Source organism: Cavia porcellus, unplaced genomic scaffold, assembly GCF_034190915.1.
Source record: "Cavia porcellus strain 051 isolate PalLab524CR breed Dunkin Hartley unplaced genomic scaffold, mCavPor4.1 scaffold_7, whole genome shotgun sequence".
NCBI lineage: Eukaryota > Metazoa > Chordata > Mammalia > Rodentia > Caviidae > Cavia > Cavia porcellus.
In genome coordinates this window covers 83,294,474-83,438,652 of record NW_026947490.1, presented here as the reverse complement: position 1 = coordinate 83,438,652, position 144,179 = coordinate 83,294,474, and positions in this window count along the sequence as shown.

Genomic DNA, 144,179 nt, shown 5'->3' with positions numbered 1-144,179 from the left:
TTTTAAAAAAGGGGATTGAGATAAAAGAGGCCATAACAACAGAACAGCACAGGTCAAAACATAACCATTTAAGCAAGATAGTGTTTCACCACAAGATATCCTAACATAAAAATAGTTACCATAATGTCTGTTTCCATAAAATCTTTGAGTATAACTTCGTATACTGTAGCATCAAACATATCAAGACACTATAAAATCATTCAAGAGAATGACATTATTACTGGGTATTTAGAACCAATTAACAGAAAATGAACAATGGTTTCTGTATAATCTCCTTGTCTATAAAAGTTTTTACTTATATTACCATACATAATAAAATCCAATAAGATACAACCTTTTAAGCCCGATGGAGACAGAAGAATACAAGTTTGATGGGACTTCAAAACAAGATGATACTAAATCAGTACTAGCTATTATGATGTCTGGTTTTCTGCAAAATAACTGTTCCTACCATCCGATCTTCTCTGCCTAATTTCTGTTGAGCTCTTTTTCTGTCATTTGTTGTCAGTTTGTCTTCTTCATTTTGCTTTCTGCTCCATTAATTGTGGCCTCTCTGCCACTATTTCTGGAATCTTGGCATTTTCCTTTTTTAGAATATCCTGCAGTATTCTCTGTAAAGTTGAATGGGTGGTTGCAAATTTCCCAAGTTCCTCTTTATCCTGGAAGCACCTTGTTTTTCCATCAATTTCTAGGAACAGTTGTTCAGGATATATCAATCTTGGCTGGAGGTTATTATCTTTCAAAGCTTGAATTATTTCCCTCACGCTCTTCATGATTTGATGGTTTATGCCCAGAAGTCTGCTGTAATTCTGATGGGTGTTCCCTTGTGTTCAATATATATCAATCTTGGGTGGAGGTTATTATCTTTCAAAGCTTGAATTATTTCCCTCACGCTCTTCATGATTTGATGGTTTATGCCCAGAAGTCTGCTGTAATTCTGATGGGTGTTCACTTGTGAGTGATCTGTTTCTTGTGTCTGATGGCTTTCAAAATTCTGTTCTTATATTGGATTTCTGAGTGATTATTATGTGCCTGGGTGTAGCTCTGTTTGGGTTGTAGGTGGCTGGGGTTCCCGTATGCCTCATATATCTGAGTATCTTTACCATTTGCTAAATTCAGGAAATTCTGTTGGATTATTTCTGTGAATAGCTTTTGTAGTCCATTTGTTTGTGTCCCTACTTCTTTTATGTACTTAATTCTTAAGTTATAGATCCTCTTATCATCTTCTAGACTTTGTATTGTTGCTGTTTGGTTTTTTTTTGTTGTTGTTCTTGTTGTTGTTGTTATTTTAAGGAAGTTTTTCATTTCGTGATCCCTTATTACAAATCTGCCGTCCAGTTCAGATAATCTATCCTTAGTTTCTTTTAAGCTGTTATGCCAGTTTTTGATAGAGTTTTTATTTCCTGGTAATCTCTTTGAACCTACTTCACATATTCTATGTTTTCTCTATTTTCTCTATCAAACAATTCTCCCCTTTTTTTCTGTTCTTCCATTCCACCATCTATTTTTTTCTTGGGTGGTGTTTAGCATTTCTCTAACTATTTTACTTATATCTTGCTTCAGGTTGTTAATAACTTCATTCGTGAACTCATCTATAAGGCTCCGGAGATAGCGCTTTATGTCTATTGGTGCCATGTCTGATATTGCATGTTTCTCAGGATTGGGGGCCGAGGACCCTTTCTTGTTGCTCCCTCTTCCCATATTTTTTGTTCCTTTATACAAATGAATATAGGAAGTCCAGGTTCTTTCTTTGTCTGTTACAGTTGGGCTGGGGATCTAGCTCAGCAGCATAAGCATCTGCCCTTGTAAGCAGGCGGTCATGAGTTTGATCCCTGGTACCGATAAAAAAAAAAAGGTTGTTTGAATTGTGCCACGTAGATGTTTCCACCCACTGCAGTGTACTAGGGAGATAGATACCTGGACAACCTATGCTGGGCCCTCCCCTCCAGGTCAACCTACTGAAGACTTCACTGCTAGGGTGCACCTCCAACACTGGACCTGGTTTGGGCTAGCCGACTTGGTCTTAGTCAGCAGCATCACGCAGGCCAGGCACTCCCCACCAATCCTGCTTGAGAGGGGAATATGTGACTGAAGTCACTGCAACAACCTGTTCTGGCTAGTCTGCCCGGTCCCAGTATGTGCTTTGCTGAAGCCTCCTACTCTATGGAAGCATTCCCATTCCTCTCACTCACTGCAGGTCAATGCAGGGCTCCCTGCCAGTCCTGCTTTAAACTCCACTCACTGCTTCCCACTCTGAGAGCTTTCGTGCCTCTCTCCTTGCCATGCCAATTGGGACACAGCAGCAGCTGCAGGAAATTCAAATCACATCTTCCAGTGGCACAGGGTCCAGCTTCTGTGCTGAGACCTTATCTTTTCCTGTTATATCACCGGAATTGTTTTTCCAGTTGGTTTCTCTTAGTTTAGTTCATTCCTGTGTTGGCAAAGTATATCTCCCCTTGATTAGGATTTCTCGCCCGGCACCATTCCTGGATTTTAAGTGTGGTTTCTCAGAGAGCCTCCAAAGCTGCTGCTCTCTATCTACCATGTTCTCCTGGAAGTCCAACATTTTTTCTTGGTGAGTACATTCAAGTTTCTTCTGGCCAGTGTTTTAGCTCAGTAGCATAAGTGCCTTCCTGTCCAGCACAAGGTTGTGAGTTCAATCCAGTTTTTGGAGGTTGGCTTCCACACTCAGTTGGCTTCAAAGCAAGTGGGCACGGCTGGGCTGCAGTTCAATGGCGGCTGCAAACCAAATCAGTTGTTGATACCTGATACATATTTACATGGCACATATCTCTATTTCCATCCAGAGATATTGTCTGTGGTATATTATCCTATAAATTCTATTAAATTTTTGATGAAACTTTAATTTTTTCACCATATAGACTGTTATTTGAAAGTGAATATGTTTGTATGCATTTCAACTTACTCTGCTAATTTTTTCATCTTGTGTCTTGTCTGTGTCCACTGATATCAATGTCTGATTTTCTGGCAGATATTTATGTATTTAGTTACATTAATTACTATGTAATGCCTCTAATATTTTTAAGAGTTTCTTCTCTATTGTTCTTTGCAATCTGCACAAGTATAGAGCAATGAAATATCCTATTTCTTGTGGGGTGGTTAACATTTTTATATTGCAGTTATTTTCTCTAGTTCTCTCTGGAAACTTAGCTTCCTGAGGCTCAGGGATGGGCCTGTTATGTGCTCTGCCCTAGTCTCAGATTTCCAAAAGACTGCCATGCAGAGTGATGCCATGGACTCAGCTCACAGCTGCTCTGTTGAGCTTCCCTCTGCACTGTGTTCTCTAACGTTCTACAATTGAAGTCTATGTTCTTCTCCAGTACCAGCATTCACTGTTTTTAATATGTTTTGAGGCACTGAGTTTGAGGAACTGAAATAATTCTAAATGTGCATTCATTGACATGGATTGTGAAATCCTTAACTATTTAAGGATTTTTTGAAATGTTATTTAAAATTTGTGATTTGATCTCTCATTCTAAGAGCATTCTTCATTTTTTCTGCTTTTCATTTATAATTTTATTCCAGCATTGTGTAAGAGCCTGCTTTGCATGATTTCCACTCCACTGACTATGTTACATTCTGTATTGCTGTGTTAAACCTGGGTTACATGTGTGAATACTTCTTGGCTTGCTGCGAGGACAGTGTGCTATGTTTTTCTGTGATAAAGCAATCAATAGAATCCATCTATTATATTGCTTTGAATTGTTATTTTGATGAATTTTTGTGTGACCATAAAGATTGCTCTGCCTTCTTGAGCTGTCAGTCACTGATGAAGATGTTTTGAACTCTTGAATATATACTTGTAAATGATTGATTTTTCTCTTCCAATTCTGTTTCTGTTTATGTAGCTGATTGCTCTTTATATGGGCCATATATTAAGGAATGATATTTGTTTCTAAATAACCGCTGATTGTACATGTGGAATATAATCAAGCTCATGTAGTGTCAGTATGTTTCGTTGAATCAATGGCATTGAACTATGTCTTTTTGCACAGCTTACTATTCAACCTATCGTATCAGTGTGCACACAATAAACACTGCTCTCCGGATCATGAGAGTATTTGCAGATTACCTAGTTGTCTAGCTATTAATTAGCTGTGACACCTGTTCTCTCAGTCCCTTTTAATCTGACCTGTTCTCCTGATAATATCTCCTCTTCTGATAGGCTGACCTGGTTTCCTTTTATTGAACTTCAAATTTCACAAATATTAGCCCTGAATTTGTTACACTGATATTTGTAACTGTAGTTTGTTTATCACTATCTAATATAGAAACTGTCCAGTCATTTCATATCTCAAGACACATAAGCAGATACAAATCAGTTAGTACCTGTATTGCAATTTATTGTTTTAATCATTTAAGGCAAATCTTATTCTCAAAGCTTTTGTGTATAGATTTAATGAGAACAGTGAAAGAGTCACAGGTGTATTCAGAAAGTTTCACCAAAGGATCTTAAGCAACAAATGAAGGTAACCATGTGAAAAATACATTCAGGTCAGAAAGTACTATTGCATAATTGATGACAATTCTTTGGAATTATTCCAAAGTTTACAATGTGCTCTTTTATGGAAATTATATTTTTAACTTATTCCCTTTAATTTTTTAGAAACTACCATTGAAATTGCACATAGAAATATATTGTGAGACTTTGTGGTATTTATCAATTCAATCATTTCTCACAGTCATTCAAAGGGCTGATAGGTGAATCAAAACCAAAGTACATTCTCATTTGTTCTTTTGGTCACAGTTTCTGAGTCTGTAATTTCACTTGAAAAGAATCACGTGTATTTCAAGGAATCATAGAACAAAATATTTTGTAGACGTTAGAAAGAATTCACTTGTCTGTAGATTTTCATAAACTCCATAGAAAATGAGTTTGTGGAATTTAAGAGTAAATCTAATTATTTTTTCTTCCACACTTCAATATTGTTTGGTTATTTTCACAAATGTGATTTGATTTTCTTTTCTATTCTTTATTTCTGCTGGGTCACATAAATTTTGTTTATTTTTAGATTTGTGTTCATTGATCTTAACTCTATGTAAAATCTTTGTATTGTGTTCCCAATAAATGTTTTCTTGTTTAATTCCAATTTTCATAGATTTCAACTTCTAATTTTCATTGCTGCTTGATTTTTTTAAGAAGATTTTTGCACTAACTATTTTTCAGTATAAATTTCACAGTAATTCATGTTTCTCTTTCCCATTTCAATTGTTCACCAATGCACATAGGCAAGGATAGTGTGCAGGCCAGATTTCTAGGGACATACCTGTTTCTTTCTGAATGTAAATGAAACATATTGTGCTTTCTGTCTTAGAAGCACAATGCGAGCTGAGTTGTGACATAATATTCCATGTGAATGAATTGAAGGTTGTTTTCCTTTCCTGAGATCCATTTGTCCACTGATATGAATGTTGAATGTCAAATGTTTTCCTGTTTATTATGTAAAATGTTTCCTTGCACACAAATATTCAATGTTTGCAGGTTTTTTTTTCTCTAACATACATGTACAGTTGTTGTTACTAATCAAAGGTGCACTTGAATTCTCTTTTTGGTACTGGAAATTGTATTTAGGCCCTTGCAAATGTCATATAGGTGCTTGTACCATTGAGATATATCCTGGGTGCAAAGTTGTGATTTGTCAATGACTGTGAATTAATTTTAATTTTCATTTGGTACAGGGTTTAATGAATGGCCTCACTTTGTAGTCTGAACTGTCCTTGTTACATAGCCCAGGGTGGACACTGTATGCATGGCAAGCATGAAATTTCTGGTAATCCTCTTACATCAAGATTTCAAGTTCTGAGAGTACAAGCATATATTACTCCACTGTACTGAACTCTTCCTTCTGTATTTAGTGACCAGTTACTTTGCTATTCTGCAATTTTCACTCCAGTTCAAGCATTTCATATATGATTTTTCCCCACATTATCTTCCTTTGCACCCTAGTGGAATTTCCAGTATATAAGTACAAGGAGATAATTTAGTATCCCTGAGCTATAGATTTATAACTACATTTTCCCTTATTTCCTTGTCTATAGAATGGTCAAATAAATCCTTTCTGTCATTAAATTTTAATCACTCAGAAATCTCTTTTCATATTCAACTAAATATTTATCTATAAATCTAGATTCAAGACCATAATGCTGTTGATAAGAAAGACAAACTCCGTGTTATGAATAACCAATATTTTGTGAATGGTGGTTTGCATGTTAACTCTTTGAGCTCAGTTTTAAAGTAGCTGAAAACTACACTATTGGTGGCCCTGCGGGACAAACCTTGCTACAGTTCTGTGATTGCTTTAGCAGTGTGTCATAGTCTAGCATCAGTGTTACTGGGTGACTATATTTGAATATACTTGAGTTTTGATGACCATGACATGCAGTTAATACTTAAAAGAATGAATTTCAGTTAGACTACTTATTACAGGAACTAAGGTATATCAGGTTATGTATGCCTGAACTTCAGGACCTGTGTCATTATTTAGGAGACAGTGACCTTTGAGGATGTAGCTGTGAAGTTCACTCCAGAAGAGTGGGATTTGCTCACTCCATCCCAAAAGAAGCTCTACAGAGGAGTGATGTGGGAAACATATATGAATATTACTGCAACAGGTAAGGATGATATGTTTGTTTATACTAACAGCATTAATTATTGCTCATTGATACTGTTTAATATATTTGATAATAATAACATTTGCTTGTATATCTCAAGTCTGATTATACTATACTATGAGTATAAATCAAATCAGAGATGTTTTAATGTACAGTTATAGTAAGTGTATTTTATTTCTATGTCCATATTACAGGAAAAATATGGAATAATCAGCAAATTAAGGAAGAGGACAAAAATTGCTCAAGTAATATAAGGTGACTGAAACACATAAGAGTAAGAGAACATTACTTAATTGTCAGTGTGTGAGCATAAATATTAAAACAAAGGAACCTGAAGAAATGAGATCATGTCATACCTTATTTAACCTCAAAAAATACCAAGAGATATACTTGGTTTTATTTTGTATTATCTGGGAATCCATAGAAACATATTGAAATATAATAATCAGAGGTAATTCTAATACATGTAGTAAATAACACTATCTAATGTATCAGTTTAAAAATTGCCTTCATGATCAACATCATAGAAATGTATGATAATAAATTTAAATATTGTATTTTGATATGTAGGAAATGAACATATTGTGAAAGTTGATAAAAACCCATCTTCAATATGCCATTTATATATATATATATGTGAATACTGAGACTTTCATGATCTAGAATTATATTCACATAGCATCAGCTTTCAAAATGAAAATAAATTCTACTGTTACAATAAGTACTATGAAAATATCCCATAAAATATTGAGCTGTTAAGGTTTAAAATTCCTCATACATTGTTGATGGATACATAAAATACAAACATGGTAACAACTATTCAGTAATCTGAAAATTAAAACAACATGTTTCATATTGTTTCACATGTACATCCACAATGATATCCTTTTTTAAATCTTTTGAGCCATGATTTTAAACTGTAGTTCAGGTTGACTTTGAACTTACTGTGAAGCCCATAATTGCCTGAAACTCCGAGCAATCCTCCTGCCTCTATCTCCTGACTGTTGAGTGGGTCATTACTGTGTCCTTATGTGTAATGATTCTCTCAGTATATTGTCAAATACATTAAAATCATCAAATGTTAGTGAACCATGAGTGTGTTGTTTGTTAAAGCACATGAAAAGGCATTTACAATATCTAATACAAGAATCAACTCACAGTAGCTAAGCATTGAGAAGAGCCCAGATGCCCATCACTGCATGCCAAGGTAAAGAAAATTTGGAGTCAGCTCAACATTGTGGTGCATTCCTGCAATCCCCAAGCAGCTGGGGAAGCTGAATCGCAGGATGATAACTTGAAGTTCAGCTTGGACAAGTTGATGGCCAATAAAATTCTCTCTCAACAAAACAAATAATAGGTCAGCAAATGTAGTTCATTCTATGACCCGTGTTTAACTCCACATTGAAAAAAAAGCTATACAGGGAACCATGATATCATTTCCCAAGAAACAAGAAGTATTGGACCTTAAGTGAAGTAATTCAGACATAGAAATGGAAATATTACAGGTTTTCTTCTTCTTCTTCTTCATCTTCTTCTTCTTCTTCTTCTTCTTCTTCTTCTTCTTCGTCTTCGTCTTCGTCTTCGTCTTCGTCTTCTTCTTCTTCTTCTTCTTCTTCTTCTTCTTCTTCTTCTTCTTCTTCTCTCTCTCTCTCTCTCTCTCTCTCTCTCTCAATCTCTCTCTCTCTCTCTCTCTCTCTCTCTCTCTCTCTCTCTCTCTCTCTCTTGGTACTGAGGAATGAACTCACAATCTCATGCTTGCCAGGCTGGTGCTTATGCTGCTGAGCTAAATCCCTAGCCACAACTCAGGTTTTTTCTTAAATGAGAAATTAAAAACTTATTTGAGAAGTGAAAGTAAAGAGAGAGAATATATGACCAGAAATCCTTATGTTCTGTAGATTAGAAAGATGATCTGACTAAATAGACATAGGGGAGTTAAGACACGAAGAGCTACAAAAAACGATCAATGTTTGCTATTCATTTGTACCAGTCTCCTAAAATGATATTAAGTATTAGAATCACATAACAATTTAAAATTGCCTAAATGGAACAGAGGATTTATCTTGGGGCATAAGTGCCTCCCTTGCAAGCATGCAGTTGTGAGTTCAATCCCTGGTACAAAAAAAAAAAAGTAACAATTTTTAGAGTGGATAGTATTTTGAAAGCAGTCCTGTAGGGCAGTGAGTCAGTTAACCATCAGAATTACTTAGCAGGAATCAAACTAAATTTGTCATCATAAAAAATATTGCTAATGTGGAGCCTTTTCCATTGTGATTGATATCTTTTTTATTTCTGCACAGATGTGATGCAGACAATTATTTGAGAATTGAAGGGCAACCATATAAATGTAATGAAGATGTAGAGACCTGCAGTGATTTCCAGTCCTTTCAGAAGCATGAAATGAGGAACACTGTAGAGAGACCCAGTGAATACGGAAAAAATGAGGAGGAGAGATCTGATCTTAGTGAAAAAATTCACTCTGGGCAGAAAATTTTTGTAGGTAACAAAAGTGTGAAAGCCCACACAACACCTAACAGTGTTCAAACCCCCAAGACAAACCGCAATTTGGGAAACTCCTATGTACAAAAACACTATGAGAATAATTCTGTTTCTTCATCCAATATTGAAAAACCTGTTAGAATATATGGTAGAGAGAAATATCATTTAATTGAAAAATGTGCAAAAGCATTATCTCACAGTAATTTCTTTCAAAAACATAAGAAACTTCACACTGGAAAGCAACCATATGAATGCAAGCAATGTGGCACAGCATTCAGTAAACTCAGTGGTTTTCAAAGTAATAAAAACATTCACACTGGGGAGAAATCCTTTGCATGCAACAAATGTGGGAAAGCATTCAGTACAGCCTCTGCTTGTGAAGTACATGATAGAATTCACACTGGGGAGAAATCCTTTGTATGTAAGCAATGTGGGAAGTCTTTCAATCAAAAGTCTAACCTTCTTAGACATGAAAGAATTCACACAGAGGATAAACCGTATGTATGCAACAAATGCGGGAAAGCATTCAGTACATCCTCTGCTTGTAAAGCACATGATAGAATTCACTCTGGGGAGAAACCATTTGCCTGTAAACAATGTGGGAAATCTTTCTGTCACAGAAGTAACCTTATTAAACATGAAAGAATTCACACTGGGGAGAAACCCTTTGCATGCAACAAATGTGGGAAATCTTTCATTCAAAATTGTGACCTTATTAAACATGAAAGAATTCACACGGGGGAGAAACCCTTTGCATGCAACAAATGTGGGAAATCTTTCAATCAAAAGCCTAACCTTCTTATACATGAAAGAATTCACACTGGGGAGAAACCCTTTGCATGCAACAAATGTGGGAAAGCATTCAGTACAGCCTATGCTTGTAAAGCACATGATAGAATTCATACTGGGGAGAAACCCTTTGCATGTAAACAATGCGGGAAATCTTTCAGTCAAAACCGTGACCTTATTAAACATGAAAGAATTCACACTGGGGAGAAACCCTTTGCATGCAACCAATGTGGGAAAGCATTCAGTACAGCCTCTGCTTGTAAATCACATTATAAAATACACACTGGGGAGAAACCCTTTGTATGTAAGCATTGTGGGAAATCTTTCTATAAAAAGACTAACCTTATTAGACATGAAAGAATTCACACAGGTGATAAACCGTATGCATGCAACAAATGCGGGAAAGCATTCAGTACATCCTCTGCTTGTAAAGCACATGATAGAATTCACACTGGGGAGAAACCCTTTGCATGCAACAAATGTGGGAAAGCATTCAGTACATCCTCTGCTTGTAAATCACATTATAGAATACACACTGGGGAGAAACCCTTTGTATGTAAGCAATGTGGGAAATCTTTCTGTCAAAGCAGTCACCTTGTTACTCATGAAAGAACTCACACCCTATAGAACATCTAGGGTACAACCAATATACCAAAACACTCAGTATACAGAAGTGCTGAAAATGAACCCTTTCCATTGATGTAAGTAATTTGTGATGTATGTTAGCTATAATAGTAGCTTTTTGTATAGAAAAAAATTCACTCTATAAAAAAATCCCTATCTATATGAGAAATGAGTAAATGGATTTGTTTATACATTCTCACTTTATAACATCAAATATATCACACTGGGAAAAAATCCTATGAACATAAGGAATATAGAAAGACTTTCCATAGCATTGAGATTGCCACTACATTTAAGAACTCCCTCTGTGTAGTAATTCTAGGCAATTGAACACTGGTAGATCATATGTAGCACACAAAAATGACATAGGGAAAATTTGCATACAAGGAAGATATCATGTATATGTAGGCAGTGTGGCAAAGATTAGCTGCAGTGCTTCCCTTTTGAAAACATAAGATTCCTCTCACATTGGGGAGTAACTGCATGTAAGGAAGATTTGGTAAGAGTTCAGCTGATAGCTGCTAACCTCTGAGTGATGTCATACTATGTCCCAAGATTATGTATGCAATGTGGGAAAGTATTCAGTATACAATTGTCAAAAGCATGAAAGTAATCCGAGTTAAGTGAAATCATACATATGTAAGGGACTATTTTGAAAATAATTTCAAAATTAGTCATGTAGAGGAGACCTGCCAAAATATTATAAAATAATTTCTGTCAATATATGCTCATACATTTTTTAAGACAAACTGAAACAGTGTTATCCTAAAATATTTTTGTCTTTTTTTAATAAATATTTTATCTGTATGTAGTCTTAATAAAAATGTTGCACTTTTTAATGAAAATTTAAGTATGCTATATCATTTTTTCCATGTTTTGATCCGCCAATGTCTTGTTTTGATGGATGACACCTAATTGTCTCATGACAGTTTTTCCCATCAGAATCTGTAACTCTTGTATCAGTTTACCAAGAAGTGTCTATACGTTCATATTCAAAATTGTGCTTGTGTTCATGGCCTGTATCCATGTAGCAATCCTAATGTTAAGATATACCATCACAAATGAAAAGACAGACACATTCACTGTCAGAAACAAGAATGAAATTAAATTAGGGAAAATATTGTCATGCAAGACATTTAAAAACATGTTCAGTATACAAACAGGTTATAAAAAACATGATAGAACTCTCAGTAGGGAGAAAGACTATGTAGGTGCATAATGTGGAAAATCTCTCAATCAATATTGTAATCTCATCCATAAAATAATTCACACTCGAGAGAAAACTTATATAAGTCATAATTTAAAAGCTCTGCTGATAATCCACATTTTCTAGAACTAGAAGATCCCACACAGAGAAAAAACTTAAGTATGTAAGCTGTGTGGGAAATCTATCAGCCAAGGCCATAGCTTGTAAATGTATCAAAGATTCCACAATGGGAAGAAACCCTATGTAGGTAAGCAACTTGGGAAAACATTCAGTTCGTTTTGTACCTGATGAACACATGAAAGAACTCACAATGGGGAGAATCTGTATGCATGTAAGCAATGCAGCAAATTTGCCCACCACCAGTGATTATAATGACATGAAAGAGTTCATATAAGGAAGTAACCCTATGCATTCCAACAATGGAGAAAAGCATTCAGTGCACAATAATGCCATCAAATAATTAAATAATGCAAACAGGGAAACATTACATGTAAGTAGATAATGTGAGAAGGATTTCTTGCAAATTTTTCATTGTATAAATGATAAATTTCTCACACACTCTGTTATAGCTGTGCAAAATGTATTGAGTAAAATTTTCCATTGACAGAGATGCTAACCTCCAACATTATGCCTCTGTATGCTGTCTGAGAAAGCATTCAGTATTCCTGCGTATGGTCAAATACATGAAAGTCAGCACTATGAAAACAAATTTGACATATGTAAGTGACTATTTTGAAAATACTTTGAAAATTACTCTTGTAGTCAAGATCTGTAGAAATACCAAAAAAATTGATGTGAATATATTTTTATAGAATTTCCAGCGATCACACTTGATGATGGAGATGATCCAGAGCACATTTATTTTATGCTTCAGTATCATATGTAACTAGCTAAACTATTTGTAGGCTTACTACTGAAAATATAGTTTTTAAAGATAATTCAAGGATTCTGAAGAATTTCCCCCACATTTTTGATCCACCAGCATCTGCATAGATGACACCTATTTTTTCCACTCTTTTCCAGTTGGATGTGTATCAATTATTTCTTGTAGAAGGATCTTCACAAACACATTAGCAGTGTCCTTCACAACAGCTCATGATACGCAACTATGTATGTATGTTTATGATAAGATAATCACAAAAGCAAAATAAAATTAAAAATATGCATAAATGCATCAGTGCCTATTTTTAGTTCACAATGTAAGTGTTCATCTTTGGAAGGCATCAGTGGGTATAATAGGTGTGAGTTCATTATTGTTTCCTTAACATGCCCAATTTATGTTTTTTCTCTTTCTTGATCATCTCTATTTTTAAAGAAGTATGCTCCTACTGCCTATTACACATCATGTACTTTTCTACAAATGTAACCACCATCCTTCTAAGATTAAGGGAGTCATTTATAAATAGTAATATCCTGAGTATGCAAGTGAATCATGATTTCACATAAGTTCCTAGGGTTCAAAGAAAATGCATGGAATATGATTGCCAGAATAGCACTAGTGAGTGATGGAAGTGATGTTTAAATCATGACACCAGAAAGAAAGAATCACCAGTGTGCAATAAATAAGGAAACAACTACAAGTGCGTGAATTCAATGCATGAGAGTTGTACCATTAGTTTTGTTTTGTCTGAAACAAACTTGCTATGAAGTTCAGGCTGATTTTGGGCTCACTTTGTAGGCCAGGCTGGTCATGAGCTCACTTTGTAGTTCAGGTTAACCTTGGGCTCCATTTGTAGTCCAGGCTGATCTTGAACTTCCAGCAATCCTCTTGTGTTAGCCTTACAAGTCCTGAGATTACAAGCATACACCTTCATGCCCAGGTTGTAGCATAATATTTCTAGCAATAAATTTCATGCAGGATAATAATACACCACTTTTGCTGCTCTCTGTACAGTCTTTGGGGCATGGCACTGCTAAACTCTCATAGTACCCATTTAGGCACATGATCCACAGTGGCATTTCAGCAGCATCTTATGATATTAAAATAAAACTCAGAAATAAATGTTGAGAAAGACTAAGTCATGTTTCGTTCTCAGTAGCATAAATAAATCTGATGTCACATGGAGTCATTATTTATCTCATGTTGCATAATGTGAGAGCCATCAAGTGATGTCACAACCTGACAAGAATGTTAGGTGCAAGGCAGTATGAGATATGAAGAGAAAGAGAACACATTCACTAGATTCTGATTATACTGTGGTTATTATGCTAATTACTGTGTTTAGTACTATTTAGTTATTTACTTGTGTACATTTTTCAATATATTCTAAAATTTTAAGTATATATAAAATGTTATTTGTGTAAGTTTCTATGTGTGAAATATATTACTCTCCCATATTGTAATATACATTGAGGCAGTTGGCATCTCTGCACACTTGATCTTGATATAGAATATTGCTGATGAATTACTACAATGTAGTTCATATTCATATTTTGTAATTTTGTTTTATTATTTTTTAATAAAATGTTTCAGACATAGGAAAGTTGGTGATTTCATTTGATTTAAGCCATCTGGGAACCTTAAGCAAGAGGTTTTCAACTTTGCAATTTAAAGCCAGGCTTGGTAACTTGGAAACATAGTGAAAACGTGTCTGAAAATGAAAAATATTGCTGAAGAGATAGGTCTGTATAAATGTCCTGGATTCCAACATCTGTCCTGAAAAGTTGAAATAAGCCTTGTTTTCTCATAAGGCAGTAAAACGATTGGCCTCATCTCACACTCTGAGTATATCCGGCCTGTTCACAAACCCCTCCCCCCCCCCAGTTTAGGAGTCATTTCCAGACTACATAATCTGAATTTACTGGAGTACACTTTCCATCTTACTTACTGCATGTAGGAGTAAACTTGCAAAAAATACAGTTAGTCTATACCTGCTCTGTATATACAAGAGAAACCTCATTTTGAGTGTGAAAATGCCCTTGTGGAGCACTGCAGTAGCCCATATGTAATCCAGGAAAGGCACCTGTCAACTTGCTCATCAGTATAGGTTTTGGATCACTTTCCCTGTCCTTTCAGTCTCAAATATTTGGTCTTTCATCACCAGCTATTGGGTGATGAAGGAAGGCTGTGTGCATTGTCAACTGGAAAGAGGACCAGGGAGATGAGGGCAATTCTTTATACGGAGTCTTCCTTTATATTTTTGCTACCATGTTTTGGACCCATGGTCACCGGTTGACAAAAACCCTAGTATTGGAACCTGGTTGCTGGATGATTTCCTCAGAGAGCAGGAATCAAATACACAAGGAAACAACATAGAGGCTAGAAATGCAAGTGTGGGATAAGGTGTTCTGAGATGGGGACAGATAGACTAGATTATATCTGATGAAGTTGGAGTCTCCTTATAAATATGTGAAGTCTGTGACCTGACCTGTGAACTGGCTTCCACCTGATTCCTTCAGATATGTGCCATGGTGCTTGCCTGGCAGTTGTGACCTCAGAACCCTGTCCTGTTCCAGCTGCAATATCATTTTCATGGAAAATGGCACCCATTTAGAAAATTCTCCTGCAGGTCCATGTCTTGACAATCTTTATAGTGACTTCATTGTTGCATGTGTAGTCTACAGGCCCATCTGCTGTTTCTATATAGAAAGGTATTTTTCCCTCAATCCTCATTCTTCTTTTGATTAAGATAGTCATGATTACTCTGCATTTACTGAATGTTTTGGGAGCAAAATGTGAAGTTCATGATCTGAATACAGAAAGAAGCATTTCTAAGGTAGGAATTAAATTTCAAGTTTCCAGAACATCTGCACATGGACATACATAATACACATGACTGGGTTTCCAGAGAAAAAGGAGGCTGTTTCCATCTCTTACATCGTCTGTGCCATGGAGTGCTTTTAACCTTGTTTAACAAATGTGAATACTGACTGAAGTACAACATGATTCGGTGGACATAATATGAAAATTTAGAGATACATTGAATATGTTCTGTACCAGCGTCTCAGTCATAGGCAAAAATAGGTATGAAATTGAAACACAATTGTGTAGGACATAGTGGATGATGGAGCATGGCAATATCAACTCCTGGACCAAGGATGGTCTTCCTGAGGTCAGCCTGTCTCAGGGTCGAAATAAAACCTGTGTCTTGACCTGACACAGGATGAGTGGAGATCAAAATCCATAGAACTGATGATCCAAAAGAACTTAGTGAGTAATCTGTTGAAATTAATCCTACAAATATTTTATTTAAAATGTTGAATGCCAACAGTGGAATTTTGGCAAGAAATAACTGGCTGTCGTGAATCTGGACATATGTGTGTGTGAGTCTGTGTGTGTGTGTGTGTGTGTGTGTGTGCGTGTGTGTGTGTGTGCGTGTGTGTGTGTGTTCATCAAATTCTAATGGATAAAGATTTCTTTTTCACTAGCCTGTTTCTCTTAACCAAAAACTACTGGAGTATCTTTGCTAGATACATCGCTGAATGAAAACATTAAGGTAGTTAATAAATCTTTCCATATATATAGAATCTGAAAATGATTTTATAAGTTCATGAAAATTGCACAGAATAGTGGATTACATTTTGGTTGACTGCAACTTGCATATAATATACATTGATTTTTATGGGAGCTACATTAATATTATTATTATTACTTATTTTTACAATTGAGATATTCCTAATATTCACATTCATCACAGGTTAATTGTACCTGTACATTATATATTATGATTCTTCTTTGTGTCATTCTGTTTTGGTCTCTACAATCCCTCCTTTCCTCCTTATTTTCAATGATTTTTTCTGTTTTTCCATTGTTCTCGTTCTTTTCTTTTATACTCCCCTTGGCTAATTCCTCTTTGTTTTTGAACAACTGCTTATTCTTTCATTATTTTACATTTGCTTTGTATTTACACTTTCAAATCTTCACACCAGTGAGATCATGCAGTATTTACACAAGTTTTAAAAATTTATGTCCCTGAAGGAGATTGTGAAAGTGCATCATTTTACCTACTAATGTGTTAAGTACTTAATTAATGACTGGATATTTCATCACTATATAAAACGTCATGTCTTCTTTATATCTTCATCTGTTGATGGGCATTTTGAGGTGTTCCCAAGATTTTAGCATTACAAAATGTTTTCTTATAAATATGGGTTCACACACATCACTCTGGTAAATTGTATTAAATTATTTTGGGAAGATATTAAGTGAGAGAACAGTTGTAACACATGAGCTCTGTAATACTAGATTCTTTAAGAATGTCTGCATTGATTTCCAGAGGTGTGTATCTGTTTACACTTCTATAAACAGTGAAGAACAGTTCCTTTCCCAAATTCTTCTTAGTAATTTTTCTTCCTTGTTTTCTTGATTATTTCCCTTTTTCTGTAGTGAGATGGAATCTTAGAGTTGTTTTAATTTACATTTCTCAAAGGACAAATATATGGAACTTTCCCCCATATATTAATTTGCTATTTATACTTCATCATCTGAGAAGAGTGCATTCAACTCATACCCATTTGAGAACTCCGAGTGAGAGTTTTCAGTTTTGGGCCACTTACACTGATGTTTGCTGTTGGTGTCACAGCTGGATTATCACATTAAGATTAAAAAGCATCTTGTCCAGTTTGTAAGAAAATTATCATAATGTGTGTTCTTTGTGAAATTATTTTTGTGCACCTATTGAGATGAATGTGTGATCTTTTTCTAACTTTCCATTGATATATATTACATAAAATATACTGTGATTATATTGATTCTGCCATTGCCCCTCATTTACACTCCCTTCTTCTCGGTGTTCAGTTTCATCTCCAATTGTCTTGTTGCTGCACTTCATCTTAGAAGAACTACACATGTCATACCCCTGGAAGGTATGGAGGTTCACTGAGTCCTTTCTCAGAAGGAGAGTTTTGATAATATGTAAATAGAAGGTACAGAAAGTGTTAATCAGAGTAATTTTATTTACACACTGAAGAGTTGGTGGTGGACCATCAATAGTGTGAGCTGCACTGTAGTTTGAAACTGGGGAACGTTATGTATTTTAGGTAATGGGAATCTGAAATTTGATCACTTACAGTCTTCTTCATTTGGCTTGCCCGTGTATAGTATGATAATGAAGGATTCAATGAAGAAAATCTATTCCATATGTAAGCAGTGATCTCTTTACACATGAAAAGTCCATTTGCTGCTAAAAAAAAATGGAAGGCTATACAAACACTGCAAGAAACTTGGGCCAGTTGAGAAACTCCTGGAACCTGGCAGATGTATATACATAGATCTTTGTGCAGCACTGACTGCATTACGAGTTCGGAGAGCTGAGGGCATGCAAGGTGATTTTCAGCAAGAGCTTTGGAACATTATTTTCAGTTGAGTTTCTCAACTGGCCCAAGTTTCTTCTTCTCACTCTTCTCATTCAGGTACAACCCAACACTTTGCACAATAAGAACATTTTTAATTTCAGCACCAGAGGTGATTTGCAGTGTTCTCATGCTCAGAGAAAGCTTTGAAACATCTCTCCCATTTGTTAGGACCCAGCCCAGTGTCCTGAATCACCAGAGGATGCAGGGGAGTTACTGTGGGCCTGACTGGGCTATCTGTAGTGATCACTATTCAGTCCTGGGACCTGAAGGCATGTAGGGTGGTTTCAACCATGCAGTGGAACTGTTAGACCATCCTTGCCAAAGGGTAAGACTCCTTCAAGCATCCTGGACTACCAGAGGACTCCTGAGAGGTCCATGTGGATCTCACCAGGCCATACCCAGTGACCTCTATTCAGTTCTGTGAGCTGAGGGCATACAAGGTGATTTTCAGCAAGAGCTTTGTAACATTACTGTCAGTGGTTAAGACCCAGTGCAGCATCCTGAACCACAGGAGAATGCATGGGAGGTTCAGTGTGCCTGACTGGCCCCTGCCCATCAATATCCATTCATTTATTGGGTTATCATTCTTATAGAGAAAGTCTATGGTTCCATTTTCAAAGATAAGACTGCTTGTGCTTGAAAGTATTTCTGCATATTCCAATTTGTTCCACTGATTCTTGGGTGATTTTCTTCTGCTATGCCAATAGCAAAGAGCTTTGTTTTAATCACAGTAGTTTGCAGTCCCATTTGAAGTCAGATATTACAATGTCCCTTACCTTGCTTTGTTTTCAGAAAATTTCTGGTATTCTCGATCTCTTTTGATTCTTTAATCAATTTATTCCAGTGGTTACAACCTCACCCAGCCTCCTAGACCACTGAAGGATGCATTAGAGGTCCTGCAGGCATGACTGGGCCATTTCAGCAACCTCCATTCAGTCCTTGGAGTGAAGGCACTCAAGGTGATTTCCAGTGGGCTTGCACTTGGAAAGAGCATTGGACCATTGGATCCCACGCAGCACACTGAACAATTGGGGGGATGCACTGGAGGTTTCCAGTATGCCTGTGGGCAGGATTGGAAGATTTCTCAAAACCAGAAATACAGGAAAATGACAAAACAAAGGACCAAAGTGCAATCTGAACCCTCCAGCCCATCACAAGAAAGCCTAGGATCCACGTACATAGAAGAAAATTTAAGCCATACACCCGAAATGCCATCATGATAACAATTGAAGTACAGAAACAAATCTGAGAGGCTACAAAAAACTCAAATCAGAAATAATCTCATAAATACAAGAAGAAATGACAGTGCAATGAAAGAAATGCTGAACACATCTAAAGAATACATAGTGAAAAAATTAGAGGAACAGTGCAAAAAGTTGGAAAATCTGAATGAATAATATAAGAAACAAACAGAATGAATGCAGCAGATTCAGTGAGATATACAGGAAATAATAATTCCATTGAAAGATGGCAAAACTGCTTCAATGAATATGAAGATAGAATTTCAGACTTTGAAGACAAGACTATATCTAGTGAACAGGAAAGGAAAACCCTTTTAAAAATAACAAGGCATCAGGAAATAATTCAACATCTGTTAGATGATGATGCAAAGAAAACATAAGATTGATAGGGATAAATGAAAAGAACGGGACAACAAAAATGATATAGAGGATATGATATCCTTACAGAAGGAAACTTGAAAATTTCCCAAACATGAGAATAGAAACTGTCACTTGGATCAGTGAAGCATATAGAATTCCAAATAGCCATAACCAAAATAAAACTATACCCAGACATATAATAATCAACATTCCAGAAATCTAACATAAGAGCAGAGTATTGAAAGCTTGTAGAAAGAAGAGACAGATCACCTATAAAAGAAAACCTATCAGAATCACAGCAGACTCCTCAGCACAAATAGTGATGTCAAGAAGAGCATGGATTGAAGTATTGCAGATCCTAAAGAAAAATGACATCCAACCCAGACTGGGTCCTGCAAAACTGTCCTTCAGAATGCATGGGGTAATAAAATAATTCCATGAAAAGAACAGCGGGAGAACTTCATGATAATCAAATCAATTATGCAATAATACTGAAAGACATTCTAGCTACACTCAGGAAAAATTCATTAAGCAAGGCACACAATTAAACAGAGTGGAAAGCATAAAGATAACATGTGTCTTAGTTACTTTTACTCATCACTGAGACAAAATACCCAAAGCCCAAAGCTGGGAAAGGAAAGATTTATTTCTTACAGTTTTTGGAGTTTTCAGTCCACACTCAGTTGGCTCCAAGGCAGGAAGGCATGGCTGGTCTGCAGTTCATGGTGGCTTCAAACAGCAAATAGCAAGACACACCTTCTTCCTGCCATTATCTCACATCCTAGCTCCACCCCTAGGTGGATGTAGTACTAACACCATCAATCCAAGCACTAGACAATGCAAATGCACAAATGTACAATGCAAACTCATGAGGCCTGGGGGACACAGACATATACCATGACATTCCACCCCTGGCCCCCAGGACTCAGGTACAACATTTATACAAGAGACAGTTAGTCCATCTCCAAGACTGCCAAAGTCCTAAGTTTCAGCATTGCTGAACAGTCCAAGTCCCAAGTCTCCTCCAAGATCTATGGCAAACTCTTTACTGTAACCCCCTGTCCAAATGAAACAAGGTTAAACATTTCTGAAATGCAAAGGCACAAGATAAATATTACCATTCCAAAAGTTACAAACAGGGGAATATAAAGTTTTGGAAACAAACCAAGTCCAACATCCAGCAGGACAAACATTAAGTCCTAGAGTTCCATGCTCAGCATCTGAAGCAATCTGGTTGCAAGCTCCAAAAGGCTTGGGTGATTCCACCCCCATGGCACTTCTGGCAATTTCAACTCCCACAAGTTTTCGCCTAAATATTCTCTGCTCACTTTTTGCAGATTCCCTTGGATCATTTACATTCCGGCTTTTCCAAAATTCTGGGGTCTCCACTGCACTTTTGGCTTCACCCTTCCATCTTCACAAATTGCCCTCTTAGGGGGACACTGCTTGGCCAGCCAGGGCCTTTACAATCAAGTGGAAGGTGTCTTACACTCAGAATTTGTGCATTTTCCTTGCATCTAAAATCAGCACCTCGTGGATGGTGCCAAGGTTTGCTGCAAGCTGGAGCAGTAGCCAGGTTTTTCTCTCTCTTGGCTGTAGGGATCAGTTGCCTGGATTCCAGGGCTCTGTTTACTTGATTGTCATGAAAAGCTTCACTGGAGTGGTTGCCACCACTCTGGAAACTCATGTGGCCTCTGTAGCCATTCTGGAACCTCACATGACCACTGTTGGCATTCTGGAGCATGGCACCCTGCAGCGTTTCCCTCTGAGCAAATGCTTTCACCTTTGCAGTGAGGCTGCAAAGGGTGGGAAACCGACTCCTGGGATGCCCAGGGCCATTTTTCTTATCTCTCTGTTTCTCCTCAGTAGTCAATATCTCAACTCTGTTTTTACAATCCACAGCCTTCCTGGAATTTTCTGGCTAAATTCACAGTATTGCAAATTATCTTGCTGGGTTCTTTGTTCTTGACTTGAAACATACAGCTGGGTAAAAGCTAACAACAAAAGCCATGCCACACCCTCAATATTTGATTGCTTTTTAATTTCTTTTTCAAGATTAATCAGTACATTGCCCTTTGTCTCAGTCTCAGGCAAAGTCTCTGGGCATGAAAAAAATGCAGACAAACTTTCTGCCAAGCCATAACAAAAATTATGAGGAGTTCAACAACCAATGCAGTCCTTCTTCCCAGCAGAAACCTCCCAAGCTTGGTCTTTACCATGAGGCTTTCTATCAGGCTTCTGGTCTCCTGAGCTCTGACCAATATCTCCTCTACAGAACAGCCTAAGCTGTTCTGGCTCTATGCATCCAGGGAACATGTCCAAACCATTCCAAAATGCCTGGAAACCATTTCCAAAGCCTCTCAAAAAACATAGTCAGGTACAATCACAGTAAACAACACCACTCCTCAGTACCAAATTCTGTCTTAGTTAGTTTTTATTAGTCATAGAGACAAAAAACCTGAAGCCAAAAGTTGGGGAAGGAAAGGTTTATTTCTTACAGTTTTTGGATGTTTCAGTCCACACTCAGTTGGCTCCAAGGCAGGAAGGCATGTCTCTGCTGCAGATCATGGTGGCTGCAAACAGCAAATAGGAATGAACTAAGAGCAACACACACCTTCTTCTTGCCATTAAATCACATCCTGGATCCACCCCTAGGTGGGTGTAGCACTAACACCATCAATCCAAGCACTAGACAATGAAAATGCACAAATGCACAATGCAAATGCATGAGGCCTGGGGGCACAGACATCAACCATGACAACAGGTCAAAAATAAACCAATATATAACAGTTACAATCTCTAATGTGAATGGCTTCAATTCACCAATTAAAAGAAACAGACTTGCAGAATGGATCAAAAAAAATCATCCAATCATATGCTGCCTAAAAGAAACCAATCTAATCCAAGAGGAAATGCATAGACTAAAAGTCAAAGCAGGGAAAACAAGAATCCATGCAACAAGAACCCCCACCAAAAAAAAAATCCAGGGGTGACTATTCTGTTAACAGACAATGTGAACTTCAAACCAAGAATGATCCAAAGAGATAAGGAACGTCACTACATGCTAGTTAGGGGGAAACTACAAGAGGAGGAAATAACAATTATATATATATATATATATATATATATATATATATATATATATTACTAAACTTGGGAGCACTCAGCCATAAAAAACAATATTAACAGAAATCAAAAATCAAATAAGCAATAACACAATTATAACAGGACACCTTAACTCAGCATTGACACAAAGGGCCAGGACAACCAGACAGAAAATCAGCAAAGAAATAACAAAACTGAATCATGCCTGTTAACAAATGCACTTGACAAACATATACAGAGGGTTCCATCAATAACAACAGAATATATATTCTTCTCAGCATTACATGGGACATTCTCTAAATTAGACCATATACTAGCTCACAGAACATACTTAAGTAAATGTAAAAGAATTGAAATTATCACATACATGTTATCAGATATTAGTGATATAAAACTAGATATTAATGAGAAAAGAAACTGCAAAACCTAATAACAACATAGAAATTCAATAATACATGCCTAATCAATCAGTGGGTCACAAAGGAAATTAAAGAAGAAATTAACCAATAAGTACAAGAAAAGAAAAATACAAATACAACTTACCACAATTTGTGAGATGTAATGAAAGCAGTCCTCAGAGGAAAATTTATTGTAGTGAATTCCCACCTCACAAAAAAAGAATGAACCCTAATAAACAATCTGGTTCTACATCCTAAATATCTAGAAAAAGAAGAGCAAGCCCAAAGTCAAAAGAAAGTAGGAAATTATAAAGATCAGAGTAGTAATCAGTGCAACAAGCCAACCTTATTAAAAAAGGAAAGGCAAAACTCAATTTCATGTAATAAGGAATGCAAAGGGTAAAATCACTGCACTCTGTGGAAATACAGATCATCAGCACCTGTTTTGAAAATCTCTTACTCTCAGGTTTGATAACACATTAAAAATGGACAGATTCCTTGAAACATATGAAATACCAAATCTGGTTCAAGAAGATGTAAAACTGCTGAATAATCCAACAATTAATGTGATTGAAAATGCAGTTGAATCCTTACCAACATAGAAGAGCCCAGACCCAGATGTATTCACTGCAGAATTCTACAAGAAATTCAAAGAAGACTTAATGACGACACTCCTCAACCCCTTCAATGAAATTGAAAGTGAAGCATTTCTTTCTAACTCATTCTTGGAAGCAAATCTTATTCTGGTACCTCAGCCTGAGAAAGATCCACCTAAAAAAGAGAACTACAGGTGAATTTCCTTAATGAACATAGACGATACTCAATAAAATATTTGCAAACAAAATGCAGCAAATCATCAAAAAGACTGTACACCACGACTAGGAGAGATTCATCCCAGAAATGCAGGGATGGTTCAACATAGCCAATTTAATAAATATAACCCACTATATCAATAAAGCCAAAAATAAGTCACATGATCATTTTTAGAGATGTAAAAAAAGCTTCGGATAAGGTCCAAAACTTATTCATGACAAGAAAATTATGGCAAATTGTAATAGGTGTTTTTAACTTAATATTATAAATGCCACCTATGACAAATAAACAGCATCATATAAAATGGTCAAAACCTGAAAGACTTTACTGTAAAATCAGGCACAAAACAAGGACATCCATTGTCACCAATTTTATTCAACATATTACTTTAAACAGTGGCCAGAGCCATTAGACAAAGAAGAGAAATAAAATGAGTAATTATTTGAAAAGAGGAAGTTAAATTATCATGATTTGAAGATGACTTGATACTGTACATGGAAGACCCTCAAAATTCCATTGAAAGAATCTTAGTTATAATAAATCAATATAGTAATTTTTCTGGATACAATGTCAACACTCAAAATAACAATAGCATTTCTATACACTAACAACAATATAACTAAGACAGAAATCAACCAAATCCTTCACAATAGCATCAAAAAATAGGAAATACTTAGGAATAAATCTATCAAAAGAAGTAAAAGATCTATTGAGGGAAAATTATAATATCCTGAAACAGAAAGCAAAGAGAACCTCAGAAAATAGAAAGACATCCTTTGTTCATGGATAGGAAAAATAAATATTGTGAAAATAGCCATTTTCCTAAAATTATTATACTGATTTAATGCAATCCCAATGAGAACATTAATAGCATGCCTCATAGATCTAGTGCAATCACTTCTAAAACTCCTCTGGAACCAGAAGAGACCTAGAATACCAAAGACAATTTTACAACACAGGCAAGGCAGGAGGTATCACTACCCTTGTCTTAAAGTTATACTACAAAGCTACTGTAATAAAATCAACATGGTCCTGGAATAAAAACATATCTAAAGATCAATGGAATAGATTAGAAGTTACAACTACAACTACAAACACAGTTATCCACCTTGTCTTTGGTAAAGGGGCCAAACACATTGACTGGAAGAAAGATAGTCTTTTTATTAAATGGTTCTGGGAAAATTGACTTTCTGTATTGTATAGCTAAAATTAGTCCCATGAATATCACCCTATACTAAACTAGTCTAAATGGATCAAAGATTTAAATACTAAAACTGAAAAAATAAATCTGCTGGAAGATATAGTGGGTATAAATCTTGAAGATATAGGGGTAGGTGGAAAATTCATGAACAAGAGCCATACCGCAAGGGAAATACTTCACCGAATCAATAACTGGGATCATGTCTTATTAACGAGATTATGCATGTTGAAAGAACACTCTAACACAGTGAAAAGAAAATCCACAAATTGGGAAAAAAATCTTAGTGAATTGTTCTTCACACAAAGGACTTCTGTCTAGAACATATAAAGAACTAAAAATATCAGACCCCCGAAATTCAAAGACTCAATCTAAAAATGGGCATGTGAGATTAATACACAGTTCTCAATGAAGAAATACAAATGGCAAACAAATACATGAAAAAATGTTCGTCATCATTAGTCATTAGAGAAATGCAAGTTAAACGAACCTCAGATTCCATCTCCTCCAGAAAGAATGGCCAGGAAAAAGAAAGCTAACAACAAATGCTGGAGAGGCTGTAAGGAAAAAAGAACTCTTCTGCACTGTTAGTTGCAGTGTAGACTGTGGAGATCAGTCTGGAGATTCTTCTAAAAGCTGAGATTGGAAGTCACATTTGACACAGCAATTCCACTTCTGAGTTTATTCACAGATGAACTGAAAACATTATACCACTGTTATGTATGTGCACTGATGTTTATAGCAGCACAATTTATAATAGCCAGATATTGGAAACAACCTTAGTGGCCCTCAACAGAGGAATTGATAAAAATATGTGGTATTTTTATACAGTGCAGTACTACTCAGATATAAAGAATGATCACACTGAGATATTTATAAATAATTGGATACAAATTGAGACCATATTCATAATTGAAATAAATCAAACTCACATGTTAAATACCATATAATCTCACTAGTGTAAGAAATAGTAAGTGTACATAAGATTTTATGGTAATCATGGTTTCCCAGTACATTGATTTGAAGTCTTATAATGTTTTAATTAATAGCTTGGAATGGTTTTTTTCTGTCTTGGTTTATTTCATTATGTGTAATGGTATGATCAGCTGCTTTGAAGAGCATAAGATATTATGGCAGCAACTGTTGATTTACTACTGTTTCTTTTGAAATCCTATTATGCTTTTGTTCTTCTATTTTGATTGGCCCCTTCCTGTTGTGTCTTATACGTGATAATATAAACAAATTTTAAGGAAAATGAGATGGTATAGTAGCCATATTTCATTTTCTGCTGTTTGATGTGAATTTCTGTAATACTTTCATTCTCTTGAGTGGTTTTATACTATTTCATTATTCTTGAAGATGAAAGTATGCTCAAATATTTCAAAGAAAAGAGACACTATGGTTGCTACTGTTAATATCTGGTTGTTTTGTTGTGAAGTGATGTGTTGTTTGCATTTTTCTGTTCTGATTTGCTTTGTTCTGTGTTCTTTTGTTTTATTCTCTTTAAAATATAATAAATAAATTCAACACCAGTCAATTCCATGCATATGAAATCCTTATTATTTGGTTTTGAAAATTTGATATTATTTATATTTTTAACATAGAAAAATGGTTGCATTGCATTAATTATGATGTATTCTCTTTTGAAAAAAACTATTGTTTGATCTATCCTAGATGTTAAGTGTGGCGTGATTCCTTCCCTGAGAGTTTACTTATGTTAGAGCCTGTAATTATACCCTGTTCTTTGACTTTTGAAACTTCAGGTTTCTTCTTTATTAAAATTAATTCTCCAGATGTTCATTCATTTTTAGTGTTTTATTGACATGTATTTTATATTTTATTAGAACATTCAGAAACACTTTTTAGGAAACCTATACAGGTGTACTCTGTGTTGTTCGGTCTTCAGAATTAGTATAATATTCTTTGCTTTCTTTTGATGTGATTTCTAATGTCTATGCATCATTAGAGGCGCAGTGGTCCCCAGACACAGGCATTACACAGATGGGGCATGCTCCTCAGCGCTAGGGTCTTCATTTGCTCATGGCATCCCTTACTAATAATGTCTTATTTTGACAATGATGCCACTTTGTGGGAAGAGGGGTTCAAGGTTTCCTTTTATACCATGTCCTAGTCTGCACATTCTTAGCACTCTATTTCCTTGGTTTTATGTCTGAAAAATCTTAAGTCTGTGTACTGATTACAGCACATAATGTAAGTGTTAACGGGTTCATTGAGGGAATTGTGGAGATATACCTCAAAACAGCATGTTGTGCACAATGAACACAAATTAACTTGTCCATTAAAAACTAAGTATTCTTTCTACAAAGATCCTCTCTGAAATGGAAACCTCATTCCAATCCCATATCCATATTGCTGTTCCTACCCTTTGTAAGAAACACACTTCCAAAATGTCGGCTTTTCAAGATTTCAGTCTGAATTCAAATATTCTTAATAATTGTGTCTCTGTCTGGTTCACTGGAGGATCATTTCCTAGTAGAAATATGTGGAACAATTCACCCAATGCTTTAGTGTGTGTCCTCAAGTAAGCGGGACACTTCCTCCTAAGATTTCTTTTCCTGGAAAAGAATTAATTGTAACATTTAGAAGGGGGGAATGGCAAGAAAGAAAAATGCATAAGTTCAGTATTAGTGACATAAAACCTCCCAGAGCATCAAAACTAATTCCTGATGTGCATAAAATAGCTATATGATAATCATAGTAACATCGAGAAATACTTAGAAGTAATTGTAATTAATTTATTATTCACAGAATGTAAAATATTAGAGGAAATGTTACCTGAAGGGTTATTCAGCATAGAGGCAAAATTATCTTCATGTAGAAAAGAGTATATATTTGGCTCAACTATTTGAGAGCCTGCCTAAGAGATGTCGCTAAAATCTCTTGTGAGAGCGGCTGCTGCTGCCTGTGGCCCAGTTGGCTGGGAGAAGAGAAGTGTTGGTGAGTGACTCCATGGAGGTGTAGTTTGACATGGTGTGTTATGTGGGGGAGGGAATAAAACTCCAGCAAGATCCAGGCCGGGAAAGCAGTGACAGAGGCGCTTGTACCACCACCTGCGGGAACTTTCTCCCTGACTTGGGGGACCAGACCTGCTCCAGACTGTAAGAGTAACAGGTGTGGCTGGGAGCTCCACTCAGCTTGCGGGAACTTTCGCCCTGACCTGGGAACCCAAGCTGGTTTCCCACCAGACTCAGGGACCAGCCCAGTTAAGAGACTATAGCAGCTATGGCTGGGAGCTCCGCCCAGCCTGCAGGAACTTTCTCCCTGACTTGGGGGACAGAACGGCTCCCCACTGGACCAGAGACCAGGCCAGAAGGGTGAGTAACAGCTGAGGCTGAGAGCTCCGCCCAGCCTGCTGGAACTCTCACCCTGACCTGGGGAGCCAGGCTGGTTTCCCACCAGATCCAGGGACCAGCCCAGTTCAGAGACTATAGCAGCTGCAGCTGGGAGCTCCGCCCAGCCTGCAGGAACTTTCTCCCTGACGTGGGGGACCAGACCGGCTCCCCACTGGACCAGAGACCAGGCCAGAAGGGTGAGTAACAGCTGCGGCTGAGAGCTCCGCCCAGCCTGCGGGAACTCTTGCCCTGACCTGGGGAGCCAGGCTGGTTTCCCACCAGACCCAGGTACCAGCCCAGTTCAGAGACTATAGCAGCTGCAGCTGGGAGCTCCGCCCAGCCTGCAGGAACTTTCTCCCTGACGTGGGGGACCAGAACGGCTCCCCACTGGACCAGAGACCAGGCCAGAAGGGTAAGAGTAACAACCGCTGCAGGGAGCTCCGCCTAGCCTGTGAGAACTTTCGCCCTGACCTGGGGACCCAGGCCAGTTCCCTACTGGACTCTGGGACTAGCCCAGTTCAGAGACTATAGCAGCTATGGCTGGGAGATCCGCCCAGCTTGCGGCAACTTTGTCCCTGACTTGGGGGACTAAACTGGCTCCACACCAGACCAGAGACTAGACCGGAAGGGTAAGAGTAACATCAGCAGCTGGGAGCTCTGCCCAGCCTGTGGGAACTTTCCCTGTGACCTGGGGACTCAGGCCAGTCTCTACCAGACCAGGGGACCAGGCCAGATTACAGATGGTGGCAGCAGTGGCTGGGAGCTCAGCCCAGCCTGAGACACTCTTCCTGGCCTGAGGAGCAGGCCATGGTTCCCTGCTGGGTCCAGTGAGTGGGGCCATCTCAGGGTACCCCATCCCAGGCTGGTGGATCTCTCTCCCACTCATGGAACAACACTTGAAGCTTCCAAATACAGGAAAATGATAAAATGAAAGTCTAAAATGCAATCTCAAACATCCAGCCCATCCCAAGAAAGCCCAGGAGCCATGTGCATAGAAGAAAAAACATGCCACATGACTGAAATACCTGAAATAATGGTAAGCGAAATAAGAAAGCAAGCATGGGAAGTCCTGAAGGAATTCAAACTAGAAATATTCTCTCAGATGAAAGAAGAATTGATAAAAGAAATGAAGCAGATAATAAACATAGCTAAAGAAGAGGCAGTTAAAAAATTAGAGGAACTAAATGGAAGGATAGAATCCCTGGATGAACAGTATAGGAAGCAAACAGAATGCATAAAACAGATGCAAAGAGATATACAGGAAATCGAAAACTCCATTGACAATTGTAAAAACCGCCTCAATGAATGTGAAGATAGAATCTCAGACCTCGAAGACAAGATTGCAACAAGTGAACAGGAAAGAACAGATCTTTTAAAAATAACAAGAAATCAGGAAATAACAATTCAACACCACAAAGATGACACAAAGAGAAACAACATAAGATTGATAGGGATAAATGAAAAAGAAGGGGACAACATAAAGGATGTCAAGAGGATATTTAGAGAAGTAATAGCTGAAAATTTCCCAGACATGAGATTGGAAACTGATACCAAGATCAATGAAGCATATAGATCTCCAAATAGTCATAACCAAAATAAATCTACACCCAGATATATAATAATGACATTCTCAGAAATTGAACAAAAGAATAGAATATTAAAGGCTGTCAGAGAGAAAAGACAGATCACCTATAAAGGACAACCTATCAGAATTACAGCAGACTTCTCAGCACAAACAATAACTTCAAGAAGAGCATGGAGTGATGTATTTCAGATCCTAAAAGAAAATGATTTTCAACCTAGGCTGATGTACCCTGCAAAACTGTCCTTCAAATTTGATGGAGAAATACTATACTTCCATGACAAAGATCAGCTGAAAAACTTCATGATTACCAAGCCAACCCTGCAAAGAATACTGAAAGACAGCCTAGATACATTTAAGAAAAAAACCAGTAAACAAAGCAGACAGTTGAACAGAGCAGAATGATAAACATGCAAAGCCATAAAGATAATATGTCAACAATAAACGAATTTATAACAGTTCGTACTATTAATGTAAATGGTCTCAATACACCAATTAAAAGAATCAGACTGGCAGAATGGATCAAGAAACAAAATCCAACCATATAGTGTTTACAAGAAACCCACTTAACTCAAAAGGATATTCACAGAATCAAAGTCAAAGGATAGAAAAGAACATTCCATGCAACAGGAACCCCAAAAAAAGCTGGAGTAGCTATTCTGTTTGCAGACAAAGTGAACTTCTAGCAAATAATGATAGATAAATAAGGTCACTACATGCTGGTTAGGGGATAACTCCAAGAGGAAGATATAACTATCTTAAATATATATGCACCAAACTCCAGAGAACCCAGTTATATAAAACAAGTACTAACAGAAATGAAAAACCAAATCAGTAGTAATACAATTCTGACAGGAGATCTTAACACACCACTGACACCAATGGACAGATCAACCAAAAAGAAAATCAATAAAGAAATAAAAGAACTGAACTGCACCTGTGAACAAATGGACTTAATAGATATATACAGAGTATTCCACCCAACAACAACAGAATACACATTCTTTTCAGCAGTACATGGGTCATTTTCTAAAATAGACCATATATTAATTCACAGAACATATTTAAATAAATGCAAAAGTGTTGAAATTATCCCTTGCATGCTATCGGACCATAACACCACGAAATTAGTAATCAATGATAAAAGATGTTGCAAAAATCCCACAAACACATGGAATCTGAATAACACACTCCTGAGTAATCAGTGGGTCACAGAGGAAATTAAAAAAGAAATTAAGCAATACCTACAAACAAATGAAAATACAGATGCAACTTACAGGAATCTATGGGACGAAATGAAAGCCATCCTCCAAGGAAAATTTATTGCACTGAGCTCCCACATCAGGAAAACAGAATGAATACAAATAAATAACATGATGCTACATCTCAAACAGCTAGAAAAAGAAGAGCAAGTAAAGCCCAAAGCCAAAAGAAGAGAGGAAGTTATAAAAATCAGAGTAGAAATCAATGCAATAGACTAAGAAAACAATCCAAAGAGTCAACGAATCAAAAAGTTGGTTCTTTGAAAGAATAAATAAAATCAATAAGCCTCTAGCCAACCTTATTAAAAGAAGGGAAGGAAGAGCTCAAATCCATGCAATAAGAAATGAAGAAGGTGAAGTCACTACAGACTCAATAGATATACAGAAGATCATCAACACTTATGTTGAAAATCTCTACTCTCAAAAGTTTGATAACACAGAAGAAATAGACAGATTCTTAGAAATATATGAAGTACAAAAGCTAGACCAAGAGGATGTAAAACTTCTGAATAACCCAATCTCTATCAACGAAATTGAACATGTAATTAATTCCTTACCTACAAAGAAGAGCTCAGTCCCAGACGGATTTACTGCAGAATTCTACAAGAAATACAAACAAGACCTAATACTGACACTCCTTAAACTCTTCAATGAAATTGAAAGGGAAGCAATTCTTCCCAAGTCATTCCTGGAAGCAAATATTACTCTAGTACCAAAGCCCGGGAATGATCCAATCGAAAAAGAGAATTACAGACCAGTCTCCCTAATGAACACAGATGCAAACATCCTCAATAAAATGTTGGCAAACAGGATGCAGCAAATCATCAAGAAGATTATACACCATGACCCAGGCATGCAGGGATGGTTCAACATACATAAATCAATAAATGTAATTCATCAGATCAATAAACCCAAAAGTAAGAATCACATGATCATTTCCATAGATGCAGAAAAAGCCTTAGGTAAGGTCCAACATTCTTTCATGACAAGAACTCTTCAGAAAATTGGAATAGATGGTCTTTACCTCAATACAATAAAGGCTGTCTATAACAAACCAAAAGCCAGTATCATATTAAATGGCCCAAAATTGGAAGCCTTTACTTTAAAATCAGGCACAAGACAAGGATGTCCTTTATCACCACTCCTGTTTAATATAGTACTGTGAGTACTAGCCAGAGCAATTAGACAAGAGAGAAAAATAAAAGGGGTAAAGATAGGAAAAGAAGAAGTTAAATTGTCATTATTTGTAGATGACATGATACTCTACATTGAAGACCCCCCTAAACTCCATTGAAAGACTCTTAGATATAATAAATAAATTCAGTCATGTAGCTGGGTACAAAATCAATACTCAGAAATCAATAGCATTCTTATACATTAACAACAAAATCACAGAGAGAGAAATAAGAGAAGCCACAGTCTTCACACTAGCAACCAAAAAAAATGAAACATTTAGGAATTACTTTTACAAGAGAAGTGAAAGACCTATACAGGGAAAATTATAATACACTGAAGGAAGAAATTGAAGATGATCTCAAAAAATCGAAAGACATCCCATGTTCATGCATAGGAAGAACACACATTGTGAAAATGGCCATTCTCCCAAAACTGTTATACAGATTCAATGCAATCCCAATAAAAATACCATCAACATACCTTATAGATCTAGAGAAATCACTCCTAAGGTTTATCTGGAACCAGAAGAGACCTAGAATATCAAAGGCAATTTTAAGCAACAAAGGCAAGGCAGGAGGCATCACAATCCCTGACTTGAAGTTATACTACAAAGCAAAATTATTAAAATCAACATGGTACTGGAATGAAAACAGAGCAGAGGATCAATGGAATAGATTAGAAGATACAACCGCAACTAAAAACACACTGAACCATCTTATCTTCGATAAAGGAGCCAAGCAGGTTCACTGGAAGAATGACAGTCTTTTTCATAAATGGTGTTGGAAAAACTGGCTCTACATATGCCGAAAACTAAAACTCGACCCAAGCCTATCACCATGTACTAAATTAAAATTTAAATGGATTAAAGAACTGAATATTAAAACAGAAATCCTAAGTCTATTGGAAGACAAATTATAAAATCTATTGGAAGACAAATTAGAAACCTTGAAGACATAGGGGTAGGTAGAGAATTCATGAACAGGACTCAAACTGCATGGGAAATACTTCCCAGAATCAATAATTCGGACTACCTCTTATTAAAAAGTTTTGTAAGTCAAAAAAAAAAATGAAATCTCCAGCATAGTGAAAAGAAAACCCACAAACTGGGAAAAGATCTTAATGAACTCCCCCTCAGACAAAGGACTTTTGTCTAAAATATATAAAGAATTTAAAAAAATCAGACCCCCAAAATTCAATGACCTGTTCCAAAGATGGGCATCTGAGATGAATACACTCTTCTCAGAGGAAGAAATACAAATTGCAAATAAATACATGAAAAAATGTTCATCATCATTGGTTATTAAGGAAATGCAAATTAATACCACACTGAGATTCCATCTCACTCCTGAAAGAATGATGAGAAAACCAACAACAAGAAATGCTGAAGAGGCTGTGGGGAAAAAGGAACTCTCCTACACTGTTGGTGGGAGTGTAGATTGGTACAACCTTTGTGGAGGTCAGTCTGGAGATTTCTCAAAAAGCTGGGATTGGAAGCCCCATTTGTTCCCACTCTTCCACTACTAGGCATCTTCCCAGAAGAACTGAAAGCATCATACCAAAGTGATATATGTGGACCTATGTTAATAGCAGCACAATTTGTATTTGCTAGATCATGGAATCAACCCAAATGTCCTTCAACCGAGGAATGGATAAAAATGTTGTGGTACTTCTACATAACGGAGTACTACTCACCTATAAAGAAGGATCACATTGAGGTATTTATCAATAAAAGGGCGCAGCTTGAAACCATACTCATAAGTGAACTAAATCAAAATAGCATCTGTGAATTCCGAATAGTTTCCCTAGTGTAGGAAATGAATCAAATATACAAAAGTACGTGATAATCATGTCTCCCCATTATATGGCCTTGAAGCCTTATAAAATTGTCACTCATTACTTGGAATGGCTTTATTCTGGGCTGTTTGATATCATGGCCTGTGATGCAATGAACAACCACTTTGAAGAAAATAAGACATAATAACAGCTAGTGCTGATTTAATAATATCTTGTCTTAAAGCAATACCAAACTATGGTTCTTCTGTCTCCTGTTCCTGATTTTATTATGTTGTAACTTGCTGGACTTTATCATATGTGGTAGTATAAATAAAATTGCTATAGGCAAAGAGATAACATTGAAGCCATTGATCATTTTTTTTCTGTTAGCTGGTTCTAAATACTCTACAATGCTTTCATCCATTTGAATGGTGTTACACAGTCTTCATATATTTGATACTATAGCATATGAAGTTGTATTCAAATATTTCAAAGAAAAAGACACTAGGGTAACTACTATTAAGTCGGGTTATTTGGTGGTGAAGCACTAGGTTGCTGAAAGTGTTATGCTTTAACCTGTATTGTTATGTGCTTATGCCCCCTTTTATCTCATCCTCTCCCTTATTCATTAAAAAATCATTTAATTTTTTAAAAAATATATCAATCAATAAAAAATGCTCCTGGTTCTGTAGGGAAAAAGAAACCCTTTACAACTGTTTGTTAGGGAGTAGATTAGTACAAACACTGTGGAAATCAGTGTGGAGATTCCTCAAAAAATTAGGATTAGAGGTCCCACTCAACCCAGGTATTCCCCTTCTGAGTATCTTCCCAGAAGGATTGAAAAACATCACACCACAGTGACATATTTGAAACCATAAGGTTCAAAATATACAGTAGTCACTGTGAAATGGAAGGAAACTGTTTAATAAAAAGAAGAAACTTTTAATAAAGTTTAATAAAAAGAAGATAGGGGAAAAGAGAAAGGATAGAAGGAAAAGAAAAAAAGTGCAAGTTTGTTATACCATTAGTGTCACTTAGTTCACTGAATAGGAAAGGTTGTGCTAATATTGATTGAGGTAATTTTTATGCCCATATTTTTACTTGAGTGACTAAAGATAATGTTGTGTAATTTATTAACAATTGTTACTTTTTTCATTATTTTGTTGTGAAAATTTGTTTTACCTTTTCTTCTTAATAAATAAAGTAAAAAAATAAAATCTCTTGTGACACAGAAGTCCAACTCATTAATATCTTGGCTTAGTTCAAATGCATTAGTGAGCAAATAGCTGTATCTGAGTCTATTGCAACAGAATTGAAGGACAGAGTTAGTAAGTTCTGAAGAATTGGGGTTCATTGTCATCATTTTTATAACAAACCAAGAGCTTGGCACAAGCTTATGCTATTTAAGGAGAGCACTTCACACTGGGTCTGCACACAGAGGTGATATCTTGTGTGAGACACTAAGTGGTCAAGAAAATAGCCCACCTTATAATGAAATATCTTGGCAACAACTTACTAATCCACTGTTCCATGAGAAGATGAATCAAGCCATGATCAGGTTCTCAAGACCCCATCACCTATCCATATGTACTAAATAATACTAACATATCTCATATCCTGTTTATTAATTTTTAAATTGTTTTTGCTTTCTCTATTTCACACAACTCCACCTTGACTAGTGTACCTATTGAACCTTGTGAATATTTACATAACTAATATACATTATAGTATTTTCATCAAATAGTATTCTAATTTTATAGAGGTAAATTCCATTTAGTATTTACTTTAGGTTCATTGCAGGTGAATATTTTGTTTCTCTTAGTGTTTATACCATAAATAAAGTACTCTTTTCAATCAATTGGTCCTTAGGATTGATATTCATTTTGCATTTAATGACATAATGGATACTGACTTAATTACTGTACCAAAGTAACATAAGTATTGCTATGAATGGACATTCTTTGACATGCAAATATCGATGTGAACTTGGTGTCATTAATAATACTGTGGCCCAACCCCAGGAGAAATGTGTGTGAGACTGAGCATGCTACAACCTCAAATAAGAATTAAATGGAGGTGTCTAAATCTTGGGCAAAGGCAAAGGCTACTGACTAATCTCATACACGGAACATGACTGAAAAATAGAAATTAGCCAAAGACATCTCTTCAATAAAAAGTCCACTGCAATAATCTAACTACTCTCAACACTAAGCAAAAAAACAAAACAAAACAAAACAAAACAAAACAGAGAAACACAAATAGAAACCCAAGAAGGCAATCCATGAGAATTTTTCCCAGAATTCCCAATTCTACAAAAACTCATCCATGTGGTACTGAAGAGTAAGAACCCAAAAGCCTCAAAGTGAATCACTCAGTGTGACTTTATGGTGGATAACAAACACATTCAACCTAAAAACTGACACAGGCACAGAAGGGATAAGTAAGAGACATTGGATAAGTTTTTAAAATCATCAACAATTCTTTAAAAAGGCACTAAAAAACATAGAAGATCTAAGCTAAAGATGTGGAGTACACATGATAATGAAGTGAGATGAATGAGGGAGATGTTGGAGAGGTAATCGATGTGCATTCTGAAAAACCCATATCTGCTGGGGGTAGACCATCTCAGTATCAGACAGATGGGCAACGTACATTGTGCACCTCCTCCAGCAAGGCATCTGCATGAAGTGTTCTCTGGACATTGTAATTGCAGGCACAGTCTGATGGTCTCACAGGGTAAGGGCACAATTATAAAATAGTAATGGCACAGTTAGCATACCAAACTTACATACATGATAGCAACAGAATTATCAAATAGTGGCCTCTGCCTATCCTCTTGCTGTTTTTGTGTAAGCACCATGTTAATCGAGTCAGCTGCTTTACCACTGATAGTGCACTGATCAATCTGACAATTCCTAGCTTGTGAATTCTTTAGTTAAGAAACCATGTATCTTGTTTACAACTTGCTTCAAGGACTTTGGCTTGAACAAAGTGATATAATCACGAATACTTTTAAAATTTGATTGCTCCATTCAAGTCCCCTCTCTTTTTCCTGAGGATGTTCCTACATTACTTTAAATGATTTCTTGTAAGTAAATTTATTTAGAGTGAACTTACCTGACAATATATGACTTAATTCAATTCAGCCAGCCAATCATTTAATAAAATGCCATCTGCCTTGTATTCCTGCTAGTAAAATATTTAAATAGAGTTCAAAGCCCGCTCTTCATGGGTAATATACACACTATAGCCACTCATTCCACTGGAATTGAGATCACTACATTTGCCTGCTAGATTCCTCAGTGCAAAGAGCCTTCTACTTGCTTTGACATTGGAATTTCTTCAACAATAGAAGACAAGAGGGAAAGCCTCAACATGTGCTCTCCATGCCCATCAACTGCATCAACCACCTGTGCAAAGTCACTGAACACAGTACAGCTTAGGCATGGAGAAATCTCACATGATCAAAGTCAGACAGGAAAGCTCCCATACACAGTAATGCCAGATCTTGAACAGGTGACAGCAACCCTGTCTCAGCATCCTCTATGTCCCCTTTCAACACATACAAGAAAATTAGGCTAGGGGCTAGCAGAATAAATTCCTGTCTGCATCTAGGTTATTGGTGAGGTCTTCATTGTGCAGGCAACATTCAAACAATCTGGACCATACTGTGCCAGATGCCCACTTCCCTGAGTAAGAGTTCTGGGGTCTCTAGATACTTAAGAGGCCTGGCTATGGGACTCCCATTGTCCTCAGGTGTGCTGTTTGATCTGACACTTTGGAAGTCAGGATAAAGCCTGCTGAAGCTGAGGAGATTTTGTGCCTCACCTGCACTGTCACCAGATATTCTGTCTCCAGTTACTACTGGATTTAGATCCACCAGCAGCTGTGAAAAGATCTACAGTGGATGGGCTGTTTGTTTGGAAGCACAAAATACAACCTGACTTTCAAAGCTGCATCTCCCTCCCTGCTGACACAAATAAGAACCATTTTTACCTGCAACTGAACTCCATGACCTCCAAAGAAAGTTATGTTTTACAGTGCAAGACAGAGAAAAACCTCAGTTCGAATCCAGACATAAACCTGGAGTGCTTTTAACTAGCAGGGTGTTCTCAGACCACCAAACTAAAAAACCATCTTCAAGTACTAATGCCGTGTTGTTAAGGATGTTCTTACAGAATCTGGCATGACACTCCCTACCCCAAGCCATTTCCACCTCTACATCTCTAAATCCCTCCATGTCTGTCATGTAGGTATTGACAGGATTCATTGCTCATATTGTGCTACTCTTCTTTCCTATGGGGGTCTCTTTCATTGTGCTGAAAAAAGTTTTCTCCCCCACAATCCAGCAGTTTTGCTCTAGATTCATCTATAAAATTTCTTCCTTTAATATGGCAAATAATCATCATCTAAAATGAATGACTAATATTTTCTGGATGCCAAGGACTTGTCTCATTCAGAAACAAATGATTCATTTTAGTAAATTAAATGCATCATGTTCCTATTTCTAAGTTCTGAGAACTCACAGCCCTCACTTCTCCTCTGCCCCCATCAGAAGACCAGGTCCCCAGGTTCAGGCCCAGCAGCACAGGGAGACCTCAACAAGGAAGGGAGGGGTCAGTGTGGCTGAACTCAGAGCAACATCCAGAGATTTCAGTTTTCTCATCCTGTGATAGTGTATTGACTAGCACTTTGTCCTGCACTTCTCTTGTAGAGTCTAGAAATTAGGGATGTATAAATACAGCATAATACAATGTAGCCATTTATCTCTCTCTCTCTCTCTCTCTCCTGCCCCTCTCTTTCTCCTCTCTCCTGTCTCTCTGTCTCCTTCTCTCTCTCTGTTTCCCTGCATCTCTGTCTCTATCTCATATACAATATTAAGTACTTCAGTGTCATCATATTTACTTTCTTAAATGGATTCTCATAGTTCTGCCTTCATACATTTTCTTTGCTTTATCTCAGGTTGCCTCAATTAATTCTTTATCAGTCATATATATCAACCTTTTCCTAAAATATTCAAACACAACTGTATAGCTAGTAAATGTCATAAGATTATAGTTTTCTTTCAAGCAGGTTTATAATGAATAGAACAAAGCTTTGCACACACACATCTCAAAGTTGCCTTTCTCCTGAAAGCAGAGCTAAGATAAGATTTTCACACACAGGCCACTGTCCCTCAAATGTGACCATAGGTCTCACTGTCACACTTATCCTGGGAATTCAAATGCACCTCCATTTCCTCCTGGTCTGCACCTGATTTGGTCTGGCATTATCGCTGATGTGTCCTGTGGTAAAGGACTGAGATTTCCTGTTCCTGATATGATATCCCAGGTGTATTGTTTGTTTCCAGGACAAAACAAGGACATCTTCCAGAAAATGTCATCACCTGAGATTTACCCAGATCCTCTGTGCTGGATGTTCTTAATTACAGCTAACAACATATCCCAGAATTTTCTAAAACTTTTCATGAATTTTCCTATGTTTTGTCTCTGTTATTGTGTCTTCAGGCATGGATATGCAAATGTCATTTTCAATTATTGATCTTAGAACCCTGATTCAAATAAGAGTTCAAATTTTGCTACTGAAGTTTTACCTAGCTTTTGTTCCAATTTGTAAACAATTACAATATTATTACCCACATACTCAAATTTTTAAAAATCTGGATAAAATAAACATCACCCACTTGTCATTAACCAATTAAAGTAATAAAATTGCAGACTGAATGATCACCCATTAACCGGGAGAGGCAGGAGAGGCCAGAACCCCTGCAGAAGTCTGCACCGTGGTATAGCACGTGCTTCAGAACCACAGTGTAGGGAGCCCTGTTAAGGAGATGCTGGATGACTGGAGGACAGGAGAAGATGATGAGGAAGTCACATCATGCTCCTAGGAACCAAAATGGCCACATGTTACCTCCAGAAGCTCTCTAAATCTCAAGGGAAATATTAATAAATATCATGCAGGGCCATGACAGGGGGGAAAGAGGATTCTTGAGAAATGGATACAGATATTGGTTCAGATGGAAGATGCTCAGGAAGGAAATTTTGAAATGGATCCTATATGAAGATAAAGAATTCCAAGTACAGTACACCAACTCAGCATTGAAATATGATTTTGTGGAGTAACAATAGTTTGTAGGTGAAATAGATGGAAGCAAATGGGCTGTGCCACAGAAAGGAACAGTTGTCATGTGATAATGATTCAAATCCCTAGACTTTTTTGTGGTTGTCACATGATAGTTAATCCTAGTGAATAATAACTTTCACAGTGTCTAGCACAGAGTGTCTAGCATAAGAGAGGATTAGAGCTGAAGAAGCTGCAGGACCCAAGATCATCTGACACAACTAGGTGAAGGTGCAGACAGCAAAGGAGAGAACAGCCTTGAGCAGCTTCTGCCACCACCACCATCCATCCAACGCTCAGAGTGCACAAAGCCTCAAGCCCATTTCTCCCTCTCCGCTTAGTGATCACTGAAAGTTTTATCTCCTCTGGGCATTTGGGACAACCAGGTGTGCCATGGGGTGCTGCTAGAATCGCAGACCCAGAAGGACACACCTGACAGGCATGTTCCTTCAACCAAATGGTCACACACCTGACAGTCTCAAGAATGTTTGTTTCATGTCTATCCTGATTTCTGAGTTCATGAATGGAAATACCAATATCTGCAGCCCACTGTGCCAGCACTGTGTCGTTCCTGGTGAGAATGTGACCTGCAGAATACAGGAATCCTTTGTGGAGATGAACTTTACTGAGACAACTGCTACCTTCAATTGATGGCCCTGAAACCACAGCACAGCGGTCACTGGAGAAATGTGCCGATACTGCGTCACCTTTTGCAGTGTGTAAGAGACACACTGGGAGATGTGCAAGATCAAGACAGGTCTCTTCCTGCAGTGGAGAGAGGAGAAGGTAACTTAAGAGGGGACCTGCCCTACACCTAAATAAAGAACAGTTTCCAAAAAGTGACATGTTCAATCAGGGCTTGAATCCTTGAATTATCTAAAATTAGAAGTCTTTAAAGACTGTAATCCTTTACTTATCTTTCTTCTATAAGTGGCCCTGGTAGTGAAAATCTGCAGAAATATAGGACTCCTTCATTCACAAATGTCCTGGTTTTCCTTGGGTAATGCCATCAGGTGTCTGAGCCAGAGAAGTTATTTTCTCCACAGATGGATAACAAATCTCTAGGAGCACAAGGTAGACTCTAGGTAATCCAGGTTGGAATTTAAAAGGTTTTACAACTTTACATCTTTTTTTTTTCTGAATTCTCATATTAAAGGGAACATGGAACCATGAAATATGGTCCTGAGTACACTGGATTTGAAACAAGAGGAGTCAGCCCAAGAAGTAGTAGGGACCTATAAATGTACCTTTTACACCTTGGGTCGTGAATCAGACATACCTGTCCAGAGAAAATGACCACAGGTAAATTTCAACAATGCCAGGCTTAAGCCCCCTGCAAGGGCCACTTCCTAATCAAGGAGACACTGCCAGAGTACTAAGGGCTTTCTCTGGATCTTAAAACAACAATCCTGGTGATTGCCTGGGGAACATGAAGGGTTATGTGACAGAGAGAGGACAGATCGTGTGATAGCTGGACATAGGTTCATCTGAGCTGGATACAGGACATGTGAGGTATGCTATCTCTGAGTGATCTACTTGGATGGAATGCAGCAGTACAGGGTTTCTCCTGTCAATAGGCAATAATTTTGTACTAGCTTTTGACATAACACTGTCAGTTATCAGCATGTGTTGTCTCTTACATGTCATCCTGAGCAATTTCTGGGGTTGGAACTGACTTGTACACACAGGTTGTGGAGGTTGTGCTTACTACAGGCATGGATTCATTGCAATGCCTTCAACTCCACAGGTCAGTCCAAGAGTCTGTTTTTGCCAGCTGCCCTCTGTGATCTTAAGGACTCTGCTGTGCATCACTGTGTGAAAGACACAGAGAGTCAGATTGCTATGCACAAAGACACAAAAACCATGTAGAGACAGACACTTGAACATAAGGAACATGTATTCTGAACTTCACTGTGACACAGGTCATGAATTGTGCAGAGAAAGAAGGGAGAAAGGACTCCTGGGAGGAATGTAGAATCCCTGTGTCCTCACAAATACATAGACAAACACACACACACACACACACACACACACACACACACACACACACACAAATACACAGAAATAGAAACACAGACACACAGATGCACACATATAGTGCCCTCGGAACCTTCGTCCTTTGATGTAGCTGCTTCATGTCTATTCTACATCCGTACCAATATGAAGTCAGTGACTGTGCTCTGTCTCACATTCCTCACATGCTCTGATCTTCAGAAAACATGGGATAAAATGCATCTCCACTAAGAATTCCATTTCCAGTATATAAATTTTTCAGATATTTTATCACAGTGATAGAAAGTTCAGTAACATAAATACAGAATGGCAAAACTTCAGTTACCATCTCTTCTTGCACATACAAAAACACTCAGGAATCCAGAGCATTCATAACAAAATTTCTTTAATATGAGAACCAATAAAGTGCCAATGCACTGTGGAGGTAGTCACAGAAAGAGTGTGCCAATTAATATGGAGGAAAATCATATGGAACCTGCTAGTGCTAGATTTCCAATTATTTCTAAAGAGTGAAACAGGCTCAGATAAGTCAGAAGATTGGTACTTAGAAACAAAAATTATACACTTGATGTCAGATACACCCATCATATTAAATCTTGATAGGTATGTAATTGGTAATTAAAAACTCCATCAGCACACTTAAAAGAAAATCTCTTATTCAAGAGGCACCGTTATTAGGTAGACAGCAAGATTATTAGCAATAGCCAAGCAGAAATCATTGCAGAGAATCTGATAGAAACTGAGCCCATGGACTCAAAATGACAAGGATTGTAGCTGTGGACAAAAGCACCATCTTAGGAGGGATATTTGGGAGATCCTAAAATGGCAGCTTGCTAGGGGATTGGGCGGAGAGTCTCTCTGGAGAAATCATATTAGATGCTAGAATATGACAACATGGAGTGGGCCAGGTGAATGGAAAATGATTCTTATTAACCAAGACAGCATGGCTGGAGGATTTAAAGTCCTGCTGAGATTGCAAAGCTGATCCCGAGCCTTTAATGCAGCAAACTGACCAGTAGACCCAACAGGAAAAGCTGTGTTGCCTTTTGGTGACTGCTGGAAATTGAGACTCAGGACCCCATGAAGCAGCCAGGACTGTCCCACTGCACCAGAGGATACTGTGAAAGGCTCTGGAGCTCCAAAGCCAAATGCAGTGCAGTTTTCTGACCATTCCACGCTGTGCTGGGAGCACAGTGAGGGCAAGCGACGTGGTGTGCAGTAGACTCAAGAGGAGGACCTGCACCGAGCCCTGGTGAGTATTGGGGACTGGGTCCCACAGCTGCTGAGGGTGGCCAGAGAACACCTTGGAACTGGGCAGAGCCCGCCACCACAGGGACATCAATAACACAAAGAGTCTGGTGGAAGATATCTTAGAGTTGGGTAGAACCTGTGGCTCAGTGACACCACCAAGTCACCCCTGTAGAGAGGTCTGGTGGAGGACATCTTGAAATTGGGCAGAGCCTGACGCCGTGTTGGCTTCAGCATCATACAGAAAACTAATGGAAGACATCCTGGATTTGGGCAGACCTGCTGCCCTGGTGCTCCTGGCACAGAGAGGTCTAGAAGAGAACAGCTGGGATTTGGGCAGAACCCCATGCCATAGTGACACTAGTCCGCTGCTTCTGGCACAGAGAGAACTGGCAGGATCTCCTGGGGCTGAACCAAGCCTTTCCTTGGGGCTCAATAAGCAGATACAAAATTGTCGCAACTCTGTGTCATCCAGAAAATACAGCCTAATTTATGGATTGACTGGCACAGAGGCTGCCGGCTAGCCTGCACCGTCCCTGCATCGCTGCCTACCCCAGATAACAGCAAATTGGGGACAACAGCAAAAACTCAAGTCAGCATGCTTCTGAAAGGCCCTAAGCAATACGGAGAGGGCCAGAGACCCCCAGGACACTCCAGTTTGAAAGAAACCAGAAACATGACAAGAGATAAAAAAAAAAAAAAAAAAATATTCAGCTGCCCAACATGAGAAAATAAGCCCAGAAGTAAACACTGAAGAGAACAAGCACAGTCACCATCCAATACTGGAAATAGCATCAGTCAAAATTAGAAAATACCTCCATGACCTCATAGATGAACTTAAAGCTTTACTCCTGATCCAAGTGAGGCAAGATATAAAGGGATTAATTAAAGAAATGACAAGCCCCGCCCAACAGGACACAGATGGAAGAACTGAGGAAATCAGAAAAGAAAGAGAAACTTCTGAAGAAGAATTTAAACATAACTTAGAATACATGAAACAGATCCAAAGAGATAACCAGGAGACTAAAAACTCCATTGAACACTGGCAAAATATCCTGACAGAAACTAAAGCCAGCCTTCTGAAACTTGAAGAGATATTTATGACATATGATTGTGAAAGGAAAATCCTCTTAAAAATAACATGGAACCAGAAAGAAACAATTCAAAGGCTAGAAGATGACAAAAAGATACATAACTTAAGAATAAAGAATGTGAGTGAGGAAGCAGGAGCAACCAAAATTAAAATACAAAGAATATTCGCAGATACATTAAAGCAAAATTTCCCATGTATAGCAAAAAGAAATGATATCCAGATAAAAGAGGCATACAAAACACCAACTACATACAACCAAAACAGATCTATGCCTAGACATATAATAATCAAGATTCATGAAATCCACCAAAAAACAGAATATTGAAAGCAGCCAGAGAAAAGAAGCAGATTACCTACAATGGGACAATTATCAGAATAACAACATACGTATCAACACAAACTCTTAAGTCAAGAAGAGACTGGGGAGAAATATTCCAAGTCCTGAAAGAAAATAATATGCAACCAAGACTCATATACCTGTCAAAACTCTCTCTCAAAATTAATGGAGAAATAAGATGCCTCCAAGACAAGGAGGAACTGTGAGAGTTCATAGCCACCAATCCAACCCTACAGAGAGTGCTAAAGGACATTCCAGAGAAAGAGAGGAAGAGATACCAGGATTCCAGCAAAAGTGGCAGAGAGGCCTCAAAGAATGGGACAGACAGTGGAATGATGGAATAAGGTGGACAAATTATAGCAGAAAAGCAGAGTAGCAGACACTATTCAAAAGACACAGTAGTCTTATCGCCATATTTAGTTTGAACTTAATTTGTTCTGGTCTGTCCACTCATGTCAGACAGACATCTGACCAAAAATAGCAGGTTATATCATGGTAACTATCCTTAGGGCCTTAGTTCCTGGTAGCACTGATGAAAGAGGCAAAAAAATCCTTTCCCTGGAACCTGTGCCAGGCGCTGAAATACCAATTTTGGTACCATTGCTGCCTGCAAATTCTAACTTCAGGCTCAATAGATTTTCTTTCATACTGTCTGTGTTTTATATCTAAAATATATGACTTGGTTAAATGAACATTAGATATGAAGTGAAGTCTAACATTAGTTGACAGGCTGGTGCATTCATTGAGGCCTCTCTCAAAATTAATGGAGAAATAAGATGCTTCCAAGATGAGGAGGAAATGTGAGAGTTCATGGCTACCGAGAGGATGGAATAGTGTCTGATACACTATTAACAATGACCTCTGCCTTTTTTTATACCGTTTCAGAGCTGTCTATACTAAAGACTATAGCTTACTGTCTCTGCATCATGTCTGCTACTCTGCTTTTCTGCTATAATTTGTCCACCTTATTCCATCATTCCACTGTCTGTCCCATTCTTTGAGGCCTCTCTGCCACTTTTGCTGGAATCCTGGTATCTCTTCCTCTCTTTCTCTGGAATGTCCTTTAGCACTCTCTGTAGGGTTGAATTGGTGGCTATGAACTCTCACAGTTCCTCCTTGTCTTGGAGGCATCTTATTTCTCCATTAATTTTGAGAGAGAGTTTTGACAGGTATATGAGTCTTGGTTGCATATTATTTTCTTTCAGGACTTGGAATATTTCTCCCCAGTCTCTTCTTGACTTAAGAGTTTGTGTTGATACGTATGTTGTTATTCTGATAATTGTCCCATTGTAGGTAATCTGCTTCTTTTCTCTGGCTGCTTTCAATATTCTGTTTTTTGGTGGATTTCATGAATCTTGATTATTATATGTCTAGGCATAGATCTGTTTTGGTTGTATGTAGTTGGTGTTTTGTATGCCTCTTTTATCTGGATATCATTTCTTTTTGCTATACATGGGAAATTTTGCTTTAATGTATCTGCGAATATTCTTTGTATTTTAATTTTGGTTGCTCCTGCTTCCTCACTCACATTCTTTATTCTTAAGTTATGTATCTTTTTGTCATCTTCTAGCCTTTGAATTGTTTCTTTCTGGTTCCATGTTATTTTTAAGAGGATTTTCCTTTCACAATCATATGTCATAAATATCTCTTCAAGTTTCAGAAGGCTGGCTTTAGTTTCTGTCAGGATATTTTGCCAGTGTTCAATGGAGTTTTTAGTCTCCTGGTTATCTCTTTGGATCTGTTTCATGTATTCTAAGTTATGTTTAAATTCTTCTTCAGAAGTTTCTCTTTCTTTTCTGATTTCCTCAGTTCTTCCATCTGTGTCCTGTTGGGCGGGGCTTGTCATTTCTTTAATTAATCCCTTTATATCTTGCCTCACTTGGATCAGGAGTAAAGCTTTAAGTTCATCTATGAGGTCATGGAGGTATTTTCTAATTTTGACTGATGCTATTTCCAGTATTGGATGGTGACTGTGCTTGTTCTCTTCAGTGTTTACTTCTGGGCTTATTTTCTCATGTTGGGCAGCTGAATATTTTTTTTTTTTATTTTTATCTCTTGTCATGTTTCTGGTTTCTTTCAAACTGGAGTGTCCTGGGGGTCTCTGGCCCTCTCCGTATTGCTTAGGGCCTTTCAGAAGCATGCTGACTTGAGTTTTTGCTGTTGTCCCCAATTTGCTGTTATCTGGGGTAGGCAGCGATGCAGGGACGGTGCAGGCTAGCCGGCAGCCTCTGTGCCAGTCAATCCATAAATTAGGCTGTATTTTCTGGATGACACAGAGTTGCGACAATTTTGTATCTGCTTATTGAGCCCCAAGGAAAGGCTTGGTTCAGCCCCAGGAGATCCTGCCAGTTCTCTCTGTGCCAGAAGCAGCGGACTAGTGTCACTATGGCATGGGGTTCTGCCCAAATCCCAGCTGTTCTCTTCTAGACCTCTCTGTGCCAGGAGCACCAGGGCAGCAGGTCTGCCCAAATCCAGGATGTCTTCCATTAGTTTTCTGTATGATGCTGAAGCCAACACGGCGTCAGGCTCTGCCCAATTTCAAGATGTCCTCCACCAGACCTCTCTACAGGGGTGACTTGGTGGTGTCACTGAGCCACAGGTTCTACCCAACTCTAAGATATCTTCCACCAGACTCTTTGTGTTATTGATGTCCCTGTGGTGGCGGGCTCTGCCCAGTTCCAAGGTGTTCTCTGGCCACCCTCAGCAGCTGTGGGACCCAGTCCCCAATACTCACCAGGGCTCGGTGCAGGTCCTCCTCTTGAGTCTACTGCACACCACGTCGCTTGCCCTCACTGTGCTCCCAGCACAGCGTGGAATGGTCAGAAAACTGCACTGCATTTGGCTTTGGAGCTCCAGAGCCTTTCACAGTATCCTCTGGTGCAGTGGGACAGTCCTGGCTGCTTCATGGGGTCCTGAGTCTCAATTTCCAGCAGTCACCAAAAGGCAACACAGCTTTTCCTGTTGGGTCTACTGGTCAGTTTGCTGCATTAAAGGCTCGGGATCAGCTTTGCAATCTCAGCAGGACTTTAAATCCTCCAGCCATGCTGTCTTGGTTAATAAGAATCATTTTCCATTCACCTGGCCCACTCCATGTTGTCATATTCTAGCATCTAATATGATTTCTCCAGAGAGACTCTCCGCCCAATCCCCTAGCAAGCTGCCATTTTAGGATCTCCCAAATATCCCTCCTAAGATGGTGCTTTTGTCCACAGCTACAATCCTTGTCATTTTGAGTCCATGGGCTCAGTTTCTATCAGATTCTCTGCAATGATTTCTGCTTGGCTATTGCTAATAATCTTGCTGTCTACCTAATAACGGTGCCTCTTGAATAAGAGATTTTCTTTTAAGTGTGCTGATGGAGTTTTTAATTACCAATTACATACCTATCAAGATTTAATATGATGGGTGTATCTGACATCAAGTGTATAATTTTTGTTTCTAAGTACCAATCTTCTGACTTATCTGAGCCTGTTTCACTCTTTAGAAATAATTGGAAATCTAGCACTAGCAGGTTCCATATGATTTTCCTCCATATTAATTGGCACACTCTTTCTGTGACTACCTCCACAGTGCATTGGCACTTTATTGGTTCTCATATTAAAGAAATTTTGTTATGAATGCTCTGGATTCCTGAGTGTTTTTGTATGTGCAAGAAGAGATGGTAACTGAAGTTTTGCCATTCTGTATTTATGTTACTGAACTTTCTATCACTGTGATAAAATATCTGAAAAATTTATATACTGGAAATGGAATTCTTAGTGGAGATGCATTTTATCCCATGTTTTCTGAAGATCAGAGCATGTGAGGAATGTGAGACAGAGCACAGTCACTGACTTCATATTGGTACGGATGTAGAATAGACATGAAGCAGCTACATCAAAGGACGAAGGTTCCGAGGGCACTATATGTGTGCATCTGTGTGTCTGTGTTTCTATTTCTGTGTATTTGTGTGTGTGTGTGTGTGTGTGTGTGTGTGTGTGTGTGTGTGTGTGTTTGTCTATGTATTTGTGAGGACACAGGGATTCTACATTCCTCCCAGGAGTCCTTTCTCCCTTCTTTCTCTGCACAATTCATGACCTGTGTCACAGTGAAGTTCAGAATACATGTTCCTTATGTTCAAGTGTCTGTCTCTACATGGTTTTTGTGTCTTTGTGCATAGCAATCTGACTCTCTGTGTCTTTCACACAGTGATGCACAGCAGAGTCCTTAAGATCACAGAGGGCAGCTGGCAAAAACAGACTCTTGGACTGACCTGTGGAGTTGAAGGCATTGCAATGAATCCATGCCTGTAGTAAGCACAACCTCCACAACCTGTGTGTACAAGTCAGTTCCAACCCCAGAAATTGCTCAGGATGACATGTAAGAGACAACACATGCTGATAACTGACAGTGTTATGTCAAAAGCTAGTACAAAATTATTGCCTATTGACAGGAGAAACCCTGTACTGCTGCATTCCATCCAAGTAGATCACTCAGAGATAGCATACCTCACATGTCCTGTATCCAGCTCAGATGAACCTATGTCCAGCTATCACACGATCTGTCCTCTCTCTGTCACATAACCCTTCATGTTCCCCAGGCAATCACCAGGATTGTTGTTTTAAGATCCAGAGAAAGCCCTTAGTACTCTGGCAGTGTCTCCTTGATTAGGAAGTGGCCCTTGCAGGGGGCTTAAGCCTGGCATTGTTGAAATTTACCTGTGGTCATTTTCTCTGGACAGGTATGTCTGATTCACGACCCAAGGTGTAAAAGGTACATTTATAGGTCCCTACTACTTCTTGGGCTGACTCCTCTTGTTTCAAATCCAGTGTACTCAGGACCATATTTCATGGTTCCATGTTCCCTTTAATATGAGAATTCAGAAAAAAAAAAGATGTAAAGTTGTAAAACCTTTTAAATTCCAACCTGGATTACCTAGAGTCTACCTTGTGCTCCTAGAGATTTGTTATCCATCTGTGGAGAAAATAACTTCTCTGGCTCAGACACCTGATGGCATTACCCAAGGAAAACCAGGACATTTGTGAATGAAGGAGTCCTATATTTCTGCAGATTTTCACTACCAGGGCCACTTATAGAAGAAAGATAAGTAAAGGATTACAGTCTTTAAAGACTTCTAATTTTAGATAATTCAAGGATTCAAGCCCTGATTGAACATGTCACTTTTTGGAAACTGTTCTTTATTTAGGTGTAGGGCAGGTCCCCTCTTAAGTTACCTTCTCCTCTCTCCACTGCAGGAAGAGACCTGTCTTGATCTTGCACATCTCCCAGTGTGTCTCTTACACACTGCAAAAGGTGACGCAGTATCGGCACATTTCTCCAGTGACCGCTGTGCTGTGGTTTCAGGGCCATCAATTGAAGGTAGCAGTTGTCTCAGTAAAGTTCATCTCCACAAAGGATTCCTGTATTCTGCAGGTCACATTCTCACCAGGAACGACACAGTGCTGGCACAGTGGGCTGCAGATATTGGTATTTCCATTCATGAACTCAGAAATCAGGATAGACATGAAACAAACATTCTTGAGACTGTCAGGTGTGTGACCATTTGGTTGAAGGAACATGCCTGTCAGGTGTGTCCTTCTGGGTCTGCGATTCTAGCAGCACCCCATGGCACACCTGGTTGTCCCAAATGCCCAGAGGAGATAAAACTTTCAGTGATCACTAAGCGGAGAGGGAGAAATGGGCTTGAGGCTTTGTGCACTCTGAGCGTTGGATGGATGGTGGTGGTGGCAGAAGCTGCTCAAGGCTGTTCTCTCCTTTGCTGTCTGCACCTTCACCTAGTTGTGTCAGATGATCTTGGGTCCTGCAGCTTCTTCAGCTCTAATCCTCTCTTATGCTAGACACTCTGTGCTAGACACTGTGAAAGTTATTATTCACTAGGATTAACTATCATGTGACAACCACAAAAAAGTCTAGGGATTTGAATCATTATCACATGACAACTGTTCCTTTCTGTGGCACAGCCCATTTGCTTCCATCTATTTCACCTACAAACTATTGTTACTCCACAAAATCATATTTCAATGCTGAGTTGGTGTACTGTACTTGGAATTCTTTATCTTCATATAGGATCCATTTCAAAATTTCCTTCCTGAGCATCTTCCATCTGAACCAATATCTGTATCCATTTCTCAAGAATCCTCTTTCCCCCCTGTCATGGCCCTGCATGATATTTATTAATATTTCCCTTGAGATTTAGAGAGCTTCTGGAGGTAACATGTGGCCATTTTGGTTCCTAGGAGCATGATGTGACTTCCTCATCATCTTCTCCTGTCCTCCAGTCATCCAGCATCTCCTTAACAGGGCTCCCTACACTGTGGTTCTGAAGCACGTGCTATACCACGGTGCAGACTTCTGCAGGGGTTCTGGCCTCTCCTGCCTCTCCCGGTTAATGGGTGATCATTCAGTCTGCAATTTTATTACTTTAATTGGTTAATGACAAGTGGGTGATGTTTATTTTATCCAGATTTTTAAAAATTTGAGTATGTGGGTAATAATATTGTAATTGTTTACAAATTGGAACAAAAGCTAGGTAAAACTTCAGTAGCAAAATTTGAACTCTTATTTGAATCAGGGTTCTAAGATCAATAATTGAAAATGACATTTGCATATCCATGCCTGAAGACACAATAACAGAGACAAAACATAGGAAAATTCATGAAAAGTTTTAGAAAATTCTGGGATATGTTGTTAGCTGTAATTAAGAACATCCAGCACAGAGGATCTGGGTAAATCTCAGGTGATGACATTTTCTGGAAGATGTCCTTGTTTTGTCCTGGAAACAAACAATACACCTGGGATATCATATCAGGAACAGGAAATCTCAGTCCTTTACCACAGGACACATCAGCGATAATGCCAGACCAAATCAGGTGCAGACCAGGAGGAAATGGAGGTGCATTTGAATTCCCAGGATAAGTGTGACAGTGAGACCTATGGTCACATTTGAGGGACAGTGGCCTGTGTGTGAAAATCTTATCTTAGCTCTGCTTTCAGGAGAAAGGCAACTTTGAGATGTGTGTGTGCAAAGCTTTGTTCTATTCATTATAAACCTGCTTGAAAGAAAACTATAATCTTATGACATTTACTAGCTATACAGTTGTGTTTGAATATTTTAGGAAAAGGTTGATATATATGACTGATAAAGAATTAATTGAGGCAACCTGAGATAAAGCAAAGAAAATGTATGAAGGCAGAACTATGAGAATCCATTTAAGAAAGTAAATATGATGACACTGAAGTACTTAATATTGTATATGAGATAGAGACAGAGATGCAGGGAAACAGAGAGAGAGAAGGAGACAGAGAGACAGGAGAGAGGAGAAAGAGAGGGGCAGGAGAGAGAGAGAGAGAGAGAGAGAGATAAATGGCTACATTGTATTATGCTGTATTTATACATCCCTAATTTCTAGACTCTACAAGAGAAGTGCAGGACAAAGTGCTAGTCAATGCACTATCACAGGATGAGAACACTGAAATCTCTGGACGTTGCTCTGAGTTCAGCCACACTGACCCCTCCCTTCCTTGTTGAGGTCTCCCTGTGCTGCTGGGCCTGAACCTGGGGACCTGGTCTTCTGATGGGGGCAGAGGAGAAGTGAGGGCTGTGAGTTCTCAGAACTTAGAAATAGGAACATGATGCATTTAATTTACTAAAATGAATCATTTGTTTCTGAATGAGACAAGTCCTTGGCATCCAGAAAATATTAGTCATTCATTTTAGATGATGATTATTTGCCATATTAAAGGAAGAAATTTTATAGATGAATCTAGAGCAAAACTGCTGGATTGTGGGGGAGAAAACGTTTTTCAGCACAATGAAAGAGACCCCCATAGGAAAGAAGAGTAGCACAATATGAGCAATGATTCCTGTCAATACCTACATGACAGACATGGAGGGATTTAGAGATGTAGAGGTGGAAATGGCTTGGGGTAGGGAGTGTCATGCCAGATTCTGTAAGAACATCCTTAACAACAAGGCATTAGTACTTGAAGATGGTTTTTTAGTTTGGTGGTCTGAGAACACCCTGCTAGTTAAAAGCACTCCAGGTTTATGTCTGGATTCGAACTGAGGTTTTTCTCTGTCTTGCACTGTAAAACATAACTTTCTTTGGAGGTCATGGAGTTCAGTTGCAGGTAAAAATGGTTCTTATTTGTGTCAGCAGGGAGGGAGATGCAGCTTTGAAAGTCAGGTTGTATTTTGTGCTTCCAAACAAACAGCCCATCCACTGTAGATCTTTTCACAGCTGCTGGTGGATCTAAATCCAGTAGTAACTGGAGACAGAATATCTGGTGACAGTGCAGGTGAGGCACAAAATCTCCTCAGCTTCAGCAGGCTTTATCCTGACTCCCAAAGTGTCAGATCAAACAGCACACCTGAGGACAATGGGGGTTCCATAGCCAGGCCTCTTAAGTATCTAGAGACCCCAGGACTCTTACTCAGGGAAGTGGGCATCAGGCACAGTATGGTCCAGATTGATTGAATGTTGCCTGCACGATGAAGACCTCACCAATAGCCTAGCTGCACACAGGAATTTATTCTTCTAGCCCCTAGCCTAATTTTCATGTATGTGCTGAAAGGAGACATAGAGGATGCTGAGACAGGGTTGCTGTCACTTATTAAAGATCTGGCATTACTGTGTATGGGAGCTTTCCTGCCTGGCTTTGATCATGTGAGACTTCTCCATGCCTAAGTTGTACTGTGTTCAGTGACTTTGCACAGGTGGTTGATGCAGTTGATCGGCATGGAGAGCACATGTTGAGGCTTTCCCTCTTGTCTTCTATTGTTGAAGAAATTCCAATGTCAAAGCAAGTAGAAGGATCTTTGCACTGAGGAATCTAGCAGGCAAATGTAGTGATCTCAATTCCAGTGGAATGAATGGCTATAGTGTGTATATTACCCATGAAGAGACAGCTTTGAACTCTATTTAAATAGTTTACTAGCAAGAATACAAGGCAGATGGCAGGTTATTAAATGATTGGCTGGCTGAATCGAATTAAGTCATATATTGTCATGCACGTTCACTCTAAATAAATTTCTTACAAGAAATCATTTAAAGTAATGTAGGAACATCCTCAGGAAAAAGAGAGGGGACTTGAATGGAGCAATCAAATTTTAAAAGTATCCTTGATTATATCACTTTGCTCAAGCCAAAGTCCTTGAAGCAAGTTGTAAACAAGATACATGGTTTCTTAACTGAAGAAATCACAAGCTAAGAATAGTCAGATTGATCAGTACACTATCAGTGGTAAAGCAGCTGACTCGATTAATATGGTGCTTACACAAAGAGAAGCAAGAGGATAGGCAGAGGCCACTATTTGATAATTCTGTTGCTATCATGTATGTAAGTTTGGTATGCTAACTGTCCCATTACTATTTTATAACTGTGCCCTTACCCTGTGAGACCATCAGACTGTGCCTGCAATTACAATGTCCAGAGAACACTTCATGCAGATGCCTTGCTGGAGGAGGTGCACAATGTGCATTCCCCATCTGTCTGATATTGTAATGGTCTACCCCCAGCAGATATGGGTTTTTCAGAATGCATATCGATTACGTCTCCAACATCTCCCTCATTCATCTCACTTCATTATCATGTGTACTCCACATCTTTAGCTTAGATCTTCTATGTTCTTTTTAGTGACTTTTTAAAGAATTGTTGATGATTTTAAAAACTTATCCAATGTCTCTTACTTATCCCTTCTGTGCCTGTGTCAGTTATTAGGTTGAATGGGTTTGTTATCCACCATGAAGCCACACTGAGTGATTCACTTTGAGGCTTTTGGGTTCTTACTCTTCAGTACCACATGGATGAGTTTTTGCAGAATTGGGAATTCTGGGAAAAATTCTCATGGATTGCCTTCTTGGGTTTCTATTTGTGTTTCTCTGTTTTTTTGTTGTTTTTTTGTTTGTTTGTTTGTTTGTTTTGGCTTTGTGTTGAGAGTAGTTAGATTATTGCAGTGGACTTTTATTGAAGAGATGTCTTTGGCTAATTTCTATTTTTCAGCCATGTTCCCTGTATGAGATTAGTCAGTAGCCTTTGCCTTTGCCCAAGATTTAGACACCTCCATTTAATTCTTATTTGAGGTTGTAGCATGCTCAGTCTCACACACATTTCTCCTGGGGTTGGGCCACAGTATTATTAATGACACCAAGTTCACATAGATATTTGCATGTCAAAGAATGTCCATTCATAGCAATACTTATGTTACTTTGGTACAGTAATTAAGTCAGTATCCATTATGTCATTAAATGCAAAATGAATATCAATCCTAAGGATCAATTGATTGAAAAGAGTACTTTATTTATGGTATAAACACTAAGAGAAACAAAATATTCACCTGCAATGAACCTAAAGTAAATACTAAATGGAATTTGCCTCTATAAAATTAGAATACGATTCAAGGAAAATACTATAATGTATATTAGTTATGTAAATATTCACGGGGTTCAATAGGCACACTAGTCAAGGTGGAGTTGTGTGAAACAGAGAAAGCAAAAACAATTTAAAAATTAATAAACAGGATATGAAATATGTTAGTATTATTTAGTATATACAGATAGGTGATGGGGTCTTGAGAACCTGATCATGGCTTGATTCATCTTCTCATGGAACAGTGGATTAGTAAGTTGTTGCCAAGATATTTCATTATAAGGTGGGCTACTTTCTTGACCACTTAGTGTCTCACCCAAGATATCACCTTTGTGTGCAGACCCAGTGTGAAGTGCTCTCCTTAAATAGCATAAGCTTGTGCCAAGCTCTTGGTTTGTTATAAAAATGATGACAATGAACCCCAATTCTTCAGAACTTACTCACTCTGTCCTTCAATTCTGTTGCAATAGACTCAGATACAGCTATTTGCTCACTAATGCATTTGAACTAAGCCAAGATATTAATGAGTTGGACTTGTGTGTCACAAGAAATTTTATTTTTTTTACTTTATTTATTAATATTAAGAAGAAAAGGTAAAACAAATTTTCACAACAAAATAATGAAAAAAGTTACAATTGTTAATAAATTACACAACATTATCTTTAGTCACTCAAGTAAAAATATGGGCATAAAAATTACCTCAATCAATATTAGCACAACCTTTCCTATTCAGTAAACTAAGTGACACTAATGGTATAACTAACTTGCACTTTTTTTCTTTTCCCTTCTATCCTTTCTCTTTTCCCCTATCTTAGTTTCTTCTTTTTATTAAACAATTTCCTTCCATTTCACAGTGACTATTGTATATTTTGAAACTTATGGTTTCACATATGTCACTGTGGTGTGATGTTTTTAAATCCTTCTGGGAAGATACACAGAAGGGGAATACCTGGGTTTAGTGGGACCTCTAATCCTAATTTTTTGAGGAATCTCCACACTGATTTCCACAGTGTTTGTACTAAACTATTCTCTAACCAACAGTTTTAAAGGGTTTCTTTTTCCCTACAGAACCAGGAGCATTTTTTATTGGTTGATATATTTTTTTAAAAAATTAAATGATTTTTAATGAATAAGGGAGAGGATGAGATAAAAGGGGGCATAACAACATAACAATACAGGTTAAAGCATAACACTTTCAGCAACCTAGTGCTTCACCACCAAATAACCCGACTTAATAGTAGTTACCATACTGTCTTTTTCTTTGAAATATTTGAATACAACTTCATATGCTATAGTATCAAATATATGAAGACTGTGTAACACCATTCAAGTGGATGAAAGCATTGTAGAGTATTTAGAACCAGCTAACAGAAAAAAAAATGATCAATGGTTTCAATGTTATCTCTTTGCCTATAGCAATTTTGTTTATACTAACACATATGATAAAGTCCAGCAAGTTACAACATAATAAAATCAATGGAGACAGAAAAACCATAGTTTGGTACGGCTTTAAGACAAGATATTATTAAATCAGCACTAGCTGTTATTATGTCTTATTTTCTTCAAAGTGGTTGTTCATTGCATCACAGGCCATGATATCAAACAGCCCAGAATAAAGCCATTCCAAGTAATGAGTGACAATTTTATAAGGCTTCAAGGCCATATAATGGGGAGTCATAATTATCATGTACTTTTATATATTTGATTCATTTCCTACACTAGGGAAACTATTCGGAGTTCACAGATGCGATTTTGATTTAGTTCACTTATGAGTATGGTTTCAAGCTGCGCCCATTTATTGACAAATACCTCAATGTGATCCTTCTTTATAGCTGAGTAGTACTCCATTACATAGAAGTTCCACAGCTTTTTTATCCATTCCTCGGTTGATGGGCATTTGGGTTGATTCCATGATCTAGCAAATACAAATTGTGCTGCTATTAACATAGGTCCACATATCACTTTGGTATGATGCTTTCAGTTCTTCTGGGAAGATGCCTAGTAGTGGAAGAACGGGAACAAATGGGGCTTCCAAACCCAGCTTTTTGAGAAATCTCCAGACTGACCTCCACAAAGGTTGTACCAATCTACACTCCCACCAACAGTGTAGAAGAGTTCCTTTTTCCCCACAGCCTCTCCAGCATTTGTTGTTGTTGATTTTCTTGATCGTGGCCATTATTTCAGGAGTGAGATGGTATCTCAGTGTGGTTTTAATTTGCATTTCCCTAATAACCAATGATGATGAACATTTTTTCATGTATTTATTTGCCATTTGTATTTCTTCCTCTGAGAAGAGTGTATTCATCTCAGATGCCCATTTTTGGAATGGGTCTTTGAATTTTGGGGGTCTGATTTTTTTTAATTCTTTATATATTTTAGACAAAAGTCCTTTGTCTGAGGGGGAGTTCATTAAGATCATTTCCAAGTTTGTGGGTTTTCTTTTCACTATGCTGGATATTTTTTTTTTACTTACAAAACTTTTTAATAAGAGGTAATCCCAATTATTGATTCTGGGAGGTATTTCCCGTCCAGTTTGAGTCCTGTTCATGAATTCTCTACCTACCCCTATGTCTTCAAGTTTTCTACCTAATTTGTCTTCCAATAGATTTAGTATTTCTGTTTTAATATTTAGATCTTTAATCCATTTAGATTTTAATTTACTACATGGTGATAGGCTTGGGTCGAGTTTTAGTTTTCGGCATATGTAGAGCCAGTTTTTCCAACACCATTTATTAAAAAGACTGTCGTACTTCCAGTGAACCTGCTTGGCTCCTTTATCGAAGATAAGGTGGTTGAGTGTGTTTGTAGTTGCGGTTGTATCTTCTAATCTATTCCATTGATCCTCTGCTCTGTTTTCATTCCAGTACCATGTTGATTTTAATAATTTTGCTTTGTAGTATAACTTCAAGTCATGGATTGTGATGCCTCCTGCCTTGCCTTTGTTGCTTAAAATTGCCTTTGATATTCTAGGTCTCTTCTGGTTCCAGATAAACCTTAGGAGTGATTTCTCTAGATCTATAAGGTATGTTGATGGTATTTTTATTGGGATTGCATTGAATCTGTATAACAGTTTTGGGAGAATGGCCATTTTCACAATGTTTATTCTTCCTATCCATGAACATGGGATGTCTTTCCATTTTCTGAGATCATCTTCAATTTCTTCCTTCAGTGTATTATAATTTTCCCTGTATAGGTCTTTCACTTCTTTTGTAAAAGTAATTCCTAAATATTTCATTTTTTTGGTTGCTAGTGTGAAGAGTGTGGCTTCTCTTATTTCTCTCTCTGTGATTTTGTTGTTAGTGTAAAAGAATGCTATTGATTTCTGAGTATTGATTTTGTACCCAGCTACATGACTGAATTTATTTATTATATCTAAGAGTCTTTCAATGGAGTTTAGGTGGTCTTCCATGTAGTGCATCAAGTCATCTGCAAATAATGACTATTTAACTTCTTCTTTTCCTATCTTTACCCCTTTTATTTTTCTCTCTTGTCTAATTGCTCTGGCTAGTACTCACAGTAATATATTAAACAGGAGTGGTGATAAAGGACATCCTTGTCTTGTGCCTGATTTTAAAGTAAAGGCTTTCAATTTTGGGCCATTTAGTATGATACTGGCTTTTGGTTTGTCATAGACAGCCTTTATTGTATTGAGGTAAAGACCATCTATTCCAATTTTCTGTAGAGTTCTTGTCATGAAAGAATGTTGTACCTTATTGAAGGCTTTTTCTGCATCTATGGAAATGATCATGTGATTCTTACATTTGGCTTTATTGATATGATGAATTACATTTATTGATTTACATATGTTGAAACATCCCTGCATGCCTGGGGTGAATCCCACTTGGTCATGGTGTATAATCTTCTTGATGATTTGCTGCATCCTGTTTGCCAATATTTTATTGAGGATGTTTGCATCTGTGTTCATTAGGGAGACTGGTCTGTAATTCTCTTTTTTGGTTGGGTCTTTCCTGGGTTTTGGTAGTAGAGTAGTATTTGCTTCCAGGAATGACTCGGGAAGAATTGCTTCCCTTTCAATTTCATTGAAGATTTTAAGGAGTGTAAGTATTAGGTCTTGTTTGTATTTCTTGTAGAATTCTGCAGTAATCCGTCTGGGCCTGGGCTGTTCTTTGTAGGTAAGGAATTAATTACATGTTCAATTTCGTTGATAGAGATTGGGTTATTCAGAAGTTTTACATCCTCTTGGTCTAGTTTTGTACTTCATATATTTCTAAGAATCTATCTATTTCTTCTGTGTTATCAAACTTTTGAGAGTAGAGATTTTCGAAATAGGTGTTGATGATCTTCTGTATATCTATAGAATCTGTAGTGACTTCACCTTCTTCATTTCTTATTGCATGGATTTGAGCTCTTCCTTCCCTTCTTTTAATAAGGTTGGCTAGAGGCTTATTGATTTTATTTATTCTTTCAAAGAACCAACTTTTTATTTGTTGATTCTTTTGATTGTTTTCTTAGTCTATTGCATTGATTTCTACTCTGATTTTTATAATTTCCTCTCTTCTTTTGGCTTTGGGCTGAACTTGCTCTTCTTTTTCTAGCTGTTTGAGGTGTAGCATCATGTTATTTATTTGTATTCATTCTGTTTTCCTGATGTGGGAGATCAGTGCAATAAATTTTCCTCTGAGGATGGCTTTCATTGCGTCCCATAGATTCCTGTAAGTTGTATCTGTATTTTCATTTGTTTGTAGGTATTGCTTAATTTCTTTTTAAATTTCCTCTGTGACTCACTGATTACTCAGGAGTGTGTTATTCAGTTTCCATGTGTTTGTGGGATTTTTGCAACATCTTTTATCATTGATTACTAATTTCATGGTGTTATGGTCTGATAGCATGCAAGAGATAATTTAAACACTTTTGCATTTATTTAAATATGTTCTGTGAATTAATATATGGTCTATTTTAGAAAATGACCCATGTACTGCTGAGAAGAATGTGTATTCTTTTGTTTTTGGGTGGAATACTCTGTATATATCTATTAAGTTCATTTGTTCACAGGTGCAGTTCAGTTCTTTTATTTCTTTATTGATTTTCTTTTTGGTTGATCTGTCCATTGGTGTCAGTGGTGTGTTAAGATCTCCTGTCAGAATTGTATTACTACTGATTTGGTTTTTCATTTCTGTTAGTACTTGTTTTATATAACTGGGTGCTCTGGAGTTTGGTGCATATATATTTAAGATAGTTATACCTTCCTCTTGGAGTTTTCCCCTAACCAGCATGTAGTGACCTTATTTATCCTTTCTAATCATTATTGGCTTGAAGTTCACTTTGTCTCCAAACAGAAAAGCTACTCCATCTTTTTTTTGGGTTCCTGTTGCATGGAATGTTGTTTTCTATCCTTTGACTTTGATTCTGTGAATATCCTTTTGAGTTAAGTGGGTTTCTTGTAAACACTATATGGTTGCATTTTGTTTCTTGATCCATTCTGCCAGTCTGATTCTTTTAATTGGTGTATTGAGACCATTTACATTAATAGTAAGAACTGTTATAAATTGGTTTATTATTGACATATTATCTTTCTGGCATTGCATGTTTATCTTTCTGCTCTGTTCAACTGTCTGCTTTGTTTAGTGGTTTTTTCCTAAATGTATCTAGGCTGTCTTTCAGTATTCTTTGCAGGGTTGGCTTGGTAATCATGAAGTTTTTCAGCTGATCTTTTCCATGGAAGTATAGTATTTCTCCATCAAATTTGAAGGACAGTTTTGCAGGGTACATCAGCCTAGGTTGAAAATCATTTTCTTTTAGGATCTGAAATACATCACTCCATGCTCTTCTTGACTTTATTGTTTGTGCTGAGAAGTCTGCTGTAATTCTGATAGGTTGTCCTTTATAGGTGATCTGTCTTTTCTCTCTGACAGCCTTTAATATTCTATTCTTTTGTTCAATTTCTGAGATGGTCATTATTATATATCTGGGTGTAGATTTATTTTGGTTATGACTATTTGGAGATCTATATGCTTCATTGATCTTGATATCAGTTTCCAATCTCATGTCTCAGAAATTTTCAGCTATTACTGCTCTAAATATCCTCTTGACATCCTTTATGTTGTCCCCTTCTTTTTCATTTATCCCTATCAATCTTATGTTGTTTCTCTTTGCGTCGTCCTGTAGGTGTTGAATTGTTATTTCCTGATTTCTTGTTATTTTTAAAATATCTGTTCTTTCCTATTCACTTGATGCAATCTTGTCTTCGAGGTCTGAGATTCTATCTTCACATTCATTGAGGTGGTTTTTACAACTTTCAATGGAGTTTTCGATTTCCTGTATATCTCTTTGCATCTGTTTTATGTATTCTGTTTGCTTCCTATACTTTTCATCCAGAGTTTCTATCCTTCCATTTAGTTCCTCTAATTTTTTAACTGCCTCTTCTTTAGCTATGTTTAGTATCTGCTTCATTTCTTTTATCAATTCTTCTTTCATCTGAGAGAATATTTCTAGTTTGAATTCCTTCAGGACTTCCCATGCTTGCTTTCTTATTTCGGTTACCATCATTTCAGGTATTTCAGTCATGTGGCATGTTTTTTCTTCTATGCACATGGCTCCTGGGCTTTCTTGGGATGGGCTGGATCTTTGAGATTGCATTTCAGACTTTTATTTTATCATTTTCCTGTATTTGGAAGCTTCAAGTGTTGTTCCAGGTGTGGGAGAGAGATCCACCAGCCTGGGATGGGGTACCCTGCGATGGCCCCACTCACAGGACCCAGCAGGGAACCATGGCCTGCTCCTCAGGCCAGGAAAAGTGTCTCAGGCTGGGCTGAGCTCCCAGCCACTGCTGCCACCATCTCTAATCTGGCCTGGTCCCCGGGTCTGGTAGAGAGTGGCCTGAGTCCCCAGGTCACAGGGAAAGTTCCCACAGGCTGGGCAGAGCTCCCATCCACCGATGTTACTCTTACCCTTCCGGTCTAGTCTCTGGTCCAGTGGGGAGCCCATTTAGTCCCCCAAGTCAGGGAGAAAGTTCTTGCAGGCTGGGCGGAGCTCCCAGCCATAGCTGCTATAGTCTGTGTACTGGGCTGGTCCTGGCTCTGGTGGGAAACCAGCTTGGGTTCCAAGGTCAGGGTGAAAGTTCCCGCAAGCTGGGTTGAACTCCCAGCCACAGCTGTTACTCTTACCCTTCGGTGGGGAGCCGGTCTGGTCCCCCAATTCAGGGAGAAATTTCCAGCAGGTGGTGGTACAAGTGCCTCTATCACTGCTTTTGCGGCCTGGATCTTGCTGGAGTTTTATTCGCTCCCCCATGTAACACACCGTTTCAAACTACACATCCATCACGTTAATCACCAACACTCCGCTTCTCCCAGCCACCCGGGCCACAGGCAGCAGCATCTGCTCTCACAAGATGTTTTAGCGACATCTCTTAGGCAGGCTCTCAAATAGTTGAGCCAAATATATACTCTTTTCTACATGAAGATAATTTTGCCTCTATGCTGAATAACCCTTCAGGTAACATTTCCTCTAATGTTTTACATTCTGTGAATAATAAATTAATTACAATTACTTCTAAGTATTTCTCGATGTTACTATGATTATCATATAGCTATTTTATGCATATCAGGAATTTGTTTTGATGCTCTTGCAGGTTTTATGTCACTAATACTGAACTTATGCATTTTTCTTTGTTGCCATTTCACGCCTTCTAAATGTTACAATTAATTCTTTTCCAGGAAAAAAAATCTTAGGAGGAAGTGTCCCGCTTACTTGAGGACACACACTAAAGCATTGGGTGAATTATCCCACATATTTCTACTAGGAAATGATCCTCCAGTGAACCAGACAGAGACACAATTATTAAGAATATTTGAATTCAGACTGAAATCTTGAAAAGCCGACACTTTGGAAGTGTGTTTCTCTCAAAGGGTAGGAACAGCAATATGGATATGGGATTGGAATGAGGTTTCCATTTCAGAGAGGATCTTTGTAGAAAGAATACTTAGTTTTTAATGGACAAGTTAATTTGTGTTCATTGTGCACAACATGCTGTTTTGAGATATATCTCCACAATTCCCTCAATGAACCCGTTAACACTTACATTATGTGCTGTAATCAGTACACAGACTTAAGATTTTTCAGACATAAAACCAAGGAAATAGAGTGCTAAGAAAGTGCAGACTAGGACATGGTATAAAAGGAAACCTTGAATCCCTCTTCCCACAAGGTGGCATCAATGTCAAAATAAGACATTATTAGTAAGGGATGCCATGAGCAAATGAAGACCCTAGCGCTGAGGAGCATGCCCCATCTGTGTAATGCCTGTGTCTGGGGACCACTGCGCCTCTAATGATGCGTAGACATTAGAAATCACATCAAAAGAAAGGAAAGAACATTACACTAATTCTGAAGACCGAACAACGCAGAGTACACCTGTATAGTTTTCCTAAAAAGTGTTTCTGAATGTTCTAATAAATTATAAAATACATGTCAACAAAACACTAAAAATGAATGAACATCTGGAGAATTAATTTTAATAAAGAAGAAATCTGAAGTTTCAAAAGTCAAAGAACAGGGTATAATTACAGGCTCTAACATAAGTAAACTCTCAGGGAAGGAATCACGCCACACTTAACATCTAGGATAGATCAAACAATAGTTTTTTTCAAAAGAGAATGCATCATAATTAATGCAATACAACCATTTTTCTATGTTAAAATATAAATAATATAAAATATTCAAAAACAAATTATAAGGGTTTCATATGCATGGAATTGACTGGTGTTGAATTTATTTATTGTATTTTAAAGAGAATAAAACAAAAGAGCACAGAACAAAGCAAATCAGAACAGAACAATGCAAACAACACATCACTTCACAACAAAACAACCAGTTATTAACAGTAGCTGCCATAGTGTCTCTTTTCTTTGAAATATTTGAGCATACTTTCATCTTCAAGAATAACGAGATAGTATAAAACCACTCAAGAGAATGAAAGTATTACAGGAATTCATATCAAACAGCAGAAAATGAAATATGGCTACTATACCTTCTCATTTTCCTTAAAATTTGTTTATATTATCACGTATAAGACACAACAGGAAGGGGCCAATCAAAATAGAAGAACAAAAGCATAATAGGATTTCAAAAAAGACAGTGGTAAATCAGCAGTTGCTGCCATAATATCTTGTGCTCTTCAAAGCTGATCATACCATTACACATAATGAAATAAACCAAGACAGAATAAAACCATTCCAAGCTATTAATTGAAACATTATAAGACTTCAAATCAATGTACTGGGAAACCATGATTACCATAAAATCTTATGTACAATTACTATTTCTTACACTAGTGAGACTATATGGTATTTAATATGTAAGTTTGATTTATTTCAATTATGAATATGGTCTCAATTTGTATCCAATTATTTATAAATATCTCAGTGTGATCATTCTTTATATCTGAGTAGTACTCCACTGTATAAAAATACCACATAATTTTATCAATTCCTCTGTTGAGGGCCACTAAGGTTGTTTCCAATATCTGGCTATTATAAATTGTGCTGCTATAAACATCAGTGCACATACATAACAGTGGTATAATGTTTTCAGTTCATCTGGGAATAAACTCAGAAGTGGAATTGCTGTGTCAAATGTGACTTCCAATCTCAGCTTTTAGAAGAATCTCCAGACTGACCTCCACAGTCTACACTGCAACTAACAGTGCAGAAGAGTTCCTTTTTCCTTACAGCCTCTCCAGCATTTGTTGTTAGCTTTCTTTATCCTGGCCATTCTTTCTGGATGGAGATGGAATCTCAGGTTCATTTAACTTGCATTTCTCTAATGACTAATGATGACGAACATTTTTTCATGTATTTGTTTGCCATTTGTATTTCTTCATTGAGAACTGTGTATTAATCTCACATGCCCATTTTTAGATTGGGTCTTCGAATTTCGGGGGTCTGATATTTTTAGTTCTTTATATGTTCTAGACAGAAGTCCTTTGTCTGAGGAACAATTCACTAAGATTTTTTTCCCAATTTGTGGATTTTCTTTTCACTGTGTTAGAGTGTTCTTTCAACATGCATAATCTTGTTAATAAGACATGATCCCAGTTATTGATTCTGTGAAGTATTTCCCTTGCGGTTTGGCTCTTGTTCATGAATTTTCCACCTACCCCTATATCTTCAAGATTTATACCCACTATATCTTCCAGCAGATTTATTTTTTCAGTTTTAGTATTTAAAACTTTGATCCACTTGGACTTTAGTTTAGTATAGGGTGATATTCATGGGGCTAATTTTAGCTATACAATACAGAAAGTGAATTTTCCCAGAACCATTTAATAAAAAGACTATCTTTCTTCCAGTCAATGTGTTTGGCCCCTTAACCAAAGACAAGGTGGATAACTGTGTTTGTAGTTGTAGTTGTAACTTCTAATCTATTCCATTGATCTTTAGATCTGTTTTTATTCCAGGACCATGTTGATTTTATTACAGTAGCTTTGTAGTATAACTTTAAGACATGGGAAGTGATACCTCCTGTCTTGCCTGTGTTGTAAAATTGTGTTTGGTATTCTAGGTCTCTTCTGGTTCCAGAGGAGTTTTAGAAGTGATTGCACTAGATCTATGAGGCATGCTATTAATGTTCTCATTGGGATTGCATTAAATCAGTATAATAATTTTAGGAAAATGGCTATTTTCACAATATTTATTTTTCCTATCCATGAACAAAGGATGTCTTTCTATTTTCTGAGGTTCTCTTTGCTTTCTGTTTCAGGATATTATAATTTTCACTCAATAGATCTTTTACTTCTTTTGATAGACTTATTCCTAAGTATTTCCTATTTTTTGATGCTAGTGTGAAGGATTTGGTTTATTTCTGTCTTAGTTATATTGTTGTTAGTGTATAGAAATGCTATTGTTATTTTGAGTGTTGACATTGTATCCAGAAAAAATACTATATTGATTTATTATAACTAAGATTCTTTCAATGGAATTTTGAGGGTCTTCCATGTACAGTATCAAGTCATCTTCAAATCATGATAATTTAACTTCTTCTTTTCAAATAACTACTCATTTTATTTCTCTTCTTTGTCTAATTGCTCTGGCTACTGTTTAAAGTAATATGTTGAATAAGAGTGGTGACAATGGATGTCCTTGTTTTGTGCCTGATTTTACAGTAAAGTCTTTCAGGTTTTGACCATTTTATATGATGCTGTTCATTTGTCATAGGTGGCATTTATAATACTAAGTTAAAAACACCTATTACAATTTTCTGTAATTTTCTTGTCATGAATAAGTTTTGGACCTTATCCAAAGCTTTTTTTTTTACATTTCTAAAAATGATCATGTGACTTATTTTTGGCTCTATTGATATAGTGGTTATATTTATTAAATTGGCTATGTTGAACCATCCCTTCATTCCTGGGATGAATCTCTCCTAGTCGTGGTGTACAATGTTTTTGATGATTTGCTGCATTTTGTTTGCAAATATTTTATTGAGAATCATCTATGTTCATTAAGGAAATTCACCTGTAGTTCTCTTTTTTAGGTGGATCTTTCTCAGGCTGAGGTACCAGAATAAGATTTGCTTCCAAGAATGAGGTAGAAAGAAATGCTTCACTTTCAATTTCATTGAAGAGTTTGAGGAGTGTCGTCATTAAGTCTTCTTTGAATTTCTTGTAGAATTCTGCAGTGAATACATCTGGGTCTGGGCTCTTCTATGTTGGTAAGGATTTAATTACATTTTCAATCACATTAATTGTTGGATTATTCAGCAGTTTTGCATCTTCTTGACCCAGATTTGGTATTGCATATGTTTCAAGGAATCTGTCCATTTTCAATGTGTTATCAAACCTGAGAGTAAGAGGTTTTCAAAACAGGTGCTGGTGATCTTCTGTATTTCCACAGAATGCAGTGATTTTACCTTTTGTATTCCTTATTACATGAAACTGAGTTTTGCCTTTCCTTTTTTAATAAGGTTGGCATGTTGCACTGATTACTGCTCTGATCTTTATAATTTCCTACTTTCTTTTGACTTTGGGCTTGCTCTTCTTTTTCTAGATATTTAGGATGTAGAACCAGATTGTTTATTAGGGTTCATTCTTTTTTTGTGAGGTGGGAATTCACTGCAATAAATTTTCCTCTGAGGACTGCTTTCATTACATCTCACAAATTGTGGTAAGTTGTATTTGTATTTTTGTTTCCTTGTATGTATTTGCTATTGATGGAACCCTCTGTATATGTTTGTCAAGTCCATATGTTAACAGGTATGATTCAGTACTGTTATTTCTTTGCTAATTTTCTGTCTGGTTGTTCTGGCCCTTTGTGTCAATGGTGAGTTAAGGTGTCCTGTTATAATTGTGTTATTGCTTATTTGATTTTTGATTTTGTTAATATTGTTTTTTATGGCTGAGTGCTCCCAAGTTTAGTATATATATATATATATATATATATATATATATATATATATATATAATTGTTATCTCCTCCTCTTGTAGTTTCCCCCTAACTAGCATGTAGTGACGTTCCTTATCTCTTTGGATCATTCTTGGTTTGAAGTTCACATTGTCTGTTAACAGAATAGTCACCCCTGGATTTTTTTTTTTGGTGGGGGTTCTTGTTGCATGGATTCTTTTTTTCCCATGCTTTGACTTTTAGTCTATGCATTTCCTCTTGGATTAGATGGGTTTCTTGTAGGCAGCATATGGTTGGATAATATTTTTTTGATCCATTCTGCAAGTCTGTTTCTTTTAATTGGTGAATTAAGGCCATTCACATTAGTGATTGTAACTGTTATATATTGGTTTATTTTCGACCTGTTGTCATGGTTGATGTCTGTGCCCCCAGGCCTCATGCATTTGCATTGTGCATTTGTGCATTTCCATTGTCTAGTGCTTGGATTGATGGTGTTAGTGCTACACCCACCTAGGGGTGGATCCAGGATGTAATTTAATGGCAAGAAGAAGGTGTGTCTTGCTCTTTGTTCATTCCTATTTTTTGTTTGCAGCCACCATGACCTGCAGCCCAGACATGCCTTCCTGTCTTGGAGCCAACTGAGTGTGGACTGAAACATCCAAAAACTGTAAGAAATAAACCTTTCCTTCCCCAACTTTGGGCTTCAGGTATTTTGTCTCAATGACTAATAAAAACTAACTAAGACAGAATTTGGTACTGAGGAGTGGTGTTGTTTACTTTGATTATACCAAACTTCATTTTTTGAGAGGCTTTGGAAATGGTTTCCAGGCATTTTGGAATGGTTTGGACATGTTGCCTGGATGCATAGAGCCAGAACAGCTTAGGCTGTTCTGTAGAGGAGATATTGGTCAGAGCTCAGGAGACCAGAAGCCTGATAGAAAACCTCATGGTAAAGACCAGGCTTGGGAGGTTTCTGATGGGAAGAAGGACTGCATTGGTTGTTGAACTCCTCATGATTTCTGTTATGGCTTGGCAGAAAGTTTGTCTGCATTTTTTTCATGCCCAGAGACTTTGCCTGAGACTGAGACAAAGGGCAATGTACTGATTAATCTTGAAAAAGAAATTAAAAAGCAATCAAATATTGAGGGTGTGGCATGGCTATTGTTGGTAGCTTTTACCCAGCTTTATGTTTCAAATCAAGAGCAAAGAACCCAGCAAGATAATTTTCAATATTGTGAATTTGGCCAAAAAATTCCAGGAAGGCTGTGGATTGTAAAGACAGAGTTGAGATTTTGATTACTGAGGAGAAACAGAGAGATAAGAAAGATAGCCCTGGGCATCCTAGGAATCGGGTCCCCACCCTTTGCAGCCTCACTGCAAAGCTGAAAGAATTTGCTCAGAGGGAAAAGCTGCAGGGTGCCATGTTCCAGAATGGCAACAGAGGTCATGTGAGGTTCCAGAATGGCTACAGAGGCCACATGAGTTTCCAGAGTGGTGGCAACATAGTGAAGCTTTTCATCACAATCAAGTAAACAGAGCCCTGGAATCCAGGCAACTGATCCCTACAGCCAAGAGAGAGAAAAGCCTGGCTGCTGCTCCAGCTAGCAGCAAACCTTGGCCCCATCCACAAAGTGCTGATTTTAGGTGCAAGGAAAATGCACACATTCTGAGGGTAAGACAGCTTCCACTTGATTGTAAAGGTCCTGGCTGGCCAAGCAGTGTCCCCCTAAGAGGGCAATTTGTGAAGATGGAAGGGTGAAGCCAAAAGTGCAGTGGAGACCCCAGAAGTTTGGAAAAGCCAGAATGTAGATGATCCAAGGGAATCTGCAAAAAGCGAGCAGAGGATATTTAAGAGAAAACTTGTGGGAGTTGAAATTGCCACAAGTGCTGTAGGGGTGGAATTACCCAAGCCTTTTTGAGCTTGCAACCAGATTGCTTCAGATGCTGAGCATGGAACTCTAGGACTTAATGTTTGTCCTGCTAGATGTTGGACTTGCTTTGTTTCCAAAACTTTATATTCCCCTGTTTGTAACTTTTGGAATGGTAATATTTATCTTGTGCCTTTGCATTTCAGAAATGTTTAACCTTGATTCATTTAGACAGGGGGTTACAGTAAAGAGTTTGCCATAGATCTTGGAGGAGACTTGGGACTTGGACTGTTCAGCAATGCTGAAACTTAGGACTTTGGCAGCTCTTGGAGATGGGCTAAACGTCTCTTGTATAAATGATGAACATGAGTCCTGGGGGCCAGGGGTGGAATGTCATGGTATATGTCTGTGTCCCCCAGGCCTCATGAGTTTGCATTGTACATTTGTGCATTTGCATTGTTTAGTGCTTGGATTGATGGTGTTAGTACTACATCCACCTAGGGGTGGAGCTAGGATGTGATGTAATGGCAGGAAGAAGGTGTGTCTTGTTCTTTGTTTGTTCCTATTTGCTGTTTGAAGCCACCATGAACTGCAGACCAGCCATGCCTTCCTGCCTTGGAGCCAACTGAGTGTGGACTGAAACTTCCAAAAACTGTAAGAAATAAATCTTTCCTTTCCCAGCTTTGGGCTTTGGGTACTTTGTCTCAGCGATGAGTAAAAAGTAACTAAGACACATGTTATCTTTATGCTTTCCACTCTGTTTAATTGCATGCCTTGCTTAATGAATTTTTCCTGAGTGTAGCTAGAATGTCTTTCAGTATTATTGCAGGGTTGATTTGATTATCATGAAGTTCTCCTGCTGTCCTTTTTCATGGAATTATTTTATTACCCCATCCATTCTGAAGGACAGTTTTGCAGGACCCAGTCTGGGTTGGATGTCATTTTCCTTTAGGATCTGCAATACTTCAATCCATGCTCTTCTTGACATCACTCTTTGTGCTGAGGAGTCTGCTGCGATTCTGATAGTTTTTCTTTTATAGGTGATATGTCTCTTCTTTCTACAAGCTTTCAGTATTCTGCTCTTATGTTAGATTTCTGGAATGTTGATTATAATAGGTCTGGGTATAGTTTTATTTTGGTTATGGCTATTAGGAATTCTATATGCTTCACTGATCCAAGTGACAGTTTCTATTCTCATTTTTGGGAAATTTTCAAGTTTCCTTCTGTAAATAGCCTCTTGATATCATTGTTGTTGTCCCATTCTTTTCATTTATCCCTATCAATCTTATGTTTTCTGTGCATCATCATCTTACAGCTGTTGAATTATTTCCTGATTTCTTGTTATTTCTAAAAGGGTTTTCCTTTCCTGTTTACTAGATATAGTCTTTTCTTCAAAGTCTGAAATTCTATCTTCATTTTCATTGAAGCAGTTTTGCCATCTTTCAATGGAATTTGTATTTCCTGTATATCTCACTGAATCTGCTGCATTCATTCTGTTTGTTTCTTATATTATTCATTCAGAGTTTCCAACTTTTTGCACTGTTCCTCTAATTTTTCACTATGTATTCTTTAGATGTGTTCAGCATTTCTTTCATTGCACTGTCATTTCTTCTTGTATTTATGAGATTATTTCTGATTTCAGTTTTTTTTTGTAGCCTCTCAGATTTTTTTCTGTACTCCATTGTTTTCATGCTGGCATTTCAGGTGTATGGCTTATATTTTCTTCTATGTACATGGCTCCTAGGCTTGCTTGTGATAGGCTGGAGGTTTAAGATTGCACTTTGGTCTTTTGTTCTGTCATTTTCCTATATTTCTGGTTTTGAGAAATGTTCCAAACCTGGCCTCAGGCATGCTGGAAACCTCCAGTGCATCCCCCCAATTGTTCAGTGTGCTGCGTGGGATTCAATGTTCCACTGCTTTCTCCAAGTGCAATCCCACTGGAAATCACCTTGAGTGCCTTCTCTCCCAGGACTAAATGGAGGTTGCTGGGAATGCCCAGTCATGCCTGCAGGACCTCTTGTGCATCCTCCAGTTGTCTAGGAGGCTGGGTGGGTTGTAACCACTGGAATAAATTGATTAAAGAATCAAAAGAAACTGAGAATACCAGAAATTTTCTGAGAACAAAGCAAGGCAAGGGACATCATAATCTATGACTTGAAATGGGACTGCAAAGCTACTGTGATTAAAACAAAACTCTTTGCTATTGGCATAGCAGAAGAAAGTCACCCAAGAATCAGTGGAACAAATTGGAATATGCAGAAATACTTTCAAGCACAAGCAGTCAACTTATCTTTGAAAATGGAATCATAGACTTTCTCTATAAGAATGATAACCCAATAAATGAATGGATATTGATGGGCAGGGGCCAGTCAGGCGCAATGAACCTCCCATGCATTCTCCTGTGGTTCAGGATGCTGCACTGGGTCTTAGCCACTGACAGTAATGTTCCTAAGCTCTGGCTGAAAATCACCTTGCATGCCCTCAGCTCACCGAACTGAAGAGAGGTCACTGGGTATGGCCTGGTGAGATCCACATGGACTTCTCAGGAGTCCTCTGGCAGTCCAGGATGCTTGAAGGAGTCTTACCCATTGTCAAGGATGGTCCAATGGTTCCACTGCATGGTGGAAACCACCCTACATGCCTTCAGGTCCCAGGACTGAATAGAGATCACTACAGATGGCCCAGTCAGGCCCACAGTAACTCTCCTGCATCGTCTGGTGATTCAGGACACTGGGCTGGGTCCTAACAAATGGGAGAGATGTTTCAAAGCTTTCTCTGAGCATGAGACCTCTGCAAATCACCTCTGGTGCTGAAATTAAAAATGTTCTTATTGTGTAAAGTGTTGGGTTGTACCTGAATGAGAAGAGTGAGAAGAAGAAACTTGGGCCAGTTGAGAAACTCTACTGACAGTAATGTTCCAAAGCTCTTGCTGAAAATCACCTTGCATGCCCTCAGCTCACCGAACAGGTAATGCAGTCAGTGCTGCACAAAAACCTATGTATATACCTCTGCCAGGTTTCAGGAGTTTCTCAACTGGCCCAAGTTTCTTGCAGTGTTTGTTTAGCCTTCCATTTTTTAGCAGCAAATGGACTTTTCATGTATAAAGAGATCATTGCTTACATATGGAATGGATTTTCTTCATTTAATCCTTCATTATCATACTATACATGGGCAAGCCAAATGAAGAAGACTGTAAGTGATCATATTTCAGATTCCCATTACCTAAAATACACAATGTTCCCCAGTTTCAAACTACAGTGCAGCTCACACTATTGATGGTCCACCCCCAACTCTTCAGTATGTAAATAAAATTACTCTGATTAACACTTTCTGTACCTTCTATTTACATATTATCAAAACTCTCCTTCTGAGAAAGGACTCAGTGAACCTCCATACCTTCTAGGGGTATGACATGTGTAGTTCTTCTAAGACGAAGTGCAGCAACAAGAAAACTGGAGATGAAACTGAACACCAGGGAAGAAAGGAGTGTAAATGAGGGGCAATGGCAGAATCAATATAATCACAGTATATTTTATGTAATATATATCAATGGAAAGTTAGAAAAAGATCACACATTCATCTCAATAGGTGCACAAAAATAATTTCACAAAGAACACACATTTATGATAATATTCTTACAAACTGGACAAGATGCTTTTTAATCTTAATCTGATAATCCCGTTGTGACACCAACAGCAAATATCAGCGTAAGTGGCCCAAAACTGAAAACTCTCACTCGGAGTTCTCAAATGGGTATGAGTTGAATGCACTCTTCTCAGATGATGAAGTACAAATGGCAAATTAATATATGGGGAAAAGTTCCACATGTTTGTCCTTTGAGAAATGAAAATTAAAACAACTCTAAGATTCCATCTCACTACAGAAAAAGGGAAATAATCAAGAAAACAAGCAAGAAAAATTACTAAGAATAATTTGGGAAAGGAACTCTTCTTCACTGTTTATAGAAGTGTAAACAGATACACACCTCTGGAAATCAATGCAGACATTCCTAAAGAATCTAGTATTACAGGGCTCATGTGCTACAACTGTTCTCTCACTTAATATCTTCCCAAAATAATTTAATACAATTTACCAGAGTGATGTGTGTGAACTCATATTTATAAGAAAACATTTTGTAATGCTAAAATCTTGGGAACACATCAAAATGCCCATCAACAGATGAAGATATAAAGAAGGCATGGTGTTTTATACAGTGGTGAAATATCTAGCCATTAATGATATACTTAACACAGTAGTAGGTAAAATGATGCACTTTCACAATCTCCTTCAGTGACATAAATTTTTAAAACTTGTGTAAATACTGCATGATCTCACTGGTGTGAAGATTTGAAAGTGTAAATACAAAGCAAATGTAAAATAGGTATAATGAAAGAGTAAGCAGTTGTTCAAAAACAAAGAGGAATCACCCAAGGGGAGTATAAAAGAAAAGAAGGAGAACAATGGAAAAACAAAAAATCATTGAAAATAAGGAGGAAAGGAGGGATTGTAGAGAGCAAAACAGAATGACACAAGGAAGAATCATAATATATAATGTACAGGTACAATTTACCTGTGATGAATGTGAATATTAGGAATATCTCAATTGTAAAAATAAATAATAATAATAATAGTGTAACTCCCATAAAAATCAATGTATACTATATTCAAGTTGCAGTCAAGCAAAATGTAATCCACTATTCTGTGTAATTTACATGAATTTATAAAATCATTTTCAGATTCTATATATATGGAAAGATTTATTAACTACCTTATTGTTTTAATTCAGCGATGTATCTAACAAAGATACTCCAGTAGTTTTTGGTTAAGAGAAACAGGCTAGTGAAAAAGAAATCTTTATCCATTAGAATTTGATGAACACAACACACACACACACACACACACACACACACACACACACACACACAGACTCACACACACATATGTCCAGATTCACTACAGCCAGTTATTTCTTGCCAAAATTCCACTGTTGGAATTCAGCATTTTAAATAAAATATTTCTAGGATTAATTTCAACAGATTGCTCGCTAAGTTCCTTTGGATCATCAGTTCTATGGATTTTGATCTCCACTCATCCTGTGTCAGGTCAAGACACAGGTTTTATTTAGACCCTGAGACAGGCTGACCTCAGGAAGACCTTCCTTGGTCCAGGAGTTGATATTGCCATGCTCCATCATCCACTATGTCCTACTCAATTGTGTTTCAATTTCATACTTATTTTTGTCTATGATTGAGACGCTGGTACAGAACATATTCAATGTATCTCTAAATTTTCATGTTATGTCCACTGAATCATGTTCTTCTTCAGTCAGTATTCACATTTCTTAAACAAGGTTAAAAGCACTCCGTGGCACAGACTATTTAAGAGGTGGAAACAGCCTCCTTTTTCTCTGGAAACCCAGTCATGTGTATTATGTATGTCCATGTGCAGATATTCTGGAAACTTGAAATTTAATAACTACCTTAGAAATGCTTTTTTCTGTATTCAGATCATGACTTCACACTTTGCTTCCAAAACATTCAGTAAATGCAGAGTAATCATGACTATCTGAATCAAAAGAAGAATGAGGATTGAGGGAAAAAATACTTTTCTATAAGGAAATAGCAGATGGGCCTGTAGACTACACATGCAACAATGAAGTCAAAATAAAGATTGTCAAGACATGGGCCTGCAGGAGAATTTTCTAAATGGGTGCCATTTTCCATGAAAATGATATTGCAGCTGGAACACGACAGGGTTCTGAGGTCACAACTGCCAGGCAAGCACCATGGCACACATCTGAAGGAATCAAGTGGAAGCCAGTTCACAGGTCAGGTCACAGACTTCACATATTTATAAGGAGACTCCAACTTCATCAGATATAATCTAGTCTATCTGTCTCCATCTCAAAACACCTTATCCCACACTTGCATTTCTAGCCTCTATGTTGTTTCCTTGTTTATTTGATTCCTGCTCTCTGGGAAAATCCTCCAGCAACCAGGTTCCAATACTAGGGTTTTTGTCAACCGGTGACCATAGGTCCAAAACATGGTAGCAAAAATATAAAGGAAGACTCCATATAATGAATTGCCCTCATCTCCCTGGTCCTCTTTTTAGTTGACAGTGCACACAGCCTTCCTTCATCAACCAATAGCTGGTGATGAAAGACCAAATATTTGAGACTGAAAGGACAGAGAAAGTGATCCAATACCTATACTGATGAGCAAGTTGACAGGTGCCTTTCCTGGATTACATCTGGGCTACTGCAGTGCTCCACAAGGGCATTAGTACACTCAAAATGAGGTTTCCCTTGTATATACAGAGCAGGTATTGACTAACTGTATTTTTTGGAAGTTTACTCCTACATGCCATAAGTAAGATGGAAACTGTACTCCAGTGAATTCAGATTATATAGTCTGGAAATGACTCCTAAACTGGGGGGGGGGGGTTTGAGAACAGGCTGGATATACTAGGGTGTGAGATGAGGCCAATCATTTTACTGCCTTATGATAAAACAAGGCCTATTTTAACTTTTCATTACAGATGTTGGAATGCAGGACATTTATGCAGGCCTATCTCTTCAGCAATATTTTTCATTTGCAGACATGTTTTCACTATGTTTCCAAGTTACCAAGCCTGGCTTTAAAGTGCAAAGTTGAAAACCTCTTGCTTAAGGTTCCCAGATGGCTTAAATCAAATGAAATCACCAACTTTCCTATGTCTGAAACATTTTATTAAAAATAATAAAACATTAAAATTGCAAAATATAAATATGAACTACATTGTAGTAATTCATCAGCAATATTCTATATCAAGATCAAGTGTGCAGAAAGCCCAAATGCCTCAATGTATAGTAAAATATTGGTGAGTAATATTTTTCACACATGGAAACTTACACAAATAACATTTTACAAATACTTAAAATTTTAGAATATATTGAAAAATGTACACAAGTAAATAACTAAATCTTACTAAACACAGTAATTAACATAATAACCACAGTATAATCAGAATCTTGTAAATGTGTTCTCTTTCTCTTCATATCTCATACTGCCTTGCACTTAACCTTCTTGTCAGTTTGTGACATCACATGATGGCTCTCAAATTATGCAACATGAGATAAATAATGACTCCATGTGACATCAGATTTATTTATGCTACTGAGAACGAAACATGACTTAGACTTTCTCAACATTTATTTCTGAGTTTTATTTTAATATCATAAGATGCTGCTGAAATGCCACTGTGGATCATGTGCCTAAATGGGTACTACGAGAGTTTAGCAGTGCCATGTCCCCAAAGACTGTACAGAGAGCAGCAAAGTGGTGTATTATTATCGTGCATGAAATTTATTGCTAGAAATATAATGCTACAACCTGGGCATGAAGGTGTATGCTTGTAATCTCAGTACTTGTAAGGCTAACACAAGAGGATTGCTGGAAGTTCATGATCAACCTGGAATACAAATGGAGCCCAAGGTTAGCCTGAACTACAAAGTGAGCTCATGACCAGCCTGGCCTACAAAGTGAGCCCAAAATCAGCCTGAACTTCATAGCACGATTGTTTCAGACAAAACAAAACTAATGGTACAAGTCTCATGCATTGAATTCACGCACTTGTAGTTGTTACCTTATTTATTGCACACTGGTGATTCTTTCTTTCTGGTGTCATGATTTAAACATCACTTCCATCACTCACTAGTGCTATTCTGGCAATCATATTCCATGCATTTTCTTTGAACCCTAGGAACTTATGTGAAATCATGATTCACTTGCATACTCAGGATATTACTATTTATAAATGACTGCCTTAATCTTAGAAGGATGGTGCTTACATTTGTAGAAAAGTACATGATGTGTAATAGGCAGTAGGAGCATACTTCTTTCAAAATAGAGATGATCAAGAAAGAGAAAAAACATAAATTGGGCATGTTAAGGCAACAATAATGAACTCACACCTATTATACCCACTGATGCCTTCCACAGATGAACACTTACATTGTGAACTAAAAATATGCACTAATGCATTTATACATATTTTAAATTTTCTTTTGCTTTTGTGATTATCTTCTCATAAACATACATACATAGTTGCATGTCATGAGCTGTTGTGAAGGACACTGCTAATGTGTTTGTGAAGATCCTTCTACAAGAAATAATTGATACACATCCAACTGGAAAAGAGTGGAAAAAATAGGTGTCATCTATGCAGATGTTGGTGGATCAAAAATGTGGGGGAAATTCTTCAGAATCCTTGAATTATCTTTAAAAACTATATTTCCAATAGTAAGCCTACAAATACTTTAGCTAGTTACATATGATACTGAAGCATAAAATAAATGTGCTTTGGATTATCTCCATCAAGTGTGATCGCTGGAAATTCTATGAAAATATATTCCCATCAAATTTTTTGGTATTTCTACAGATCTTGACTACAAGAGTAATTTGCAAAGTATTTTCAAAATAGTCACTTACATATGTCAAATTTGTTTTCATAGTGCTGATTTTCATGTATTTGACCATACGCAGGAATACTGAGTGCTTTCTCAGACAGCATACAGAGGCATAATGTTGGAGGTTAGCATCTATGTCAATGGAAAATTTTACTCAATACATTTTTCACAGCTATAACAGAGTGTGTGAGAAATTTATCATTTATACAATGAAAAATTTGCAAGAAATCCTTCTCACATTAACTACTTACATGCAATGTTTCCCTGTTTGCATTATTTAATTATTTGATGGCATTATTGTGCACTGAATGCTTTTCTCCATTGTTGGAATGCATAGGGTTACTTCCTTATATGAACTCTTTCATGTCATTATAATCACTGGTGGTGGGCAAATTTGCTGCATTGCTTACATGCATACAGATTCTCCCCATTGTGAGTTCTTTCATGTGTTCATCAGGTACAAAAGGACGGAATGTTTTCCCAAGTTGCTTACCTACATAGGGTTTCTTCCCATTGTGGAATCTTTGATACATTTACAAGCTATGGGCTTGGCTGATAGATTTCCCACACAGCTTACATACTTAAGTTTTTTCTCTGTGTGGGATCTTCTAGTTCTAGAAAATGTGGATTATCAGCAGAGCTTTTAAATTATGACTTATATAAGTTTTCTCTTGAGTGTGAATTATTTTATGGATGGGATTACAATATTGATTGAGAGATTTTCCACAATATTCCCCTACATAGTCTTTCTCCCTACTGAGATTTCTATCATGGTTTTATAACCTGTTTTTATACTGAACATGTTTCTAAATGTCTTGCATGATAAGATTTTTCCCTAATTTAATTTCATTCTTGTTTCTGACAGTGAATGTGTCTGTCTTTTCATTTTTGATGGTATATCTTAACATTAGGATTGCTACATGGATACAGGCCATGAACACAAGCACAATATTGAATATGAATGTATAGACACTTCTTGGTAAACTGATACAAGAGTTACAGATTCTGATGGGAAAAATTGTCATGAGACAATTAGGTGTCATCCATCAAAACAAGAGATTGGCGGATCAAAACATGGAAAAAATGATATAGCATACTTAAATTTTCATTAAAAAGTGCAACATTTTTATTAAGACTACATACAGATAAAATATTTATTTAAAAAAAGACAAAAATATTTTAGGATAATTCTGTTTCAGGTTGTCTTCAAAAATGTATGAGCATATATTGACAGAAATTATTTTATAATATTTTGGCAGGTCTCCTCTACATGACTAATTTTGAAATTATTTTCAAAATAGTCCCTTACATATGTATGATTTCACTTAACTCAGATTACTTTCACACTTTTGACAATAAACGTGTGTACTGTATACTTTCCCACATTGCATACATAATCTTGGGACATAGTATGACATCACTCAGAAGGTTAGCAGCTATCAGCTGAACTTTTACCAAATCTTCCTTACATGCAGTTACTCCCCAATGTGAGAAGAATCTTATGTTTTCAAAAGGGAAGCACTGCAGCAAATCTTTGCCACACTGCCTACATATATATGATATCTTCCTTGTATGCAAAATTTCCCTATGGCATTTTTGTGTGCTATGTATGATCTACCATTGTTCAATTGCATAGAATTACTACACAGAGGGAGTTCTTAAATGTAGTGGCAATCTCAATGGTATGGAAAGTCTTTCTATATTCCTTATGTTCATAGGATTTTTTCCCAGTGTGATATATTTGATGTTATAAAGTGAGAATGTATAAACAAATCCATTTACTCATTTCTCATATAGATAGGGATTTTTTTATAGAGTGAATTTTTTTCTATACAAAAAAGCTACTATTATAGCTAAAATACAACACAAATTACTTACATCAATGGAAAGGGTTCATTTTCAGCACTTCTGTATACTGAATGTTTTGGTATATTGGTTGTACCATAGATGTTCTATAGGGTGTGAGTTCTTTCATGAGTAATAAGGTGACTGCTTTGACAGAAAGATTTCCCACATTGCTTACATACAAAGGGTTTCTCCCCAGTGTGTATTCTATAATGTGATTTACAAGCAGAGGATGTACTGAATGCTTTCCCACATTTGTTGCATGCAAAGGGTTTCTCCCCAGTGTGAATTCTTTCATGTTTAATAAGGTCACTGTTGTGACTGAAAGATTTCCCGCATTGTTTACATGCAAAGGGTTTCTCCCCAGTGTGTATTCTATAATGTGATTTACAAGCAGAGGATGTACTGAATGCTTTCCCACATTTGTTGCATGCAAAGGGTTTCTCCCCAGTGTGAATTCTTTCATGTCTAAGAAGGTTAGACTTTTGATTGAAAGATTTCCCACATTGCTTACATACAAAGGATTTCTCCCCAGTGTGAATCCTATCATGTGCTTTACAAGCAGAGGCTGTACTGAATGCTTTCCCACATTTGTTGCATGCAAAGGGTTTCTCCCCAGTGTGAATTCTTTCATGTTTAATAAGGTCACTGTTGTGACTGAAAGATTTCCCGCATTGTTTACATGCAAAGGGTTTCTCCCCAGTGTGAATTCTATCATGTGCTTTACAAGCATAGGCTGTACTGAATGCTTTCCCACATTTGTTGCATTCATAGGGTTTATCACCTGTGTGAATTCTTTCATGTCTAATAAGGTTAGTCTTTTTATTGAAAGATTTCCCACAATGCTTACATACAAAGGGTTTCTCCTCAGAGTGAATTCTGTCATGTACTTTACAAGCAAATGATGTACTGAATGCTTTCCCACATTTGTTGCATGCAAAGGTTTTCTCCCCAGTGTGAATTCTTTCATGTTTAATAAGGTCACTGTTTTGACTGAAAGATTTCCCACATTGTTTACATGCAAAGGGTTTCTCCCCAGTGTGAATTCTATCATGTGCTTTACAAGCATAGGCTGTACTGAATGCTTTCCCGCATTTGTTGCATACATAGGGTTTATCCCCTGTGTGAATTCTTTCATGTCTAAGAAGGTTAGACTTTTGATTGAAAGATTTCCCACATTGCTTACATACAAAGGATTTCTCCCCAGTGTGAATTCTATCATGTACTTTACAAGCAGAGGCTGTACTGAATGCTTTCCCACATTTGTTGCATGCAAAGAATTTCTCCCCAGTGTGAATGTTTTTATTACTTTGACAACCACTGAGTTTACTGAATGCTGTCCCAAATTGCTTGCATTCATATGGTTGCTTTCCAGTGTGAAGTTTCTTATGTTTTTTAAAGAAATTACAGTGAGATAATGCTTTTGCACATTTTTCAATTATGTGATATTTCTCTCTACCATAATTTCTAACAGGTTTTTCAATATTGGACGAAGAAATAGAAATATTCTCATAGTGTTTCTGTACATAGGAGTTTCCCAAATTGTGGTTTGTCTTGGGGGTTTGAACACTGTTAGATGTTGTATGGGCTTTCACACTTTTGTTACCTACAAAAATTTTCTGCCCAGAGTGAATTTTTTCACTAAGATCAGATCTCTCCTCCTCATTTTTTCCGTATTCACTGTGTCTCTCTACAGTGTTCCTCATTTCATGCTTCTGAAAGGACTGGAAATCACTGCAGGTCTCTACATCTTCATTACATTTATATGGCTGCCCTTCAATTCTCAAATAATTGTCTTCATCACATCTGTGCAGAAATAAAAAAGATATCAATCACAATGGAAAAGGCTCCACATTAGCAATATTTTTTATGATGACAAATTTAGTTTGATTCCTGCTAAGTAATTCTGATGGTTAACTGACTCACTGCCCTGCAGGACTGCTTACAAAATGTTATCCATTCTAAAAATTGTTACAAAAAAATGTACCAGGGATTGAACTCACAACTGCATGCTTGCAAGGCAGGCACTTATGCCCCAAGATAAATCCTCTGCTCCATTTAGGCAATTTTAAATTGTTATGTGATTCTAATACTTAATATCATTTTAGGAGACTGGTACAAATGAATAGCAAACATTGATCATTTTTTGTAGCTCTTCGTGTCTTAACTCCCCTTTGTCTATTTAGCCTGATGATCTTTCTCATCTACAGAACATAAGTATTGCTGGTCATATATTCTCTCTCTTTACTTTCACTTCTCAAATAAGTTTTTAATTTCTCATTTAAGAAAAAACCTGAGTTGTGGCTAGGGATTTAGCTCAGCAGCATAAGCACCAGCCTGGCAAGCATGAGATTGTGAGTTCATTCCTCAGTACCAAAAGAGAGAGAGAGATAGAGAGAGAGAGAGAGAGAGAAGAAAACCTGTAATATTTCCATTTCTATGTCTGAATTACTTCACTTAAGGTCCAATACTTCTTGTTTCTTGGGAAATGATATCATGGTTCCCTGTATAGCTTTTTTTCAACGTGGAGTTAAACACAGGTCATAGAATGAACTACATTTGCTGACCTATTATTTGTTTGGTTGAGAGAGATTTTTATTGGCCATCAACTTGTCCAAGCTGAACTTCAAGTTATCATCCTGCAGATTCAGCTTCCCCAGCTGCTTGGGGATTGCAGGAATGCACCACAATGTTGAGCTGACTCCAAATTTTCTTTACCTTGGCATGCAGTGATGGGCATCTGGGCTCTTCTCAATGCTTAGCTACTGTGAGTTGATTCTTGTATTAGATATTGTAAATGCCTTTTCATGTGCTTTAACAAACAACACACTCATGGTTCACTAACATTTGATGATTTTAATGTATTTGACAATATACTGAGAGAATCATTACACATAATGACACAGTATGACCCACTCAACAGTCAGGAGGTAGAGGCAGGAGTATTGCTCTGACTTTCAGGCCATTATGGGCTTCACAGTAAGTTCATCGTCAACCTGAACTACAGTATAAAATCATGGCTCAAAAGATTTAAAAAAGGATATCATTGTGGATGTACATGTGAAACAATATGAAACATGTTGTTTTAATTTTCAGACCACTGAATAGTTTTTACCATGTTTGTATTTCATGTATCCATCAGCAATGCATGAGGAATTTTAAACCTTAACAGCTCAATATTTTATGGGATATTTTCATAGTACTTATTGTAACAGTAGAATTCATTTTCATTTTGAAAGCTGATGCTATGTGAATATAATTCTGGATCATGAAAGTCTCAGTGTTCACATGTATATATAAATGGTATTTTGAAGATGGGTTTTTATCAACTTTCACAATTTGTTCATTTCCTACATATCAGAATACAATATTTAAATTTATTATCATACATTTCTATGATGTTGATCATGAAGGCAATTTTTAAACTGATACATTAGATAGTGTTATTTACTACATGTATTAGAATTACCTCTGATTATTATATTTCAATATGTTTCTATGGATTCCCAGATAATACAAAACAAAATCAAGTATATCTCTTGGTATTTTTGAGGTTAAATAAGGTATAACATGATCTCATTTCTTCAGGTTCCTTTGTTTTAATATTTATGCTCACACACTGACAATTAAGTAATGTTCTATTTCTCTTATGTGTTTCATTCACCTTATATTACTTGAGCAATTTTTGTCCTCTTCCTTAATTTGCTGATTATTCCATATTTTTCCTGTAATATGGACATAGAAATAAAATACACTTACTATAACTGTACATTAAAATATCTCTGATTTGATTTATACTCATAGTATAGTATAATCAGACGAGATATACAAGCAAATGTTATTATTATCAAATATATTAAACTGTATCAATGAGCAATAATTAATGCTGTTAGTATAAACAAACATGTCATCCTTACCTGTTGCAGTAATATTCATATATGTTTCCCACATCACTCCTCTGTAGAGCTTCTTTTGGGATGGAGTCAGCAAATCCCACTCTTCTGGAGTGAACTTCACAGCTACATCCTCAAAGGTCACTGTCTCCTAAATAATGACATGGGTCCTGAAGTTCAGGGATACATAACCTGATATACCTCAGTTCCTGTAATAAGTAGTCTAACTGAAATTCATTCTTTCAAGTATTAACTGCATGTTATGGTCTTAAAAACTCAAGTACATTCAAATATATTCACCCAGCAACACTAATGCTAGACTATGACACACTGCTAAAGCAATCACAGAATTGTAGCATGATTTGTCCCGCAGGGCCACCAATAGTGTAGTTTTTCACTTACTTCAAAGCAGAGCTCAAGAGTTAGGATGCAAACCACCATTCACAAAATATTGGTTATTCATAACATGGAGTTTGTCTTTCTTATCAACAGCATCATGGTCTTGAATCTAGATTTATAGATAAATATTTAGTTGAATATGAAAAGAGATTTCTGAGTGATTAAAATTTAATGACAGAAAAGTTTTATTTGACCATTCTATAGACAAGGAAATAAGGGAAAATGTAGTTATAAATCTATAGCTCAGGGATTCTAAATTATCTCCTTGTAATTATATACGGAAATTCCACTAGGGTGCAAAGGAAGATAATGTGGGGGAAAAAAACATATATGAATTGCTTGAACTAGAGTGAAAATTGCAGAATAGCAAAGTAACTGGTCACTAAATACAGAAGGAAGAGTTCAGTACAGTGGAGTAGTATATGCTTGTACTCTCAGAACTTGAAATCATGATGTAAGAGGATTACCAGAAATTTCATGCTTGCCATGCATACAGTGTCCAACCTGGGCTTTGTAACAAGGACAGTTCAGACTACAAAGTGAGGCCATTCATTAAACCCTGTACCAAATGAAAATTAAAATTAATTCACAGTCATTGACAAATCACAACTTTGCACCCAGGATATATCTCAATGGTACAAGCACCTATATGACATTTGCAAGGGCCTAAATACAATTTCCAGTACCAAAAAGAGAATTCAAGTGCACCTTTGATTAGTAACAACAACTGTACATGTATGTTAGAGAAAAAAAAACCTGCAAACATTGAATATTTGTGTGCAAGGAAACATTTTACATAATAAACAGGAAAACATTTGACATTCAACATTCATATCAGTGGACAAATGGATCTCAGGAAAGGAAAACAACCTTCAATTCATTCACATGGAATATTATGTCACAACTCAGCTGGCATTGTGCTTCTAAGCAAGAAAGCACAATGTTTCATTTACATTCAGAAAGAAACAGGTATGTCCCTAGAAATCTGGCCTGCACACTATCCTTGCCTATGTGCATTGGTGAACAATTGAAATGGGAAAGAGAAACATGAATTACTGTGAAATTTATACTGAAAAATAGTTAGTGCAAAAATCTTCTGAAGAAAATCAAGCAGCCATGAAAATTAGAAGTTGAAATCTATGAAAATTGGAATTAAACAAGAAAACATTTATTGGGAACACAATACAAAGATTTTACATAGAGTTAAGATCAATGAACACAAATCTAAAAATAAACAAAATTTATGTGACCCAGCAGAAATAATGAATAGAAAAGAAAATCAAATCACATTTGTGAAAATAACCAAATAATATTGAAGTGTGGAAGAAAAAACAATTAGATTTATTCTTAAATTCCACAAACTCATTTTCTATGGAGTTTATGAAAATCTACACACAAGCGAATTCTTTCTAACGTCTACAAAATATGTTGTTCTATGATTCCTTGAAATACACATGATTCTTTTCAAGTGAAATTACAGACTCAGAAACTGTGACCAAGAGAATAAATAAGAATGTACTTTGGTTTTGATTCACCTATCAGCCCTTGTGAATGACTGTGAGAAATGATTGAATTGATAAATACCACAAAATATCACAATATATTTCTATGTGCAATTTCAATGGTAGTTTCTAAAAACTTAAAGGGAGTAAGTTAAAAATATAATTTCCATAAAAGAGCACATTGTAAACTTTGGAATAATTCCAAAGAATTGTCATCAATTATGCAATAGTAGTTTCTGACCTGAATGTATTTTTCACATGGTTACCTTCATTTCTGGCTTAAGATCCTTTAGTGAAACTTTCTGAATACACCTGTGACTCTTTCACTGTTCTCATTAAATCTATACACAAAAGCTTTGAGAATAAGATTTTCTTTAAATGATTAAAACAATAAATTGCAATACAGGTACTAACTGATTTGTATCTGTTTATGTGTCTTGAGATATGAAATGACTGGACAGTTTCTATATTAGATAGTGATAAACAAACTACAGTTACAAATATCAGTGTAACAAATTCAGTGCTAATAGTTGTGAAATTTGAAATTCAATAAAAGGAAACCAGGTCAGCCTACCAGAAGAAGAGCCATTATCGGGAGAACAGGTCAGATTAAAAGGGACTGAGAGAACAGGTGTCAGAGCTGATTAATAGCTAGACAACTAGGTAATCTGCAAATACTCTCATGATCCGGAGAGCAGTGTTTATTGTGTGCACACTGATACGATAGGTTAAATAGTAAGCTATGCAAAAAGACATACCTCAATGCCATTGATTCAACAAAACATACTGACACTACATAAGCTTAATTATATTCCACATGTACAATCAGAGGTTATTTAGAAACAAATATCATTCTTTAACATATGGCCCATATAAAGAGCAATCAGCTACATAAACAGAAACAGAATTTTAAGAGAAAAATCAATCATTTACAAGTATATATTCAAAAGTTCAAAACATCTTCATCAGTGACTGACAGCTCAAGAAGGCAGAGCAATCTTTAAGGTCACACATAAATTCATCAAAATAACAATTCAAAGCAATATAATAGATGGATTCTATTGATTGGTTTATCACAGAAAAACATAGCACACTGTCCTCACAGTAAGACAAGAAGTATTCACACATGTAACCCAGGTTCAACACAGCAATACAGAATGTAACATAGTCAGTGGACTGGAAATCATGCAAAGCAGGCTCTTACACAATACTGGAATAAAATTATAAATGAAAAGCAGAAAAAATGAAAAATGCTCTTAGAATGAGAGATCAAATCACGAATTTTAAATAACATTTCAAAAAATCCTTAAATAATTAAGGATTTCACAATCCATGTCAATGAATGCACATTTAGAATTATTTCAGTTCCTCAAACTCAGTGCCTCAAAACATATTAAAAACAGGGAATGCTGGTACTGGAGAAGAACATAGACTTCACTTGTAGAACGTTAGAGAACACAGTGCAGAGGGAAGCTCAACAGAGCAGCTGTGAGCTGAGTGCATGGCATCACTCTGCATGGCAGTCTTTTGGAAATCTGAGACTAGGGCAGAGCACATAACAGGCCCATCCCTGAGCCTCAGGAAGCTAAGTTTCCAGAGAGAACTAGAGAAAATAGCTGCAATATAAAAATGTTAACCACCCCAAAGAAATAGGATATTTCATTGCTCTATACTTGTGCAGATTGCAAAGAACAATAGAGAAGAAACTCTTAAAAATATTAGAGGCATTACTTAGTAATTAATGTAACTAAATACATAAATATCTGCTGAAAAATCAGACATTGATGTCAGTGGACATCAATGTGAAGACACAAGATGAAAAAATTAGCAGAGTAAGTTGGAATGCATACAAACATATTCACTTTCAAATAAGAGTCTACATGGTGAAAAAATGAAAGTTTCAACAAAAATTTAATAGAATTTATAGGATAATATACCACAGACAAAATCTCTGGATTGAAATAGAGATATGTGCCATGTAAATATGTATCAGGTATCAACAACTGATTGGTTTGCAGCCGCCATTGAACTGCAGCCCAGCCATGCCCACTTGCTTTGAAGCCAACTGAGTGTGGAAGCCAACCTCCAAAAACTGGATTGAACTCACAACCTTGTGCTGGACAGGAAGGCACTTATGCTACTGAGCTAAAACACTGGCCAGAAGAAACTTGAATGTACTCACCAAGAAAAAATGTTGGACTTCCAGGAGAACATGGTAAATAGAGAGCAGCAGCTTTGGAGGCTCTCTGAGAAACCTCACTTAAAATCCAGGAATGGTGCTGGGCAAGAAATCCTAATCAAGGGGAGATATACTTTGCCAACACAGGAATAAACTAAACTAAGAGAAACCAACTGGAAAAACAATCCCGGTGATATAACAGGAAAAGATAAGGTCTCAGCACAGAAGCTGGACCCTGTGCCCCTGGAAGATGTGATTTGAATTTCCTGCAGCTGCTGCTGTGTCCCAATTGGCATGGCAAGGAGAGAGGCACGAAAGCTCTTAGAGTGGGAAGCAGTGAATGGAGTTGAAAGCAGGACTGGCAGGAAGCCCTGCATTGACCTGCAGTGAGTGAGAGGAATGGGAATGCTTCCATAGAGTAGGAGGCTTCAGCAAAGCACATACTGGGACCGGGCAGACTAGCCAGAACAGGTTGTTGCAGTGACTTCAGTCACATATTCCCCTCTCAAGCAGGATTGGTGGGGAGTGCCTGGCCTGCGTGATGCTGCTGACTAAGACCAAGTCGGCTAGCCCAAACCAGGTCCAGTGTTGGAGGTGCACCCTAGCAGTGAAGTCTTCAGTAGGCTGATCTGCAGGGGAGGGACCAGCATAGGCTGTCCAGGTATCTATCTCCCTAGTACACTGCAGTGGGTGGAAACATCTATGTGGTGCAATTCAAACAACCTTTTTTTTATCGGTACCAGGGATCAAACTCATGACCGCCTGCTTACAAGGGCAGATGCTTATGCTGCTGAGCTAGATCCCCAGCCCAACTATAACAGAAAAAGAAAGAACGTGGGCTTCCTATATTCACTTGTATAAAGGAACAAAAAATATGGGAAGAGGGAGCAACAAGAAAGGGTCCTCGGCCCCCAATCCTGAGAAACATGCAATATCAGACATGGCACCAATAGACATAAAGCGCTATCTCCGGAGCCTTATAGATGAGTTCACGAATGAAGTTATTAACAACCTGAAGCAAGATATAAGTAAAATAGTTAGAGAAATGCTAAACACCACCTAAGAAAAAAAATAGATGGTGAAATGGAAGAACAGAAAAAAAGGGGAGAATTGTTTGATAGAGAAAATAGAGAAAACATAGAATATGTGAAGTAGGTTCAAAGAAATTACCAGGAAACAAAAAACTCTATCAAAAACTGGCATAACAGCTTAAAAGAAACTAAGGATAGATTATCTGAACTGGAGGGCAGATTTGTAATAAGGGATCATGAAATGAAAAACTTCCTAAAAATAACAACAACAACAAAAAAAAAACCAAACAGCAACAATACAAAGTCTAGAAGATGATAAGAGCATCTATAACTTAAGAATTAAGTACATAAAAGAAGAAGTAGGGACACAAACAAATGGACTACAAAAGCTATTCACAGAAATAATCCAAGAGAATTTCCTGAATTTAGCAAATGGTAAAGATACTCAGATGTATGAGGCATACGGGAACCCCAGCCACCTACAACCCAAACAAAGCTATACCCAGGCACATAATAATCAAAATTCCAGAAATCCAATATAAGAACAGAATATTGAAAGCCATCAGACACAAGAAACAGATCACTCACATGGGAACACCCATCAGAATTATAGCAGACTTCTGGGCATAAACCATCAAATCATGAAGAGCGTGAGGGAAATAATTCAAGCTTTAAAAGATAATAACCTCCAGCCAAGATTGATATATATTGAACACAAGGGAACACCCATCAGAATTACAGCAGACTTCTGGGCATAAACCATAAAATCATGAATAGCATGGAGGGAAATAATTCAAGCTTTGAAAGATAATAACCTCCAGCCAAGATTGATATATCCTGAACAACTGTTCCTAGAAATTGATGGAAAAACAAGGTGCTTCCAGGATAAAGAGGAACTTGGGGAATTTGCAAACACCCATTCAACTTTACAGAGAATACTGCAGGATATTCTAAAAAAGGAAAATGCCGAGATTCCAAAAATAGTGGCAGAGAGGCCACAATGAATGGAGCAGAAAGCAAAATATTGAAGAAAAACTGACAACAAATGACAGAAAAAGAGCTCAACAGAAATGAGGCAGAGAAGATCGGATGGTAGGAACAGTTATTTTGCAGAAAACCAGACATCATAATAGCTAGTACTGATTTAGTATCATCTTGTTTTGAAGTCCCATCAAACTTGTATTCTTCTGTCTCCATCAGGCTTAAAAGGTTGTATCTTATTGGATTTTATTATGTATGATAATATAAGTAAAAACTTTTATAGACAAGGAGATTATACAGAAACCATTGTTAATTTTCTGTTAATTGGTTCTAAATACCCAGTAATAATGTCATTTTCTTGAATGATTTTATAGTGTCTTGATATGTTTGATGCTACAGTATACGAAGTTATACTCAAAGATTTTATGGAAACAGACATTATGGTAACTATTTTTATGTTAGGATATCTTGTGGTGAAACACTATCTTGCTTAAATGGTTATGTTTTGACCTGTGCTGTTCTGTTGTTATGGCCTCTTTTATCTCAATCCCCTTTTTAAAAAATTATTTACTTTTTTCTTTTTATCTTTTTAATTAAGTGAAAAATAAATAAAAAATAGCAGGATATATTATAGCAACCTACTCTGAATTCCTATTAACTTGATTTGAAATCCTGTATTGCCCTCACCATCTTCTTTTGACTCATTTTTCCCATATTCTGCATTGCTTGATATTACAAATTTCGAAAGTATAGGCAAAACTGTGAAGAAAATAAGCTTCATTATGACACCCATTCCAGTTGATTATTATCTTCTTTTAAAGTCCTGTAATGTCCCCAATGCTTTGGTTTTATTCTTTACTGTTTTGTTCAATTTTATTGTAACTGGCAATTCTTCTTAAAATAGCAAGAGGCAGTATGGTAACCATTGATGATCACCTTGTATTTTGTTTTTACATTATCTGTTATGTCCATCCTTTTGATTTGACTGACTCTGTTCTGATATATCGCATTTGGTTTTACTCTCTTCAAAAAAAGTAATAAGTACTGTTGGAGTAATAATACCCCAAATGTGTCAAAGAAAAGAAAGTGCTTTAAAGGTTATAACTACATATATGTTTTAGTGTATAAGATAACCACATTACTGAGTTTTTTTGGATCACTGAACAAAACTGTTTGCACACTCACTGTTTGAAAGTCCACTTTGTATGCTTCAATTTTGTAACTTGAACAACTATTTCTAAGAGGAGAATATGTAATCTATTAACTAGTGATTTCTTACTCTGTATTTTTAAAATGTTGTATACTTATACTCTTTTATGCTTTTTTTCTTAAATAAAAAAAGAAAAAAAACCAATTGATTAAAATTATGAGCAATATACCACATGCAATTCATACTGACATAATTTTAAAAATGTGAACACCACATACAAAACATATAAAGAGCACAAAGTGCATCATTTAGCATGTCTTTTTCAACAATGTCCAGTCACTATCAATGAATTATAATAATTACATGAGCAATAGTGCTTCTTCCTCTGCACACAGAGAAAAAATTCTTGTACAAGTTCAGGAATATACCTGAGCAGCACAGTGGTTACCTGGCAATGTGGCATTGTGAGTTTGATTCCCTGTTTAAAACAAATTGCATGTACATGTGAATGCCCTACTTCAGAGATCAATTTGTGTTTTTAACAGGCAGCCCCTTTGCAAGTTGTCCTTTATCATATTATTTCACTTTCTGTTATTTAAACTCCTATCACAATATCCAACTTTTATCATTATATGGTATAGAACCTAATATATTCAAAAGTGTATTCATGTATTGAATGACCCTAGATGTAAGACAGTAGTTTATACATGCCTGGAAGGCTCCTAGTAATTATTTTCATCATAGCCATAGTAATAGGTATTTTAAAATTTATTGATGTTAAACTTTAAAAAAAATTCTCACGTGATTTTTAAACATCCTAGAAGGACTTAGAATTCTGAGGGTTCGTTCACTGATTCTGGAATTCAACATCTTTACAATGATACTCAATGTAGAGGATAGTATTTGTCTGCTTGAGGCCTCATCTTAAACTCTGATTTTATTTATCATGGTTAGATGTCCCTGGCATTTCCTATGACTCGGTTAAAATATCCAACAGTGTCACTACAATGGATTCAAGACTTATGAAAATTAAACTTAGCTAGAGAGCAGAAAGAAAGCTGCATGCAGTGTCCCACCCTCAATTCTGGCCCTGTGAGAAGATATGTAATCAGCATGTAAATTTTCTATAATAGACCTTTCCATCTCAAGGGATGAATGCTAATCTCTTGTGGCTTACTAATTTTCCAAAGTTAATAATCAACTTTGCATGCCTGATGCCTAGAATTCTACTGTCACATTCTGAGTGTTTGAAAACATTGAGGTTATTAGGAAAGACATGTATGGGTGTGGCTTCATGTTGTAAGGAAACATGACTCACGAGATTCCATCTACCTCTCAGGCTCTCTCTCTCTCCTGAAGAATCTCCACTGGTAGGCTGAAGATTTGATTCTGAGAGCAGGAGCAACCTGAAGCCAATATCATAAGGAAATGGCAAAACCTATGCTCATGCACAAAAAAGTAAGAGACTTTTTTGCCTCTTATTATTCCAACCAGGTCATATTGGTTGTTGTCAAGCACATACAAAGTGAGTCATTTGCAATGTGCTGTAAATCAGTAATTCACGGCGAAGTGTAGAGCATTAAAAATGGACTGGGACATTCATACTATCATGAGATACACCACAATAATCATTACAAAATATTAGTCTTTATTTTGCTAAAAATTCCCTTTACAGATATTCTTCATATAGTAATTATTTTCTGATTCTCTTAAATCTTTGCAGGAGATAAAGAAACATTTTACCAATAAAGCTCTATAACCACTAGAATCACTTCCTCAGAAAGAAAAGATTCACAAAATTATCTGTGCATTAGACACAATCATTCCAATATTCTGTGGCCTGTCCTACTCAAGAGTACTATGTCACCCTCATGGATCTAAAGCAGTAATTCACATCATGAAAAATCAAATATGCTCAAATTTTACTTTAAGTGGAATAATTAATCACAAAATACACAATATACTTTGCCTATTTTTCCTGGGCATTTTCATCTCCCCAATTCTACTTGAGTGAAGGCCCCAGGAGCCTGAATCTAGTGATTTTCATGCTCTAGTCACCTTATTGAACTATTTCTGTTTGCTCACACAAATATGCATGTAGTCTGTACTCTAATAAAGTCCTAGATACCTTAGAAACTCCTCTGCCTTTAAAGAGATGAAACTCCTGAAAATACAAATCCTTCTGATGATAAATCACACCACTAAGTTGAAATTCCAAACTTAAGCTGTATAACAGGGATGACATTAAAAGATATATTACAGAAACACTTGTAGTGTCTAATTATAAACTTAATGCTAACCTCTCAGCTCAGTTTCAGCTAATTTAAAATTTCCTTTTTATCCTGTTGTCTGGGGGATATAGGTCAAGCAGTATGACCATATGGGGCCACATCGGTACAACAATAATAAAAAAAAAATCCAGAGAAACATAGACATAAAATACCCAGAGTTGTGTACACATTTCCAAATAGGATTGCACTGCTCTCCTGATAGAGCTGCTCAAGAGAAACAGGTAAATACAACTATCTAAACTGGAAACAACTGGGTAAGTGAGGCTCCTGTTTTACAGGAGACAATTTGAAGACTGGAAGGAATAACACAAAAGAGATATTTGAGTTTCATAAGGAAAATGACTTGATCAAACTAAAACAAAGGGACAACAAAATGAATTGAATATGCACAAAAAACAATTCTGTTATTGCAAGCACTACCATTAAGCATTAGATTTTTTTCAAGCTGCTGAATACAAATGCTTTGATATGTATTTCAGATATAATAGAAAGAGAAATTCATAATACAACACTACACATCACATGTACTTCACTGAATGCAGCACACTGTGAATCACTGTTTGTTCACCCATGGTGTCCTTTTTCAGAGACAAGGGACTCATCTCTGTATCCTCCAACATGAGCATATAAACTTCACATTGAGCCATGCATCACTAGTACAAAGTATGTGTCAACTTAAAAATTCAATATAAGTTTATACTCAAACATTTTCTCTTCATTATCCAAGGGCCTCATGGACTTTAGAAAAGATAATTTGAGATGGGCATAAACTTTCAATATGCATCTCATATTGAAAAAGTTCAGTTATCCAGGGTGGCCTTGATTTTTAATCACTGCTAACATTCCCAGGAGGCTGGCATTCAATTGGTGCATCACCATGACTCAGTGTTGTTTATTTTACCCCACCAGTGAATTCTGGGTGAAATTGGGTGACATGAAAATAAAACACCAATCCAGGCATGGCAGTGCATGCCTGAGTCCCTAGCATTACAATGGATGATGTATGAGGCTCTGAGCATTAAGTGTGACTAAAGAAGCGGACCAAATTCCCTCCAGCAAAGCAGAGGCACAATCATCATCATCAAAGTAGAATACTTCTGTCATCCCCTCACTGGCAGTTGAGCTAGTTAGAAAAATTACATCCCTCAGAAATCACTAGGCTCTGGAAGGGCCCCCCACAGAGGACCAGATATCTGGTGACTTTGGAAGAGACACACACCACATGCTGTGGACCAGATCTCAAGATGACAAAGAAATACAACCACGCCCTTAAGTATAATCCTTAGGGATTAGGTATGGATCACCTTGAGAAGATTGGAGTTGCCATTCTAACCACCTACAGAAAAAGTGACTGGTCCATAAATAATGCTAGCTTGCTACGTGATTCAATTCCCCATTTGTCTCTGATAGAGTCAATTTTACCTGAGGAGGGAAACTGATTGTTTGACCATAGCTCTTTCTCACCTCATGCCTGCTTGTCTTGTGAGTTATTGATCTGTTTTAGACTTGCCTCATCTCATTGTTTTACATTATAAAAATTCCTAGAAAATGCAGAGTGTTTGGCAACTCACATGGGACCCCTTCTGTCTCTCTCACAGGAGCATTCTTTTGCAAAGTAGTAAGTCTGCATCTCTAAATAGCAAAAAAATTTATTAATTAAATATTTTTTCAAAATTTGGAGGATGTTAATAAGGGCCAGATTTCTAAGGTCAGTCACTGGACAGTAAGAAACAACAAATATATCTTGAAATCTTTGGTATCCAAAAGAAACTCCTTCCCATATCATTTTAGTTGTGATGACCAACATATTTCCAAAACTTCAATACTAGGGTTCTAACTACCTATCTTACCTCAGAGTTGATTAGGAGAACTGATCAGTAGACATAGAAAAATATTTTATCAATGACTAAGTTTCCCTCCTTTCTATAGGCCTGTGAGCTTTTTCCTACTCTCAGACCTACCAAGCAGACAGTCCTTCAGTGCTGTTACAGTAGGTCAAGCTCACCTCAGAAGTCCTTTACTATGCTGCCTGCTGATTGGGCCTCCCTCCCTATTCCCCTGCTCTCTCATTTCCTTTCCATCATGTCGGCACATGTTACTAAAACTTTTGTCCTTAATTCTTTAATACTCATGCATATCCTGACCATGTGAAGATACCTCTACTTCAGTAAAACAGTCCATCTCGTTGTTCAAATTTCTTTTTGAGACAAGGACTCATGACGTAATTCAGGATGCCATGTCCTGGAACTCACTTCAGGCCCCAGGCTTGTCTTAAACTTGCAAGGATCCTCCTGTATCAGCCTTCTGAGTGCTAGGATTAAAGCCATGTGCCACCACACCCCACTTGCTGCTTCAAATTTCAGGTCAAATTAAAACACAACCCAAATGTAACAGATTTTTGAAGTTTTGAAATGTAATTCCATTTCCAATCTCATATTTATCAGATCTCTACATCCCTGTTGACACCAGTTTGCTGTTTTTCTCAGTGTGGGATTAGCAGGCAGCACCTACAGGAAGTTGTTCTCAGCAAGAAATTTCCACTCAGGAACTAATGCATCACCATCCCCCAAATACCTCACAACATTCTAAACTTTAAGAAAACCATTGCTTCAGTAGTTCAATTGTAAAAAAGTATTTATCTACTTAGCTTATAAATAAGGCACTGGCTAAGGAAATGGCCTGAGGTAAAGTTGCAAAAGTAGTGGCTGGGATAAGAATTAAAATCAGAATAGACCATGACCTAGGACTTTGAACTTCACAATAAATTGCAGATTCTAGTCTACCAGAGTGACTTGCAGGCACTAATTACTAAACTCCTGAGGTAACAGAAATGTAAACACAAACATCCAGTTTATCTCTAAAACCTATTTCCTATAGACCCCACAAGCTGAATAAAAGCATTGGAGAACCTCAGCTCAAACTATTTCTTTTTCTGGGTGCAGTGACTCAGGACTGTAATCTCCTCACACTGGAGACAGATGGAAGAGGATGGCCTGGAGATCATGGGCTGGCCAGACTACAGAGATACACTCTGTATCCAAACAATAAATAATAAAACATAAAAGAAAAAAGAAAAGGAAACAAAGTTGGAGATCTATTTTAAATCCATAGAGCCAGGTGTACCCTCATGGCTATCTATCCATGTATGAAACATCCTGAAGTCAAGGAGCTTTCTTATTTTTATTTTGGTTTCAGAACTCATAACACACAGTGTCATGAGATTATGAGTTCGATTCATGCCATAACATCACTGTAAGTAGAAGTCTCACATAAGGAATTCAAATGATAGTGTTTTCTAATTTTGAGGCCAGAATTCAGCTTTGCCTCCAAAGCACGGCATTCCTTAAACACAGCTGTGCCTGAGGCTGTGCAAAGGACACTCTGGGTGTACAGGGGTTCTGCCCAATACCACCCAGATCTGCCAAAATTCCATCCCACTCCCAGCTCCAATATCATCAAGTTACCATTGCTATGCTTGAGGATTTCCAAGGATCCTTTCCAGTCTTCAGTAAGAAGAAGACACAGAAACTTGACATGAGCTCAGCTCCAGGCACTCAGCACTGAACTCACAGTGAGCACTTCTACAAGAGGGATGGGAAGAGCCCTCCTCCCTTGGCCCACTTCATTGACCCTCCTCCCTTGGACCACCTTTATCAATGATTGGCTCCTGGGCCCAACTCTTTTCTGTGCTGTCACCCTCACCTGCCAGTACTTTACTTTATCTTGGCTTTTAAGTGCTGTCCTGGGTTTCCTTAAAGGTACAGTGCCTTCTCCTGAAGCTCTGTCCCAAATGTGACCAGATGAATGTCCTGTGGAAGAAACAATCCCTTGAGGACAGAAAAATTTATTTTGTGATCTCAGACTGGGACAAATTGGAATAGGTAGGGGCTGCTCTCAGGAATGTGTCCATAAGTTTTATTGCCCAGATTTTCATAGGGTCTCTCTCAGTCTGCTCATTTGCATTAAACTAATTTTTAGACATCTGCCAAGAGAACTCCATTACAGCACTAATGAAGAAACTGCACATAAACTGTAACAGATTTCTGAGAAAAAGTAAAGATAAAGGAAAATCAAACAGTCCAACTACTTCAGAAAGGGTTTACACTGTATGCAGTGTCATAAATCATACCTAAGTTTTGAAGAGAATCCTAGCCAAGCATAAGGTTCACTATTAATGCTGAAAAAGAGTACTGCACTTGACTCACTACATCACTTCCTGGTATTGAGTGTGAGATAAAAAAAAAAAACACTTTAGACTGTGTTATGGATTAAGAACTGGTGGTCAGTTTAACACCAGCTGGATTACATCAGCATGGCATTTAGTGAAGATGCTCCACCTGAGGAAAGTTGGGGGGATAAATATGTGAAGAAAAATGGAGGTGCTAAGGAATTAGGGTATAATTGCATTGAGGTATATTGTGTTCCTCTATGAGTTGCTGTTTGAGCTGTTGGTTCTGCTGGAGAAGATTTGGTCAGCACATCAAGTATTGCTTCCTGGCTCCAGAGCGGAAGACATGTGCCATTTGGTCTCCAGGATGAAATCATCATGCTGCCTCCTGGCATGTACCAGACTGTGCTTGTTGTTGGAGGAGTTCAGGGCCTCCGTGTTGCTGAGGATGGCTGTGGTGCCTTTCAGGACAGCCCTGGTCATTGTTGTGAGTGTGACTTCTTGGATCCAGAATAGAACTCTTATCCCACTAGCACAGCTCTTTAATTCTGCTGGCATGGACTTTCTGGCTTTCACCACTGACTCTTGAGTCTTTCCGGCATGGATCCGTAAAAGAGACTAATGTGAGTCCTTCTTGTTGGCTCTGGACCTCCAGTTGGACTCCTGGGAGGCACTGTCCTGAGTTCTGGGTTTTTATGTGGACTCATGTAGGACATTGCTTTGGGATTTAGGCCCTTGACTAAATATTCTATGTTTTTGGTGTTGCGGATAGATTTCCTGCATTTTCCTGTGTTAATTCCTGGTGACCACTACAAAAATAATATTATAAACTCCATGTCCTGATTCTTATTCTTCCAGTGTACAACCCCTAACTACAACAGACTGTAAGTGAAAACATTTTTTGCATGTATGTATATATTTTACTCTAGAATCATTATATTTTTGCATTAATCTGTTGCCTTATTGTTGATGACTTCCTATGCAAGATTGCTTTTAGCCAATCTATATATTTTAGATCTAAAATATAGAAAGTATAAAAGAAAACCTAATGAAGCTGAAGTAGGCATTTGCAGGCAAGAAATGGTACCTGAGTTGGGATCATAGATCATGGCACAAGTTCCAGGGAAAGGTTTTTTTGTCTCTTTAATCAATGCTGCCAGAAACAAAGGCCCTCACTTATGTGGCCACTACCTTCTCACAGGTAGCTGTCTGACTGTCATTTTTCTTCCTTCTTCCAAAATAAGTCTTTTTGTTTTCCATTTCAATCTTGCTGTCTTAAGCCCTTGTTTTTATGACTGTTACCTCCCTTATTTACTATAGTGCACTAGTAGGGTGTGCACACCCACCTGTGCCTAGGTAAGATAGAAAACCATTTCTCTTCTTTTCCATGCATTCCACTTATTGAACAGCCAAAAAATCTTGTCTTTTCTTTTTTACTTTTTAGTAAAAGAAAAAAAAATATCTCTCCTAAGTTTCTGTTTTTGTCCACAGCTACATTCCTTGTGATTTTGAGTCCCTGAGCTCAGTTTGTACCAAAGTAACAGGTTGAAATTTTTCTCCTTAATGATTACTGGTTGGCTATTCATAATAGCCTGGCTCTCATCCTAATAACAGTGCCTCTTGAATAATATACTTTTTGTAAGTGTGCTGATGGAGTTTTTAAATACTAATCATATATCTAACTAGAATTATTGTAAGGGGTTTGTCTGACATAAACTGGATAAAATTCTGTTTCTAAGCATCAAGCTTCTGATGTATTTGAGGCCCTAATTCACTCCTTAGAAAAAAATTGAGAAACTGACACTAGCAGGTTCCATATGAAATTCCTGCATATGCCTGTGACAACCTTCACAGGGCACAGGTACTTTATTGGTCTTAATATTAAATAAATTGTTACTCATGTGTTTTGGACTCCTGAGTGTTTTTGTACTTACAAGAAGTGATGGTAACTGAAGATTTACCATTCTGAATTTGTGTTACTGAACTTTCTATCACCATGATAAAATGTCTGAAAAATCCAGATATTAGAAATGGAAATTTACTCTAGGTGCATTTTATCTCATACTTTCTGAAGATCAGATCATGGTTCAAATATGAGACAGAGCACAGGAGCTCACCTCATGTTGGCAAACCTGTAGAGTAAGAAATGTTGTAGCTACATCAAAGGAGGCACTGTCCATGGGCAATATGTGTGTGTATCTGTGTGTCAATGATCTTGTCTCTATTTGTTTGTGTCTGTGTCTGTTTCTGTGTCTGTGTCTGTGTCTGTGTATTTGTCTCTGTCTCTGTCTCTGTCTCTGTCTGTGTGTCTGTGGGCACACAGGGATTCAACAATCCCAAATGAGTACCTGTTCTTTCTCTGCACAGCTCATGACCTGTGTCACTGTGCAGCTCAACCCCTCAGTGCTCTAAAGCTCAGTTTTCTGTCTCCACATGATTGTTCTATCTGTGTGCCCACAGATCTTACTCCCTGTGTCTCTCACCCAGTGATGGCTCAGCAGTGCCCTCATGGTCACACACGGACACTGCTGAAAAACAGGCTCTTGGAGTGGTCTTTGGAGTCGAATGCATTATATTGAAATAAAGCCTGTAGTAAGCATAACATCCAGAATCAGTGTGAACAAATCATTCCAACGCTAGAAATTCCTCAGGAGTAACAAGTAGAAGGCAACATATGGTTATAACTAACATTGTTATAGGAAAATCTAAAAGAAAATTATTGACTTGAGACACACTGTACTGCTTTCTTCCATCTGAGTTGAGCACTTAAAGATGGGACACTTGACATATCCTACATCCAGCTCAGAAAACACTTATGTCCAGCTCCATCCAGATCCTGATATATCCTTTCTCTGTCACTAACCACTCATATTCCCCAGGCAATCACCAGGATTGGCATTTTAATGGGCCTTTAGTGAAGGCCCTTAGTCTGATGGCAGTGTCTCCTTGAGAAGGAAATGGCCCCTGCAGGGGGCTTACACCTGCCTTTCCTGATATTCTCCCTGTGTCCATTTTCCCTGGACAGGTGTCTGTCATCTGGGACACAAGGATAACCAAATTCAAAGGTACTTTTACGGGTCCCTGTTGCTTCTTTGGCTCTGAGCCATCCTTTTCACATCCAGTATTCTCAAGGCCTTTCTTCACAGTACTGCAGTCCTTTGATGTGGGAATTCAAAACAAGGATGTAAAGTTGTAAATGCCTTTAAATTCCAACACAGATTTTCTACAGTCTGCACTGGGTCCTGAAGATATATCATTCATCTATGCAGAAAATAACTCCTCTGGCCCAGGTAACTGCTGGTGTTGCCAAAAGAAAATAAGGACATCTGTGGAAAAAGGAGTGCCTTATTCCTGCAGATTGTCCTTGTCAGGGCCCCCTATAGAAGAAAGATAACCAAAGGATTTCAGTCTTTACTATCTTTTAATTTTAAATCATGCACAGGCCTAAGTACTTGAACAGTTCCATTCTTTGAAAAGTTTTCCTTTACTGAAGTGCAGGGCAGGTCCCCTGTTAAATTCCCTTCTGCTCTCCCTATCACAGGCAGGGACCTATATTGATCTTCTGAATGTATTAGCGTTTCTCCTACACATGGAAAGTGGTCAAAGAGTATCACCACCTTTTTCCACTGACCCTGATGGTATGGTTTCTGGGTCAACAAATGGAGGCAACAGTTGCCTGATGAGAGAGTTTATCTCCATCTATGAGACTTATATTCTACAGAACACATTCTAGCCAGGAAGGACACAATGCTGCTGTGATTGTTTCCAGATTCTAAGCTTCTTTTTTTTTAATAAAAAAGTTACAAGAAAGAAGGAGATTAAAATAAAAGAGGACATAACAACATAGTAACACACATCAGAACAGAACAATTTAAGGAACAATGTGTTTCACCACAAGATAACCTGACATAAGAGTAGCTACCACAGTGTATCATTCCTTGAAATATTTTAGTATATTTCATATATTACAGCATCAAACACAACATGACAGTGTAAAACCATTTAAGAGAATGAAAGTATTACAGGGTATTTAGAACCAACTAACAGAAAATTAATGATGGTTTCTATAGTATCTCTGTGTCTAAAAAAATTTTTATACTATCACATACAATAAAATCCAAAAAGTTAAAACATGATTAACTGATGGAGACCGAAGAACAAAACTTCATGGGATTTGAAAACAAGGTGATATTAAATCAACACTAGCTATTATATTGTTTTATTTTCTTCAAAATAACTGTTCATACCATCACAGACAATAAAATCAAACAACCAAGTATAAAACCATCCAAATAATGAATGAAAACATTATAAGGCTTCAAAGCAATATAATGGGGAATCATTCTTTTATGTACTCTTACCATTTCTAACAATAGGGAAACTACTTGGCATTTATAAAAGTGAGTTAAATTTATTTCACTTATGAGTATGATCTCAAGCTGTGCCCACTGATTTATAAGTATCTCAATCTGATCATTCTTTATAGCTGAGTAGTACTCTATTTTATAGAAATACCACCGCTATTTTATCCATTCCTCAGTTGATGGACACTTAGGTTGTTTCCAAGATCTGGCTATTACAAATTGTGCTGCTATAAACATGGGTGCACATATATCACTGTGGTATGACATTTTCAGTTTTCTAGGAATATGCCTAGAAGTGGAATAGCTGGATCAAATGGGACTTCCAATCCCAGGTTTTGAGAAATCTCCAGACTGACCCCCACAATGGTTGCACCAGTATACACTCCCACCAACAGTTTAGGAGAGTTCCTCTTTCCCCACAGCCTCTCCAGTATTTGTTTTTGGTAATTTTCTTGATCTTGGCAATTCTTTTAGGAGTGAGATGGAATCTCAATATGGTTTTAATTTGCATTTCTCTAATTAGTAATGATGAGGAACATTTTTTCACGTATTTATTTGCCTTTTCTATTTCTTCATCTGAGAAGTGTGTATTCATCTCAGATGCCCGTTTTTGGATTGGATCTTTGAAATTCAGGGTCTGATTTTTTACTCCTTTATATTTTTTAGAGAGAAGTCCTTTGTGTGAGGGACAGTTCACTAATGTTTTTTTTTTTTTCCAGTTTGTGGGTTTTCTTTTCAGTATGCTGGAGATTTCTTCTGACATTCAGAAACTTTTTAATAAGCCATGATCCTAGCTATTGATTCTGGGAAGTATTTCCCATGCAGTTTAGTTCCTGTTCATGAATTCTCTATCTACTCATATGTCTTCAAGGTTTTTACCCAATTAATCTTCCAATAGATTGAGAGTTTCTGTTTTAATATTTAGATATTTCATCCACTTAGATTTTAATTTAGTATATGGTGATAGGCATGGGACTAGTTTTAGTTTGTGACATGCGGAGAGCCAGATACCAAATGAAGAAGACTGTAAGTGATCAAATTTCAGATTCCCATTACCTAAAATACATAATGTTCCCCAGTTTCAAACTACAGTGCAGTTCACACTATTGATGGTCCACCACCAACTCTTCAGTATGTAAATAAAATTACTCTGATTAACACTTTCTATACCTTCTATTTACATATTATCAAAACTCTCTTCTGAGAAAGGACTCAGTGAAAATCCATATCTTCCAGGGGTATGACATGTGTAGTTCTTCTAAGACGAAGCGCAGTAACATGACAATTGGAGATGAAACTGAACACCAGGGAAGAAGGGAGTGTAAATGGGGGGCAATGCCAGAATCAATATAATCACAGTATATTTTATGTAATATATATCAATGAAAAGTTAGAAAAAGATCACACATTCATCTCAATAGGTGCACAAAAATAACTTCACAAAGAACACACATTTATGATAATTTTCTTACAAACTGGACAAGATGCTTTTTAATCTTAATCTGATATCCAGCTGTGACACCAACAGCAAACATCAGTGTAAGTGGCCCAAAACTGAAAACTCTCACTCGGAGTTCTCAAATGGGTATGAGTTGAATGCACTCTTCTCAGATGATGAAGTACAAATGGCAAATTAATATATGGGGAAAAGTTCCATATGTTTGTCCTTTGAGAAATGCAAATTAAAACAACTCTAAGATTCCATCTCACTACAGAAAAAGGGAAATAATCAAGAAAACAAGCAAGAAAAATTACTAAGAAGAATTTGGGAAAGGAACTCTTCTTCACTGTTTATAGAAGTGTAAACAGATACACACCTCTGGAAATCAATGCAGACATTCCTAAAGAATCTAGTATTACAGAGCTCATGTGTTACAACTGTTCTCTCACTTAATATCTTCCCAAAATAATTTAATACAATTTACCAGAGTGATGTGTGTGAACCCATATTTATAAGAAAACCTTTTGTAATGCTAAAATTTTGGGAACACCTCAAAATGCCCATCAACAGATGAAGATATAAAGAAGGCATGATGTTTTATACAGTGATGAAATATCCAGCCATTAATGATATACTTAACACAGTAGTAGGTAAAATGATGCACTTTCACAATCTCCTTCAGTGACATAAATTTTTAAATCTTATGTAAATACTGCATGATCTCACTGGTGTGAAGATTTGAAAGTATAAATACAAAGCAAATGTAAAATATGTATAATGAAAGAGTAAGCAGTTGTTCAAAAACAAAGAGGAATTAGCCAAGGGGAGTATAAAAGAAAAGAAGGAGAACAATGGAAAAACAAAAAATCATTGAAAATAAGGAGGAAAGGAGGGATTGTAGAGAGCAAAACAGAATGACACAAGGAAGAATCATAATATATAATGCACAGGTACAATTTACCTGTGCTGAATGTGAATACTAGGAATATCTCAATTGTAAAAATAAATAATAATAATAATAATGTAACTCCCATAAAAATCAATGTACACTATATGCAAGTTGCAGTCAACCAAAATGTAATCCATTATTCTGTGCAATTTACATGAACTTATAAAATCATTTTCAGATTCTCTATATATGGAAAGATCTATTAACTACCTTAATGTTTTCATTCAGCGATGTATCTAGCAAAGATACTCCAGTAGTTTTTGGTTAAGAGAAACAGGCTAGTGAAAAAGAAATCTTTATCCATTAGAATTTGATGAACACATACACACACACACACACAGACTCACACACACATATGTCCAGATTCACTACAGCCAGTTATTTCTTGCCAAAATTCCACTGTTGGAATTCAGCATTTTAAATAAAATATTTGTAGGATTAATTTCAACAGATTGCTCACTAAGTTCCTTTGGATCATCAGTTCTATGGATTTTGATCTCCACTCATCCTGGGTCAGGTCAAGGCACAGGTTTTATTTCGACCCTGAGACAGGCTGACCTCAGGAAGACCTTCCTTGGTCCAGGAGTTGATATTGCCATGCTCCATCATCTACTATGTCCTACACAATTGTGTTTCAATTTCATACTTATTTTTGCCTATGACTGAGACGCTGGTACAGAACATATTCAATGTATCTCTAAATTTTCATGTTATGTCCACTGACTCATGTTCTACTTCAGTCAGTATTCACATTTGTTAAACAAGGTTAAAAGCACTCCATTGCATAGACTATGTAAGAGATGGAAACAGCCTCCTTTTTCTCTGGAAACCCAGTCATGTGTATTATGTATGTCCATGTGCAGATGTTCTGGAAACTTGAAATTTAATTCCTACCTTATGAATGCTTCTTTCTGTATTCAGATCATGAACTTCACAGTTTGCTTCCAAAACATTCAGTAAATGCAGAGTAATCACAACTATCTGAATCAAAAGAAGAATGAGGATTGAGGAGAAAAATTATCTTTCTATATAGAAACAGCAGATGGGCCTGTAGACTACACATGCAACAATGAAGTCACTATAAAGATTGTCAAGACATGGACCTGCAGGAGAATTTTCTAAATGGGTTCCATTTCCCATGAAAATGATATTGCAGCTGCAACAGGACAGGGTTCTGAGGTCACAACTGCCAGGCAAGTACTATGGTACACATCTGAAGGAATCAGGTGGAAGCCAGTTCACAGGTCAGGTCACAGACTTCACATATTTATAAGGAGTCTCCAACTTCATCAGATATAATCTAGTCTATCTGTCTCCATCTCAGAACACCTTATCCCACACTTGCATTTCTGGCTTCTATGTTGTTTCCTTGTTTATTTGATTCCTGTTCTCTGAGGAAATCCTCCAGCAACCAGGTTCCAATACTAGGGTTTTTGTCAACCGTTGAGCATGGGACCAAAACATGGTAGCAAAAATATAAAGGAAGACTCCGTATAATGAATTGTCCTCATCTCCCTGGTCCTCTTTCCAGTTGACAATGCACACAGCCTTCCTTCATCACCCGATAGCTGGTGATGAAAGACCAAATATTTGAGACTGAAAGGACAGAGAAAGTGATCTAAAACCTATACTGATGAGCAAATTGACAGGTGCCTTTCCTGGATTACATATAGGTTACTGCAGTGCTCCACAGGGCATTAGTACACTCAAAATGAGGTTTCTCTTGTATATACAGAGCAGGTATTGACTAACTGTATTTTTTGCAAGTTTACTCCTACATGCAGTAAGTAAGATGGAAAGTGTTCTCCAGCGAATTCAGATTATGTAGTCTGGAAATGACTACTAAACTGGGGGGGGGGGGCTTGAGAACAGGCCAGATATACTAGAGTGTGAGATGAGGCCGATCGTTTTACTGCCTTATGAGAAAACAAGGCCTATTTCAACTTTTCAGGACAGATATTGGAATCCAGGACATTTATTCAGACCTATCTCTTCAGCAATATCTTTCATTTGCAGACAGGTTTTCACTATGTTTCCAAGTTACCAAGCCTGGCTTTAAATTGCAAAGTTGAAAATCTCTTGCCTCAGGTTCCCAGATGGCTTAAATCAAAAGAAATCACCAACTTTCCTATGTCTGAAACATTTTATTAAAAATAATAAAACATTAAAATTACAAAATGTAAATATGAACTACATTGTAGTAATTCATCAGCAATATTCTATATCAAGATCAAGTGTGCAGAAATGCCAACTGCCTCAATGTATATTACAATATTGGAGAGTAATATATTTCACACATGGAAACTTACACAAATAACATTTTATATATACTTAAAATTTTAGAATATATTGAAAAATGTACACAAGTAAATAACTAAATAGTACTAAATACAGTAATTAGCATAATAACCACAGTATAATCAGAATCTTGTGAATGTGTTCTCTTTCTCTTCATATGTCATACTGCCTTGCACCTAACCTTCTTCTCAGGTTGCGACATCACGTGATGGCTCTCAAATTATGCAACATGAGATAAATAATGACTCCATGTGACATTAGATTTATTTATGCTACTTAGAACGAAACATGACTTAGACTTTCTCAACATTTATTTATGAGTTTTATTTCAATATCATAAGATGCTGCTGAAATGCCACTGTGGATCGTGTGCCTAAATGGATACTATGAGAGTTTAGCAGTGCTATGTCCCAAAGACTGTACAGAGAGCAGCAAAAGTGGTGTATTATTATCCTGCATGAAATTTTTTCTAAAAATATAATGCTACAACCTGGGCATGAAGGTATATGCTTGTAATCTCATGACTTGTAAGGCTAACACAAGACGATTGCTGGAAGTTCAAGATCAGCCTGGACTACAAATGGAGCCCAAGGTTAGCCTGAACTACAAAGTGAGCTCATGACCAGCCTGGCCTACAAAGTGAGCCCAAAATCAGCCTGAACTTCATAGCAAAGTTGTTTCCGACAAAACAAAACTAATGGTACAACTCTCATGCATTGAATTCATGCAGTTGTAGTTGTTACCTTATTTATTGGAAACTGGTGATGCTTTTTTTCTGGTGTCATGATTTAAACATCACTTCCATCACTCACTAGTACTATTCTGGCAATCATATTCCATGCATTTTCTTTGAACCCTAGGAACTTATGTGAAATCATGATTCACTTGCATACTCAGGATATTACTATTTATAAATGACTGCCTTAATCTTAGAAGGATGGTGCTTACATTTGTAGAAAAGTACATGATGATAGGCAGTAGGAGCATACTTCTTTCAAAATAGAGATGATCAAGAAAGAGAAAAAACATAAATTGGGCATGTTAAGGCAACAATAATGAACTCACACCTATTATACCCACTGATGCCCTCCAAAGACGAACACTTACATTGTGAACTAAAAACAGGCACTAATGCATTTATACATATTTTAAATTTTCTTTTGCTTTTGTGATTATCTTCTCATAAACATACATACATAGTTGCATGTCATGAGCTGTTGTGAAGGACACTGCTAATGTGTTTGTGAAGATCCTTCTACAAGAAATAATTGATGCACATCCAACTGGAAAAGAGTGGAAAAATAGGTGTCTTCTATGCAGATGTTGGTGGATCAAAAATGTGGGGGAAATTCTTCAGCATCCTTGAATTATCTTTAAACATTTTATTTTTAATAGTAAGTCTACAAATAGTTTAGCTAGTTATATGTGATACTGAAGCATAAAATAAATGTGCTTTGGATTATCTCCATCATCAAGTGTGATTGCTGTAAATTCTATAAAAATATACTCACATCAATTTTTTGGTATTTCTACAGGTCTGGACTACAAGAGTAATTTGCAAAGTATTTTCAAAATAGTCATTTACATATGTCAAATTTGTTTTCTTAGTGCTGACTTTCATGTATTTGACCATATGCAGGAATACTGAGTGCTTTCTCAGACAGCATACAGAGGCATAATGTTGGAGGTTAGCATCTCTGTCAATGGAATATTTTACTCAATACATTTTTCACAGCTATAACACAGTGTGTGAGAAATTTAGCATTTATACAATGGAAAATTTGCAAGAAATCCTTCTCACATTAACTACTTACATGAAATGTTTCCCTGTTTGCATTATTTCATTATTTGATTGCATTATTTTGCACTGAATACTTTTCTCCATTGTTGGAATGCATAGGGTTACTTCCTTATATGAACTCTTTCATGTCATTATAATCACTGGTGGTGGGCAAATTTGCTGCATTGCTTACATGCATACAGATTCTCCCCATTGTGAGTTCTTTCATGTGTTCATCAGGTACAAAAGGAACGGAATGTTTTCCCAAGTTGCTTACCTACATAGGGTTTCTTCCCATTGTGGAATCTTTGAAATGTTTACAAGCTATGGGCTTGGCTGATAGATTTCCCACACAGCTTATATACTTAAGTTTTTTCTCTGTGTCAGATCTTCTAGTTCTAGAAAATGTGGATTATCAGTAGAGCTTTTCAATTATGACTTACATAAGTTTTATCCCAAGTGTGAATTATTTTATGGATGAGATTACGGTATTGATTGAAAGATTTTCCACATTATGCACCTATATATCTTTCTCCCTACTGAGAGTTCTATCATGCTTTTTATAACCTGTTTGTATACTGAACATGTTTCTAAATGTCTTGCATGATAAGATTTTTCCCTAATTTAATTTCATTCTTGTTTCTGTCAGTGAATGTGTCTGCCTCTGCGTTTGTGATGGTATATCTTAACATTAGGATGGCTACATGGATACAGGCCATGAACACAAGCACAATTTTGAATGTGAATGTATAGACACTTCTTGGTAAACTGATACAAGAGTTACAGATTCTGATTGGAAAACTTGTCATGAGACAATTAGGTGTCATCCATCAAAACAAGACATTGACGGATCAAAACATGGAAAAAATGATATAGCATACTTAAATTTTCATTAAAAAGTGCAACATTTTTATTAAGACTACAGACAGATAAAATATTTATTAAAAAAGACAAAATATTTTAGGACAATTCTGTTTCAGGTTGTCTTCAAAAATGTATGAGCATATATTGACAGAAATTATTTTATAATATTTTGGCAGGTCTTCTCTACATGACTAATTTTGAAATTATTTTCAAAATAGTCCCTTACATATGTATGATTTCACTTAACTCGGATTTCTTTCACAGTTTTGACAATAAACATGTATAGTGAATACTTTCCCACATGGCATACATAATCTTGGGACATAGTATGACATCACTCAGAAGGTTAGCAGCTATCAGCTGAACTTTTACAAAATCTTCCTTACATGCAGTTACTCCCCAATGTGAGAGGAATCTGATGTTTTCAAAAGGGGAGCACTGTAGCAAATCTTTGCCACACTGCCTACATATATATGATATCTTCCTTGTATGCAATATTTCCCTATGGCATTTTTGTGTGCTACATATGATCTACCATTGTTCAGTTGCATAGAATTACTACACAGAGGGAGTTCTTAAATGTAGTGGCAATCTCAATGTTATGGAAAGTCTTCCCATATTCCTTATGTTCATAAGATTTTTTCCCAGTGTGATATATTTGATGTTATAAAGTGAGAATGTATAAACAAATCCATTTACTCATTTCTCATATAGATAGGGATTTTTTATAGAGTGAATTCTTTTCTATACAAAAAAGCTACTATTATAGCTAAAATACATCACAAATTAATTACATCAATGGAAAGGGTTCATTTTCAGCACTTCTGTTTACTGAATGTTTTGGTATATTGGTTGTACCAAAGATGTTCTATAGGGTGTGAGTTCTTTCATGAATAATAAGGTGACTGCTTTGACAGAAAGATTTCCCACATTGCTTACATACAAAGGGTTTCTCCCCAGTGTGTATTCTATCATGTACCTTGCAAGCAGAGGATGTACTGAATGCTTTCCCACATTTGTTGCATACATAGGGTTTATGCCCTGAGTGAATTCTTTCATGTATAAGAAGGTTAGGCTTTTGATTGAAAGATTTCCCACATTTGTTGCACGCAAAGGTTTTCACTCCAGTGTGAATTCTTTCATCTTTAATAAGGCCACTGTTTTGACTGAAAGATTTCCCACATTGTTTACATACAAAGGGTTTCTCCCCAGTGTGAATTCTATCATGTGCTTTACAAGCAGAGGATGTACTGAATGCTTTCCCACATTTGTTGCATACATAGGGTTTAGCCCCTGTGTGAATTCTTTCATGTATAAGAAGGGTAGGCTTTTGATTGAAAGATTTCCCACATTTGTTGCATGCAAAGGGTTTCTCCCCAGTGTGAATTCTTTCATGTTTAATAAGGTCACTCTTTTGTCTGAAAGATTTCCCACATTGTTTACAGGCAAAGGGTTTCTCCCCAGTGTGAATTCTATCATGTGCTTTACAACCAGTGGCTGTACTGAATGCTTTTCCGCATTTGTTGCATGCAAAGGATTTCTCCCCTGTGTGAATTCTTTCATGTATAAGAAGGTTACGCTTTTGATTGAAAGCTTTCCCACATTGCTTACATACAAAGGGTTTCTCCCCAGTTTGAATTATTTCATGTTTAATAAGGTCACTATTTTGACGGAAAGATTTCCCACATTGCTTACATACAAAGGATTTCTCCCCAGTGTGAATTCTATCATGTACTTTACAAGCAGAGGCTGTACTGAATGCTTTCCCACACTTGTTGCATGCAAAGTATTTCTCCCCTGTGTGAATTCTTTCATGTCTAAGAAGGCTAGGCTTTTGATTGAAAGATTTCCCACATTGCTTACATACAAAGTGTTTCTCCCCAGTGTGAATTCTTTCATGTGTAATAAGGTCACAATTTTGACTGAAAGATTTCCCACATTGCTTACATACAAAGGATTTCTCCCCAGTGTGAATTCTATCATGTACTTTACAAGCAGAGGCTGTACTGAATGCTTTCCCACATTTGTTGCATGCAAAGGATTTCTCCCCAGTGTGAATGTTTTTATTACTTTGACAGCCACTGAGTCTACTGAATGCTGTCCCACATTGCTTGCATTCATATGGTTGCTTTCCAGTGTGAAGTTTCTTATGTTTTTTAAAGAAATTACTGTGAGATAATGCTTTAGCACATTTTTCAATTATATGATATTTCTCTCTACCATATTTTCTAACAGGTTTTTCAATATTGGATGAAGAAATAGAATTATTCTCATAGTTTTTGTACATAGGAGTTTCCCAAATTGTGGTTTGTCTTGGAGGTTTGAACACTGTTAGGTGTTGTGTGGGCTTTCACACTTTTGTTACCTACAAAAATTTTCTGCCCAGAGTGAATTTTTTCACTAAGAACAGATGTCTCCTCCTCATTTTGCCTGTATTCACTGGATCTCTCTACAGTGTTCCTCATTTCATGCTTCTGAAAGGACTGGAAATCACTGCAGGTCTCTACATCTTCATTACATTTATATGGCTGCTCTTCAATTCTCAAATAATTGTATTCATCACATCTGTGAAGAAATAAAAAAAGATATCAATCACAATGGAAAAGGCTCCACATTAGCAATATTTTTAATGATGACAAATTTAGTTTGATTCCTGCTAAGTAATTCTGATGGTTAACTGACTCACTGCCCTGCAGGACTTCTTTCAAAATAATATTCATTCTAAAAATTGTTACTTTTTTTTTGTACCAGGGATTGAACTCACAACTGCATGCTTGTAAGGCAGGCACTTATGCCCCGAGATAAATCCTCTGCTCCATTTAGGCAATTTTAAATTGTTACGTGATTCTAATACTTAATATCATTTTAGGACACTGGTACAAATGAATAGCAAACATTGATCATTTTTTTTAGCTCTTTGTGTCTTAATCTCCCCTTTGTCTATTTAGCCTGATCATCTACAGAACATAAGGATTTCTGGTCATATATTCTCTCTCTTTACTTTCACTTCTCAAATAAGTTTTTAATTTCTCATTTAAGAAAAAATCTGAGTGTGGCTAGGGATTTAGCTCAGCAGCATAAGCACCAGCCTGGCAAGCATGAGATTGTGAGTTCATTCCTCAGTACCGAGAGAGAGAGAGAGAGAGAGAGAGAGAGAGAGAGAGAGAGAGAGAAAGAGAGAGAGAAAGAGAGAGAAGAAAAACCTGTGCTATTTCCATTTCTATGTATTAATTACTTCACTTAAGGTCCAGTACTTCTTGTTTATTGGGAAATGATATCATGGTTCCCTGTATAGCTTTTTTTTAAACGTGGAGTTAAACACAGGTCATAGAATGAACTACATTTGCTGACCTATTATTTGTTTTGTTGAGAGAGATTTTTATTGACCATCAACTTGTCCAAGCTGAACTTCAAGTTCTCATCCTGCTGATTCAGCTTCCCCAGCTGCTTGGCGATTGCAGGAATGCACCACAGTGTTGAGCTGACTCCAAATTTTCTTTACCTTGGCATGCAGTGATGGGCATCTGGGCTCTTCTCAATGCTTAGCTACTGGGAGTTGATTCTTGTATTAGATATTGTAAATGCCCTTTCATGTGCTTTAACAAACAACACACTCATGGTTCACTAACATTTGATGATTTTAATGTATTTGACAATATACTGAGAGAATCATTATACATCATGACACAGTATGATGCACTCAACAGTCAGGAGGTAGAGGCAGGAGGATTGCTCTGAGTTTCAGGCCATTATCGGCTTCACAGTAAGCTCAAAGTCAACCTGAACTAGAGTATAAAATCATGGCTCAAAAGATTTAAAAAAGGATATCATTGTGGATGTACATGTGAAACAATATGAAACATTTTGTTTGCATTTTCAGACCACTGAATAGTTTTTACCATGTTTGTATTTTATGTATCCATCAACAATGTATGAGGAATTTTAAACATGAACAGCTCAATATTCTATAGGGTATTTTCAGAGTACTTATTGTAACAGTAGAATTCATTTTCATTTGGAATACTGATTCTATGTGAAAAGAATTCTAGATCATGAAAGTCTCAGTATTCACATGTATATCCAAATGATATTTTGAAGATGGATATTTATCAACTTTCAAAATTTGTTCATTTCCTACATATCAGAATACAATATTTTAATTTATTATCATACAATTCTATGATGTTGATCATGAAGGCAATTTTTAAACTGATACATTAGATAGTGTTATTTACTACATGTATTACAATTACCTCTGATTCTTATATTTCAATATGTTTCGATGGATTCCCAGATAATACAAAATAAAATCAAGTGTATCTCTTGGTATTTTTTGAGGTTAAATAAGGTATAACATGATCTCATTTCTTCAGGTTCCTTTGTTTTAATATTTATGCTCACACACTGACAATTAAGTAATGTTCTCTTTCTCTTATGTGTTTCATTCACCTTATATTACTTGAGCAATTTTTGTCCTCTTCCTTAATTTGCTGATTATTCCATATTTTTCCTGTAATATGGACATAGAAATAAAATACACTTACTATAACTGTACATTAAAACATCCATGATTTGATTTATACTCATAGTATAGTATAATCAGATTTGAGATACACAAGCAAATGTTATTATCAAATATATTAAACTGTATCAATGAGCAATAATTAATGCTGTTAGTAAACAAACATTTCATCCTTACCTGTTGCAGTAATATTCATATATGTTTCCCACATCACTCCTCTGTAGAGCTTCTTTTGGGATGGAGTCAGCAAATCCCACTCTTCTGGGGTGAAGTTCACAGCTACATCCTCAAAGGTCACTGTCTCCTAAATAATGACAAGGGTCCTGAAGTTCAGGCATACACAACCTGATATATCTCAGTTCCTGTAATAAGTAGTCTAATTGAAATTCATTCTTTCAAGTATTAACTGCATGTCATGGTCATCAAAACTCAAGTACATTCAAATATAGTCACCCAGTAACACTGATGCTGGACTATGACACACTGCTAAAGCAATCAGAGAACTGTAGCATGGTTTGTCCCACAGGGCCACCAATAGTGTAGTTTTTCACTTACTTTAAAGCAGAGCTCAAAGAGTTAGCATGCAAACCACCATTCACAAAATATTGATTATTCATAACATGGAGTTTGTCTTTTTTATCAACAGCATCATGGTCTTCAATCTAGATCTATAGATAAATATTTAGTTGAATATGAATAGAGATTTCTGAGTGATTAAAATTTAATGACAGAAAAGTTTTATTTTACCATTCTATAGACAAGGAAATAAGGGAAAATGTAGTTATAAATCTATACCTCAGTGATACTAAATTATCTCCTTGTACGTATATACTGGAAATTCCACTAGGGTGCAAAGGAAGATAATGTGGGGAAAAAACCATATATGAAATGCTTGAACTAGAGTGAAAATTGCGGAATAGCAAAGTAACTGGTCACTAAATACAGAAGGAAGAGTTCAGTACAGTGGAGTAGTATATGCTTGTACTCTCAGAACCTGAAATCTTAATGTAAGAGGATTACCAGAAATTTCATGCTTGCCATGCATAGTGTCCACCCTGGGCTATGTAACAAGGACTGTTCAGACTACAAAGTGAGGCCATTCATTAAACCCTGTACCAAATGAAAATTAAAATTAATTCACAGTCATTGACAAATCACAACTTTGCACCCAGGATATATCTCAATGGTACAAGCACACATGTGACATTTGCAAGGGCCTGAATACAATTTCCAGTACCAAAAAGAGAATTCAAGTGCACCTTTGATTAGTTCCAACAACTGTACATGTATGTTAGAGAAAAAATGCCTGTAAACATTGAATATTTGTGTTCAAGGAAACATTTTGCCTAATAAACAGGACAACATTTGACATTCAACATTCATATGAGTGGACAAATGGATCTCAGGAAAGGAAAACAACCTTCAATTCATTCACATGGAATATTATGTCACAATTCAGCTGGCATTGTGCTTCTAGGCAAGAAAGCACAATATCTTTCATTTACATTCATAAAGAAACAAGTATGTCCCTAGAAATCTGGCCTGCACACTATCCTTGCCTATATGCATTGGTGAACAATTGAAATGGTAAAGAGAAACATGTATTACTGTGAAATTTATACTGAAAAAATAGTTAGTGCAAAAATCTTCTGAAGAAAATCAGGCATCCATGAAAATTAGAAGTTGAATTCTATAAAAATTGGAATTAAACGAAAACATTTATTGAGAACACAATACAAAGATTTTACATAGAGTTAAGATCAATGAGCACAAATCAAAATATAAGCAAAATTTATGTGACCCAGCAAAAAGAATGAAGAGAAAAGAAAATCTAAATCACATTTGTGAGTATAACCAAACAATATTGAAGTGTGGAAGAAAAAATAATTAGATTTATTCTTAAATTTCACAAACGCCTTTTCTATGGAGTTTATGAAAATCTACACACAAGTGAATTCTTTCTAACATCTACAAAATATTTTGTTCTATGATTCCTTGAAATACATGTGATTCTTTTCAAGTGAAATTACAGACTCAGAAACTGTGACCAAGTTAATAAATGAGAATGTACTTTGGCCTTGATTCACCTATCAGCACTTGTGAATGACTGTGAGAAATGATTGAATTGATAAATATCACAAAATCTCACAATATATTTCTATGTGCAATTTCAATGGTAGTTTCTAAAAACTTAAAGGAAATAAGTTAAAAATATAATTTCCATAAAAGAGCACATTGTAAACTTTGGAATATTTCCAAAGAATTGTAATCAATCATGCAATAATACTTTCTGACCTGAATGTATTTTTCACACGGTTACCTTCATTTGTTGCTTAAGATCCTTTGGTGAAACTTTATGAATACACCTGTGACTCTTTCACTGTTCTCATTAAATCTATACACAAAAGCTTTGAGAATAAGATTTTCTTTAAATGATTAAAACAATAAATTGCAATACAGGTACTAACTGATTTGTATCTGTTTATGTCTTGAGATATGAAATGATTGGACAGTTTCCATATTAGATAGTGATAAACAAACTACAGTTACAAATATCAGTGTAACAAACTCAGTGCTAACTGTTGTGAAATTTGAAGTTCACCAAAAGGAAAACAGGTCAGGAGAGGAGACTTTATCAGGAGAACAGGTCAGATTAAAAGGGACTGAGAGAACAGGTGTCAGAGCTGACTAATAGCTAGACAACTAGGTAATCTGCAAATACTCTCATGATCTGGAGAGCAGTGTTTATTGTGTGCACACTGATACGATAGGTTAAATAGTAAGCTATGCAAAAAGACATACCTCAATGCCATTGATTCAACAAAACATACTGACACTACATTAGCTGGATTATATTCCGCATGTACAATCAGCAGTTATTTAGAAACAAATATCATTCCTTAATATATGGCCCATATAAAGAGCAATCAACTACATAAACAGAAACAGAATAGGGAGAGAAAATTCAATCATTTACAAGTATATATTTAAGAGTTCAAAACATCTTCATCAGTGACTGACAGCTCAAGAAGGCAGAGCAATCTTTAAGGTCACACATAAATTCATCAAAATAACAATTCAAAGCAATATAATAGATGGATTCTATTGATTGGTTTATCACAGAAAAATATAGCACACTGTCCTCACAGCAAGCCAAGAAGTATTCACACATGTAACCCAGGTTCAACACAGCAATACAGAATGTAACATAGTCAGTGGAGTGGAAATCATACAAAGCAGGCTCTTACACAATACTGGAATAAAATTATAAATGAAAAGCAGAAAAAATGAAGAATGCTCTTAGAATGAGAGATCAAATCACAAATTTTAAATAACGTTTCAAAAAAAACCTTAAATAATTAAGGATTTCATAATCCATGTCAATGAATGCACATTTAGAATTATTTGAGTTCCTCAAACTTAGTGCCTCAAAACATATTAAAAACAGTAAATTCAGGTACTGGAAAAGAACATAGACTTTAATTGTAGAAAGTTAGAGAACACAGTGCTGAGGGAAGCTCAACAGAGCAGCTGCGAGCTGAGTGCATGGCATCACTCTGCATGGCAGTCTTTTGGAAATCTGAGACAAGGGACAGCAGAGCACATAACAGGCCCATGCCTCAGCCTCAGGAAGCTAAGTTTCCAGAGAGAACTAGAGAAAATTGCTGCAATATAAAAATGTTAACCACCCCACAGGAAATAGGATATTTCGTTGCTCTATACTTGTGCAGATTGCAAAGAACAATAGAGAAGAAACTCTTAAAAATATTAGAGGCATTACTTAGTAATTAATGTAACTAAATACATAATTATCTGGCAGAAAATCAGACATTGATGTCAGTGGACACAGACAAGACACAAGATGAAAAAATTAGCAGAGTAAGTTGGAATGCATACAAATATATTCACTTTCAAATAACAGTCTATATGGTAAAAATTTACATTTTCAACAAATATTTAATAGAATTTATAAGGTAATATACCACAGACAATATCTCTGGATTGAAATAGAGATATGTGCCATGTAAATATGTATCAGGTATCAACAACTGATTTGGTTTGCAGCCGCCATTGAACTGCAGCCCAGCCATGCCCACTTGCTTTGAAGCCAACTGAGTGTGGAAGCCAACCTCCAAAAACTGGATTGAACTCATACCCTTGTGCTGGCCAGGAAGGCACTTATGCTGCTGAGCTAAATCACTGGCCAGAAGAAACTTGAATGTACTCACCAAGAAAAAATATTGGACTTCCAGGAGAACATGGTGGATAGAGAGCAGCAGCTTTGGAGGCTCTCTGAGAAACTGCACTTAAAATCCAGGAATGGTGCCGGGCAAGAAATCCTAATCAAGGGGAGATATACAGTGCCAATACAATAATGAACTAAACTAAGAGAAACCAACTGGAAACACAATCCTGGTGATATAACAGGAAAAGATAAGGTCTCAGCACAGAAGCTGGACCCTGTGCTACTGGAAGATGTGGTTTGAATTTCCTGCAGCTGCTGCTGTGTCCCAATTGGCATGGCAAGGAGAGAGGCATGAAAGCTCTCAGAGTGGGAAGCAGTGAATGGAGTTGAAAGCAGGACTGGCAGGGAGCCGTGCATCGACCTGCAGTGAGTGAGAGGAATGGGGATGCTTCCATAGAGTAGGAGGCTTCAGCAAAGCACATACTGGGACCTGGCAGACTAGCCAGAACAGGTTGTGCAGTGACTTCAGTCACATATTCCCCTCTCAAGCAGGATTGGTGGGAGTGCCTGGCCTGCGTGACGCTGCTGACCAAGACCCAGTAGGCTAGCCCAAACCAGGTCCCCTTGTTGGGAGGTGCACCCTAGCAGTAAGCCTTCAGTAGGTTGACCTGGAGGGGAGGGCCCAGCATAGGCTGTCCAGGTATCTGTCTCCCTAGTACACTGCAGTGGGTGGAAACATCTACATGGTGCAATTCAAACAACCTTTTTTTTATCGGTACCAGGGATCAAACTCATGACCCCTGCTTATAAAGCAGATGCTTATGCTGGTGAGCTAGATCCCCAGCCCAACTGTAACTGACAAAGAAAGAACCTGGGCCTCCTATATTCACTTGTATAAAAGGAACAAAAAATATGCGAAGAGGGAGCAACAAGAAAGGGTCCTCGGCCCCCAATCCTGAGAAACATGCAGTATCAGACACGGCACCTATAGACATAAAGCTTTATCTCTGGAGCATTATAGATGAGTTCAGGAATGAAGTTATTAACAACCTGAAGCAAGATATAAGTAAAATAGTCAGAGAAATGCTAAACACTGTCCAAGAAAAAACAGATGGTGGAATGGAAGAACAGAAAAAAAGGGGAGAATTGTTTGATAGAGAAAATAGAGAAAACATAGAATATGTGAAGCAGGTTCAAAGAAATTACCAGGAAACAAAAAACTCTATCAAAACTGGCATAACGGCTTGAAAGAAACTAAGGATAGATTATCTGAACTGGAGGGCAGATTTGTAATAAGGGAGCATGAAATGAAAAACTTCCTAAAAATAACAACAACAACAACAAAAAACCAAACAGCAACAATACAAAGGCTAGAAGATGATAAGAGGATCTATAACTTAAGAATTAAGAACATAAAAGAAGAAGTAGGGACACAAACAAACGGACTACAAAAGCTATTCACAGAAATAATCCAAGAGAATTTCCTGAATTTAGCAAATGGTAAAGATACTCAGATGTATGAGGCATATGGGAACCCCAGCCACCTACAACCCAAACAGATCTACACCCAGGAACATAATAATCAAAATTCCAGAAATCCAATATAAGAACAGAATATTGAAAGCCATCAGACACAAGAAACAGATCAATCACAAGGAAACACCCATCAGAATTACAGCAGACTTCAGGGCATAAACCATCAAATCATGAAGAGCGTGAGGGAAATAATTCAAGCTTTAAAAGATAATAACCTCCAGCCAAGATTGATATATCCTGAACAACTGTTCCTAGAAATTGATGGAAAAACAAGGTGCTTCCAGGATAAAGAGGCACTAGGGGAATTTGCAACCCCCTATTCAACTTTACAGAGAATACTGCAGGATATTCTAAAAAAGGAAAATGCCAAGATTCCAGAAATAGTGGCAGAGAGGCCACAATGAATGGAGCAGAAAGCAAAATGAAGAAGACAAACTGACAACAAATGACAGAAAAAGAGCTCAACAGAAATGAGGCAGAGAAGATCGGATGGTAGGAACAGTTATTTTGCAGAAAACCAGACATCATAATAGCTAGTACTGATTTAGTATCATCTTGTTTTGAAGTCCCATCAAACTTGTATTCTTCTGTCTCCATCAGTCTTAAAAGGTTGTATCTTATTGGATTTTAATATATATGATAAAATAAGTAAAAACTTTTATAGACAAGGAGATTATACAGAAGCCATTGTTCATTTTCTGTTAATTGGTTCTAAATACCCAGTAATAATGTCATTCTCTTGAATGATTTTATAGTGTCTTGATATGTTTGGTGCTACAGTATACGAAGTTATACTCAAAGATTTTATGGAAACAGACATTATGGTAACTATTTTTATGTTAGGATATCTTGTGGTGAAACACTATTTTGCTTAAATGGTTATGTTTTGACATGTGCTGTTCTGTTGTTATGGCTTCTTTTATCTCAGTCACCTTTTTAAAAAATTATTTACTTTTTTCTTTTTATCTTTTTAATTAAGTGAAAAGTAAATAAAAATAGCAGGATACATTATAGTAACCTCCTTTAATTCCTATTAACGTGATTTGAAATCCTGTATTGCCCTCACCATCTTCTTTTGACTGATTTTCCCGTATTCTGCATTGCTTGATATTACCAATTTCGAAAGTATAGGCAAAACTGTGAAGAAAATAAGCTTCATTATGATGCCCATTCCGGTTGATTATCTTCTTTTAAAGTCCTGTAATGTCCCCAATGCTTTGGTTTTATTCTTTACTATTTTGTTCAATTTTATTGTAAGTGGCAATTCTTCTTAAAATAGCAAGAGGCAGTATGGTAACCATTGTTGATCACCTTGTATTTTGTTTTTACATTATCAGTTATGTCCATCCTTTTGAGTTGACTGACTCTGTTCTGATATATCACATTTGGTTTTACTCTCTTCAAAAAAAGTAATAAGTACTGTTGGAGTAATAATACCCAAAATGTGTCAAAGAAAAGAAAATGCTCTAAAGGTTATAACTACATATATGTTTAATTGTATAAGATAGATAACCATATTACTGAGTTTTTTTGGATCACTGAACAAAACTTTTTGCACTCTCACTGTTTGAAAGTCCACTTTATATGCTTCAATTTTGTAACTTGAACAACTATTTCTAAGAGGAGTATATGTAATCTATTAACTAGTGATTTCTTACTGTGTATTTTTAAAATATTGTATACTTGTACCCTTTTTATGCTTTTTTTCATAAATAAAAAAGAAAAAAAACTATTGATTGAAATTATGAGCATTATACCACATGCAATTCATACTACATAATTTTAAAAATATGAACACCACAAATAAAACATATAAAGAGCACAAAGGGCATCATTTCACGTGTCCTTTTCAACAATGTACAGTCACTATCAATGAAGTATAATAATTACATGAGCAATGGTGCTTCTTCCTCTGCACACAGAGAAAAAATTCTTGTACAAGTTCAGGAATATACCTGAGAAGCACAGTGATTAATTGGAAATGTGGCATTGTGAGTTTGATTCCCTGTTTAAAACAAATTGCATGTATATGTGAATGCCCTACTTCAGAGATCAATTTGTGTTTTTAATAGGCAGCCCCTTTGCAAGTTGTCCTTTATCATATTATTTCACATTCTCTTATTTAAATTCCTATCACAATATCCAACTTTTATCATTATACGGTAGAGAACCTAATATATTTAAAAGTGTATTCATGTATTGCATGGCCCTAGATGTAAGACAGTAGTTTATACATGCCTGGAAGGCTCCTAGTAATTATTTTCATCATAGCCATAGTAATATGTATTTTAAAATTTATTGATGTTAAACTTTAAAAAAAATTCTCATGTGATTTTTAAACATCCTAGAAGGACTTAGAATTCTCATGGTGCATTCATTGATTCTGGAATTCAACATCATTACAATCATACTCAATGTAGAGGATACTATTTGTCTGCTTCAGGGCTCATATTAAACTCTCATTTTATTTATTATACATAGATGTCCCTGGCATTTCCTATGACTCAGTTAAAATATCCAACAGTGTCACTACAATGGATTCAAGACTTATGAAAACCAAAACTAGCTGGAGAGCAGAAAGAAGGCTGCATGCAGTGTCCCACCCTCAATTCTGGCCCTGTGAGAAGATAAGTATTCAGCATGTAAATTTTCTATAATAGAACTTTCCATCTCAAGGGATGAATGCTAATCTCTTGTGGCTTACTGATTTTTCCAAAATTAATAATCAACTTTGCATGCCTGAGGCCTAGAAATCTACTGTCACATTCTGAGTGTTTGAAAACATTGAGGTTATTAGGAAAGACATGTATGGGTGTGGCTTCATGTTGTAAAGAAATATGACTCACGAGAATACATCTTCCTCTCAGGGTCTCTCTGTCTCCTGAAGAATCTCCACTGGTAGGATGAAGATTTGATTCTGAGAACATGAGCAACCTGAAGCCAATATCATAAGGAAATGGCAAATACCTATGCTCATGCACAAAAGCTAAGAGACTTGTTTTCCCCTTATTATTCCAATCAGGTCATATTGGTTGTTGTCAAGCACATACAAAGTGAGTCATTTGCAATGTGCTATAAATCAGTAATTCATGGTGAAACGCAGAGCATTAAAAATGGACTGTGACATTCATACTATCATGAGACACTCCACAGTAATCATTACAAAATATTAGTCTTTATTTTGCTAACAATTCCCTTCACAGATATTCTTCATATAGTAATTATTTTCTGATTCTCTTAAATCTTTGCAGGAGATAAATATTTTACCAGTAAAGCTCTATAACCACTAGAATCACTTCCTCAGAAAGAAAAGATTCACAAAATTATCTGTACATTAGACACAATCATTCCAATATTCTGCGGCCTGTCCTACTCAAGAGTACTATGTCACCCTCATGGATCTAAAGCAGTAATTCACATCATGAAAAATCAAATATGCTCAAATTTTATTTTAAGTGGAATAATTAATCACAAAATACACAATGTACTTTGCCTATTTTTCCTGGCCATTTTCATCTCCCCCATTCTACTTGAGTGAAGGCCCCAAGAGCTGAATCTAGTGATTTTCATGCTCTAGTCATCTTATCGAACTATTTCTATTTGCTCACACAAATATGCATGTACTCTAATAAAGTCCTAGATACCTTAGAAACTCCTCTGCCTTTAAAGAGATGAAACTCCTGAAAATACAAATCCTTCTGATGATAAATCACACCACTCAGTTGAAATTCCAAACCTTAAACTGTGTTACAGGGATGACATTAAAAGATATATTACAGAAACACTTGTAGTGTCTAATTATAAACTTAATGCTAACCTCTCAGCTCAGTTTCAGCTAATTTAAATTTTCCTTTTTATCCTCTTGTCTGGGGGATATAGGTCAAGCAGTATCACCATATGGGGCCACATCGGTACAACAATAATAAAAATATCCAGGGAAACATACACATAAAATACCCAGAGTAGTGTACACATTTCCAAACAGGATTGCACTGCTCTCCTGATAGAGCTGCTCAAGAGAAACAGGTAAATACAGCTATCTAAACTGGAAACAACTGGGTAAGTGAGGCTCCTGTTCTACAGGAGACAATTTGAAGACTGGAAGGAATAACGCAAAAGACATATTTGAGTTTCATAAGGAAAATGACTTCATCAAACTAAAATAAAGGAACAAGAAAATGAATTGAATATGCACAAAAAAAATCTGTTATTGCAAGCACTACCATTAAGCATTAGATTTTTTCAAGCTGCTGAATACAAATGCTTTGATCTGTATTTCAGATATTATAGAAAGAGAAATTCATAATACAACACTACACATCACATGTACTTCACTGAATGCAGCACACTGTGAATCACTGTTTGTTCACCCATGGTGTCCTTTTTCAGAGACAAGGGACTCATCTCTGTATCCTCCAACACAAGCATATAAATATCACATTGAGCAATGTATCACTAGTACAAACTATGTGTCAACTTAAAAATTCAATATAAGTTTATACTCAAACATTCTCTCTTCATTATCCAAGGGCCTCATGGACTTTAGAAAAGATAATTTGAGATGGACATGAACTTTCCATATGCATCTCATATTGAAAAAGTTCAGTTATCCAGGGTGGCCTTGATTTTTATGCACTGCTAACTTTCCCAGGAGGCTGGCATTCAATTGGTGCATCACCATGACTCAGTGTTGTTTATTTTACCCCAGCAGTGAATTCTTGGTGAAATTGGGTGACATGAAAATAAAACACCGATCCAGTCATGGCAGTGCCTGCCTGAGTCCCTAGCATTACAATTTATCATGTATGAGGCTCTGAGCATTAAGTTTGAACTAAAGAAGCAGACCAAATTCCCTCCAGCAAAGCAGAGGCACAATCATCATAATCAAAGTAGAATACTTCTGTCATCCCCTCACTGGCAGTTGAGCTATTTAGAAATATTACATCCATCAGAAATCGCTAGGCTCTGGAAGGGCCCCCCACAGATGACCACATATCTGGTGACTTTGGAAGAGACACACACACCACATGCTGTGGGCCAGATGTCAAGATAGATGACAAACAAATATAACCACACCCTTAAGTATAATCCTTAGGGATTAGGTATGGATCACCTAGAGAAGATTGGAGGTGCCATTCTAACCACCTACAGAAAAAGTGACTGATCCATAAAGAATGCTAGCTTGCTATGTTATTCAATTCCCCATTTGTCTCTGATTTAGTCAATTTTACCTGAGGAAGTAAACTGATTGTTTGACCATAGCTCTTTCCCACCTCAAGCCTGCTTGTCTTGTGAGTTATTGATCTGTCTTTAGACATGCCTCATCTCATTGTTTTACATTATAAAAATTCCTAGAAAATGCAGAGTCTTTGGCAATCCATATGGGACCCCTTCTGTCTCTCACAGGAGCATTCTTTTGCTCAATAAATAGTTCTTCTCTTAACCTTGGTTGTACCTAAAATTCATTCTTAAACTTAAAAGAGCATGAATTTCTGCTGGACATATAGATGGTTGACAGTTTCATTCCCCTATATGAAACTCAGCAGTCAAAGTGCTGGCAAAGACTCAACTCTTCTTGCAAACATGTGCAAAGTAGTAAGACCGCATCTCTAAATGCTAAAAAAAATTTATCAATTAAATTTTTTTTCAAAATTTGGAGGATGCAAATAAGGGCCTGATTTCTAAGGTCAGTCACTGGACAATAAGAAACAACAAATATATCTTGAAATCTTTGATGTCAAAAAGAAACTCCTTCCCATGTTATTTTACATGTGATGCCCAACATATTTCCAAACCTTCAATACTAGGGTTCTAATTACCTATCTTACCTCAGAGATAATTAAGAGAGCTGATCAGTAGACATAGAAAAATATTTTATCAATGACAAAGTTTCTCTCCTTTCTATAGGCCTGTGATCTTTTTCCTACTCTCAGACCTACCAAGCAGACAATCCTTCAGTGCTGTCACAGTAGGTCAAGCTCACCTCAGAAGTCCTTTACTATGCTGCCTGCTGATTGGGCCTCCCTCCCTATTCCCCTGCTCTCTCATTTCCTTTCCATCATGTTGGCACATGTTATTAAAACTTTTGTCTTTAATTCTTTAATACTCATGCATATCCTGACCATGTGAAGATACCTCTACTTCAGTAAAACAGTCCATCTCATTGTTCAAATTTCTTTTTGAGACAAGGACTCATGATGTAATTCAGGATGCCATGTCCTGGAACTCACTTCATGCCCCAAACTTGTCTTAAACTTGCAAGGATCCTCCTGTATCAGCCTTCTGAGTGCTAGGACTAAAGCCATGTGCCACCACACCACACTCGCTGCTTCAAATTTCAGGTCAAATTAAAACACAACCCAAATGTAACAAATTTTTGAAGTTTTGAAACCTACTTCCATTTCCAATCTCATATTTATCAGATCTCTACATCCCTGTAGACAAAAGTTTGTTGTTTTTGTCAGTGTGAGATTAGCAGGCAGCTCCTACAGGAAGTTGTTCTCAGCAAGAAATTTCCACTCAGGAACTAATGCGTCACCATCCCCCAAATACTTCACAACATTCTAAACTTTAAGAAAACACTTGCTTCAGTAGTTCAATTGTAAAAAATTATTTATCTACTTAGCTTATAAATAAGGCACTCGCTAAGAAAATGGCCTGAAATAAAGTTGCAAAAGTAGTGGCTGGGATAAGAATTAAAATCAGAATAGACCATGACCTAGGACTTTGAACTTCACAATAAATTGCAGATTCTAGTCTACCAGAGTGACTTGCAGGTGCTAGTTACTAAACTCCTGAGGTAACAGAAGTGTAAACACAAACATCCAGTTTATCTCTAAAACCTGTTTCCTATAGACCCCACATGCTGAAGAACAGCATTGGAGAACTCAGCTTAAAGTATTTCTTTTTCTGGGTGCAGTGACTCAGGACTGTAATCTCACACTGGAGACAGATGGAGGAGGATGGCCTGGATATCATGGGCTGGCCAGACTACAGAGATACACTCTGTATCCAAACATGAGATTATGAGTTCGATTCATGCCATAACATCACTGCGAGTAGAAGTCTCACATAAGGAATTCAAATTATAGTGTTTTCTAATTTTGAGGCCAGGATTCAGGTTTGCCTCCAAAGCACTGCACTCCTTAAACACAGCTGTGCCTGAGGCTGTGCAAAAGACACTCTGGGTGTACAGGGGTTCTGCCCAATACCACGCAGATCTGCCAAAATTCCATCCCACTCCCAGCTGCAATACCATCAAGTTACCATTGGTATGCTTGGGGATTTCCAAGGATCCTTTCCAGTCTTCAGTAAGAAGAAGTCACAGAAACTTGATGTAAGCTCAGCTCCAGCCACTCAGCACTGAACTCACAGTGAGCACTTCTACAAGAGGGATGGGAAGAGCCCTCCTCCCTTGGCCCACTTCATTGACCCTCCTCCCTTGGCCCACCTTTATCAATGATTGGCTCCTGGGCCCACCTCTTTTCTGTGCTGTCACCCTCACCTGCCAGTACTTTACTTTTATCTTGGCTTTTAAGTGCTGTCCTTGGTTTCCTTAAAGGTACAGTGCCTTCTCCTGAAGCTCTGTCCCAAATGTGACCAGATGAATGTCCTGTGGAAGAAACAATCCCTTGAGGACAGAAAAATTTATTTCGTGATCTCAGACTGGGACAAATTGGAATAGGTAGGGGCTGCTCTCAGGAATGTGTCCATAAGTTTTATTGTCCAGATTTTCATAGGGTCTCTCTCAGTCTGCTCATTTGCATTAAACTGATTTTTAGGAATCTACCAAGAGAACTCCATTACAGCAGTAATGAAGAAACTACACATAAACTGTAACAGATTTCTGAGAAAAAGTAAAGATAAAGGAAAATGAAACAATCCAAATACTTCACAAAAGGTTTACACTGTATGCAGTGTCATAAATCATACCTAAGTTTTGAAGAGAATCCTAGCCAAGCATAAGGTTCACTATTAATGCTGAAAGAGAGTACTCACTTGACTCAGTACATTACTTCCTGGTATTGAGTGTAAGATTAAAAAAAAAAAAACACTTTAGACTGTGTTATGGATTAAGAACTGGTGGTCAGTTTAACACCAGCTGGATTACATCAGCATGGCATTTAGTGAAGATGCTCCACCTGAGGAAAGTTGCCGGGATAAATAGGTGAAGAAAATGTGAGGTGCCAAGGAATTAGGGCATCATTGCATTGAGGTATATTGTGTTCCTCTATGAGTTGCTCTTTGAGCTGTTGGTTCTCCTGGAGAAGATTTGGTCAGCACATGAAGCATTGCTTCCTGGCTCCAGAGCGGAAGACATGTGCCATTTGGTCTCCAGGATGAAATCATCATGCTGCCTCCTGGCATGTACCAGACTGTGCTTGTTGTTGGAGGAGTTCAGGGCCTCCGTGTTGCTGAGGATGGCTGTGGTGCCTTTCAGGACAGACCTGGTCTTTGTTGTGAGTGTGACTTCTTGGATCCAGAATAGAGCTCTTATCCCACTACCACAGCTCATTCATTCTGCTGGCATGGACTTTCTGGCTTTCACTGCTGAGTCTTGGGTCTTTCCGGCATGGATCCGTAAAAGAGACTAATGTGAGTCTTTCTTGTTGGCTCTGGGCCTCCAGTTGGACTCCTGGGAGGCACTGTCCTGAGTTCTGGATTTTTATGTGGACTCATGTAGGACATTGCTTTGGGATTTAGGCCCTTGACTAAATATTCTATGATTTGGTGTTGCGGATAGATTTCCTGCATTTTCCTGTGTTAATTCCTGGTGACCACTACAAAAATAATATTACAAACTCCATGTCCTGATTCTTATTCTTCCAGTGTACAACCCCTAACTACAACAGACTGTAAGTGAAAACATTTTTTGCAAGTATGTATATATTTTACTCTAGAATCATTATATTTTTGCATTAATCTGTTGCCTTATTGTTGATGACTTCCTATGCAAGATTGCTTTTAGCCAATCTATATATTTTAGATGTAAAATATAGAAAGTATAAAAAAATTCCTAATGAAGCTGAAGTAGGCCTTTGCAGGCAGGAAATGGTACCTGAATTGGGATCATAGATCATGGCACAAGTTCCAGGGAAAGGTTTTTTGTCTCTTTAATCAATGCAGCCAGAAACAAAGGCCCTCAATTATGTGGCCACTACTTTCTCACAGTAGCTGTCTGACTGTCATTTCTCTTCCTTCTTCCAAACTAAGTGTTTTTGTTTTCCATTTCAATATTGCTGTCTTTAAGCCCTTATTTTTATGACTGTTACCTTCCCTTATTTACTATAGTGCAGTAGTAGGGTATGCACACCCACCTGTGCCTAGGTAAGATAGAAAACCATTTCTCTTCTTTTCCATGCATTCCACTTATTGAACAGCCAAAAAATCTTGTCTTTTCTTTTTTACTTTTTAGTAAAAGAAAAAAAATATCTCTCCCAAGTTTCTGTTTTTGTTCACAGCTGTATTCCTTGTCATTTTGAGTCCCTGAGCTCAGTTTGTACCAAAGTAACAGGTTGAAATTTTTCTCCTTAATGATTACTGGTTGCCTATTCATAATAGCCTGGCTCTCCACCTAATAACAGTGCCTCTTGAATAATATACTTTTTGTAAGTGTGCTGATGGAGTTTTTAATTATTAATCATATATCTAACTAGAATTATTGTAAAGGGTTTGTCTGACATAAACTGGATAAAATTCTGTTTCTAAGCATCAAGCTTCTGATATATTTGAGGCCCTAATTCACTCCTTAGAAAAAAATTGAGAAACTGACACTAGCAGGTTCCATATGAAATTCCTGCATATGCCTGTGACAACCTTCACAGGGCATTGGTACTTTATTGGTCTTAATATTAAATAAATTGTTACTCATGTGTTTTGGACTCCTGAGTGTTTTTGTACTTACAAAAAGGGATGGTAACTGAAGATTTACCATTCTACATTTGTGTTACTGAACTTTCTATTACCATGATAAAATGTCTGAATAATCCAGATATTAAAAATGGAAATTTACTCTAGGTGCATTTTATCTCATACTTTCTGAAGATCAGAGCATGGTTCAAATATGAGACAGAGCACAGGAGCTCACCTCATGTTGGCAAACCTGTAGAGTAAGAAATGTTGTAGCTACATCAAAGGAGGCACTGTCCATGGGCAATATGTGTGTGTGTCTGTGTGTCAATGATCTTGTCTCTATCTGTTTGTGTCTGTGTCTGTGTCTGTGTCTGTGTCTGTGTCTGTGTCTGTGTCTGTGTCTGTGTCTGTGTCCGTGTCCCTGTCCCTGTCCCTATCTCTGTCTCTGTCTCTGTCTATGTGTCTGTGGGCACACAGGGATTCAACAATCTCAAATGAGTACCTGTTCTTTCTCTGCACAGCTCATGACATGTGTCACTGTGCAGCTCAGCCCCTCAGTGCCCTAAAGCTCAGTTTTCTGTCTCCACATGATTGTTCTATCTTAGTGCACACAGATCTTACTCCCTGTGTCTCTCACCCAGAGATGGCTCAGCAGTGCCCTCATGGTCACACAGGGAGACTGCTGCAAAACAAGCTCTTGGAGTGGTCTTTGGAGTCGAATGCATTATACTGAAATAAAGCCTGTAGTAAGCATAACATCCATAATCAGTGTGAAAAAAATGATTCCAACGCTAGAAATTCCTCAGGAGTAACAAGTAGAAGGCATCATACGGTGATAACTAACATTGTTATAGGAAAATCTAAAAGAAAATTATTGACTTGAGACACACTGTACTGCTTTCTTCCATCTAAGATGAGCACTCAAAGATGGGACACTTGACATATCCTACATCCAGCTCAGAAAACACTATGTCCAGCTCCATCCTGATCCTGATATATCCTTTCTCTGTCACTAACCACTCATATTCCCCAGGCAATCACCAGGATTGACATTTTAGTTTAGTGAAGGCCCTTAGTCTGATGGCAGTATCTCCTTGAGAAGGAAATGGCCCCTGCAGGGGGCTTACACCTGCCTTTCCTGATATTCTCCCTGTGTCCATTTTCCCTGGACAGATGTCTCTCATCTGGGACACAAGGATAACCAAATTAAAAGGTACTTTTACAGGTCCCTGTTGCTTCTTTGGCTCTGAGCCATCCTTTTCACATCTGGTATTCTCAAGGCCTTTCTTCATGGTATTGCAGTCCCTTTGATGTGGGAATTCAAAACAGGGATGTAAAGTTGTGAAGGCCTTTAAATTCCAACACAGATTTCCTACAGTCTGCACTGGGTCCTGAAGATATTTCATTCATCTATGCAGAAAATGACTCCTCTGACCCAGGTAACTGCTGGTGTTGCCAAAAGAAAATAAGGACATCTGTGGATAAAGGAGTGCCTTATTCCTACAGATTGTCCTTGTCAGGGCCCCCTATAGAAGAAAGATATCTAAAGGATTTCAGTCTTTACAATATTTTAATTTTAAATCATGCACTGGCCTAAGTACTTGAACAGTTCCATTCTTTGACAAGTTTCCCTTTACTGAAGTGCAGGGCAGGTCCCCTGTTAAATTCCCTTCTGCTCTCCCTATCACAGGCAGTGACCTGTATTGATCTTATAAATGTATTATCATTCCTCCTACACAGGGAAAATGGTGAAAGAGTATCACCACCTTTTTCCACTGACCCTGGTGGTGTGGTTTCTGGGTCAACAAATGGAGGCAACAGTTGCCTGATGAGAGAGTTTATCTCCATCTATGAGACTTATATTCTACAGGACACATTCTAGCCAGGAAGGACACAATGCTGCTGTAATTGTTTCCAGATTCTGAGCTTTTCTTTTTTTAATAAAAAATTAAAAGAAAGAAGGAGATTAAAATAAAAGAGGACATAACAACATAGTAACACACATCAGAACAGAACAATTTAAGGAACATAGTGTTTCACCACAAGATAACCCGACATAAGAGTAGCTACCACAGTGTATCTTTCCATGAAATATTTTAGTATATCTTCATATATTACAGCATCAAACACAACATGACAGTGTAAAACCATTCAAGAGAATGAAAGTATTACAGGGTATTTAGAACCAACTAACAGAAAATGAATGGTGGTTTCTATATTATCTCTGTGTCTATAAAAAATTTTTTTACTATCACATACAATAAAATCCAAAAAGTTAAAACATGATGAACTGACGGAGACAGAAGAACAAAACCTCATGGGATTTCAAAACAAGATGATGTTAAATCAACACTAGCTATTATATTGTTTTGTTTTCTTCAAAATAACTGTTCATACCATCACAGACAATAAAATCAAACAACCAGTATAAAACCATCCAAATAATGAATTGAAAACATTATAAGGCTTCAAAGCAATATAATGGGGAATCATGTTTACCACATTCTTTTATGTACTCTTACCATTTCTAACACTAGGGAAACTATTTGGTATTTATAAAAGTGAGTTAAATTTATTTCACTTATGAGTATGATCTCAAGCTGTGCCCACTGATTTATAAGTATCTCAATATGATCATTCTTTATAGCTGAGTAGTACTTTATTTTATAAAAATACCACAACTTTTTTATCCATTCCTCAGTTGATGGACACTTAGGTTGTTTCCAAGATCTGGCTGTTACAAATTGTGCTGCTATAAACATGGGTACACATATATTACTGTGGTATGATGTTTTCAGTTTTCTAGGAATATGCCTAGAAGTGGAATAGCTGGATCAAATGGGACTTCCAATCCCAGGTTTTGAGAAATTTCCAGACTGACCCCCACAATGGTTGCACCAGTATACACTCCCACCAACAGTTCAGGAGAGTTCCTCTTTCCCCACAGCCTCTCCAGTATTTGTTTTTGGTAATTTTCTTGATCTTGGCAATTCTTTTAGGAGTGAGATGGAATCTCAATATGGTTTTAATTTGCATTTCTCTAATTAGTAATGATGGGGAACATTTTTTCACATATTTATTTGCCTTTTCTATTTTTTCATCTGAGAAGTGTGTATTCATCTCAGATGCCCGTTTTTGGGTTGGATCTTTGAAATTCAGGGTCTGATTTTTTACTCCTTTATATTTTTTAGAGAGAAGTCCTTTGTCTGAGGGACAGTTCACTAACGTTTTTTTTCCAGTTTGTGGGTTTTCTTTTCAGTATGCTGGAGATTTCTTCTGACATTCAGAAGAAATTTTAATAAGCCATGATCCTAGCTATTGATTCTGGGAAGAATTTCTCATGCAGTTTAGTTCCTGTTCATGAATTCTCTATCTACTCACATGTCCTCAAGGTTTTTACCCAATTAATCTACCAATAGATTGAGATTTTCTGTTTTAATATTCAGATATTTCATCCACTTAGATTTTAATTTAGTATATGGTGATAGGCATGAGTCTAGTTTTAGTTTGTGGCATGTGGAGAGCCAGATTTTCCAACACAATTTATTAAAGAGACTGTCATTCTTCCAGTGAAAATGTTTGTCCCCTTTATCAAAAATAAGGTGGTTGAGAGTGTTTGTAGTTGTTGTTATATCTTCTAACCTATTTCATTAATCTTTGTCTCTGTTTTGGTTCCAGTACCATGTTAATTTTACTATGGTTGCTTTGTAGTATAACTTCAGGTCAGGAATTGTGGTGTCTCTTGCCTTGCCTTTGCTGCTAAGAATTGCCTTTGCTATTCTAGGTCTCTTCTGGTTCCAGATGAATTTGAGGAGTGATTTCTCCAGATCTATAAGGTATGTTGATGGTATTTTTATAGGGATTGCATTGAATCTGTATAGCAGTTTTGGGAGAAAGGCCATTTTCACAATATTTGTTCTTCCTATTCATGAGCAAGGGATGTATTCTTATTTTCTGAAATACTTTCAATTTCTTTTTTCAGTGTATTATAATTTTCTCTATATAGGTCTTTCACTTCTTTCGTGAGAATAATTCCTATAAATTTCATTTTTTAAGTTGCTAGTATGAAGTGTGTGGCTTCTGTTAGGTCTCTTTCTATGATTTTGTTGTCAGTATATAGAAATGCTATTGATTTTTAAGTATTGATTTTGTATCCAGCTACATTGCTGAACTTATTTATTATATCTAGGAGTCTTTCAATGGATTTTTGGGGGTCTTCTATGTAGAGTATCATGTCATCCGCAAATATTAATAATTTAACAACTTCTCTTCCTACCTTTGACCCTTTTATTTCTCTCTTGTCTAATTTATCTGGCTAGTGTTTCCAGTATTATATTAAATAGGAGCAGTGGTAAAGGACACCCTTGTGCTGTATCTGATTTTCAGGTAAAAATCTTCAGTTTTGGGCCATTTAGTATGATATTGGCTATTGGTTTATCATAGATGGTCTTTATTATATTGAGATAAAGACCATCTCTTTCAATTTTCTATAAGATTATCATAAATGAATGTTGGACCTTATCAAAAGCTTTTTCTGAATCTATAGAAATGATCATGTGATTCTAACTTTGGCTTTATTGATATGGTGGATTATGTTTATTGATTTATGTTGAACGTTTCCTGCATGCCTGGGATGAATCCTACTTGTTCATGGTGTATAATCTTCTTGATGATTTGCTGCATCCCATTTGCCAATATTTTATTGAGGACTTTTGCATCTGTGTTCACTAGGGAGATTGTCCTGTAGTTCTCTTTTTTAGTTGATCCTTTCTCAGGTTTTGGTACTAGAGTAATTTTTGCTTCCATGAAGGATTGCTTCCCTTTTGATTTCATTTAAATGTGTAAGGAGTGTTGGCATTAAGTCTTCTTTGTATTTCTTGTAGAATTATGCAGTGAATCCACCTGGGCCTGGGCTCTTTGTAGGTAGGGACTTATTTCCATTATGAATTTCATTAGTAGAAATTGGGTTATTCAGCAGTTTAACATCTTCCTGACCTACCCTTGGTACTTTATGTGTTTCTAGGAATCTATCTATTTCTTCTGTGGTATCAAACATATGAGGGTAGAGGTTTTCAAAATAGGTGCTGATAAACTTCTATATTTCTACAGAGTTTTTAGGGGTTTTTTTTTTGCCTTTTTCAATCCTTATTGCATGAGTTTGAGCTTTTTATTCCCTTTTTAAAATAAGGTTGACTAGGGGCTTAGCAATTTTATTTATTCTTTCAAAGAGCTAACTCTTTGATTCATTGATTCTTTGGATTGTTTTCTTAGTCTCTATTGCATTATTTTCTGCTCTGATTTTTATAATTTCCTCCCTTCTTTTGGCTTTGGGCTTGTCTTGCTCTTCTTTTTCTATATGTTTGAGGTGTAGCATCAGGTTGTTTATTTTTTTCATTGTTTTCCTGATATGGGAACTCATTTCAATAAATTTTCCTCTGAGGACAGTTTTCATTGCATCCCACTCATTCTGGTAAGTTGCATTTTCGTTTGCTTGTAGGTATTTCTTAATTTCTTCTTTAACTTTCCCTGTGACCTTATTATTACTCGCGAGTGTGGTATTCAATTTCCATGTGCTTGTGGGATTTTTTTAGTATATTTTATCATTAATTTCTAATTTCATGGCACTAAGATCTGATAACATGCATGGGATAATTTCAACTCTTTTGCGTTTATTTAACTATGTTCTCTGGTCTAATATATGATCTATTTTAGAGAATGTTCCATGTACTTCTGAGAAGAATGTATTTCTGATATTGTGGGATGGAACACTCTGTATATACCTATCAAGCCCATTTGTTCATATGTGTGATTTAGTTCTGTTATTTCTTTGTTGATTTTCTGTCTGGTTGATCTGTCCCTTGGTGTAAATAGTGTGTTAAGGTATCCTGTTATAATTGTGTTACTGCTGATTTGGTTTTTCATTTCTGTTAATAATTGATTTATGTAACTGGCTGCTCTGGAATTTGGTGCATATATATTTAAGATTGTAATTTCTTCCTTTTGAAGTTTTCGTCTAACCAGTGTGTAGTGACCTTTTATTATCTCTTCTGATCATTATTGGTTTGAGGTTCACATTGTCTGCAAACAGAATAGCTACTCCCACTTTTTTTGGATTCATGTTGCATGAAGTATTGTTTTCCATTCTTTGACTTTTAGTCTATGAGTATCCTTTTGGATTAGATGGGTTTCTTGTAGACAGCATATGGTTGGATATTGTTTCTTGATTCATTATGCAAGTCTGTTTCTTTTAATTGTTGCATTGAGTTCATTTACATTAATGATTATAACTGTTATATGTTGGTTTATTATTGACATGTTATCTTTCTGCTGCTGAATCTCTATCTTCCTGTTCTGTTTAATTGTCTGCTTTGCTTAGTGGTTTTTTCCTAAGTGTATCTAAACTGTCTCTCAGTTGTCTTTGCAGGGTTGGCTTGGTGATCATGAAGTTCTTCAGCTGTTCTTTGTCATGGAAGTATCTTATTTCTCCATCAGTTTTGAAGGACAGTTTTGCAGGGTACATCAGTCTAGGTCAGAAATCATTTTGCTTTAGAATCTGAAATACTTTACTCCATTCTCTTCTTGACTTTATGGTTTGGGCTGAGAACTCTCCTGTGATTCGGATAGGTCTAACTTTATAGTTGGTCTGTCTTTTCTGACAGTTTTTAATATTCTATTCTTATGTTGGATTTCTGGAATGGTGATTATTATATGTCTGAGTATAGATTTTTACTCTTTTTTTAAATTGGTATCGGGGATCAAATTTGTGACTGCCTGCTTGTAAGACTCGTGCTTATGCTGTTGAGCTAAATCCCCAGCCCCTTCTGGGTGTAGTTTTAATTTGGTTATGACTAACTGGAGTTCTGTATGCTTCACTGATCCTGATGTCAACAGATCTTTGTAGAAAGTAAATTTAGTTCTTAACAGACAAGTGAAATTATGTTTGTGGTGCACAACATACTGTTTTGAAGTGTATTTGCAACCACTGAACAAGGTAACACACATATTTTTTGAGTAAAATTATAGGGAGATTTAAGATTTTTTCATACATACAACCAAGGAAGTAGAGTGCTCAGGAAGTGCAGGCTAGGCTATGAGAGCCTGAGCCCATCTGCCCACAAAGGGACATCACTCTCAAACTGAGATGTTACCAATGAGGGATGCCATGAGCAGATGAGGACCCTATGGGCAAGGGGCAAGACATCATCCATATCATGCCTGTATCTGAGGACTACTGTACCTCTGATGATGTCTTGATATTAGAAATCACATCAAAAGAAGGGAAAAGCTTTATACTAAATCTAAAGACCAAAAGACACAATGTACATTTGTATAGGCTTTCTACAAATTTTTCTCAATTTTCTAATATTATAAAACAGATGAATAACAAAACACTAGAATGAAAACAGCTGAGAGTCAATTTTAATGAAGAACTTTCTCAAGTTTCAAAAGTCAAACAACAGTGTGTAACTGTAGTACAGCTGTATGACTGTATTACTGAAATAAGTAAACTCTCAGAGAAGGAAGCACACCACACTTAAAATCTAGGATGGAGAGAAGGCGGGCACATGCTGTTCCCAGAGCCCAGCCTGTTTGGGACTCCTGCACCTCACCATCAGTGTGCAGAGGAGGGGCTGGGTGGATCTGGGGTTCCTGCATCCGCCTCCCCATGTGTATGGAGGACTGTGGATATCTCAGCAAGCATGGGAGGATCGCAAGTTCCAGAGGCCCCACAGCCTGTGATGAATACTCAGCACACTCTGCACAAAGCCCAGACTTTTCGGGACCCTCCAGGCTTCTGGGTGCAGTGAAGTGGAGAAGTGTGTTTGAGGCATCTACATCCACCTTCCCATTCCAGCTGCACTTGGAGAACTGTGGAGCTTCCAACAAGTAGGCGGGCGCACGTTATCCCCAGAGCCCAGCCTTTTTGGGATACCAGCACCTCGCCATCAGTGTGCAGAGGAGGGGCTTGGCAGATCTTGGGTGTCTGCATCTGCCTCCCCATGTGTCTGGAGGACTTGGGATGTCTCAGCGGGCAGGGGAGCATCGCAGTTTCCAGAGGATCCACAGCCTGTGGTGAGTGCTCACACACTCTGCCCTAAGCCCAGACTGTTCGGGTACCTCCAGGCTTCTGGGTGCAGTGAAGTGGAGTGTTTGGTTTGAGGAGTCTACATCTGCCTTCCCAATCCAGCTGCGCTTGGAGAGCTGTGCAGCTTCCAACAAGCAGGTGGGCACACAGTGTCCTTGAAGGCCACCTTATCTGGAACTATGGAGTTTCCAAACAGGCAGAAGAGGGCCATTGGTTCTTCAGGCCCAGTGGCTTGGGGTAACAGGGTGTCAGAGTCTCAGGAGATGCAAACATAGATGGAGATTTTCAACAGACCCTGAAGAAGCTTTCAAATAACACTTGAAACACAGAAATACAGGAAAATGACAAAACGAAAGACCGAACTACAACCTCAAACCTCCAGCCCATCTAAAGAAACCCTAGGATCAACGTATATAGAAGAAAATATATGCCATTCACATCAAATATCCAACACAATAGCTACTGAAATTAAGAAGCAACTCTAGGAAACTTTAAGAAATTCAAACACGAAATAATCTCCCAGGTAAAAGAAAAAAAAGATAAAAGAAATGAAACAGATTTTGAATATATCTAAAGAAAACACAGTTAAAAAATTGGAGGAACTAAACAAAAAGATAGAATCCCTAGATGAGCAATATAAGAAACAACAGAACACATAATGCAGATGCACAGAGATATACAGGAAGTAAAAAGACTCCTTGAAAGTTGTAAAAACTGCCTTCATGAAAGTGAAGATAGAATTGCAGACCTTGAAGATTGGATTGCAGCTAGTGAACAGGAAAGGAAAGATCTTTTAAAAATAATAAGGAATCAGGAAACAATTCAACAACTGCAAGATGATGCAAAGAAAAATAACATAAGAATGATACGGATTAATGAAAAAGAAGGAAATAATATAAAGGATGTCAAGAGTATATTTAGAGAAGTAATAGCTGAAAATTTCCCAAGCATGAGATCAGAAACCAACATCAGGATCAGTGAAGCATACAAACCTGCAAATAGTCATAACCAAAATAAAACTACTCCCAGACATATAATAATCACCATCCCAGAAATACAACACAAGGATAGATTATTAAAAGCTGTCAGAGAGAAAAGACAGATCACTTTTAAAGGAAAACCTATCAGAATCACAGCAGACTTCTCAGCACAAACAATAAAGTCAAGAAGAGCATGGAGAGAAGTATTCCAGATCCTAAAGCAAAATGATTTCCAACCTAGACTGATGTATCCTGCAAAACTATCATTCAAAATTGATGGTGAAATATGATACTTCCATGACAAAGAACAGCTGAAGAACTTCATGAACACCAAACCAACCCTGCAAAAAATACTGAAAGACAGTTTAGATACACAAAGGAAAAAACCACTAAGCAAAGCAAATAATTAAACAGAACAGGAAGATAAAGATGCAACACCAAAGAGATAACATGTCAGCAATAAACCAGCATTTAACAGTAATAACCATTAATGTAAATGGTCTCAATGCACCAATCAAAAGAAACAGACTAGCAGAAAGTATCAAGAAACAAAATCTAACCATATGATGTTTACAGGAAACCCATCTTAGCCTGAAGGATACTCACAGGCTGAAAGTCAAAGGATGGAAAACAATACTTCATGCAGCAGGAATCCAAAGAAAAGCAGGAATAACCATTCTGTTTGCAGACAATATGAACTTTAAACCAACAATGACCATAAAGGACAAAGAAGGTCACTACATACTCGTAAGGGGAAAACTCCAAGAGGAAGATATAACTATCTTAACTATATATGCACCAAACTACAGAGCACCCAGTTATATAAAACAACTATTAATAGAAATGAAAACTCAAATTATCAGTAACACAATTGTGACAGGAGAACTTAATATGCCATTGACACCAAAAGACAGATCAAGCAGACAGAAAATGAGCAAAGAATAACAGAAATAAATCACACCTGTGAACAAATGGATTTGATAGACATATACAGAATGTTCCACCCAACAACATCAGAATACACATTCTTCTCAGGTGTACATGGATCATTCTCTAAAATAGACCATATATTAGGTCACAGAACACATTTAAACAAATGTAAAAGAGTTGAAATCATCCCTTGCATGTTATCGGATCATAGCACTCTGAAATTAGAAAATAATTATAAAAGATACTGCAAAAATCCCGCAAACACATGAAAACTGAATAACACACTCTTGAGTAATCAGTGGGTCACAGAGGAAATTAAAGAAGAAATTAAACAATACCTAAAAGAAAATGAAAATGCAGATACAACTTACCGGAATTTGTGGGATGCAATAAAAGCCGTCCTCAGAGGAAAATTTATTGCACTCAGTTCCCACATCAGGAAAACAGAACCAAAACAAATAAATAACTTGATGCTACACCTCAAACAGCTAGAAAAAGAAGAGCAAATCAAGCCCAAAGCCAAAAGAAGAGAGGAAATTATAAAAATCAGAGCAGAAATCAATGCAATAGAGACTAAGAAAACGATCCAAAGAATCAAGGAATCAAAGTGTTGGTTCATTGAAAGAATAAATAAAATTGATAAGACCCTAGCCAACATTATTTAAACAAGGAAGAAAAAGCTCAAATTCATACAATAAGAAATCAAAAATGTGAAATCACTACAGAACCAATAGAAATACAGAAGATCAACAACACCTATTTCGAAAAACGCTGCTCTCAAAAGTTTGATAACACAGAAGAAATAGACAGATTCTTAGAAACATATGAAGTACCAAAGCTAGATGAAGAGGATGTAAAACTGTTGAATAACCCAATCTCTGGTAATGAAATTGAAAATGTAATTAAGTCCTTACCTACAAAGAAGAGCCCAAACCCAGATGGACTCACGGCAGAATTCTACAAGAAATACAAAGAAGACATCATGCCCAAACTCCTCAAACTCTTCAATGAAATTAAAAGTGAAGCAATCCTTCCTAAGTCATTCCTGGAAGCAAATGTTGCTCTAGTACCAAAACCTGAGAAAGACCCAACTAAAAATGGAGATTTCTCAAAAAGGTGGGATTGGAAGTCCCATTTGTTCCAGCTATTCCACTTCTAGGCATATTCACAGAAGAACTGAAAGCATCATACCACAGTGATATATGTGCACCTATGTTTATAGCAGCACAATTTGTAATTGCCAGATCTTGGAAACAACCCAAGTGTCCATCAACTGAGGTATGGATAACAAAGTTGTGGTATTTCTATACAATGGAGTATTATTCAGCTATAAAGAAGGATCACATTGAGATATTTATCAATAAATGGGTGCAGCTTGAGACCATACTCATAAGTGAAGTATATTAATCTCGCATGTGTGAATACCGAATAGTTTCCCTAATGTAAGTAATGATTCAAATACATAAAAATATGTGGTAATCATGATTCCCCATTATGTGGCCTTGAAGCCTTATAAAGTTTTCACACAGTAATTGGAAAGGATTTATTCTGGGCTTCTTTATATGGAAATATTTGAAGCTATAGTATATGAAGTTTTATTCAAATATTTCAAGGAAAAAGACAGACACTATGGTAACTACTATTAAGTCAGGTTATTTGGTGGAGAAACACTAGGTTGCTGAATCAGTCAGGTTTTGACCTGTATTGTTATATTGTTATATCCTGTTTTATCTCAATCTCTCCCTTATTCATTAAAATTATTTAGTTATTTTTTATGGTTTTTTTAATTAAGGGGAAAAATTAAAAACATTAGCAGGATATATAATAGTAACTTTTTGATTTCCTATTAACTTGTTTTGAAGTCCTGTAATACTCCCACTATCTTGTTTGGACTGATTAGACTCTGATCCATTCTGTATGATAGTATCAAGTTTGAGGGTATAGGCAACTACTTTGAAGGCAGTAAGATTCACTAGGATGCCCATTCTGGTTTGATTATTGTCTCCTTTGGAAGCCCTGTATTGTTTACAATGCTTAAGTTTTGTTGGTCTTGTTCTCTACTGTTTTGTTCAACTTTATTATATCTAATGAAATAGACAATTCTTTTTCAGGAAACAAGAGACATTGTTGATATCCCATTGTTGATAACCTTGTACTCTGTTTTACATTATGTGCTATGTCTTTCCTTGGTTTTGATTGACAGCTTTGTTTTGCCATATTTGACTTTATTCTCCCCCCCCAAAAGTAGTAAGAACTAAGGAGTAATAAAACCCAAAATGCATAAATTTTGTTGTAAAAAAGAGAGGGAAAAAAAGTGCTCTAAAGGATACAACAGCAAGTGTGTTTAGGGGTGTTAAATAGCTGACCATATTAATGTTTTTGTTTGGATGATTGAACACAACTGTTTGCAGTCTCGCTGTTTGAATGTCCACTTTGTATGCTTTGATACTATGATTTGAGCAACGATCTCTATGATGATAATATTTAATCTATTAACTGGTGATTTCTTACTGTTTTTTTTTTGTAGTTCTCTATCACTTGTGTCCTTACACTGCTTTGTTTGTTTTGTTTTTTCTCTTTTTCCTTTTAAATGAAATTTTTAAAAAATCTAATATGGAATAAATGATATTATTTTCAAAGTGGAATAGGAAGAAAATACACGATATTTAATGCAATGTATGCATTTTTCTATGTTTAAAAAAGTAAAAAATAGCAAATATTTAAAAAAAAAAAACCACAGGGCTTTTATATGTGTGGAACTGGCAAGCACTGAGTTTAAGCCAGGTTCATACTGTGCAGTGTTGGTTTATACCTAGGAAGGAGCGAGGGTGAGAAGAAGCTACATGTGCCATTGAGAAACTCTTGAAATCTTACACAGTCATACATTGCTTCTTCTTCTTCAGAGGTCACAGAGTTCAGCTGCAAGGAGAACTTTTTGGCTGTGTCAGCTCCGATGGAGATGTGGCCCTGCAAGCCTCGATTGTAGTTTGTGTTCACTGTCCATTAATACATTCACTGTAGGGCATTCCCAGGAAGCTGGTGAATCCAACTCCAAGCATAACTACTGGTGATGGAGTCATTAGTGAAACTGCAGGTGAGAGTCTGGGTTTCTAGGGGCTTCACCAGCCTGGGTCCTGATTCCCAAAATGTCAGATAAGACAGCACACTTGAGGACAAGGGGAGGCATGGTGAGTCTTTCACTTCTCATATCCTGACCTCTACAAAGAACTAGACACTCAAGAACTCACAGCCAGAGCAGTTGCCATTAGACAGAAAAGGGTGCATAACATCTCTATGTTGCCTGCAGGATGGAGACCTCCACTCCCAACCTGTAGGTGACAGAGATTTCTTCTGCCAGCACCTAAGGTGATTTGCATGTGCAATTTAGGGGCTGTATAAGGGACTGAGCTGAGACAACAGGGGATCCTCACATCTGGCACTGGTGTGTGGGATCTGCTGAATGTGGCACTGCTGATGTGGGATTCAGCCCTGGACGATTCTCTGTTCTATGGCTTTACACAGTGTCAAGCTGTAAGTAATGATCATATAAAGAAAATATTGAGGGTTTCACTTTGTCTTCTGTCAGCCCAGCATTCTGTGGCTTTTATAGTAATTTCTGGAGAAACCCTTTATGAAAGTGATGTTTCTACTGGTGCTACTGGTGATCTCTACCTTGACCCCATATGCATGGAACTGTTTCACCCATGTTAGTCATAATTCATATTGATATCTTCTCCAGGGTTTCTGTTTACAAAAGTGAATACTGTGCTGGCTCTGATACAAGATAATGACCTAGTGCTGGCCAAAATTTTAGCAGGATTCTGATCACAGAGAGTTCATATCTGAGAAGATTGTGCTAAATATTAGGGCAGGTGACAGCCAGGGACAGCAAGGTAGAGGACCTGGCTGGTGTATCTCTACTGAGGTTTGCAGGTGTTATTGATGCTTGAGAGGTGAGGCCCGCAGGAAGGAGGGCAGCCTTTATCTCCAAGCTGCACAGTGAGTGTACTGCAGACAGCACAGGGAGAGGCATTCAGTCAAAGAGACTCTATTCAAATTGAGCAGTACATGAACTGGAAATGACATCTTCTCCTCATACATGCGTCTCCAAGAGAAGAGGCCCACTGCCTTGATGACAGCCCAACATGCAGTCCTCAAAACCATCGATTTTGTCATGTGGCTCTGAGTGATGTGCTCCAAAATAGGGACAATCTGCCACTGTCAGGATTTGTCACAGAGATCTCCACATTAACTCTGGAGTGTAAGAGCTCAGTAGTGAAATTATTTGAATAAAAAAAGACTCTCAGGGAGCAGAGGCTTCTGGAATAATCTGTGTGTAATTGTATTCAGATATTAAGAGTGATTTCAAGTCTTCAAGTAGAAGCAAAATATTAAGAGAAGGAATTTCGATAGAAGAGCAAATGCACTTTGTCCAATTTAGGCAAACCAGATTCCTGAGTGCAAAACAATGAATGACTATTTCAGAGTGCAGAACGGACCTATTTTAAAAACAAACAAACAAAATCATTGTAGGGAATATTCTAGCCTGTGCTTGTGCCACATTTCTTTATTCACTCATACGTTGAATAACATCTATTTTTCAGTATAAAGCAGTTATGAATGAAGCAAAAATAATTTCATGTCGATGTTTTTCTAATTCACTATATGTTTCATTTTTTCTAGTTTTACTTCACTTTCTTTTTAAAATTTTTTTATTTAAAGAGAAAAAAGAAAGGACATAATAAACAAAGCAGTAAAAGGGTACAAGTAATACAGAATTTCAAGAAAAAAATA